General features: G+C 44.0%; 1 protein-coding gene across 1 annotated transcript; it reads right to left on the reverse strand.

The window, feature by feature from the left end:
- Nucleotides 1–67,695: 67,695 nt before the first annotated feature.
- On the reverse strand, nt 67,696–111,768 carry Wt1 (WT1 transcription factor). The gene is made up of 10 exons (XM_051184045.1): nt 110,855–111,768; nt 105,252–105,374; nt 104,750–104,852; nt 95,020–95,097; nt 94,018–94,068; nt 76,596–76,692; nt 73,384–73,534; nt 71,534–71,623; nt 70,652–70,744; nt 67,696–68,539 (listed from the first exon to the last, which is right to left on the reverse strand). The coding sequence occupies exons 1-10, from the start codon at nt 111,291–111,293 to the stop codon at nt 68,418–68,420; spliced, it is 1,347 nt and encodes a 448-aa protein (XP_051040002.1). The 5' UTR covers nt 111,294–111,768; the 3' UTR covers nt 67,696–68,417.
- Nucleotides 111,769–144,179: the final 32,411 nt, after the last annotated feature.

The following is a 144,179-nucleotide window of genomic DNA, read 5'->3' on the forward strand; positions in this document are numbered from 1 at the left end:
CCACATAGAATACTAGTTACAGAGTGAAAAATGCCAATGCAATGGGATGCTTTGCACAGAAAAGAGCCTTGGTAGCAGGCCTCAAACCAACTGTGTCACCAGTGAACAAACAGACAGCAGCCACAGTTAAGGGGTCTGAAGGCACAGTCTGAGGAAGAACACAGAGCCCAGAATGCAGTTTGGTTTGGGGGGCGCCTGTGTTGATTAACTTTTTATGAGAACAGTCTGAATTGGACTCTAGATGGTGCCCAAGCTCATCAGTGACCGGAGGGAAGGGACAGAGGTAGGTGGGGTGCTCCGTCAGACTCTACAAGGTCAGGCCAACAAGGGGAGCCAACATTCCAGCAGACAAAGTAACTGGGCTCAGTAGCTAAGAGAGAGAGGGGTGGACAAAACATGAAAGCAGGAGGGAGTGAACTGGAGAGTTTCAGAGGGAGGCGTTGGAGTGGGTATGTTCAGGACACACTGTATACACGTATGAGATTGTCAAAGAACAAATACAAGATATTCTTTAAGGGGGGGCACTCCAACGTAAGGATTAGGGGCTCTGTTCTCCCAAGTCATCCTGCTCTCTCTAAAACAAATTTTAGTGTGCGAGACAGAGAGAGAGAGAGAGAGAGAGAGAGAGAGAGAAATTGGGATATGTGTGTGGCAAACTGTCACTAAATCTGGAGCTAGACTGCCATCCATGAAGATCTAGTGACCCTCCTGTCTCTGCCCCCACAGTGCTGGGGTTACAGGTGCATGTGACCACACCTGGCTTTTTGTTTTGTTTTTTGTTTTTGTTTTTGTTTGTTTGTTTGTTTGAGACAGGGTTTCTCTGTGTAGCTTTGTAGTCTATCCTGGCACTCGCTCTGCACACCAGACTGGCCTCAAACTCACACCTGGCTTTTTATGTGGATTCTAGAGATTTGAACTCAGGTTCAAAGCATTTCTCCCTACCTCCTTAGCCTTCATTCTAGCTGTTTACCCATTCTGCTTAAATACAGGTTGCATTTAAACTCCTCTCAGTCCAACCCTATAATATGGATGTTTTCCAGTGAACCACTAGAGGGCAGTGCTTTGAGATGTTCTGCAATTAGTAATTGCTAACACTGCCCAGATTCCTGGCCACTTCCAGTAGCAATCAGTGATTACCCTGACAGAAGAAGTAGAAAGTTCATGACTGTCCCCTGCACCAAAATAAAATCCATGTAAAGCAAATCAACCAAGGCCTTCGAAGGAATTGAAATGTGTAAGTCAGGCTCATGGTCACTGTTGATATAAGGCACACCAGAAAGGGGCTGCTCCATGAAGACGAAAAGGCAGAGTGGAACTCGGAGATACCAAGCACTCCCAGCATCATCCTGCCTCAAAAACAACCCCAGGAGGGCTTCCCTTCTGCATGGTCATGCTCTACTCACAGTCAGGGAATGATTTCTCCTGGAGCGCCTACCACCTTCAACTGGACGCTGATGATGGCTGTCCTGTGATGTCACCTGCACATACAGATGGCAGGTGAGTAAACATAGGAAACCCAGAGCCTAACACATCCCTCCTTTCCCACCTAAATTCACAATGCTCAGTGCTGCCAGACTGTGGCAGCCAGGGTGAAAGCATCTTGTGGACAACTATGATAGTGTGGAAATCCAAATGGGTCCCTGGGAATTGATCCTGGGCTGCCGGGGATGACCCAGACCCACAAACTCCAGTCTCTCTGGCCACTAAGAGACATTCTCATAATGCAATAAGGAGCATGTTCTTGAGAGAATGTGGCCTTGAGTCATCACCCGCCCCTGCCCCCATCCAGAGTCCTGAACACAAGCCTGCAGCTAATTAATTACAAGTCACAATGGATAGAAATCTGATGTCAGCCAAGGGTGTGGGAAGGGACAATGAGAATGTCTACCTTTCTTTCAAACGTGGGAGTTGAGAGTTCCAGGCAGAGTGCAATGGAAACTTTCACACAGCAGCCTCCGCTAAAGTGCCACAAGCCCCTGAGTTCCTAACCTGCTCAAAGGTGAGACCAGGATGGGTAAACTGCCCCAGAGTCGCTAAGAGGCTGGGATGAAATAGTGGGTGATCCATTTAAGAACTCTGAGTTTAGTTACACAATTCCTCAGCTTGCTATGAGGTTACATCCTGGGAAATCTGTCATAGATGAAAACACCAGTCGAAAAATGCATTTAACACACGCAACCTGCCTACCTAGCCCCCTAGCTTAGCCCAGCCTACTCTGCATGAGTTCAGAACATCTTCCTCAGGCTGCAGCTGGGCAAAACCAACCAACACAAAGCCAGTTTCATCCTCAAATGATGATGCTGTGTAGCACGCTATAACTGCCTGCCTGCTCTTCAGTCTTGGGATGACCCGCTGACTGGGTTCCAGGGATTGAAAATAGTGATGGTTGAGGTATGTGAGTGAATCCAGTTTCTCCATTTAGTATGTGGGCCTGGCCAATTTCTGTGAGCTCTGTTTTCTTGTCTATAAGGCAAAGATAGCAATAGCTTACCTCATCATAATAAAATAGTCATTTTCCTCGAGTCCCCTCTAAAGAACAGGCATTCTCCCTGCAGTATCTTGTTCATCTTCACAACCTTCTTTCGAAGGAATTCTGACTGTCACTTTCTTACTGATAAGGAAACTGAGACCCAGAGATGTTAAACAGCCCTTTCTAAACATGTGTCAGTGATGGCATGCAGATTAGAATTCCTTGAGCCTGACAATATCACTGTCATGGTGGCAGGGGTTCACGTGGACAGACATCAGGACAGGAGCTGGGATGTACACAGAGTAAGTACTGCTGCTGTCTTGTCATCCTAGGAGCTGGACCATTCAAGGACTCTCTTCATCCTGCCGTTTATCTCTGATCACTGCTCACAACAAAAACCCAGGGCAGAGCAGTGGGGTGCAGCAAGATGTGCACAGACTCTGGGGTGACAGTTAACTGGCTGTGTGACCTTGGAGAAGTAAACTAAAGGGAATGTTTCAATGCCTCATTTCCTAACTTGTCACACAGGGGCGGTAACAAGAGCACCTATGATCCTAGACTAGCATGTCTTTTAAGGATAAAGTAAGAGGCAGAGAGAGGGCTCACTGGGTAGAAGTGCTTGCCACACAACCATAGCGACCCGAGTCCAAGCCTGAGAGCTCACAGTGGAAGGAAAGAACTGAATCCTAGATGTCCCCTGGGAAACACATGTACACGGTGCACACATGTGCCCACCTGTGCACACATGCACACACAGTGAAGAAACCTTAAAGGATAGAATTTGAATGCAATTTTTGTGTGAGTGCCTACATAATGTAAATAATGTTATACCCATGAAAGCAGGAGAGTGGACGACTTACTATGTATCTTGCTAAAAGACTCTTCTGAGTCAAAAACATGGCATTTTGATTGGACAAGGACCCTGGAATTACCAGTGCATTTCTGCAAGCAATTTAGGGTGGGATCCTGCTCTGCAGTCACTACTCATTCCCCCACCACCCCCTCTCTGTCTCTGTTCCTGCCACACCCTTCAGAGCCATTCAGTCATGACTGATATCTAATACATATGTGATCTCAGTCTAACCAATAGAACCATAGACAAACTACCTCTGTGGGAAGGCCATGGAGTTCAGAAGCAAAAACACATGTACAAACTTCTTCAAAAGTTCAAGAGCACAGTTGTACAATCCTTTCTCCCTCTACACACACAAAAGCAACCCCCAAGTAAAGCATATAACACGGGGCATTTGTAATTGACCTGGCTTGATAGAGAACTGAATTTTTTTTTTAATTGTCAGTCCTCATAGTGTAGCTGAAGTATGCATTCAATTGCTGATGCTCAAGTGTGGTAATTCTGCAGTCTCCCTCTGCAGCCTCCCAGGGGCATTAGCACTAAACCTACCCTAGCCCTGACTGCCTCCGCTGTTTTCATGCCTGGGTTATGCCAAGTTCTGGATCAGGAATTGTCAAGACAGAGCTAAGCCCCAGCAACTCCATTGCATAGCAGTCACAAGTCCCTGGAGAGTTCCAGGAATTGATTAGCTCAGTCCACAGCGAAGACAGCAGCAGGCAGGCTCACACCCTGGCAGGGAAGGTACCCAGAGCTACAGAACTGCGAAAGGACACCAGCAGCACTCAGATCCAATGGCTACATGAGACTCTCCCAGGAGCCCCTTCGTGAAACTGGGTCTCTTTATAAATCTCCCTACCGTTTACAACTTTGCAGAGCAGATGGAGAAACACTGCTTTGGAATGAAACGCGCTGACATCCGTCTTTGCTCATTATTGGTCCTGTTCTGCCTGGTCCCTGAAACGCTATATGTTATCTTGAGCCTGTTTGTTTTCATCTGTCAGAGTGGTTTATTGTTAAGGAAATACGGTGTCGGCTGTCTCTTCCCGGCCATCAAAGCTGCTTCATTAAAGTTAATAGTGTTTGACTTGCAGAGATCTCTTGCTAGGGTAACCCAAGAAAGCCCTTGCTGGCTGTTAGATTTTCCGGCTGTTAAGGCACCAAATGGATGTCATGACTGCATCAACCTTTCAGGAAGAGAAAAGAGAGAAAGAGAAGGGAAAGGAGAGGGGAGGGGCAGGAAGGGGCTGCACAGCTGTATCCAGTAGGTGCTCCATACGTGAACATCGGACTGATGAAGCTAGTTCTACCCACCTCTTTTGAATGAGGTGCTGCTCTAAATGAGCTGGGTCCTAACCTGGCCACTCACAGTCCTGTGACCTGGGGCTCACCACTCTTCCAGGCTGAACTTCAGTTTCCTTATCTCAGGGAACAAGGGGGACGGATTAGGAGGAAACCCCCTTCTGACCTCAAGTAATCATACCTTGAAGTCTGGCATCTCTGGGTAAAACCTAACCTGTTTGTGGCTACAGAAAGTGGGGTCAGAAACCCACCTCAGCATCTCTCCCCTGCTCCAGCCTCAATTATGCTACCTTTGACTGTACACTGTCAAATGTCCCACCCCGCCAGGAACTCTATCCATCTCCAAGCCACCACCATTCATTGCTTGTTGGTCCAGGGTTTCTCGGTCTCAGCTGAACTGAAGTGTCAACACCTCTCTCCCCTGCAGGTCAAGCAGTTCTCATCTAAGCTCTAATAGCCAGGGCTCCTATCGGCTGCCCACTGACCATGCAGACGCAGAGGACAAGAACCTAAAATCCACCTTCCTTTCTTGGAAGAAAGGAAGAATTTAGCAATCCCCCGCCCTGCACAGCCAGACTCCCCACCCCCTTGACTTCCTGGGTCAGCCTTCATCAGATGTGCAAGATGAGTGGGGTGGCAGCCAGGTGTCAGAATGAGACCCTGAAGCGGTGGGAAGCAGAGATGGGAAAAAGGGCAGTGTCTTTGGCTTTGAGATGTGTTTACAAGTGGGGTTCTAGCAGCCAACCCAACTATCACAGGAAAAATCCCACCAACACCCTGCATGCATGCAGAACTGGGACCCTTACCAGAATAGACCGTGTTCACGCACACACCTCAGACTTGGACAGCACACTGCACCTAAACAAGCACACACCTAAACAACCACAAGCCCAGGTTGTTTTATTTTCAGCCTGCTTCCCTGGAGGAGAAGGGAAATGCAGAGCAAAGAGGACCATCCATTTAGTCAGTCTATCAGTCAGGCAGCACTACCCACAGAGTGCTTCCTTCCCCAGGGGAAGTGCTACCTAACCAGTGGAACAGGCTGTGTGGCAATGGTTCGTAACCTGGGTCACCACCTTTGGGGTCCATAACACTCACATGAAGGCTGACCATCCACATTGGGACCCCAGCACTTAGGGGCTAAGACAGGTACATCCCCACAGCCTGCTGACAAGCTGGTCTAGACAAATTGGTGAACTACGGATTTAGTGGTGGACCCTGTCTTGCAAAGGTAAGGTAGAGAGCCAACTAAAGAAGATAACCTCAAACTGACCTCCTGCCTTTATGCTCATATGCACAGGCGCGCGTGCGCGCACGCGCGCGCGCACACACACACACACACACACACACACACACTTCGATTTGTGTGATGCTTTAATTTTTTCTTTACTGTTAAAATGGATAATTAAAAGGAAGCAAATAATGAAAAGGGAGCATCTATGCACACACATACAGTTATTAGGGTCCTCACAAAAACTTTGTGAGTTGGTTCAGGTCCTTACCGTCACTGTCAGAACAATGGAAGAAACAGAAAAAGGGAGAGATTAGCCGATATGCCTGGTGACTAGCTAGCAAAGAGCCAGGCCGTGAATAAAAATAGAAATCGTCTACCTTCCGGGGCCCTAAGTCTTTTTGTTTCACCCAAGGAATCTCTGGTTTCCCGACAGCTGCCTCTGTAATGACTGGGCAGCAAGAACTGTCAAGGCTCCTTCCAGCTGAAAACATCTGAAACTGTTGTTTTAGTTTGCTGCTCAGACCTCTTGTAATTGTTTTGAAACATAATGACTTGTGCTAGTTTTAGGTTCAAAACATCCAGCCTTCCTGGGCTGTCTTTGCAACTTCAAACTGGATGCCAGATGCACACGTTAGTGTTAGAAAGATGCAGCAATCCTAACTCTTCCATCAAGCCATCCCACGGTGAAGAAAAAGACTTTACTGCCCACAACATTTAAGCCAAAAACTGCCCTGATGTTCTTTATATTAATCTCTTTCCTGTTTCAAATCCTCCATCAAGACCTTTCTGCCGGGCTCCTGAAGAGCAGGGCCCTACACACACTTCCAGCCCAGAAATGTGTTCCTCTTTGGGTCACTGGAAATTATTCAGAATATCTGGCATGGAAACACATTGCTTTTAATTAAAAGGCTATGATTTCTGTGAATTCTCATTTAAGCCATTGAAAGAAATCTGTTCTTGAAAAGCAGGAACAGTTAACACGTTAAGATATAATGTTGAAAAATGATGCATGTTTTTAAAACTGCTTAAGCAGATGAAAATGGGCTGCCTGGTAGTGCAAAAAAAAAAAAAACTCTCATATTTAGTAAAAATCTTTCACTTCCAAGTAGAGGGGGAAATGTAATACATGTGTGCCCAGTTAGCCATGAAAACTCAACTAGACGTGAACCACCTCAGCCATTTGCCTATTAACAGGGCATTATTTAAACAGTTAAAAAGTGATAAAGTACATAACTCAGGTCTGATAGGGATTGAAATATGACACCATAGTGTACTAATGCCAAATCAGCTTTGAATTATGGTTCCAATGAAGTTGGAGACAACTCAAGCATGTTAATTAGTGATCCACAAACTCAAAAACTCACTTTATTATATATGGTATTCAGTCATACCTCTTTGACCATGAGCAGGAAAACATTCTCTGACATTCAGAGGTAAAAGCCATGAAAATCCTCCCAAGTCCTAGATCCTAGATGCCCTAGAAGTACCCAATATGTCCCTTCTCGTCCAAGTTAGTTATCTTTTGAATGCATTATAACCCAAGGCAGTTTCTCCAGGAACAGTATTTGAAAGGACCGTTGGGGCAGGAAAGTTCGATGGTTACTGAGAAAGACACCGTGGACAGAGTCACTTCTACCCACGTCATTGTGGCTCCAACCCTGAAGACATGTCCACAGGAGCCTGGTGAAGGCAGACCAAAAAGAGCTGGGAAGAAGATGGCGTTCATTACCAGTGTTGTAGAGACTTAGGTGTCTGGTTTGCATTCCAGCAGTATCTGTCACATCCTCCGGACCTGGCTGAACCCATCAAGAAGGTTCTGGAGAACAACAGGTCTTGCTTTGACCATCACTACTCTGGGTGTTTAGCACACTAAGAAGCATTTGTAAATTAGGCCTGAAACATGACTGTTTGGGAAGGCACACCGAACTCCAGTTGTCTCATAAAACTATGTCACCTTTTAAAACTGCTGCCAGAGCTTCCTCCACCACACACAGGCAGTTCTCTGCCACCCTTGGAATCCAAATCCTGTTTGTTCCTAGCCAGTGAAACCCCTGCTGCTATTCACACTGGAAAAGGAGAAACATTATTACTCTGTTTCCAGTTGCTATCTCACAGTGGAGAAGAGAATTGTAGCTGGGTCGCTCCTTGGCCTTCCGACAGGGATCAAAAGTTCTGCCTGTTTTTACAGATTAGAGTAGCTGCCATGGTTCCAGATATCTGAGGAGAAATCCCACACAGGAGGCTAAACAGTGTGTTCTACATGGTGCCCTTAAAATAGCAATTTTCTTAGAGAAGAGAGGAAGGCAGCATGTTTTGTGAAGCAAGCCTATGGGGCTATCAGATCTCTACTCAAGCTCACTAAACATTAATTCAACTTTCCAAGAGCAATAAAACTGTCATCACTGACATCCTAACTGAGTTCAGATTCATCTCCCTTCCCTCTTCATAGCTGTGTTATAGCCCAGCTGGACTACTGCCATATATTCCTAACTGGTCCCTCTGTTTGATGTTCCCATCTTTCACACTGCTGAAGTTTATTATTCCCAAAGTCCAGTTCTGATCCAATTACTGCCCAAAGGCTTGTTTCTCCAATTCTCACTGCCTGTCAACAGAATTAAGGTCATGTTTTTAGCGTGGGATGTGATGCCATTGCCTACCCCCACTCTCCCCCCAGCAATCCGTAAGGCCTGTCCCTTTCTGTGCTGTTCTCTCCATTGAGCACTGCCCCTCCATCCTCCCATCTCCTCAGTCCTCTAGACCCAAATCCTACAGGCATTTAAAGACCAACGAGAGGTGAATTCTTTCAGTGAAAAATGCAAAGAGCACTTCCTGCCACCACTGTTACTGCTGCTTTGTTACCTGCCCTTAAATCATCAGGACAATATGGAATTTTAACTGTGGCTCTCATGACACTAATTACTTTAATTTTATTTTAGTTATTCACATATTTATAGATGCCTCGCATCTCCTTATCAACTACAAAGTCCTAGAAAAAAGTTCCCATTCTACGGTCTCCCTTTCAGAACACAAGTTCTTCACACAAGTTACAGAAAAAGGCTAACTATCACGTCTGGCCATAAGAGGGCAGAGTTGGGCCACTGTTGGTGCAATCTTCCTACAATTAGTAACAAAGACTTGTTTATTTAAAGTTAAGTGTGTATATTTGTTACATATGATTATGTATATACACTGACAGGGAAGTTGACTTTAAAGCAGCAAAATTTTAAAATCAACAACTGAGTAGAGTATATATGAACCAAGTTTGGCAAAGTCTCTATTATTATTATTATTATTATTATTATTATTATTATTATTATTTATTTTCACAGAAAAAACTCTGAAAACTATCCACCAAGTTGTAGCGGTTATTATCTCCTTGGGTGATGGAGCAGACTGCAGAGACATCTTCCTTCCCATTGCCTCTTTCTGGTTTTATAGAGACTTTTCTCTGGGCACAAAATGACCACTGGTGTTGACTTCCTGCCCCGCTGTTGCGATGAAACACCCTGACCAAAGCCCCTGAATGGAGAAAGGCTGATTTGGCTCACCGCTCCAGGTTACACCCAACACATCATTTCGGAGATGTCGAGGTGAAGCAGTAGTCACTTCACATCCACAGCGGAGAATACAGAGCAGTGGCTTCGTGCACACATGCTGATGCTCAGCTGGCTTTCCATAGACAGTCCAGGGTCCCCCTGCCCGAGGACCTGTACCAATCACTGTGGCTGCGTCTCCCTCCACAACAAACAGAATCCAGATTGCACCCACATGCTCATAGGCACAACCTGACAATCCCTCACTGAGCCTCCCTCCCTTCCTGGCAATTCTAACTTGTGCCAGGTTTATCATTAACATGGCCACCACAACTATTTACCTTAGAAAGTCTCCAAGCAAAGGGTTTGATTTCTCTTGCCGTCTCATCTCCAATCCCACGACAGATATACTTAGAACTAAATACAATATTTGGAGTATTTTCTGAGAGACTAAAACAGAGATTCCTAAATGCTCTTGGTACATAGTAACTTTAATATGTCAGTAATTTGCATGACAGCTCCGAGATGAAAGAATACTAATGGTTCCATTTGTTAAGTCAGTATCAATGTCCTTATAATTTAGGAACTGCTTGAAAAACTAGTACATATAAAAGTTTCAAAGTTATATTTTTATTCTATTCTTCACTGACCACAATTACTTCCTGGGCACTGAAAAGTCTACAATACTATTACTCTGACCTTTCTTTCTTTCTTTCTTTAATAGCCCAAGGATCCATGTAACCACTATGCCAATCAAAAGTACAGGAGACTCCCCTGCATCCCCTCCATTGCTCTGTTTCTTATTCCACTGGTTTTTATAAGGAACTGGATGCTTACCAGGCAACCACTGAAAACCCAGCATCCCAAAGATATGACGTCGTGGACAGGCATGCAGCACAACCTCACTTTGAAACTATGAACTACTTGGGGCCAATAGTTCATGGGCATCCCACATGGAGGTGTTGAGTGCAGCTGTTTTCCTCCAACACTGGAAAGACCTGTCGGCACCTCTGAGTGTTTACTACAGTGCCTGTAGTACCTTCCATACAGTGTGGGAACCCATGGGTACAGAGGACAAAGCTTGTCTCCCTGAACAAAAAGTATCAAGTGCCTACTTTTAAAACATCCCTGAAGGTATCAAATATCTATGAGCTTCAAAAGCAACAGGGTGGGATGGGGTGCTTCCACCAAAGCCCTTTCCTAATCTATGTTCCACTCACTTGTAGCCCCAAATCAGGATGTTTCTGGGAAGCAAATAAAATCCTCCTCTGTGTAATCCAGGCCTGGATTTCCAACCAGTCTAACTGACTCTTCAACCTCTGGACCCAAATACCTGAGGCTTTGCCAAGACCTGGACTGCACAGGGCCCCAGCATGGAACTGCTGCCCTCTAAGATAGCCCTTCTCCCTCCAGAACCAAATGGGAGTTCTGCCAAGAATCACTGCCTAGCTCCTCCCACAAAGTCTCAATCCAGTATACAAACTGCAGCCACCCATGGCCACCTCAAAGTGGAATTAAATACTCCATTTTCCATCTTGGTTTAGTGAGAGGGTTTGTCATTTTTGTATCACCTCAAACCTAATTAACACAGATCCATGAGGAGTCTTCATCATGTGTGGAAGGCTGGTCCAGGCAGGAGCCGAAGAGCTTAAGATCACAGGGAGCGGAAGCCCACGTGTCTATGGGAGATGAATGAATGATGATGAATGGTGTTATCTACAGAGTGGAGCAGGACCCAGCCTTTAAAAAGGAGGTTCTGATATGCAACACAGCTGAACCATGAAGACAACATGCTAAATGAAACCAACCAGGTGCAAAAGCCCATGTGTTTGTGAGGTTCATATAACATATGCAGATTAGTCAAACCATACAGAAAGACAGAATGACTGTGACTGGAGGAAGGAGGCAACCGGAAGTTACTGGTAAATGAGTACAGAGTTTCGGCTTTGCAGGATGGAGTCTGTGAGATGGGCAGTCCTAATGGTGTTTGTGGCACAACAATGTTGGTTTCCTTATTATCACTGAACACCTAAGATTGGTTTAAATGGTAAATTTTATGTTATGCTTATTTTGTTAGTTTTTTTTTTAATCACAAGAATGTCTTTTTGATATAGGGAGCCTTTGATTTTTCTAGAATGGTGTCCTTGAATGCCCCCTAGAGTGCTTGTCCAGTCCTGGGGATGAGTTCATTCGGATGATCTAGTATTAAATATCATACATGATATCTCTAAATGCAAGGACCCTGCTTTAAAGAAACAGCGTCCAAACAGGAGTAGTAGCTGAGTACCAAGAATAAACAGAAAAGGTACCTCGGCCTTCTCCAGGCCTTTAAAAGAGAAGGGTGTAACCTTAGGAAAGAAGTCCCGGTAACCTTCCGGCCCTTCAGACACACACGTGAAACCCTCACTCATCTGCCTTTCAAGGTGAGAACTGTACTATCCATAGGCTATAAATCCACGACGACCTGGGGCCTAAAACAACAACAGGAAGAAAAAGGCAGATTCCAACCTTGACCTCAAAACCAGCATCCTGGGCTTGTTCTTCAGGGGGAGGGGGGGATGCATCCTGTTGCTGAAGAGAAAGGCTACAAATGCAGAGCTCTGGGCTTTCTCCTTCCAATAGGCCTCATCTGTGAGGATGTCTTGAGAATATATGAGTTAGAGAGATGGGTTTCCATGATCACCCTGAGAAATGCCAGAGGACACAGTCTCTTTAAAGGCTCAGAGAAATCCTGTGGTTGGACAAGCTATTAAGTCTGTTTTCCCACCTGGTAATGGGACATAATAATATGAGGTCAGGCAAGAATAAGATTGCACAAGTTAATGCCTCTGTGGTCTTTGGAGTACTGAAAGGTAGCACATGACATGAGAGAGTGCAGTTTCCATGTTTTTACTACATATCAAGCAAATGCTAAAATGTTTACAAATGTATATATGGTTTATATATGAATAAGTAATAATACAATGAAATAATACAATGAAGCCTCATACTCAGCCCGTTGATGAAAACATTTGTCTTTAAAATATCTACTAAGACCTTCCTGATCCCATCCCCTCTCCCTCGTGAGGTAACCTTCACCTTATCTATGTTTTGTGCTTATTCTTTGTGACTTACCCTATTTTTCACGTGCCGTGCTCTGTTCTAAGTGCTTTGTGTAAGGTAAACCTTCTGACACTCGTGGTGCACCCTGTGGATATCAGCGCCACCACGGATACCCGCCCACAGTCACAGCTTGCAAGTGACGCATCGGGCTGTAAACCTAGGCAGTTAGCCTCCTGGGTCTGTATTATGAAATCTGATGTTTGCAGAACACTGACATAGCCAGGCTGGAAACACACTTCTTGCTTCAAAGAGCATTTATTAAACAACCACCATATGCCGGGTGCTGGGCTGGACAGTCTAAGAAATAGCTATTTCCCTAGCTGGCTACTGGCATTTCCCAGAACATCTGGTTCTTTCAGCACTGTTATCTCTAAACACTGACTTGACATAAGGCTTTGGCTAGGGGCCCTGGAAGACCCTAGCAGTCCTGAGCCTGCTTGAGGATCAGACACTTCACATCAGTACCTTCCTGGGATTCTCAACAGTCATCAGTCCCGAAAGAACCACGGGAAATTCCAAGGTTTCTTCCCCTACCTCCAGCCTTTGGTGCCTCAGAGCCACACAGGAATCCGTGGTCTCTGCCAGCAAGCAGGCCAGACTCCAGCCTTGTAGCCCAGCCCACAAGGAAAAGCCTCAACTTCAACAGCATGTCACTCCCCTAATTATTCCCTGAGCCTGGAATCCAACACAAACAGAACATCTTTCACAAGCAGCTCCCACCATGCACCAACCTCAGAGCCTCCCATGAACAGCCAAATGCAGGAGGTGCTAAAGGGTCACTGCGCTGGTGAGGCTGGCTGTCCCCAAGCCTGTGGGAGAGAGCCTCAGTTACTCTCTCGTTCAAAGTCCAGAACCAGCAGAGATTACCCCAGGCCCCAGCTGTCTCCAGGTCCTAATTCCTGGGGTGAGAGCAGGACGTTGTAGATGAGACCCTGAGAGAGGCCAACAGATGAGACAGCAATTGTATCCGAACTACCCAGGGGAAAAGGGCAAGAAACAAAGGACAGGGAACAAAAATGTTTCTTCCAGGCTACACACTCCACATTGTAAACCCCTTACCCTGGTAGACAGTGGGAGTAGAGATGGTCTCCAACAAAGCAGCAAATAAAACGGGTCCCTGCTCTAGAAACCTCTACAGTTATTCATTTGTTTGTGAGGAGATAGTCAATAACTGAATGAATGAGATCATTCCAAACAGCGGATGGAGCTGCAATGTTGCTTCATAAGGTCAGGGAAATGGGTATGTCAACCGAGAGCTGAATAAGGAGGTGCTAAGAGAACAAAAACAAGAGAAAGGCATTCAAGGCAGCAGGAAGACAAGTACAAGACCGAGAGGACTCTGAGGTCAATGTTGACTAAGGCTTTAGGAAAATTTGTACGAATATTTAATGGTCTCAAAATTCTAGGACATAGTAAGGTAAGAGTTACTTCCTTACGGTTGTAAAAATCAGAGTGTAAATAGAGCAACACCCCACCCCCACCCCCCGGCTTTAAGCACGGGTGCAATAGAAATGTGTGTGGATATATACAGAACTTATATTTATACATCTTATATTTATACATAAGGCTCTTCCCGAAAGTCTTTCATGTCCTGTCTCCTTTAAACTTTTTATGATACAGGCTAAAAGCCAGAAAGCCTCTCTGACTTCCTGTCAGATCTGTGTTGAGAGCATCGAGAGAACTTTTCCTCAGTACTTCTAAGACTTCTCTTCAATGGGGCTGTAATTTAGGAACCCTAGTTCCAGAATTTGAAAAGGAAATGCAAAGTTCTAATAGCAACTCTGTAAATGTGCCCGTGGTTAAGGAGGGGGAGTATAGGAAGAGGTAGTTGTTTTTGTCTTTCTCCAATGTGCCTTTTTTTAATGATTAGAACTGGGAAGGGGGGGAATACATTGTGCACAATTGCGCAGTCTCCTCCTCTTCTGTGTTAACGAATCGTGTTTAATTGCTGCTTAGACCTGTTTCAAACATCACTACAATCTACACTTACTCTAGGCAACAATTAAAGTTGAAAAGTGCACCAACTCCGTGAATGAGTCTGTACACGTTCAGTCCGATTCAAGTCTCTCTCTTCCTGTGGACAGAATTTTGGGGGGATGCTTCAGTACCCTGGCCATATTTCTCCCTAGGCACTTATTAAAACCAGGTGCACGGAAGGCGGGCCTTTAGGGACACAAAAGCCTTCATGTGACCCAGAGCTCCCCCTTCCGGTGTGTTTCCTAGCGGTGATCCCTGAGCTGGGTCTGGGAGAAGCAGACAGCTACCTGGCCTGGCTATAGAAGAGCAGGACAAACAAGGGCGACGGTTGACGCTGGGGAATGACCTACTGGAGACAAGGGGCAGTGCCCACTACCCACGCCCGGGCGGTGTTCACGCACAGTGCAAGGCCCCAAAGGCCACAGCGCTTGCTGAAGTGGAGGAGGAAGTGCAGAAGGGTAGGGGCCAAGCCCAACCTGAACCCCAATCCTGGCGGCTCACGCGGCAAGCGCCCTGGAGGGACAAGGCAGGAGCCTGACTCCCCAGGGGGTTAGCGGCCGCACAATGGCACTCGGGGCAACAATACCGGGGTCTACACCTCCCGGGTCTGCCCCGCCCGGGTCTGCAATGCTTACCCTCAGCGCCCCTCGCCGCTAACTCCTCAGTAGACAGGGGCGGGCCCGGGTGGGGTCAGGTTGCGGGTGACGTGGCCGTCTGGGCGGCCTTGCCCTGCCTTCTCCTCAACTGCTGCCAGAGGATTCTGCTTGGGTCAAAGAGTAAGGTCGGTCTGTGTTTGGATTTTGTTTTTCATTTTCCCTAAATTCAGGTTTTAATTCCCAGGCTCTGGGTAACATTTTACCCTGTTAGCAGTTGCTTTCTGAAGGATACACGTGAATTTCCAATGTCCTCAAGAAAAAGACAGCAGGCCAGTCAGTGTTAGAAAGTTCCATCATCCTTAAAGTCTGACCATAGAAACCACCACCAGGAGTGACTGTCACCAAGCACCTTCTGGATTTGATGCTCTGGCCGCCGAATAAAAGCTGTTCTCAGACTTTATGTATATATCTAGTAAAGTGTAACGAGAGAAATTTTCAGATTCACACAACCCCAGCGACCTGGGACAAAACTCTGTATAAACACGATTCTCAAACTGTGGTCCATGAAACACCTATGGCATCAGGTTTCCTAGGAATCCTTGGAATCGGGTCAGGATTTAAAACCTACACTAAAGCTCATGCACTGGATCAAGAGGGATGAGGTGCAGAAATCCATGTTTTATCACACTTGCTTTGTGAAATTCTCCTGTACTTTGAAAAATCACTAGGTATAGCCCACTATTTGGCTTTGCTGACATGGTGCCTTGTGGAGTCCTCCAAGAAAGCTCTCAGCAGTGTGAAGATGTCTTTAAAACAAGAGGATGGAGGGAAGCACACTATTTATTAGATTTGGCCCCCGAATGAACATGCCTCATTTCAGAGTCATTAATTCTTTCATACAAATTTACGCCAATGCATTATTTCCCACTGTATAATACTCTAAGCATACCTTCATGGTTAAGTAGGTGGATTATATGGTGTACTTTCCACTAATCTTGGGCTGTCTGTCATTCTGAGCCGGACATCCCCTGCCTGATCTATTTTCCTTCTCCTTTTCTCCTTGCCTCAGTCAGCACAGCTTTTTAAGTATAAGGGGTGCTTATTCTAGGAATATGGTGACTTCCAGACTACACAGAAAAATCTGGTGAGCTTTTTAAATGTCCAAATCCACAAAGAATCCCCAAGACATCTTTACAGGGTGTCTGGTTCGTGGGGCATCTCAGAATCAATGACTTTCTTAAGAATGGTTAAATAGCAAATGTTTATGCTGTATTTCACCAAAACAAAGAAAAATACTGGAGGAGAAGGAATTTCACTACCTGTGAGAGTGAACCAAGAAAGAGGGAACTTGGGGAAGAATGAAGCCCAGCTCTCCCACAATGCAGAAAGAATCCTTAGGACAATGGTGAGATGGGATACCACGGGGCAGCAATGCAGTGGTACTGGAGAGCAGCACTGCCAGACTGATGTGATGAGGGTTTGGGAAACTTGTCTCCAACCAAATGAAAACATAATGGTTTGGTCTTATTGAGAAGCCCTGTAGCCAACTGAGAGAGAACATAGGGATAATAGAACAGTTGCATAAAAGCCTAAGCAAGTAAATGGAACCTAAGGATGCTATTCTTGGGCAGACTTAGAGTTGGGACAGGAAGAGACATCTTTGTCACCTTTAATACTGAATACTCAGCAATGAATTTAATATATCTAGCCGTGATAGTGAAAATAGTAACTAGTGATCCCATCAAATTTATAACAAAATTGCATCAAGAAGAAGGGGCCCAAAAGGAGGAAGGGGAATGAATATGGTCAAATTACATTATGTACATGTATGGAAATGTCATAAGGAAGTAAAAAACTGTTCTCTCAATCAAACTTGCTTTCTTATCTCTTGAAACAGTTTCCTGCATGCCACCACTCTTACACTCGACTCTAGTGCTCACATTTTGTGAGGTAGCTTATGGGACCACTGCTTACATTACTTATCTAGAGGAATGTATTTCAAATTGTAAAAAGCAAAACCAAAATTTGTCCTGAAAGAACATGAGATGCACTTGGATTTGCATTCCTCATTGTGCTGTTACCTCCTGTCAGTGAGTGTTGCAAAGAGCCTTCAGGGAGCCTCCAGCAAACCTCAGTCCAAGCAGAAGCTGGGAAGGAGAGTTCTAGCTAGTATACAAGGTATCAGTGAGTGTTCTTCCATGCAAATGACAGATGTTCTACTCAAGCAGCCTAAGGCAGCAGCAGAATTTACATGCTGGCCTATCTCCACCAGTTAATCTGGGTTTAAGCAGATTGATCCTGAGCAGCAGAATCACTGAGTTCTCTTCCTCTGTGACACTTTTCAGCAATGCTCTTTTCTTACAGTTTTTACATCCTAGAGTGGTGATGAGGTGGGTGCATAACTACACGACTATATATCACAGTTCCGGTAGGGGGGACATGCCAACAGGTCCCTGTGGGTTCAGGTGAATGGATGCTATTATTGAATTGACTGGGCCTGAGTCACCTTCTAGAAAAGGGAAGATTGGGGGAGAAACTGCTGGACTGCCAAAGATAATACATATTACATCCCACTACAATTGTACATAGCAAATACACTCTAGTGGAGATTTATGAGAATCCAGGCCAATTGGCAATGTGAGCAAAAATGCCTCGTAAATGCTAACACACCATGACATGTTGGTTGTGAGTCAGTACCAAGATGTAAGTCTGCACCGGCCCAGCCTGGCCAAACTGCACAAGTCCTCCTGTATCTCTGCTCTCCAAGTGGCTGAAGTTTTCATTCTCCCCCTGCATCCCAGCAGCTTCATCTGTCACAGTTGCCCCAGCTGTTGGCCTCTTTCTTCTAACAGAGTCTGCTTCCAACTGCAGTGAAAACTTGGCGTATGTGATTTTTCAAAGGCAGTCAGAGGGAGGGGGGAAACTCTCAAAGTTACAATAGCTCAAAACTAAACACCGTGTGTGTGTGTGTGTGTGTGTGTGTGTGTGTGTGTGTGTGTGTGTGTAATCAGATTGTTCTCAGCATCCGTCACTATAAGATCCCCTAATCTACTGAGTCACTTTCTTGGCCTCATTGCCCCAGTCTTCAAATAAGCCAGAGATATTTTTGCTGATATTCACTGTAATTTATTGAGTGATGCTGTATTTGTAATGTACTTTGGGACTGAGTTTAGAGCCCTGAGGATTAGGCAATTAATTGGTAGGGAAATATTTTTTTGCCATCTAGAAAAAAAAAATTCTGACTAACTGACAGTCCATACTGGAATTTCCATATTTTTTTCCTAAGGCCTCTTTTAGACATCTGAGTTTTAATTAAGTGGGAGGTGTTCCGCTAGTGCTGAAAATAGGAAGCAGACTGATTCCTGAGGTTGCTTTTGATAAGCTTCTCACTAATGTCAACACTTGTACAATACCGCACTGAGCATGTATTCAAAGATACCATGGGGGCTGGGGAAATAGGTCCATCAGTAAAGTGCTTACTGTTCACGCATGAGGACCTGAGTTCAAATCCCTGAAACACACATACATAGAAAGCTAGATGTGGTGGCATCTGCTCTAATCCTAGCTCTGGGGACATAGAGACAGGGGGATTCCGGGAGCTCACTGGCCAGCTAATCTTGCCAAATCAAAGAGCTCTGGGTTCAGTTAAAAAAAAAAAAAAAAAAAAAAAAAAACCTTGTCTCAAAAAAACAAGATGGAGAGCAATAGAGGAGAACTCCTGGTTTCCCCACGCCTCCTCCTGCACAAACACAAACACAAAAACATGTATATTACAACACAAAAGATAACATGGAGTGTGGAAGTTTGAATAGGAAGACTTTGGTACTTGAACACCCTTGGTCCCCAGTAGTAGCCCTTTTGGTGAGATCTAGGAGATGTGATCTTGCTGAAAGAATAATGTCTCTGGGGTGGACGGTAAGATTTATAGCATCACTCCACCACTTCTAGCTCGCTCTCTCTCTCTCTCTCTCTCTCTCTCTCTCTCTCTCTCTCTCTCTCGTTTGCATATAACAATGCAATCTCTCAGCTTCCCATTCCTGCCACCATGTCTGCCACTTGCTGCTATGTTTCCCCAACACGATGGACTGTTTATCTTCTAGAACCAAAAGCTAAAACAAGTTTCTTCCATAACTCTCTTCTGGTCATAGCATTTTATCACAATAGAAAAGTTAGTCATACATGGATAAAGACTATTCATGAGTCTGACGTTTGCTAAAAAGACTTTCAGCCATAGACTGATGTCCATAGACATTAGCAAAATCTCAACACATTGGTTTCTAAATCTTTAGCACAAAATTACAAAAGCATGATCTTGTTGATGACTACACAAGGCCATTCTCAGCCCACTGTTTCCCTGCCAGCTTTCTAGTACACCCCAGAATTCTAGGTATCAATTACCCCAGTATCAGCTGCAGCCAATAACTGCCATACTCTCTCCTTCCTGACCACTCAAATTTTCAGTAAGGTAATACTGATACATACAGTGCAGCCAATGGAAATATATCCCGCCCATATTTTCAGAGGCAATCACTGGTTGGCTTAAGACAGTCAATAAATTCTATTCCCCTGACCTTGAGTGTGGATTGGGTTGTCTCCAACTCAAGTTGTCCAGCAAGAGTAAATCTTTGGGTTCTTTTATGAATGCTGAGAAAACAATGTTCTCTCACAATTTTTAAGGTTTTATTTTTTATGTGTGTGGGTGTGGGTGTGTGTGTGTACATGTACATAGTGACTGTGGAGATCAGACGGCAGCACTGAACTCCAGGGAGCTGGAGTTTATAAGCAGTTGTGAGTCCCTGGGTTTGGCGATCAAAACTCAGGTCCTCTGGGAGAGCAGGAAGCAATCCCTGAGCCTTCCCTCCAGTCCCACTCTCACCTTTTTTGATGATGCAAACGTGAAACCTACAACAATTGTAGCCATTTTTCCACCAGCAGTCTTTAGACCAAATTGATACCACGAGGCTACAGGAAAGGCAAAGTGAGTAATGACATCTCTGAGGTGTTGAATCAGCTTAGCTTTGTTCTCGCAGTTGATGGAACCCGTAACCCCCTCCCCTTTTATTTTCTCTTTTGGTGTGTGGTGTTCATGTGTGTTTGTGAACACATGTGGGGACGAGAGAGTGATGCTAGGCGTCTTCCTCTATAGCTCTTCACCTTTTCCCTTCAACTTTAATTTTTGAGGCAGAATCTCTTCTATATACCCAGAGCCCACAGATTGGCTAGCCTGGCTGGCCATTAAACAAACTTTGGGGATGCACCTATGTCCATACCCTCCTCACACACATACATGTACAAGCATGAGCCACTGCACCCAACACTTTACATGAGCTCTAGGGATGCAAACATGGGTCCTTATGCTTGTATGGAAATCACCTTCCCCGTTGAGCCCTTTCCCCAGCCTATACATTTCCTTTAATAAAATAAGTTTGACTAAAGGTTTCTGTTATTTGCCATTTCAGAAGTCAATCTGACTTTATAATACACGTTCCTTCTGGACTGGTAGGCAATAGGCAAAGAGGAGGAGCAAATGGAGATCTTTAAGAGGCATAAATGCTCTTCTCTCACTATCTCAGCCTTGTTGGGGATGTGTGATTGTGTATACATCCTCTCCTCATCTAAGCTGGACACAACACATATGTGCAAAGCTGTCATATGTAATGTGCCCTGCCCCCACTTGCTTGGACTTGGAACAAGATGACCTGTCTGTATACACAAAATGGAGGTGACTGAAGTGTCTGTCTCATAAGGAGGCTCTGAAATCAATTGAGATGTCTACATAGCTAACATGACTTGTTCATGGGAAACATTTAGTAAATGCTGGTCATTATTTCTAAGACCTGCCCCCCACACACACACACACACACACTCACCTTGCTAAATCTTTCAAGTGATGGCTAAAGTGCCATCTGGTGAAAGTTCATTTCTCTTCTTTTGGTAAAAAGTTTAAAAAAAAATCTCTTCAGATTTCCAAGATAGCCCCAGAGTACCTTAATTCACATAAAGATGGCCCTCTACACCCATCCTGCCTTTTAGACAATCCTCAGCTCTTAGGACAAGACAGGTTCTCGGGCTCTGTAAAGGATGTGAAGGATCCCCATCCCGGAATCTAGAACCAACCCTGTTTGTGGCAGTTCATCAGCTCCAAAGCCCCCAGAGGGAGAAAGCTAATCTCCACACCCCCTAACTCCCTGCAAAGGCTGGGTTAGATTAGAAAACTTGGAGGAAGAAGGAGAAGCTGCGAGACAGAGAAGCCCCCCCCCCACCCAACAGTATTCATGAATTGGCTGTGTAGGTGACTTCATCTCTGTTCAAGGATACCATTTAAAAGAAGAAATATTTACTCATCACCATTTCCCACCACTGTAGAAGACATAGCGGCAGGGCCCAGAAAGCTGTTCCAGCAACATTCTGAGATGACAGGACTTTAAAATGCCTCCTGGAGGCAAGTCAGAGAGAAAATTCTTAAGGTAACTGAGTGCAGTAAATAAGCGAGTAAAAAGAATCTGTCCTAATTGCCAAAAGGACGATGGCCAAGACTCCAAAGGAAAGGGGGCGGAGGCTGAAAAAGAAAGCAGAACCACTCTGATAAGAAGAGAAGGGATGTTCATTTTCAAGCAGGAGATAAGATACGGATTAAAGTTCATCCTCAGGATAGCAGAGCAAGAAACTTTATAGCCAAAGTCACTCCCAACCGGAAAGGCCCCAGTGGCTCCGATCTCTTTGAATTATAGGGAAAACTAATTGGATCTTCATGTTTACCATGGAGGAGAGCGAGTGCTATTCAGGATGTAAATCCTGGAGGTACTTTAAAAGGACAACAGTGACCTTTACAAGCCTCTAAACTTATAGATCTGTAAGGAGAAAGAAATTGATTTCCTGACCTTTGACTGGTCCCTCATCATTTTTTCCCCTCCACCCAAGGGCCCCCAACCCCATCACTCTCTTCTTGGTGTTATTTTTCTGACTGTTCCCTCTATCTCCAGTCAATCCCAGAGGAAGGGAAGGGACTGCTGTCCAGTCTGACCCAGAGAAAGGCCAATCTGAGCTGAGGAATGACCCCACCGCCACCACTACTGATCCAGATGAAGCCTGAGCCTCCCACGGGGGTCTTCCGTCGGCAGAAGGTAGTGTCTCTTCTGCAGACGATAAGATGAGCTGCCTGCTCAGGCACACATTGCATGCTGGGTACTGTGGTCAGATGTGTGTGCATATTTATCTTAATTGAAACACACAGCAGTCCTATGAGGTGGGGATCCATTGTCTGCAAGCAACTTTCTTTTCTCAGGAAACTCCCACTTCCCAGGCAGTTTCCATTCCCCTTCTGCCCGCTTTCTTCAACCCATCTCCCCTCAGACGGGAGATAAGCGGAGATCTATAGAAAACAGACAAGTTGAACTAGGTTTAGGGACTAGTGGGACAATGACTGTAACCATGGAGATGCTGAGAGTAAGGGAAAGGTAGGATTTCTTGCAGGCACAAACTCCCGTAGGCTCCCAAAATGCAAAGCCATGAGCCTCCATGCCAGCCTCGCCCACTGAACCACGGAGTATTTTTCACTCACCCACGTCTGGTCATGGAGGTCAGGATGAATCATCCTTTGGGATGAAGGAATTCCCCAAGAGTTATCTGGAACCTTCCTTAAGTGTCAGAATCCACGGGCAAAGAGAGGGAAACTCAGAGGTCACTATGGGAGTGACAGGGACAGAGAAAAGGGCATGCCCCAGAGAAATCGGCAAGTGTGGGAGTAGGAGACTTACGGGGCATAAGAAGATGCTTACCCCAATGTGACCCTTCTTAAAGTAGAGAATGGGCGTGGCAGTATGATTTGAGGTGTGCCCACTCTCTGAATGCAAATGAATGCTATGTCTCCTGCTTTTAGCTTTGTCACTTTTATGAATCATCTGTATTGTTTTTTTATTTTCTTAACAGCTCAGATCTACATGCTAGAAATAAATACAGATGTGTTTGAGGGGGAAACTTTGAATGGATAGTTAAGTTGAAAGTTTCCCATGAATGGAAACCTAACAAAATAGTAAAAACAGCAGCACCATGAAATTCCGGTTATTTACTAGCTGTCATCCCTGGCTTTGGGAGACTCTATCAACTTCCTTCGTGGGTCCTCAAATAACAGAACAGTCACACCCAGGAAGTCCAGTTCTGTGAATTAGGGTGATCACTTCTCATGGGCTGATTCCCTCATCCGTAAGTTGGTAGTGCCTTAGGATTTCTATAGCTGCCATAAAACACCATGACCAAATGCAAGTTAGGGAGGAAAGGGTTTCTTAGGCTTACACTTTCAGATCATAGGCCATCATTGGAGGGAATCAGAACAGAAACGCAAGCAGGACTGGATCCTGGAGGCAGGAGCTGATGCAGAGGTTCATGGAGGGTGCTGCTTACTGGCTTTCTTCCCCTAGCTTTCTCAGTCTGCTTTCTTACAGGATCCAGGACCGTCAGCACAGTGATGGCACCACCCACCATGGGCTGGGCCTTCCCCTATTGATCACTAATTGAGAAAATGCCTTCCAGCTGGATTTCATGGAGGCATTTCCTCAACCCAGGCTCTTTCCTCTCTGATGACTCCAGCTTCAAGTTGAAACACAAAACCAGGCAGTACAGGGCATCAGACTAGATAATGTCTGTAGTCATTTTCCTGGTGTGACTCTTACCTTGGGAACTTCTAAGTCAACCCACATCAGATCCAGGATGCAGGGCAATTCAGTTGTAACCAAAGTGAGCCATTGGACACTGATCGAGAAAGGCTTACTAGCTGTGACTGTTGGGTAAGGGTGGGGGTGTGAAAGACAGAAGTCTCTCCCATTCAGCACTCTGAGGCCCCAGTAAGACACATGCTCATCCCAAGGACATTACAGAATGTTACAAAAATGTAACATTCTGATCCTTTCACAGTCAACACTCATGTTTCGGAGCTCAATTATCTAACACATGAAGAGAAAATTCGGCTTTATTTTCCTTTTGAAAAATCGTGCCTGATTTCAGTTATAGGTGGGCAGAGTGGTTTCCATTTGATTATGAGATGTGGTCTAGCACAGAGGTTAAGAACTTGGCTTGGATTCTGTCATGAGCAAAAGATGTGGCTTAGGGAAATAAAGCCCATCTTAAAGGAAAGTTTCAAAATAGAAGCCTAGCTTAAACTAGTGTGACAAAGTATGTATAGAGTGACAACATGTTTGCAGAGTGCAGCAAGTGTGAAAAACATTAGCAATTAGTATTTTCTTATCCTCCTAGCTTTTCTGCTTACTTGTCCCAATGCAACACCCCTTTCTGCTGAACAGCCACCCACTGGAGTCCTCTCTCAGTCTTCCACAAAATCTCAGTGTGACTGACTGTCTCCATGTCCAATGGGAGTTAAACTGACACTAGGAAATCTGCTGAATTGTGCAGCAGCCCTGGCAGAAGATGGAAGCTGCCTTTTGCTGAAAACCCATGTAGGATTTTACAGAGGTATTTTTGCATTGCCTTCGGGCTGGCTTCAGAAGAGCATGACCCGCAGTTCATCCTGGATGAGAGACGTTCATGCAGCACAAAGCTCTTTACGGGGCTTACTTGACACGGTTCCTACTTAGTTAAATTAAAAGGGGGAAAGAACATAATCTCCCACTTCTGGTTCATTTCATCTCAGGGTAAGACAGAAAAGAGGATGCGAGTTCACTAGCTGCCCTGGCTTTCTTCTCAAATTCATCTATGTGTGTTTACCAAATAGACACAGTGGGTGCCTTAGTAACATGCAGGATTAGCCTCCGTTGCTATCCAAAAGATATATGAATTGCTGGGCTGCTGAGCAGAAAGCTCCATGAAAAGTTTTTTAATTGGTTTAGTAAGATTATTTCCAGTCAACAATTTCCTAGTTTAGTGGTAGAAGACGGGCCTGTTTTCCATAAAAGCCAAATGCCAGACTTTTGAATCATTCTGAATAAAAACATTCCCTTAAAGAGTCACTTGCTATCATTTGTTTTACAGCAAAGAAAAATAATAATAATAAAGTAAAATAAAATAAAGGTCGGGATAGAAACTTTTATCACAGAATGGCAGGCCGAGAAGGCACTGGGGAGATAAGGACACACACAGCTTATTCCAGAGTTACATTTCCAGCTACTGCTCCAGGATGTGCTGTCCTCATTGGAAACACGCAAACAAACACAAACCAACTTGCCCTAGTTGCAGCCATCAGCTCAATAAAAACTACCTCCTACTTGTAGAGCACTTTATAGCCTCAGGACACTTTTTGTCTGATTTCTGTGTGCTCTTCAGAACTTCCCATTGGGGTCAACCATGTACGGGAAGTAACATCACAAACAATCCAAAGGTCCACCAACAGATGCACAAATACATAAAAAGTGTCATTGGAGGTGTGGCATAAATTGGGAAAGGAGAAGGGATAAAGTGCTGATGCCTGCTTCACAGGGTTCACCTCTGGAGTTCTTGTGCTAAGTGAAAGAAGCCAGTGTGGAGGCTGGGGGTATGGCTAGGTTGGTACTGTTGCTTCTGGAGCCTACACAAAGCCCTTCATTCAGTCTTCAGTGCCACCTAAATCTGTGTGTTCATGTCTGTAATCCCAGCACTCAGGAGATGGAGGCAGAAGCATCTGTAATTTTAAGTTGTCAGCTACTATATACCAAATTCAGAACCACCTGGGCTACATGAGACTCCCCCACTCAAAAAAAAATTTAAGAACAAGACATAAAAAGCCAATAACAAAAACGATATGTGATATGACCCCGTGTATGTGAACAGTCCAAAATATTAAAATCTATAGAAACAGAAGGTAGCTTACCTAATCAACTTAGGGCTGAAGAGATATAGATTGAGGTTAGACATGACAAGGTATTTAAAAATTTTTTTTTTTAATTTGGGCAATGAGTGTCTCTGAATTTGACTGTGATAGATGTACAACTCTGTGACATTAATTAATTGAATGTATGAAATGGAAGAATAGTGTTAGTTCTTATGTCACATCACAGCTACCTAAAAAGGGGGGGAGGACATCATGTCAGCTAACCTCAGTATTGGATGTAAGCTCCAAACTCAGCACTGACACTCACATTATATTCCCCAACCAAGTTGCACCAATCTTCTCAGACCCATCTGACCCTCTTAAAACCAGAGGAAACAATGTCTTTCACACAGCAGTATGTAGAGAGTCTGAGGCTCAGTGTGCACTCCATTTGTATTTCCTACTTGGTAAAGGGATGCTATAATTGCAAAGGTGCCTCAGAAAACAGGCGCGTGGAGATGGGAAGCCTTGGGACAGACGAGGAAATAGGTTCTGCTGTAGAACTCATGGTGTCTTTTCTTCATGTTTGAGGCAGAACAGAGAACAAGAAAGAAAGAGCATTAGGTTGAGTGGCCAAGCAGGACTGTTGTCTTGCAGCAACTCACTCTGTTGCGAACTGGAACTGAGCTAGGAAAAGAGAACACAGTTGTGGCTCGTGGCTGTGGTCCTAGCCTTCAGAGATTAGCAAGTAAGAATGTTAACTTAGCAGGCATGTTGATCAAGAATAGACTGAGGACCCTACCATGCACCTACTTTACAACCCCGGGCATGTCATTTCACCTCTCTAAAACTCAACATCTACACAACATGAACATGCTAGTACAGGTGTGCCACATAGTGTGTAGTGGAGCACATGTATGAAAGCACATACTACAACACCTAGGAATGTGTAGGCTATACCATGTAGGCTTGGATCCATTACGTTCACTGTATGTCAAAAGTGACTAAAGACCTACTTCTCAAAATGAACTCATGGCCATGACACATAACCTACAAAACGGGTGTGATAGTTTGTTTGCTTGCTTGTTTTGTTTGTTTGATCCTGAGAAAGGAACCCAAGTCCTTGTTTATGCTAGGCAAGTGCTCCATCCCTGAGCCACACCTCCAGCATTGTTGTGAAGTTTAATCAAATTACCTTCATAAAGGACTAAACTCCAGTATCAAACACACAAATAAACACTAAACATTGATCCTAAACACTCATTAATGAGATGTTAGTTTATATTTCATATTAACATGGTTAGTAGTAAATAATGCTGAAACAATCAGAGATAACAAATTTCACTATTGTTGTATTTATTAACATCCATAGGGGCACTGTATTCCCTGCTTGAGAACAATACAGACTCAGTTATTTAACTTTTTTGAGGTTGTATTTGTGAGAATAGAGATATTAATGGTTACCTAGATTTATTTAATGTCCCCTGGGTAAGAAATGAATGTAAAAAACAGTTTTATTATGGGATTATTATTTTTATTTCATGAAAGCAGCAGTACTCCAAACCCTTAGTGAACCAAAATGCTGCTTTGTTTTGCCTCAAACAGCAAGCCATTCTAAATTACAGCCTTGGGAAATGAGGATGATAGTAAATTACTCAGGCATCCCCTGGCCTGGGGGCCTTCGGGTTAGGGCTCAGGTAGTAAGTCCTAGAGTAAGTGGACGTTTGGACATTTGGCTGGGTGCAGATTGATGAGTGATGAGAGGAGCTGGTCATTTGATCCCAGGAAATGTTTCTGGGCCGGGGTCACTGTTACTAGCTTTTGAATCAGCAAGGCAGTACCTCTCTGGCCAGAAAGTTTAGTTCTATTTATCAAGTGAGAGAAGCAATGAGCCTGGTGCCATGTAAGGGGGAGGGGCAGGGACACACACAGTAGGTTCTTAGGGTATTGAGAAACACCCAAGGGTCTTCCTCCCTCTTTTAAGGACCTGGTCACCTTCAGCACCACTCCATAAACCTATACTGGATGTACTCCAGGACTGAGTGCTGGTGTGGGGTCAGAAACCACCCGTCCATTTATTTGTCCATTCATTCAGACTCTCAGACAAACGGAACAATGAATGAGACTGTCCCCACTCGGCGGTATCTGTAGTCCCCAGGGGAAGAGAAACAAACCAGTACTTACTGAATGGTAGAGTATGAAGGAGAGTGCACTGGGTGATAATGTGTGGGAATCTAGGGTGGCTCTCCAGAGGAGGTGATGCTTCAGCCAGAAAGACAGGATACATAGAAGCCAGCCTTCTGCGAAGAGAGGAGGGTGCAGGTAGATGCAGCAGCGTGCTGAATGGTGTAGGTGTAAAGCTCGTGCTATGTTTTGCAAAGCAGAATAGTTTTATTTGGCTGCATAAAAAACAAAAACAAATAAACAACAACAGAAAACAACAACAATCTGCACCACACACAACGGAGATTGATCAGAAACGGATTTTTAAAATGTCCGCTGGAGCTTCCTGCTACCTACATGCTCAATACCCTGTGTTGTTCCCCAGTCACCCCCAGGACTCTAGTCTGTGGCTGGAGAGAACAGGCCAAGGAAGAGGATGTCTGAGCTAGGAATAAACCCTACCAGGCATCGCAGAACCTAAGAAGTGAATAACAGCAAAAGTTACAGCAAGGAGACCCTGGATGGAGGACAGGATGCTCAAACAACATGGTAGCCAGGAAGGGGAGCCTAGGCAGAGGCTAGACTTCTCTTGTAGACTGAGAAAGAGGGGACATATAAGCTAACTTAAAAGGCTCTACACAGGAGATGTATGTGTTTGTGTCTCTATAGCATTCCTTTAAGAAACATACTATCTTGAGAGCTTGCCCCAGTGCTGACCCCATGCGTGCAGACAAGGGTTGAGGTCTGCGCTTCTCAGCCCCCAGACATGTCCGTGTTTGCCTGGCAAATTACCCTAAACTTGTCATTGTCAAACAACAAATATTTATTATTTTGTGTGGTTTTTGAGCAGCTTCACTGAAATATAGGTTTTCTTACAGTATAACAGGGAACCTGTTGGCTGAGCTATGGTCTCTGCAGGCACTAAACCTCACTCCTCACTGTGTGGGCTTCTTCAGGGCTGCTCAGAACTTGGAAGCTATAGTGGCTCCCCACACACACACCACCAAGACAAGGTTTCTCTGTGTAGACCTGGCTGTCCTGGGACTCACTCTGTAGACCAGGCTGACCTCAAACTCAGAGATCCACCTGCCTCTGCCTCTGCCTCCTAAGTGAGGGGAATAGAGGTGTGCACCACCACCTCCCAGCCCACTATAGTAACTTTTACACAGAATCCTAGAATTAACATACAGTCCCTTCTGCTATGCTCTCTTCATCAGGAGGAAGTCATTAATTTTAGTCTCCTCAGGAGAGAAACAAGCTCCACTCTTTGAGAAGATGGCATACCTAGAATCCATCACACAGTCAGAATCCATCACACACAGTCAGAATCCATCACACAGTCAGAATCCATCACACAGTCAGAATCCATCACACATGGTCAGAATCCATCACAGTCAGAAACCATCACACATGGTCAGAATCCATCACATAGTCAGAATCCATCACACACAGTCAAAATCCATCACACACAGTCAAAATCCATCACACACAGTCAAAATCCATCACACACAGTCAAAATCCATCACACACAGTCAGAATCCATCACACAGTCAGAATCCATCACAGTCAGAATCCATCACACACAGTCAGAACTTATCACAGACACCATTAGTGCTGTGCCTTACTAGTGTGTGCACGTGTGTGTTCAGGCACATGGTGTGCACGTGTGAGCATACATGTGAAGACCATAGGACAACCTCAGACATCATTCCTCAGGAGCCATCCATTCTGTGTTTGTTATTCTGTTGTGTTTTTGAAACAAGATCCCACTCTGTATTCTGACTCACCTGAAACAGCAGACCAGGCTAGCTCTAAATTCATGAAGATCTGTCTGCCTCTGTCTCCCCAGGCTGGGAATTAAAATCATCGGTACACCCAGCCCCACTTTGCTTTTTAACATCAGGTCTCTTGGTGGTCTAGAGCTTACCAGAAGGGAAAGCCTAGCTGGCTAGCGAGCCCCAGGGATCCTCCTGCCTCCGCCTCTGAAGTGTACTCACCACCATTCTCAGTTTTCATGTGAGTTCTGGGAATTCAACTCCAATCCTCCTGCTTACACAGCAAGTTCTTTACTGACTAAGCCATCAACCCGGCCCAAGACAAGGCTTTGGAATACAGTATCCATAGTCTCCCTGCTGACAGTGAGGACAGGCTAGAGTCATTAGCCACTCACTACCTCATCTGAAAATTTGTGAAGGACCATTACCTTTGATAAAAGACACTCATCCTCACACGAGTGCTCAATTAATACTTAATGGCAGCCACTGTTGCTGTTCATAAGTCACCAGATGAACTGACCTGTTTCTTAGTGGCAGGCCCAAGGGTTCTAGGCTCTGCCCTTCTCTGCCTGGAACATTTTGTCTTTTGTCCCCCAAAACAGGAATATAGACACTGAATTAGGCCAGGTTTCCAAAAACCTCCTCTTTTCTCCCGGCCTTCCAGCCTCCTACAAAGGGTCTGAGCTGGTAGGTGGAGTTGGAGCTGAGAGAAGAAATGGCTAGACAGCATGAAATCAATGCTGGTAGATGGCACAGAGAGTCTTCAAGACTCTTGAAAGGTCAGCTTGGAACAAGATCCAGGAATGAGGATCTCTGGCGATGGAGTTGATAATCTGCATTCATCACACATCTTCTAGAATAATTCTATGCGCACAAGAGTTTAAGCAACACTGCAGGCAGATTCGAGAGATTTATTTATTCACCTACCTCCCCCACCACCACCTCCCCAAAGAATGAGAAGGCTTGACTTTAAGTTCCTGAGGACAATAATGAGCTGTCCTCCTGGGGCCAGAGCAGGACTGGCCCTTGGGTTGACCTGGTGCAGAACTTCTGTCCCAGTGACTAATGATCCAGCCTAGCCCAGCCTGGCTGCGGTTTGTCTACAGGCCCCATGACAGGGCCATCCACTCAGATAACCACAATCAAACTTTGTGGGATCAAATACTAGCTCAGGATTTATGAGTCTAAAAAACAACATGGCTGTGCTCAGGAGGGGATGGGGTGGGAGTGGGGTCCTTCTCCCTCCAGAGCCTTGGCTCCTTACCTAGCTTCAGGCTTCGGGACAGGCCAAGAGGACAGGCTGCTGCTTGTTTGGGGTAGGAACAGGGTCAGCAGACCAAGGAACGGCATAGCAGCTGTTTTGTGTCTCCTCTCAATTTCTTCCACTCTGTCAGAGGCTGAAATCACAGCATAGCCCATGCTGATGCATTTTGTCATCTTAAAATGCGGGTGAGATTAAAAATTAAAAGCAGTCTTGTCCCATTCTGTAATCAGGGCATGGAGAAAATGTTTGTCATTGTTATCCTCTTAACTGCTGGGGTGAGCGGCTAGCTAAGGGCTGAGATGCTGCAGGCTTGACTTGCAGCTTCCAAGCAGGAATTGTTCCATGTCTCCGCCTTGGACTTGTGGTTAATCGACGGCATTTAGAAACAAAAAAGCATGGAGAAAGTCCAACCCTAGTTCCCAGTTGTTTAGGGCAGCACCCCTGCAGTCTGTTAACTGACTCTAACGTCTTGCTTTTAGCCACTCATCTTTCAGGTGACAGCCAAAGCCGGTGATAGATTTCAACATTATGAGACATACTAGTGGGGGCCACAATGAATGGGGACGCCAGAATTAGCAAGATCATGCCTAGAGGTAATGAAGGTGAAGAGGAGAGGGCTGAGATGGCTTGGGAAGATCACCAAACTGGGCTTCAGATAGAAGGAACAAATAACCAAAACCTGAGATTTTACATTTGAATAGCAGGTCTGGGGAGACAGCTCAGTGGGTAAAGTGCTTGCTGAACAAATGTGAGGACCTGAATTTGAGTCCCCAGAACCCAGAGTTGGCCCAGTTGTGTGCACCTGTAGTCACAGTATTCCCATGGGGAAATGGAAGGTAGAGACAGCAGAATCCATTGATGCTCAATTGTGACAGATAGCCTGGAACACACAACATCAGTGAATGATAAAAAGAGCCGACCTCAGACAAGGTGGAATGGAGGACCGACACCCAAGAATGTCCTCTGACATCTACACACCTCCGCACTCTCACACACAAATGCATAGATTTTTTAAGGGTTCTAATCACTCTTCTGCAGAGGTCTCTTACCTAAGGGCGGTCTCTTAACTCTTTTCTCACTTTTTCCCTCTTCCCATTTGCTTTGAATGGAAGCTCACGCAGCCCCATGGCCCAGAGAGCCCAGGAATAGCAAGCAGGGCTGTTACTCCAAAGATTTCTCCAGGTCAGATTTTTACTGCTTTTGGCCCAAGGCTGCTGCAAAATTTACAGAGCAAAGAGAGGTACAATGTGGTCTACTGAACAAATCACTGAGTTAGGGTGAGTTTCTATGCTCAAAGGTACTTAGTGTTTAGAGGCAATTTCATAAAAGCTATCATTAGGCTAATATATCACAATAACAATCCAACAAGGTTGTCTGAAGGTTTGAGCTGTGATTTCAGAGCTGTCAGTCCCGAAAGCCTTGCACACAGAGTTGGGGGAATTTTGCTTATGTGCTTTGGAGCTGATGGAGTCCTCTGAGCCCCGATGAATGCCATGAACCTTAGAAAATGCTCACATGTGTATTCACATAAAATTCCAGGGTCCATGAACTCCTCAAGTCCATCCATGGGCCCCCTAGGGATCCTTGGACCCCAGTTTCCTGCTTTAAAATTTATATTTGTGGAATTTTATCCAAGGTACTTTTAAATTAAAAAAAATAGCAGACAGTCTATAGAGCACGATTCTTCTTGGCTTTGAAATAAACATTTGATATCTGAAGGGATAAGGGCAATGTTTGCCTTTTATCTTACATATACTGTTTTAAATTATATTAAACTTTTTAAAAAGCTTTGTGTGGTTTTTTTAATGTGTATATGTGTGTACCAAATGTGTGCAGGAGTCAGGCAAGGCCTAAAGAGAACACTGGACCCCTTAAAACTGCAGTTTCAGGCAGCTGTGAGTCATCATGTGGATGCTAGAAACCAAACCAAGGTCCTCTCTCAGAGCAGCAGGAACTCTTAGCCATTGAGCCAACTCCCTAGTTCTACAATTATTTCACCTAGCAAACTCATTATTTTTGTGGTAACTATGTTCTTAAGAAATTCAATCTTTAAATAATTGCAAATAATAGCAACTTATGAATCAGAGGATGTATTTGTCAATTTTGGGCACTTCTTCTTGATGGAGACCAGCTACTTTAAGGAAGATATTGAAAAGATAGGGCAGAAAAATATCACATGGGAGATACAGCTAGGGACTCAGTAAATATAAGGCTGCTGTATTTATAAGAGATTATCTGTAGACCAGAAATAATCTGGAAATTTATTTCTGATAGAGTTTGTCTACCATGAGAAGAGAACAAACTGTCCATATCAGATGGTCTCCTCTGATCTTTGTGTCAAACTGGAATCCATACTGGCTAGCTCAACTACAGGAAGTGCTGGAACCAAAATCTGCTTGCAGACTAGTGATAGTACCAGCCCAGATCAACTCCTTTTCATAAAGAAACAGCTGAAACAGAAAATAGTAATAACAAACACAGACTATATTGTCCCACACCTGGGCCTAGTTCATGGGGGAAGTATTATGTTTGGCTCTTTCTGTTCATATGTAAATGAATCCCCACAGAATAGGATATATAATATGCCAAACTATGATCTCCTTTCCGACCCAAAACTTCTCTCTGCTGAGGTGGTGAGAGGACCTTGGAAAGTTAGAGAATAAAGCACTTTGCATTTAGAAATCACTTACTGCCTTAGAGATGGGTTTGGGGGAAAATATACAACTAATTACATAGTTCATTATGGAAGGCTCAACTGTGATGCAACTCTTCTGAATTACATCCTGGATTGTCTTTGCTAGCTTCCTTTCTTTCCTTTCTGCTCTAAAGCTGCTGCAGAGAAGAAAGAGGATCAATGAGATCTACTGACCAGGTTATTGTGCTATCATGAGTTGCTAGGTTCAAGGTACTTAGCATTTAAAAGCCATTTCATAAAAGTTCTCATTAAACTAATATCTCACATTAGCAATTTAACAAGGATGTCTGAAAGTTTGAGATGAGCTGAGAGAAGGCCTGGGCTAGCTACTGCTTTATTTCGCTCTAGATTTGGGGAACCATCCATCCACTGTATACTTGGTCCATCCTCTTGAGATGTGTATAGATTAATCCTCACTCTTCAAAACTGCTATTCTAAGGGAGACAGAGGAAGGAATGCTGTTTATTACTATTAGTGAGATTGCAATGGTGTGAAAAGAACTATTGTCACACAAGGATAATCTTCAAATTCTAGCTGATGTCTGTGAGTAGGGGTTATACGTTTATCCCACCATCAGAAAGTAAAAGGTATTGATGGGGTTAAGAACCCATCTATCTTTCTCAGCTTTTGTTCCTAGTTCCTCCTTGGGACCAACTCTATTAGGGGGTATGGGACTAGTCATGACATCAATAGTCCATGTGATTTTGTTATTATAAGCTATGACTGTCACTACCTTATACAGAAAGCCCTAGACTTGTGGGGTGTTGACTTAATTATCCCACAAAAGCAATTCCTACTCAATGGACACCACTTTTGAGTTTGAACCTTTTCTAAGGCTAGCAACATGAAGTGTGATCCTTTCTGGTGAATCTGGGCTCTAGCCATGTGATCATAAATGGAAACAACTGTTTCCTCTATTGTACTGGATGGTTAGGTGTATTAAATGTCTCTACAACTTACAGTATTTCCTACTTAGGATCTAAGCCCATATGAGTTAACAGAGTCCTCTTAGTCTACTCAGGACAGCCTTCCACATCATAAATCACCCATCTCGTTTGATCTTCCTGACCCATTAGTAAGATACTGACAGATGTCTCCATTCCACAGTTAAAGAAACTGAGGTTTCAGGAGGACAAAGACATTTCCCCACTCAGTGCATCTGTGGAGGAAAAGATATTAGAAATTAGGTCTTCTGAGACCAAGTCCCATGTTCTTCCCCATAACAAGGCACAGTCTACCAGTACACAAGGTGTCCCTGAGCAGAATTCAGGGTTTATCTTGGACATCCCTTTCATGAAAACAAAAGTAACAGTAACCAATCGGCATAGTCTTGATTCCGGCCCTGTGCCAGGTTCTTTTGCAAATGTTTTACAACCACTCCTTCTTCTGACCCCTACAAACTGGAGTGACCCCCTGACAGGAAAGTTTGTTGAGCTTATGCTTTCAAAGAGGTTTCAGTTGGTCATGGAGGGAAAGGCATATTGGAATAGCTTACTTCATGGAGGCAAGGGTATACACTGGATAGCTCACATCCTGGAGGATCAGAAAGCAAAAGTGGGGATACTGTAACTAGGGAAAGGCATAATGTTCCAATTCCTACCTCTAGTGATTTATACAGATCAGCCACGTCCTATCTCCTAAACATTCTGCAGCCTCTGAAATGGCACCACAGGGGCTTGAGAGATGGTTCGGTCCATGAGATGCTTGACATCTGAGCATGAGACCCTGAGTTCAATCTCCAAAGGCCATCTAAAAAAAGCCAGATGTAGTGGGGCAAGCTATAATTCTAACCCTGGGGAAAGAGACCTGCGGGTTTATTAATTAGACAGCATAGCCTACCTAGTAAGCTTCAGACTAATGACCCTGCCTGAAAAAAAACAAAAAGTGAATGAATAGTGCCTATGTAACACCTGATGCTGACCTTTGACTCCAACATGAATCCACACCCATGTGCACCTGCGCGTGCGTGCGTGCACACACACACACACACACACACACACACACACACACAAACACAGACACACAGCACTACAAGCTAGAGACCAACCATTCAACACCTGAGTCCATGAGGGCCATTTCAGAATCAAACCACACTGCCACCCTAGAGAGAAGAGACCATTATTGTCCTCATTTATGGCTGTGGGATTGGAGGCTCAAGACATCAAGTGGCTCATGCACAATTACAGACGAAACGTGGACTTCATCCAGGCTGTGGGACTGTGGCGGTCCTGACTCTTAACCGCCAGACTCAACTCCCCCTCCCTGTGGGCTTGTTCATCATCTCATTTATCAGGCAAACTGCTAGTCCTGAGGCCCTCGGGACTTTGGCTTAGTAGCAGGTCACTTGATTGAATCAAGCTGAATACCTCCACCTCATCTGTTAGCACTCCTACTGCACTGGAGCATTAGGGGCCAAGGAGCCCTTAAACCAGGAACACAAGATCCTCTCTTTCTGCAGAATTACTCTTTCAGATGGCGATCAAACTCCATGAGGACTTACAGACAGATTTCTCAAATGGAGCCTCACTCGGCAGCATAATTAATAAATGTCTCAAAGAAGGTCGTGGGGGAAAGGTTTGCTGCCGTTTGCCTGGGCATCTGGGAGTGAAACACGAGCGATTCAAATGCATTTTTTATTTCCACTTATTGCCTTTGTCAAGAACCTTGATATTGCATAGGCCAGATTGACTAGTTGTTTTCTTTTTTAAATAGTTTTATGCTTCAGTGAAATAACACTGCCCCTTCCTACCTCTACCAAATAGAAAAGGAAAACCACACACACACACCAAAAAAAAAAAAAAAACCCGGAAAGGAAACACACACACCCTGTTTTAACAAATGCCAGAGGAGAAAATTTTCTTTTTATCCAACAAATGCTTGTTGTCTCATTTGGGCAATCTGTTCCTCTAAGGGAATCAGGCACAACGTGAATGCAATTTGGTGAAAAAGAACAAACTTACAGTGGTTGGCCCCCACAAAAATGTGCTGATAAAGACAGGGCAGCTAAGATGTTGGAGGTAGTTGGTGCCAAAAAAAGAGGAAAGCAAGACTCTGTTGCTTGTGACCTGGAAGTCTCAGGCCTGCAAAGACCCGAGTTCAGCCTCGGGTTTTGGCCTCTCTCTTGTGACTCCGATTGATAGCTAGTGTCTCTGCGGATACAGCTTGAGCTAATTCCCAGGATAATGACCTGGCCCCCGTGATTTACTAACCTCACAGCGCATAACTGCTCTGGCAGGGCCGGTTAATCCCTTAATGGTCCCTGCAGTGTGTCTAGAGAGGCTCCAAAAATTCCACAGCCCTCCTTGGAACACTGAAGGGCATTGAATGCCCTCTCTGCTCCCCGGCCACATTACCCCACCCTAAGCCCTTATCTTATCAGGTAGCTAATTCCCACAAATTATTGTGTGGTTCAGGCAGAAAAAATGAAATTGCTCTCAAATCATAAATTTCTCACTTTTTGGACAGCTGCTAAGTCAGGAAAAGCTTGACCAAGTGGGTCTTAGTCACCGTTGTGAACAATTAAGACCTGTTAAGAGCCTTTAGCTCTTTTGAAAAGCAATGTTTATTGATGGGAGGGAAGAAAACAGTTTATAGAGAGACTTAGCAAGCTATCCACTCTTAAGTGGGGTGTAATCCTTCATCAGGGATAATGTGACTCCCAGCTCACTGTCCCAGGCATAAAGTCTATGGCCCATAGCCTCCTGGTCAGTGTGGACATCCTCAGCTTCAACATTGACCTTAACATAGGAGACTCCCAGGTAACTGAAGTTGGTCCCACCCAGAGCTGAGAGTAACTTCCAAGGCTCCAAGGAGAACAGAGCAAGCACATTGGGTCTCTGAGCCTTGGAAAGAACACAGAGGACTGTTACAGGTAGTTGTCCTGCCAGCCTGGTCCCACAGCCGCATCAGCTCCAAATAACACACAGAGACGCTGTATTAGATATAAAGCTGTTGGCCAGTTACTAGTGTTTCTTATTGACTAGCTCTGTCTTATACATTAACCCATTTCTATGAATCTTAAGTGTTTCCACATGGTTTTATCTTACAGGAGAGAGGGTCTGGACCTCTTCCCTCAAGTCCCTGCATCTTGACTCTTCTACTACATCTCCCAGAATCTTCTTGTCTCCTAGTTCTGCCTATCTTGCCTTCCTATTTGCCAACAGTGCTTTATTCATTAACAAATAAGAGAAACATATTTACAGAATGACATCTCCCTTCTCTATTTTGTCTCTAGACTCTACCTGGTCACCATCCCTACCACCAGCTGCCTCTAACCCTCAGCTGGCTTATTGTAAGAACCTATTTTCTCATCTTCTGGCTCTACCCCATTTTCATTCAGTCTTCTAGATTCCTCCTGTGGAAGTAAAATCTCTATAATGTAAAATTAAGCAATCCAAAGAATATAATTGGGGTTGGAGGTGTAGCTCAGTGGTGGTGTGTCTGCCCAATATTAGCAAGTTCCTCAATTCATTCCCTAGCACTACAAATAACTGCATAAACAATTAAGTAGGTGTATAATTTAGTGGGCTTTTAGTTACCTTGTAATGTTGGAAAACCTTCACCTTTATCTGTGTCCAAAGCAATGTTGTCTACACTAAAAGAAATCTAAACCCATTAAGCAACCAGTTCCAGACTTTCTTGTTCCCTGACCCTTGAGAAAACAAACAAAAAAATCTGCCTTCTTCCTCTAAGAATTTGATGTGATTCCCATCACCTACAGAAAAATCTACATGAGACCTCAAACTTATATACTGCTTGACTCCATAGGGGCACTCTTAGTACCAGCCTATCATTACCAGGTACTATGGCAAAGAACAGTAGTTCAAGTCCCTGTGTATAAAGTTTGAAGAAAAACACACACACACACACACTTCAGGCCTAAAAGATGGCTCAGAAGGTGAAGGCGCTTGCAGCCCAATGATGCAGACTTGATGACCTGAGTTTGACCTCTGCAAAAGTGGAAAGAACGGATCCTGCAAAAAAAAAAAAATTGACATCTGACTGCACACACACACACACACACACACACACACACACTACTAATAAAAAGTTTACAAACCCACAAACACTGCTACACAGAGTAAAGCAGGAAGTAACTCAAACCATAGTATTCTGTGTGTATGTGTTTAAATAATTTTTGTCAAAAATTAGGATTTGCAGATAAGACGATGGTTAGAAACCACATGTGAGCACATGGATTACCCTGAGCCTAACAGAGCATCTGGGATCGCTGTACTGTCTGGCCAAGCTGCTTCACCATGGCCACACTCACTGATAAGAAATCTGTGTACAGTGGCCTTCCTCTGTTATGTGACTCGGCACCCATCACTTCAGCCATCCAGGACATTGCTAACAGGCTTGGGAGCTCTCCAGAGCAGCCTTGGATGTCATTTTAAAAAGTTTCTTCCTTTAAGGAACCCTATCTCAGGGACAGTCAGCTAAGGCCAAGGTGATGGAGTCACACACCAGCACCCCAGACACATTGTCCCTGAGCCCAGTACGGCATCACCTCGGCTACCCTCCCCCATCCTGCCCCCCCAGCCAACCCTAGGCTAACTCTTGGCCACGAAGATCTGTGACTGAAGCTCCTTGACTGAACTTCACACAAGCGCCACTCCTGGGATCCCAGAGGCAACTCTTGACTATTGAAAAACCCAGAACAAGGAAACACATGCGTTATTAAGGCTACACCAGAATTAAGGCTACAAAAAGTGAACACTAGATTGCTAGCCAAAGAAAGCAACCCGCCTCCCCACCATCCTTGGGTTGCTAAAAGTGAGCACAGCAGGGTAAAATCCTACTATGCTCAAGGAGCTCAGGTGCACAGAATTTTGCATCCATTCAGAGTGTGGACCACAGCAAGTTTTGCCTGTGGAAAGTCTAGTCCGGTACTCACATATGACCAAGAGGGCAAGGAGTCCAAGCCAGGAAACTTGGCAGAAGTTTTAAGCATACAAAGTCCTAATTTCAAACAACACACAGGTTTAACCTGGCTGAATGGCTTACACCATTGGTGGTCCTTCCTCCTCCTGTTAAAACTAATACAAATCACAACCCTGGTGAGGGAGGAACCTTACCATCACACTCAGGTTTAAAAAAAAAAAAAATAAATCAATGTCATTGAGCAGGGTACCACCCATTTTTGTTTGTTGTTTGGTGGGTTTGCATGCATATTTTCATCCTGTGTATTTTTAAATGTTTAGTCTTTTTTCTAAAGTTTTAGTAACTTTGTTTTTCTTTCTAATTGGTTATTTTTTATAACTACTTGTAATTTTGTGCATTTATTGTTAAGACACAATGATTTAATCTCTATCTCAAAAAAGAATAGACCTTGATGACTGCCCTCCAACTTTCCACACCCATGAAAACCTTCTCTCCTACATCTGTCATAATCTTCCCAACTCTCATATTCTAGCCTTCATACCTTCCTTTTCACTCACACTACACCATTTTTCTGACCTTTCACTGTTCTTTCTTTGTTTCTCTACTTAAACACTGATACCATTCTCTCTGAAAAATGCATAAATTACACCTTCTCCAACCAGTGTCCCAATGCCAGTCTCTAAACCATAACAGGACACAAGGGAAGCAAAGAGTGTCCTACAACTAGAGAAAACCCAGGAAGCATCACTTCATCTTCTCCCTTTAGCAGCTGTGTGAAACAAACTTCCTAATGAAGATAACACTCTGGAAAGACCTGCAGAAAACAGGACAAATGCCAAACAGAGGTGGAAAAGCGGGACGTTAAACCTGGACAACACACTCATCCCAACAGATTTTTGTAAAAATTAACAAAACACAAAGATGCTAAGAATCCACCATTACTCTTTATCATCACCCCAGCTCCCCTAAAATGGAAACCAAATCCACAGAAATAGCCAAAATGTCAAGAAAGAATTCAGAATACTGCTTTCTAAGAGAGTTAATGACAAAATAAGCATAGAAACAAAGAAAATCTATTCAAGACATCAGCAAGACAATTTCCCAAGTGAATGGAGAAATCCAAAAGAGGAGAAGAAATTAAGCAAGAAGTTGAAACATTGAAAAGTAACAAAACAGAAATTCTGTACATGAAAGAAATCATCAGTCCAAAAAACCATCAGAAAGCAACATCAACAGATGAAGCCATGCAGAAGAATGAATTTCCAAAGTGTAGGACAAAATCAAGACAATAATATCAGATGTGAATACCATCATTACTTCCATGAAGCCTAGAACGCATCTAAGACAAAAACTTGGAATCCACTATGTAGAAAGAACTGAGATAAAAACCAAGAGAAATAGACAAATTACTCAATGAAATTATAGCAGAAAATTTCCCAAACCTAGAGAAGCAGGTTGATATTCAAATACAAACAGCATTTAGAATCTTAAATAGACATTACCAGAGAAGAATTTCTCCATGAGACATCATAATTAAGATATATGTATATAGGGACTGGAGAGATGGCTCAGTGGTTAAGAGCACTGGCTGGGCTTCCAAATTACCTGGGTTCAATTCCCAGCACCCATGCAGCTCACAACGGTCTACAACTCCTATTCCAGGAGATCTGACACCCTTACACAGACATACAATGCACATAAAACACAAATAAATAAATTATTTTTAAAAGATATATGCATATTTATGTATATGTGTATACATGCACATATATGTATATATGTCTATGTAATTGTATATATACATAATTACATAAATATTCATATATGATTACATATATATGTAATTAAAATCTATGAGGGGAAGAATGCCAGCTCACAGAAAAAAATCAGGAATATCAATTTACTTAAGATCTTCTATAAGCAATGTGTAATGTCAGAAAAATCATGGAATTATGCATATGAAGCCCTGAAAGTAAATTATTTCCAACCAAGATTGCTTTACCCAACAAAGCTATCTTTCAGGATTAATGAAAACATATGGATTATTTAAAGATAAACCCAAATTTCAGCACCTCATGATTACCAATCCAGTACTGCAAAAAAGTATTAAGGGACTGTTACCAAGGGAGAAAAAAAGAAAAGAATTCATCCAAGTGACCATTTGAGACAATACACTCCATGAAAGGAACAGATAAGCAAAGAAGAGCTGGGGAAGAATCGATGAAATCCAACATAGCAAACCTAAAATACCCCAAACAAATAGAGGATGAAGGAAGCATCAACAATCCAGCCAATCTCCTAACAATGCCATAGGAAATAATGAGTCTCTTTCAATAGTAACCTTAACTGTAAAAGGTGCTTACACTACTATTAAAGGTAGTACACAGACTACCTTACAGAGTTAAAACTAAAAACAAGCAAATAAACCCAAAAACTAAGGCTGCAACAATGGCTCATCAGCCAAGGGCGTTTTTTGTACTTGCAGAAGACCTAGGTTCAGTTCCAGGTATCCACAAGATAGTTCACAATCATCTGTAACTCCAGTTCTAATTCTGTCCTTTTCAGGTCTGGACACACATGGCACATACATATATTAAAAACACTCACAGATGAAACAAAAATAAATAAATGCTTAAGGGGGAAAAAAGGAAATACACTTGTCTCCAAGAAACACTCTTCCCTAGCAAAGATGCCCCAAATCTGCATGTCAAAGAGTAGAGCCTACTGCCAAGGAAACAGACCATGGGTAAAGAGGCCCATACTTGATAAAGTAGACCTCAAGTACAAGTCAGTCAAAAGAGGTAAAGAGGGACACCCACATTTGGAAAGGGAGTAATCTACCAAGAATTTCACAAAACAAACACTAAATGGCATGAAAGTTTTACAGCAAGGAAGCGATCAACAGAGGAGACAAGCAGCCGATGGAATGGTACAGAATCTTTGACAGCTTTAATGTCACAGGGCTAATATCTGGAGTATATAAAGAACTGTAAAAATTAAACACACAAACACCCCAAAACTACCAATCAACAAGTGAGCTAAAGAAATGAACAAACAGTTCTCAAAAGAAGATATATAAATTACAATAATTACAAATAAGTATTCTTTAAATACTTAAAAATACAAGAAATGATGGCAAGAATGTGGGGAGGGGGGCACCTTAATCATTGCTTGTGGGGACGTAAGCTAATACAGCCACTATGGAAATCAGTATGAAGATCTCTCAAAATTAAAAAAAAAAATGACATTGCATATACTCAAAGAACTGGTACTTTCATATCCATGTTTATTATTGCCCTAAGCACAATAGAAAAAGAATGAATCAGCCTAGATGCCCATCAACAGATGTATGAATATTGGGAATGAAGTATATATGCAATGGAGCTTTATTCAACCACAAAGAAAAGTGAAGTTGTGAAATTTTCAAGAAAGTGGACAAACAACACAGCATTAGCCTTCATTATGGTATTCCCAAATAATACTTGTTTTGTTGAGTCATCTCCTCATCTCCTTCCCCATACCCCTCACCTCCTCTTGGTCCCTTCCATCTTGTTACATGTTGCTAACTTTCTAAGATGTCACGAAGCCCCTTGTCCACTTCTGTTTCGGAGTTCTGACGTTTCCTTTTCTGAACCCCGTTTTTCTCCTCTAACCTCCATTTTCCTGAAGGAATCTTTTTCAAGTTTTCAGGAGAAATCTTTCCATTGAAATGTTGGTGGTTTCTAAGAGGCATTTCCTCTGTTTTTCACTCAGTGGCAAAGAAGTCACGCATTGCCTATGATCACAGATACTTTTTAAGAACCATGCTAGGCAGCTTGGTGATTAGGGAATATCCTAGACAACATACTCACACAAAGAGTACAGTCAGTCATTCAACATGACTGCTTCATCATCAAGAAGCCATGCTGGCAAAACAGCATACTGTTTTATTCAATATTAGCATAAGGAATACACTATAAAATAGCCCAATTATAAAGCATAGTAAGTTACATAATCCATCAACACTGCCACTTTATGACCATTATCAAGCACTGAATGTTGTACATAGTTATATGTAGTAGACTTTTATACAGTTTGAAGCCTGGTATCTTCATTCACACCAACATCACCAACAGAAGAAATGCACTTTGCTGTGACATTAGAATGTCTTTGGCATCACTAGGAAACAGGAAGTTTTCAGCTTCATTATAAACTTAGAAGTTCTGTGTCATATATGTGTGACCTTCCATTGGCCCAAACATGATTACATGGCAAATAACTATGCCCTGAAATGTCTAAAATCTTCAGAGACTTTGTCACCACTTATTCTCACCATATCTCTTCTGAGTTAAAAAAAAAAAATCAGAGACTAGCTATGGGAGTGGGAATGGTGAAAACAGACTTCTAGGTGGAAAATAGGTTAATCTTTCAAAACAGGGTAGTATATCACAAATTATTGAGTCTATAATAAGGGCCAGTAACTGTTCTGGATGTGAAAGAGAGATGAGCAAAACCCACAAGGGATGTATGAGTTTCCTGTTGCTACTACAACTTAAAAATGTGCCAGGCTGTGGTTTTAGAGATCAGTGGTCCAAAGTGTTTCTCACGTGGCTGACGGCAAGCAGGCTGGGTTTTCCTCAGAAGCTCTGGAGGACAATATGTTCTAGGGCCTTGTCTGATTTCTAAAGACTTCTCCCACCCTTTACTTCAAGGTCCCACATTATCCAGCACTATTTTTCCCATTATAGCTTTTTCTTTGGTTCTGACTCACCTACCTATTTTTTTTTAACCAGGACTTTGATCCATTTTGAGCCCACCCCAATCATCCAATAACATCTCCCCATCTTAAAATCTGTGTCTATTTGCTTCCTGTCTCTATCTTTTAGGAACTGGATTAGACATCTTAGGGACCATCACTCTATCTGCCATCAGGGATTTAGTCTCAGTTTATATGACAATATAATAGGTGAACTATGGGGACATGTAAGAAGTGACAGGAATATCAACTTTGAGGATCAGTAAATGCTTCTCTTAAGGCTGAGAGCCAGATGAATAAGAAATATTTGGAAGAAGTGGAGACAGCGGAGGATATAGTAAGAGGGATTCAGAAGGACCAAAGCTTAAAGGTGACAGGAAGCAGAGCCAGGTCTGGAGCTGTGAATGGTTAAGAAAGGCTACAAGGTAAGGGCTGGGTGGCAAGGACTATATAAACACGGAGAGCTGAGGATTTATCTTAAGGGCTGTGGGTATCGAGTGGAATGATTTGCATTTTGGAAAAGTCACTTCTGGGCCAATAGATCTTAGATGGGATAAGATTGGTGATAAAGAGAACAGTTGTGAGTTTTGACAACAATCCAGAGAAAGGTGATGGGTACAATGGCTGCACACAAGCAGAGGTGCTGGTAAAGGACTATGATAATCAGGAGTGGGCTATTATTTAGATGTTGGGTGAGGGGATGGGAATATGGGGGGGGGTGACTGCCATTTTGAAACTGCTCATATTTTATAAGCATCTACTATGCACCAATCACTAGATTAAAAATTCCCCATGGATTTGATACTTACAAGTGTTGTAGGGCTTTCTTGTCAGCTGCCAGCCTCTGGATAATGACATGGAGACTTATTATTAATTATGAAAGCTTAACCTTTGGCTTAGGCTTGTCCCATCTAGCTCTTATAACTCAAAATAACATGTTTCTATTAATCTATATTCTACCATGTAGCTTTTTCCTATCTTCCACTTTGTACTGTTCTGTGCCTCGTTGGTATCTCTGCCTCTCCTCTTCCCAGAGTCCTCTTTTTCCCCAGAAGTCCCACCCATTCTCTCCTGCCTCACTATTGGCCATTCAGCTCTTTATTAAAACCAATCAGAAGGTACCTTAGGCACAGGCATATCTTTACAGTGTGCAAAATAATTATTCTACAACATTTCCCCCTGTTTGTCTAATTAGAAAGGTTTTGACTCTAACACAGTAAGACTAAATACAATAAAAATAGGTAAAAATTACATTCACAATGCCCAAGCCATTTGTATTTGGCAAATGCAGAGAAACTACTCTATTATTTATCCTATCTTTGTAAGCCCAAAGCTTTACACTTAATTTACATCTATCATAATTAAGGAAAACTGTGACTATAAGTATTTAGTCTTCAACCCCATCAGAGATCCAAGGATATAATATTTCCTGATTAAACGGGAAGTGCAGAGCAAGCAATTTCCAAAACTATAGAAATGACAGAAACAGCTGGCTTCCTGGTAACACAAGATTTCCTAGCAATGTTGGTGTATCCTTCTTTGGCCTGTAATGTCTGACAGACTTTTTGTGAAGCAGGAAGTTTGAAAGACTGTCCTACCTTGTCTTGCCAAAGTTCAGCAGTCACCTTCTTTTGTGTCCTGCTTATCCAGTTTGGATAGTATACTGTCAGCAGTTGAGGCTAGCTTTGCCACATTGAAAGCAAACTCCATATGCAGGTCCTTCAATGTCCATCATCCTTTTTTGAAGGTAATTGGTTCTGTCAGGAGCAGACATGTCTTACTGTCATGAAAAGCCTTATGATATTAAAAAAAAAATCTTAAACGCCATATTCTGTAGATCTCTGTATTGTTCAAAAACCACCCATCTTCTAAAATATATCTGTTTAATCTTGAAAACATACCTAACATGACTACAAGTTTGATTGTTATGGATGACTACTAAACTGCCTTTCCTAATTATCCTAAATAGTTTATAATAATAGCTTTCAAGGGCCACACAAGTGTGTGTGTGTGTGTGTGTGTTTCTACTCTTGTTTAAAGTATTGTACCTATGCAGCTCATTTAACAAGAGAAGAAACACACACATATACATTTATGTATATATAATTTAAAAATAACCTTAAATTTGTATGAATATACAAAAAGCTACAGCAATGTAAATTATTTAACACTAGTAGTTGCTTTCTAGTTTAAAAGTAGATTCAATTTTCTACCCTTTGTATATCATTCCTATATCCTCTGTTTTTTCTTTTCAGAATGATATCCCTGAATCTAATCTCCTTTGTTTAGTTTTTTTCACTGACCCTGACCAATAACAACTTGCAACCAATCACCCTAAACAACGACAAACATATAACCATCCAAATAACCGAAAACCACCACTCCACTTCTTGGAAATGTGAGCATCATGTTCTTTGTACTGCTTCCTGTTGTCTTGGGGCAATAGCATTTTAGGTGACAATGAAAAAATTGGGATAATGGTCAAGTCCTAAGAGAGCTAGCTGTGTTATTTTTTGTTTAGTCTCTGTGTGATGGGAAAGTGTAGAACTTATCCGAAATCTTGACTGGAATAGTGTGTAAAGCTGAACCATCTCAGCTAGCAGCTTTAAAGTTGTTCTGGATACAGATTGCTGAGGAAATTGTAACAGAGGCATTCTAAGAGGCTGGATCACCTAGGCTACTTGTCTTCATTTGTGTCTGGTCCTTTATTTATTTATTTCTTTTTTCTGAAAACACATATACCTTTAACAGTAACATATATATCTGCATTGATACAAGTATGGAATGTATGATGTGCACAAATCAGCTAAAGATGATTTTCTGTTCTCTGATCAGGTATAAGGCATCGAGCATAGGGCCTACCTGGGAGACTGAGTTCAAGAAGCCTCATCTAGCTCTGTATTCAGGACTTTTTCCCCAGCTTTCTTAGGACTTTGTGCATATATATGGCCAGAAGTTGGGTGTCATGTGTTGTCAGGTTTTCTGGTCAGCTGCCAGCCCCCAAATAATGACATTGAGACTTATTATTCATTATGAAAGTTTGACCTTTAGCTTAGGCTTGTCCCATCTAGCTCTTATAACTTAAATTAGCCTGTTTCCATTAATCTACATTCTGCCATGTGGCTTTTACCCCTCTCCCATCTGTATTGTTCCATGTCTCACTGGCACCTCCACCACTCTTCTTCCCGGAGTCCTCTCTTTCCCCTGAAATCCTGCCTATTCTCTCCTGACTAGCTATTGGGGAACATAGGTGCCTGTCAACCCAAGGCATTTTCTCCTCATGCTCTAATATTAGTGCCTTGAGAGAGAACTTATCTTCCTGGGGAGGAGTGACATTTGATAGAAGAAAGTTTTATGACTTGAGAAACACCAGAGGCTATTTATTTCTTTTAAATATGATCATCCTGAGGGTGGAAATGTCAAAAGAGAAAAATGGGATTCAAGGAATATAAGTCTCTGACTATTCACAGCATTTCAAAGCCCTGCCTGATCTCCACTGCCGATAGAATCTCATTGGAGTCAGTCAGAATGAGCTCAAACAATGCAATAAGAACTCTCCAGAATGCAGTTGGTGCTGTGTTATTTTGATACCTTTTATCTATTGGTGAGTAGAATGTGAAATCTGAAAAGGATGTAGGATTCAATCATGTTAACATGCCTTCAGAACTGCACCAGAAACAACTAATTATCTGTAAAGTCAAAGAAATGCAATACCGAGTTGACAGCATGAAGACTTGGTTGTAAGGCTACCCTCGTCTGGACAACGTGAAAGACCAGCCAGAAGTATAACTCAATGGGTCCCCCCAGCATCCAGGGCAACTGGATGAGTCAGCACTTCACCTTGTCAAAGGTGACCCAAAAGTGTTAGATAGAGGCATCATCTCCTAAAGCAGTGTCTATGTGCCTCTAGCCCTGCAACCTGGAGGACTTCTTAATACAGAAATATAAGAATGATAAGAAAATTAGACACAAATATTACTATTTGCAGGTCATGGTGTCTGTACCCATTTGTCATGTTGAGTATGACATTCAAAAAATGTAGCTCATTAGAATTGGCAGGCAAATCTTACAACTCTTTTAAAAAATATAATGAATGGCTAATGCTCACAGCGGTATTTAAGTTGGACTCTGATTAAATTTATATACAAGTTTGAAGAAGGCTTGAGACAGAATATTTATGAGTTTACTGGGTTGAAAAGAATTATTGCAGTCCTCAGAAAGTTTTTCTTTGTTGAATCAGATAAGTAGAGTGTTAAAAGTAACGTGAATGTGTTGTGTATAAATATGCCTTTAAATGTTAAAGAGAGTAAAATCCATTTTTAAATAAAATCAAACACTAACCAAAGATTTATGCATTGTGCTAGCTCTATAAATAACTTCAAGCATTATTTGGAAGCTTGTGGGAAAACGAATACATTGGGATTTTTTAGATGTATTTATTTCTGTTTGTGTATGAGTGTTTTGCCTGCATCTCTGTGTGTGTAGCACACACTGCTGTGCCCACAGGGAACAGAGCCCTTGGCACTGGAATTACAGACAGTTGTGAGCTATCATGTGGGTGTCGGGAACTGAATTTGGGTCCCCTGTAAGAGGAGTAAGTGCTTTTAACCATCAAACCATCTCTTTGGCCCCTAACATATTGGGTTTTAAAAATTATTTCATTTCTTTGAGATTCTAATATAATTACATCTCTTCTCCCTGTTTTCTTTCCAAACCTTTCCACATATCCCTCCTTGCCCTCTTTCAGATTAATAGCTTCTTTTTTCTTTAATTGTTGTTATATACATATATGTATACACACACATATTCCTAAATACATAAATGTGACCTGATCAATCTGTTTTGTATTACTTGTATGTGTGTTTTCAGTGCTGACCACTTTGTATTGGATAACCACTTGGTATGCTCTTCTCTGGAGAATTACCCTGCCTCAAAATTATTTAGTTGCTTGTAGTTCTTTGTGTATGGTTGAGGCCCCATGGGCTTTCCTCCATCGACTGTGTCATGTCTATTATTGTCCTTATTTAGCCTGTATTTAAGCAGTTGTGTTGGTGAGACTGTATGGGTATAGCTTCTGATAGTCGTAGGACACAGTCGCACAACAAATTCCCTGTCCCTCAGTCTCTTAAAACCCTTCTTCCCTTCTTCTGAAATGACCTCTCAGCTTTAAATATTGTATTTTTTTTTCACTGCACTAAATTGAATATTTGTCTTTAGAAACCAAAGCAAACTTTGGGAAACCTTGTGTGTTTGTGTAAGTGTGCTCTTGAAGATAAAAATATAACAAACACAATTATTAGTGTAGCTGAACATGCTTCTGAACACTGAGGCAATGTTAGCTTTTTCTCATGTAAAATTATTTTGCACATGTATGTACATGTGCATCTGTTAAAATGGAAACTATAAATTATCAGCATATGAAATACCTGCATGTTTGTATATACTATTTCAGAAACAATACACAGGGCAGCACCCATTCTAATGGATCTTCTTGTATTTGAGGGTGTAAGACTCATTTTCTTTCATTAGTCCCCTCTTGGGCCCCTTCGTTAGAGAAACAAGATGTTAATTATGAGACCTACAAAGGGATGACATTCCAGGTGTGTTTCTCTTGCCTTCTTTGGTATGTTTGAGACTCTGATGGGTTTGCATTTTCTATTACAATAGCATCTCTTGTTTCTATTTTTTTCTGAGGAGTTGTTGCCGGCACTCCTAAACTCTTAAATAGCAACAGTGACAAATGACATCCTTGCATGCTTCCACCTGAAGAACTGCTTCATGTCTATTACATTAAAAGTGCTATTAAGTAAAATTTGTTATTATAAATTATCAGTCTGAATGTTTTAGCAGATGATAGGCTGCATCTTTTCAATATTTTGGTTACTAGGTCAACAGACACCAGGAAAATAACTTCATTATATTAGAATGTTAGCTAACATCTAACTGCATATGGCTTACTTTGTTGTAAATAATGTTGAACAGTGGTCAATAAATAGTTGACATTTTGGGGGGCTAGAGAAATGGCTAAGGAGTTAAGAACACTATCTACTCTTCCAAAACACCAGGATTCAACATCCATTACCCACATGATGGCTCACAACTGAAAACTCCAATCACAGGGAATCTGATGCCTTCTTCTGGTTTCACTGGCTACTAGGCTTATATGTGGCATATTGTATGCACACAGGCAAAACATATATGCACTTACAAGAAAAATTTTAATTAGTTTTAGATAGATAGATGATAGACAGACAGACAGACAGACAGACAGACAGACAGACAGATAGATAATGCTACTGGCAGCAGGTTGTAGTGGCACATGCCTATGATGTCTACACTTGAGGAAGAAGACTGCAAGTTTTATGAACAATATAGTAATATCCTATCTCAAATGGGAAAAGAATGGTTCTAGACTTTGCATTTGACTTTTAGAAATTTTTTATGGCAAGGAAGTGATGGTGCATGCATTTAATTTCAGTACTCAGAAGGCAAAGGCAGGCAGAAATCTGAGTTCTAAGCTAGCCTGGTCTACAGGGTAAGTTCCAGGACAACCAAGGCTACACAGAGAAATCACATTTCAAAACAAATTTTTTTTGTATGAAAATTATTTTGGCTCTCTCCAGGTGCCAAATCTGTCTAAATCTTGATCTTGGACTTGGATTCCCTTGGAATCATAGAAAATAAACTAGAAAGTACTGATAAGCCACCAACCCAGTATGCTCTCTTACAACTGTCTAAAAAGACTAAAACACAAATACAAACATGTGAAAACATTCAGATTTTATATTTGATCAAGGAAATTTTACAATTGTCTTGTTAAAGGTGTTTCAAGTTTACAAAGGTAATTGTTTCTCCTGAAAAGTAGGAAACAATGTTTTTAAAAGATACATCTGTTATTCCCAGAATAAACCAATATTGCTATAGTGGATAATTTATTGAATCCATGTTATTTTACTTTAATTGGTTCAATTTGCTATACATCACCCCCCAACTGGAGTAGGATTAGTTTAAATTATTTGGTGATGGGAGGAGTAGGATAAAGGCATTGCTGAGTCACTGTCAGATATACCAAAGTCACTGATAACCATGGTTAATGTCTTTTGCCTTTCTGGGCTTTCTCTGGAAACCAAGAATGGGCTCTGATGGGAGATGCCATTCTTTAACTATGTTTCTCATACTGGTTAATGAATAAAGCACTGTTGGCCAATAGGAAAGCAAGAGAGAAGGGACTAGGAGACAAGGGGGAAAGAGGAAGGAGTAAAGAGGAGTCAAGATGGAGAGTCTGGAGAGAGCTGGACGACAGCCGGCTCTCCGAGGGTAAGAGGAGACCACGTGGAAATACATAGATTAGCAGAAATGGGCTAATACTTAAGACAGAGCTAGCCAATAAGAAACAAGTAACTGGCCAACAGCATTATATCAAATACAGAGTCTCAGTGTGTTAATTGGGGCTGGCGAGGCTGAGGGACCAGACCAGCAGCGGGAGGAAAAACTATACTCCTTACAGGGCTCCTATAACTCTTAATTATTCCCAAGATTTTGGGATGAAGTCTTGATCATTATCACCATATAAAATTCACCTGAATTATATATCTCACTACACATTTGAGAAATGTAGATTGATATGCCCTAGAAGTAGTCGAGAAAACAGATTCCGTGCCTGGAACATTAGTGGGCATTGTGCTGAAGACTCTATATGGCATCCTTCACTTAGCCTTCCAAAGAGTTTTATGAAGCTATGTATCAGTAGCCAATTCACTGTCTCTTGTCTGTGACTTGTTGCCTCAGAACCTGTTCTGGACATTTTAATCACTTCTTTAAGGAGCAGGCAATGCTACACTTTGCCAATAGAGGGCGCTAGAGAAAGAGGACATGATTTTTGATGTGCTTGCTTCCTTCTGTCACTTGATGATCATCCCTCTGCCTAAGTGAGGGCATCCAGTAGCCTTCTGTCCTCTCCAGCCTCCCAGAATGCCCAGGTACTGAACAATCAGTGTTGGCTGAAACCCAGAGATCACATTGCTGCCTTGCTAGTACAGCAGTACACACACACACACACACACACACACACACACACACACACACACCAGCCTTGACCTGTTTGTCCTGGAAGACTGATTTGCATGATCCTCTTTCTCTTAATATTTTAATGTGTGTATGTGCTCGTGCTCTCTCTCTCTCTCTCTCTCTCTCTCTCTCTCTCTCTCACACACACACACACACACACACACACACACACACACACACACACACACTGGCTTGAATCTCACCAATTATACCAGACTGGCTGACCACCACTGAGGCCTAGGCCTTCCCCATCTACTCAAAGCTAGGGTTACAAATGTGTGCCACTATGCCTGGCTTATTCTGAATATGGGTTCCAGAGATCAAAATCAAGTGGTCCTCTTGCTTCTGAGACAAGCACTTTAACAACTGAACCACCTCTTATGATGCCCTTTACACCAGCCCTTTACTATGATCCTAGACCAGGTGTCTCCCTGCCAGGAAGCAGATTCTCAACATCACAACTCTCTGAATCCATTCACTTCTGCCTATGACTGCTTCCTGCACCCAGGACTCTGGATCAGTGCTGGTACAGACAATCCAACAAATTTGTCTGCCAAATGAGCTGTGATCATGCCTTTTCCAGCCCAGTATGAACCCTAGCTTGAAGGAAGCCTCCACATTCTAGTTGTCCTTCTTGGGACAAGTTAGCCTCACATCTTATGGTTAATCACCTGTTATATTTTAATATGGCTTTGGCTCAAACCTTCTCTACTTTGTCTCTGTGTGGCTTCTGTCTCCTGATTGGATCCAGATGGATCCAGACAGGTACTATGATTATTTCCGTTTTGGATGAGATTTCAAGAGGCTAAGTGACTTAGTGAGGATCACATGACTGTAGCAGAGCTAGACACAAAACAGGACTGCCTGGCTTGAGGAATTTTCTTTTTCACTTTTCTGTCTTGCTAACTAGGAGTGAGTGTAAAGATAATACTGAAGACAGAGGAGTGGACAAGGCTGCTGCCACTCGCTCAAAAAACGAGGCCAGCACCTACAGGAAGATGTTCAATGGTCAAGAACTGTCAAAAGTCATTGAGACAATGGCCAAGATAAACACAGGGAAAAACCAAGAGAGAAAAAAAACACTCCATAAATATTTTTCATTGTTTTTATATACTTTACATATGGTCAATACTGTGTTCCAAACACATTCATTTTGAGGCTGTTTGATTTTTGCCAACTTCCCCAGCTTTGCCTTATCTGCTAAAATGCTTCATTTCATTTTGGAGGGACCTGAAATCCCAGATTTGAGTCGGGTGTTGTGTTTGTGCTTGGCTCAAGACAATCAGTTTTGTGCATGATGTATATACATGCCATCAGCTCCAAGGGCTCCAATCCCCTGGAGGTAGTGATGGAGGCAACATGTAGCAGCTTCCATATTCCCAGAAACAAGCCCTGCCCTGCCTCAAGACCAATCCCTGGGAGAACACAGCCACATGAACTCCTAATTAGCTCCAAACCATCTCCCAGTATTCATAATCTTTCCTGAGGATTGGCTCCCCACCTTTTCTAAGATGGAAAAGAGTCCAAAATGAGAGTCAGCACTTCCTGCTGATTAGAACCAATGATCTGAGCCTGAATGCCTAGATTTGAGTCCTGGCTTTGCTACTAATGACAGAGCCCTGGTCTCTCTCTGTACAAGGAGACTGGCCTTCAAGTTTCTTTTTAGCTCCCCAGTCCTTCAACCCTCAGAATCTTTTCAATTCTGTTTAGTTCTTAACTTAAAATAGCAGTGGCTCCCCATTGTCAAGTACTCACAATGGGCCACGGGAATTGCTCAATACCTTAAATGCATTTCCCCACAAAGCTATGAAGTCAGCTCTCTTCCAGCCCACTCTTTTCAGATGCAAAGAGCTTAGAGCATGTGGCAATACAGCTGCAGTGAGAGTCCTGTCCCGACATGGTCACTGACTGTTGCCTTCACCGCTCTACATAGGATTCAACAAAGAAATGTAGATAGAGGACATGGTCCACATGGTCCAAGCCCCACTGGAAGAATTGAGAAGGGTTGAAATGACTCTGGCTACACTATTTGTTTGTGGGGCTTAGAGGGTTACACATGGCCATAAAAATGGGGCCTTAGTCAATGAGGCCATAGCTGTTATGGACAGCAGCTGATCTCATCAAGAGACAGAGGTCTCTTAGCCACTCTCAGCTTGGGCAGCATGTCCTATGAGTACCTGGAGCACTGCTCTAGGTGTTGACTTTATGACAATCCAAGCAGACAGGAGAGGTGAATTTTATGACCAATAATTGGTCCATCTTTTGTGTCTCCCTAAAGCCTCTGAGTCCTGTCACCCACTGTATGTAGGACTGCAGGCAAAGAGTGTCCTGTGGGATGTCCCCTCAGGATCTACCAAGAAAACTTGAGCATCAGAAGGACAGGACCCAGGGCTGCCAGAGTACTTGCTTAGCTCTGGGTTTGGAAACAGACTCTGATAGCTTCAAACTGTAGCCCATGGACCTCGTGGACCCCAAGAACAGCTATGAATGTGGCCCAAGACAAACTCATAAGCTTACTTAAAACATTGTGGGGGAACAGGTTGCAAGGTTTTTGGTTTTTGTTTGGTTTTGGTTTTGTTTCTGCTTTACAACTAGATTGCATGGTCCTCAATCATGAACTTTGTACATGACAATGTAAAACTCCAGATCCATTGCCTCAACCGGGGATTTCTAACCTGCAAGAGAAAAGCAGAAGTCAAGGGAAAGAGAACAGTGGATGAGAAAGGAGGGAACAAGGCAGCTGAAAAGAGTAGTAATGGACTCTACATAAACAGGTGATAAAAGCTGATAACCGCAATGGCAAAATTCAGAAAATAAAAACACTGTTCACAAGATTTATAGACGAGCTAACACTGAGTTTTGTTGGCAATAACTCGAGCTGATAAAAAGCAACAGGACATCAGCCACATAAACACCCAGCTACTTCAATGCTCCCATGTATATTATGATGACTCCGGTTTGTTGACACCGTGTAGCCCTCCTGACCCTGCACCAGGAGCAGTGCCCGATGCTTCGGGAGGAGGTTGAACCGGGTCGAGACCGCTGAGTAGCTTTTTCAGGAAGACAAGTTATGCTTGACTGGATGCAGATGGCCCAGTGAAAAATGAATTCTGCCAGCAGACCTTGCCTTTATCAGCTGCAGAAGTTCAACAGGGATGAGATTTGCCTACCCCTGGCCCAACAGAGCAAGCCCCTGGTTTCAGCACCGTATCACAAGATGTCCAAATGAATTCCTTCAAGTGGTTGGAACCAGCACATATCAGCTTCTGGGAGAGCATCCGGGGCTTTGGGGCATGGTACCAAACATGTGGGGGTGGGGAGAGACCGTGTTCTTCCCCACAGGGTCATCAAGGAATGCAGACAGCAGGAGAGGAACACCAGCCCCACAAGGGCTAAGTCCCCGTCCTGCCTAAGCCATCCTCCCTGGCCCCTTTGCCTTCCAGCTATGGTGGAAGGTGCCCAGGAAATGTCAAGAGGCTCCCACAGCACACCACACCGGATAACTCTGGTGCCTAACTTTCCCTTTTGTGTCAATGAGAGACATTTTGTCCCATTTAACCTCACACTCGGAGCACTATGCCTTTCTCATCTTGCTGACCTGGATCCCCTCTAACTGTAAGCCAACATACATCCTCCCTTTCTTAAGTTGCTTTGTCATGTAGTTTGTCAAGTCAAAAGGTAACTAATACAGTGAGGGAACTGGGCATGAGGGAGGCAGTGTTTGCTACCCCGCTAACCAGGCTGGTCAGTTAAAAGGGAAGTTAATTTGACAGGGACCCTGGGGTCTGAGAGGGGTTTTGGTGGCTTTGCCAAACTCCACAGAGGGTCACAATCTTTATGAGGTAGGAGAGGATCTGGAGTGACTTGAACCCGAATGTAAATCAGGTTTATAAAGTGATACTGTAATCAAGAAGAGCTAAACCACCCAAGGACCTACCTGGTCTATGAAAAAGCAAACATAGTAATATTTGGGTATAGCTAGAGCTCTGAGGGGAAACAAATAACAAGAAGCCAAGTACTTGGGAGATGTTGAAAACTAATAAAGCCTGAGCAACAATTCACAAGAAGGTGCAAGAGGTACAGGTGATGTCCCCTGTGTCTCTCATCAGTAAGAGCCACCCAAGTCACTTTCTCCCTAACTGGAAAGTGACGGTTGCCTGCATATGACAGCTGTGCAGGGTGACCAAAGCCTCAACGGTCTATTGATCCCTCTAGTGTATATGTATGTTAGGTCCAGGCAGCCCCTAGGAGCTTCAGAGACATCTCCATCAGTGAAGATGGAGACAGAATGGTGCAAGTGAAGGGAATTTGGCTTGTCCCAGGATAGACAACAATCATCCCAGATAGTACACTGTGTACATATTTTCCTGCAAGAAGCGCAGTGACTGCGTGTAGAGTTGGTTCACTCAGCCTGGAGCATTTTCAGCAGCCAGATGTGCCCAACTGAGAGGTAATGACTGCAGCAGAGTCTGAGAGCCTCTCAGTTCCAGACATTCGAGCATCAGGAGCAGGAGAAAGCATGGCCCTGTTCCCATTGGCCCCAGGCTGGACAAAGCTCTACAAGCTACCCCTTCCCCTTCCCCCAGCTCTTGAATAGGAAGATACGTGTTAGCCCAAAGTAGCATCCCAGGATGAGGGGGTTGGATAGTTCATGAACAATGACCATGGATCATAAAGCTAAATAGGGTAGTACCTTCTAGCCACACATCTAGTTGACATTACCCTTTGAGGAAATTATTGATATAAGCGGTGGGATCTTGTCACGCTGTATTAGACCTTGTTAACTTTGATATATATATATATATATATATATATATATATATATATATATAATTTTAGTTCCCAAACCCCTAAACCAATTCCTTGTTAACTTTTAGAAAGTATCTTTTTGTCTGCTGAACCTCCCAAACCAAATGGAATATGCTTTCAGAGCTCCTACCTACCTGCAAGAGGTCTCAATATATAGTGTTGACTTATAGTGTCTTATAGATGCAAAAACACATACAAAAGATGTTTGTGTGTACCTAAAGGGGCAAAGATGAGAAGTCAGTATGCACAGGGTGAAGATCCAGGCACAACTGTGAGATCTTTTGGCAGTTTTATGGTTGGGTGAGGCAAATTATGATACTTAACAAAGTTATTGAGAGAAAAAAAAACTTGCAACAGCCTATACCTTAACTGTTACAACAACACTGTAAGAGTTTAAATGAAGATAGCATGGAAGGGAAAAGATCCTTCCAGAAATCATAAGGTTACTGAATATAAACTCCACGTCAAGGGTAAGTTACATCCCTATACATTGTGGTCCAGGAATGCCTCTAAAGCCCCTGACACAATGAAAGCTAGTGCCACCACTGTTGGTTGCAAGCCAAAACTAAATGCTAAGACCACATTACTTATTTCTATTGCTGAAGTCAACGATACTCTGGCTGGAGTACCTAAAGAAATTACAAACAGGATCTGTCCCTCCTGCCCAAGGAACTATGCAGGCTACTAAAGGCTACTTATTGAATGATAAAGACTACCAGCATAGGTTATTAAATCTAAGGCTGTCTATGGATTTACTGTTAAGCTATGAGGATAGCCTGCTAATGTCAACAACATGCCAAACTAGATGTGCCCATTGGTGTAATAGTGGTATAACTGTTTCGGGTACAACTGTTTTCTAATTGGGTTTAAGGCCCATGTCACATAAAGGAACTCACATTTAGCATTGTAAGACAAACAAAAACTTGTGGTTGGGAAGGTCATGAGCACTAGTGGAGAAATCACTGATTTTGTTTTATTAATTAGACATAATATGACTGTCAAATTGCCTTCTAAATGCTTATGTTCATGCCTGTGGGTTATAGGCTGATGTTGGCCTTGGTTAGAGAAGCTAATCAAAGTTCTGTTGTTATGGCATAGCTGTCCAATGGTAAAAAATAATGATAGAAAATAGTATAATTATATATTTCCAAGGTTCAGGAAATATCTTGAAAGGAGGGGCAGGATGTGAGAACCAGAGGAAAGGATTGAGTGCTGTGTAACTCTGTCCTAGAAACACGGCATGGCTGTTGCTATCTTAGAAACAAGGCAGTTATGAGTACTCACACCAGAACTTCACAAAACCGGGCTCAATAATAGTCCTCTGTGGAAGGAGGGAGGGCTCACATGGCCCATGAGGAAGACTATGAGGCAGCTTGTGAGGCATATGGGGCTCCTCCCTGAGGATATAGGAGTGGTCACCAATTGCTGGGAGTTGGTATCAATGGTGTAGTTGTCCATAGCTTCCCCAGGTTTCTATAAACAACTCCCCATTCGTTTTCCTGTAACCCACTTAAACTCATTGGTTCCCTAGCTGGACTGGGTAGGATTGTTTCTTTGGTCTATCACCAGTGCCTTACCCAGAGCAAATACATGTTTGTTCACATTTCCCCATGGAAATGTGTCTGGTCATCCCAGACACTAGAAAATACTGGTAACTACAAACCAAGTGAGAAAGGTGGGGACTATTTTTTGGCAGGGCAAGCTTGTCAAAGACCAAATCTGGTCTTCCTTGATGGGACCATCACAGCCCACTCAGCACCAGTGAATTCAGGGCATCCTTATCAGGAGGGCATCCACAAGAAGAGGTGAATGCTGGTTCTGGGGTGGAGGCAAGTGCAGATTCTTCTAGATCAGCTTGCTGTCCTCTTCATTGATACATTTTGTCATGACCTTCTTACCAGACGATTCTCTGCTTCATTCCTTGCTAGGGCGTAGGTTTGTTGTGTGCAAGGCAGAAGGGAAGCCGTGCCTTCACTGAGAGATAAAGCACTCTACAGGCAATTACATCAAAAGAGTTCAGAAGTCAGGACAGGAGATGCCTCTGAATGCTCCACACCTTTATTGTTTGTGTGGATGTGTTCTTATTCATACCTATACACATGAGTGCATGTGGGGTGCATATGTTGTGAGTGGAAACCAGAGACCAACTTCAACTGTCTTCATTAATTATTCTCCAAACCCAGCCTTTCTAGTGTGGAATGTAAAGACTCGGCTATGTCTTACAAAAATAGAGGCTGTCTGCTAAAAGGTGGGGCAGTTCTATTCTTGGTGACACATCCAGGTGATTCTTCCACCCCCACCATCACTAGATGCCAACAGCTTTCTCCCAGTCCGATGCAGAGCTCCCAGGGAAAGCCAGATGTTCTAAAAGTGATCCCTGACCCTGAACTTTTCCATCGTGTTTCTCAGTTTGCTCCCTTTCTCAGTACCTGGCTAACACCATACTCTTGTTAGTTCATGAGTCCTGGTATGTGATATAAAATACTGAATGAACGTATTAAGCAAACAGGCTCTACAAACATTAGAGGGAACGTTTCGTTGTCTCTGGGAACGTGATAGATGTTCCCAGTGAGCAGTGTTCCCAGTGTAAGTGAGCAGGGCAGCTGTGACACTCTGCACAGTCCAACTCCTGTGGCCAGATGTCCAGAAAGCCCTGAGGTCAGGGGAAACATACAGAGCAGGGTAAGGGGGAAGAGCCAGTCATGGGTCGTTTAGGGGAAGGTCTCCACTTTGCCATGAACAAAGCTGAGTGGTCCTGGGTGAGGTGCTTAGAACCTGTTTCTTCATCTGCAAAACGGAGATCACTCTTAGAGAGAGCATGTGCACGCAATGGTACTGGTGTGCACAGAGCTGTGGATGTGGGCAATTTTTCCCCTTGTGTCCCTTAGGCACCCCCTATTCCAGACCTGGGGGTGGTGCTAGCAGTGCAGGTCCAGGTTCACACAGAGGTCAGATCTCCCTGACATCCACACTTCATTCCTCATCTGTCTCATCTTTCCTGCTGGTCTTGTCTTCCTCTTCCTACCCCTCCATCTTTCCCCCAGGAGTCCCCTTGTCCTCTCAGTGGACCTCAGAGTCCCTCATGTCAGACCATCCTTCTCCACCACTGTCAGCCTCACCAATACTCCCGGGATGACGCAAGAAAGGAAATCCACTTGTTCCAACAATCACCCCCTGACATTTATCTCAGCCCCGTCCCCCTGGGCCACCCTTCAACCCTCCCCTGCTCCACAAAAATCATTCAGTGTCTCTTCAGTGCACATTCGGAGTCTGTTCTGCTTTTGCTGCGTATGTCTGTCTACAGACTCTGCTCAAGGCCTCCTGACAACGGCCTGGTTTTCAGCCTGTGCTTACCAGCCCTGCCTTGCAGAGCCCTAACTTCGGGAGCACCCTTGTCTCCCACTCCCTAACCTTTGCACCTCACCCCTATCTGGGGGTCTACGGAGAGCCTGACCACCAGAATTGCTATGTAAGGCCTCCTGTGAGCTTTCCTGGGGGTTTTCAGCCTTCTGAGACTTCACCCTCCCTTTGTGTTCTGTCTCACTCTCTTGAAACCCATCTAAGAACTAACAGAATCAAGATTCTGACCCAAAATCAGAAAAACCAGGCTCCTTCCACAGAAGTAGCTGCTTTTTCTCAGCACAGCTTTGGTGACAATGGACATCCCACCAGGCTCGAGACCATTGTCATAAAATGTGTTTTCATATGATGTCTTTTTGTGTGCCCTGTGCCTGTGAGTGCAGATTAATGAGGAGCCAGAGGTCAGTGCTGAGTGTCTATCCCTGTGGTTCTCTGCCTTGTGTTTTGAGTCATGATCTCTCATGTGCTCATCAACTGGGTAGCCTAACTCGCCAGAGAGCTCTGAGAATCCACCTGTCTCTGTCCCTAGTACTGAGTGTAGAAGTGTGCTGCCACTCCTGGCTCTGTGTGTGTGTGTGTGCGCGCGCGCGCGCGTGCGTGCGCACGCATGTGCAAACATGTGCGTTGTGTGTGTCAAAGGTGCTGACCCATCCATTTCTTTTTTATTTTAATTTTTTAAATTCATTTTACATACCAACCACAGTGCCCCCTCCCCACTCCTGGATTTTTATGTAGGCTCTGGGATCTGAATTCAGATCGTTATGTATATACAACAGGCATTTTGCTGACTGAGCCATCTCCTCTTAAATTTGTTTTCATTTATTGACTTTGGCAAGATTCTATCAAGTAAGTATGTATGCAGATTCCAACCTTGATAAGTGATTACCAGAAGAACAGACATCAGTGAAAAGAGCAGAGACCTTTATTTTGTCTTCAAGCTTTGTTTTTTATTGCATTCATCTCAGATTCCTACAAGCTACCTGCTCAGATACTTCAAAGAGAAAGGCCTCCTCCGAGTAGCTAATTGGGAAAGGTGGATGCACACAGCAGTTCTACAACACTGTACCCATTCTCCTCTCTTAGCTGGTGACAGCTCTGTCTGGTGAAAATGGCTCCCTTCTTCTATACCAGGCTATCTCAAAACTGGAAACCACTGGCATTTGGGGATAGAAAATTATTTGGCAGAGCAGACAGGTCTTCTGGGCACGATGGGCTGTCTAGCTGCATCTCCGGTTGACACTAGTTTACCTTTGTCGTGATTGTTCAAGGCATGGTTAACAAGCTCCTCGAGGAGCAAAGCCACTCCTTGTCTGAAAGCCCTTGTTCCCGCTAGTCTTATGTCAACTTGATGCATAAACTAGAGTTATCTGGGTGGACAGGACCTTAATTGAGAAAATGCCTCCATAAGATCCAGTTGTAAGGCATTTTCTTAATTAGTTATTGATGAGGGAGGGCCCAGTCCATCGTGGGTGGTGCCATCCCTGAGCTGGTAATCTTGGGTTCTACAAGGACGTGGGCTAACAGCCTGATGGTGGTAGCACACACTTTTAATCCCAGCACCAGGAGGCAGAGGCAGGCAGATCTCTGTGAGTTCGAGGCCAGCCTGGTCTACAGGACAGCCAGGTCTATACAGAAAAACCTTGTCTCAAAATAAATAAATAAATAAATAAATAAATAAATAAATAAATAAATAAAATCTGAGGAAGCCAGTAAGCAGCAGTCCTCGACAACCTCTGCATCAGCTCCTGTCTCCAGTTTCCTGCCTTGTTTGAGTTCCTGTCCTGACTTCCTTCAATGATGAACAGTGATCTGGAAGTGTAAGCCAAATAAGCCATCCCCCCACCACACACACACACACACACACACACACACACACACACACACACACCCAGCTTTGCTTTATTGTTTTGTTTTGGTTATGATGCTTCATCGCAGAATAGAAACCCTTGCTGAGATGCCTGGTTCTACACATGTGTGCATGCATACACCCTCAAGGAGACAGTGGGAAGCCTGAGTTTGGTGAAGCTGCTGTGGTCATTTGAATGGGAATGGCCCCCATAGGCTCTTACCTGTGGATAGTTAGTCCCCAGTTGGTTGAACTGTTACAGAAGGACTGGGAGATGGAAAGGGACCTTACTGAAGGAAATGTGTCATGGTGGAACACTGAGGCTTCAAAAGCTTCCTGACACCCCCAGGGCACTCTTTGCCTCCTGCTTGTGGCTTTGAAACGTGAGCTCTCAGCTGTTCCTGCCCTATGCCCTTTCTTTGCCACCATGGGCTCTAATGAGAACTGTAAGCCCAGTTAAACACTCTCCCCCACCCCTTTTTATCCATATATCTTGCAAGTGTTGCAAAGAGTCATTGGTCTGGTTCAAGACCTCTGGTTCCTGCTACATTATCAATGCTGGGCCCTCAGTGGGATTCCTCTTGGATATCCTGATGTTGCCATGTTAACGCGGTTAAATAAGGATTAGGATAAACAAATAGGCCGAATAGATGTTTATTCAGGGAGAAATAACTTACAACCTAGACAGATGAACACCAGGAAATTCAACCCGATCCTCTCCTGTCCGAGTCACACCAGCAAGAGGGCCTTTCCTGGCTCTCCCTCCAACCTCCTTCCACAGGTCACTCCGCCCATGGCTCCACCCCCAATGGGCGTGGTCAGTGCCACAGAACTATCTCACTACACCATGTGTCATAGAGATCCTGTAGCTCTGGGTCTGCAGGACTGGCCATTTCGTGTGCCCCCACAGGTCATAGATGGGGTGAATGTTGGGGTGGATCAACTCATAACCCTAGTTGAAGGCCTGAGTAGTTGCAGGGTTGGTCAGCCAGCCAGTCGTCCCGCCCCAATCCCATTCCTTACCACCAGGGGGAGCTCTCCAGCATTGCCCCTGCTAATTCACCCCTTGTAGCAATGAGCATGGGGCAGGGCCAGTCCCCCTGCTTTCACACCCTCAGGATCAGCTCTCCCACACCTACACCATCAGGACCAGCTCTACTATGTTGCCCAGGTGAGGTGTAGGAGCCACTCTCCTGAGTGCTGCAGCTGGTGAGGGGCAGAGGCATCTCTCCCACCCTTAGGACCTCAGGGCCAGCTCTCCTACCTGCCATAGGCATGGAGGGGGGAGGGGAGGAGAGGGCATTTCTTCCCCTCCCCACCCCACACACCACCATATGGCTCACCTGCACACACATCCTACCCCTCCACCCCACTCCACAACACATGCAAACACCACATCCAGACCAGTAACATCCCACACAGCTCTGCTGTGCTATCCAGAGGAGGTGCAGGGCCGGCTTTCCAGAGTGTCGTAGCTGGTAAACAGGAGGGGCAGCTCCCTCACCAGCTGGAGGCAATAGGGGCAAGAGGGGAGGGCATCTTTCCCTTGCCCCCACCACCACTCCACAGATGAGGGAGATGGTACCAGCTGTGCCCTTGCCATGCCCTCAAGGCGAGCTCACTGGTGCCCCTGTGTACAGGGCCAACTCTACTGCCCTGCCCAGGCCAGGTGCAAGGCCTGTTCTCCTCAGTGCTGCAGCTGGGGAGGATTTGAGTCAGGTGTCAAGGGCCGAGGGGAAGACACATCTTTCCCTCACCCAGGCCACCACATGGCAGATGAGAGGGGCACGACCTGGTCTTCTGTTTACACACCCTCAGGGCCAGCTCACCCATGCCCCTGAGAACAGGGTCAGCTCTATTATACTGTCCAGGTAAGTTGTAGGACCCTCTCTCCTGAGTGCTTCAGCAGGTGAAGGATGGGACCAGTTCTCCCTAGTGTTGTAGCCACTGAGGGGCGGAGCCAACTCTGTACAGCCCTATCCTCCCAGCCTTCTTGATATCGGGAGTCACAGACAAACTATGATTGACCGCATCGGGGCCATGAATCCAAACATGGGCCCCTGCAGCAACCCAGGCCCAGACATCACCCACCTCAGCCCGCTCCTCACTGCTTTCACCTCTTCAGAAATCCCTTGTCCACAGGACATGAACCATTCTGTCTCTCTCTCCCATGCCACCCCCATACATTTGCTCACCATAATAGTGTCCATCTGCTCCGCACCACAAGGCACCAGGCAGGCTGTGTTTCCTCCTCAGAGCCCTGGGCAATTTGCCTGTGGGTCTCCTTGTCCCACTCAGTCCATCATAGTGCTGGGCAGGACCATGCTTCCTCCTTGGAGCCAGGGGCGGTCTGCCCAGCACTTGCTTTTGTAAGTTGCCTTGGTCAGAGTATTTTTATCACAGCAATAAAAAAGTGACTAATACAGAGGTTGGTACCAAGGATTTGACTATTGCTGTGACAGAGCTGACATGTCAGTTTTGGATAGATATAGAAGATACTGGGACTATCCACTACAAGCAGTGGAGTGATCAGATTCGAAAAGTAATCCCCTGGCAGAAGGTGTCTCCTGGACTATTGTGTGCGGTTTCTCTGGTGCCTTCTGCATGATCCTTCTGACCCTCAGCTTCATGCACTACCAAAAACTGCACTGTGGACCACCATCATGACCATTCTGAAGGTTTAGCGTGGTTCAGTGCATCTTAGTATGGACAAGTGTGAGTCTCACCTGTCAATTTTTAGTCCCTTTCAATAAGTATTCATTGAGCCCACCTTATAGGTCCTTGTTACATGTATGCTGTCCAGAGCCTTCCATGGCAGGGGTCATCTGGGAGATATTCAGAATGTAGATGTTTAGGCTGAGTGCTGGAGCTTCTGCAACACAGCCTGTATCTATGAATGTTAAAGCTGGGAGTCCATCACATGAGTAACACAGGGAAGGAGAGAGAGCACCCATTTAGAAGTTCACATCCTAATTGGGAAGATAACAACTGATGGACATGAAACAAAGGGGCAGAATACGCTTATCCATCACCAAGCATGTTCAGATGGGAAATGGGTATTAAGAGCCAAGACTAAGCCATTCCTCAGCCTTGTACAATCACTAAGACTCTCAATGCCATCATCTACAAAATGGGGAGATGTTTCCTGTCTACCTTACAGGATTGCCCTACTGATCAAAGCAAAATATGGGAAAGTACAATGCCACAATGTTTAATGATACCTACTCTGAATGCTGGAAAAACTCAGAGATGAGAGAGCTCAGGGCATTTGGAATAGTGTTGAAAGATTCAGCCAAGAGGGTCAGGGAGGCTGGAAGTGTGGAGCCAGGCACTAGAGGAAAACAAGATGGAAAAATCTGCACTTTGACCAGCCCCCAGACCTGAGCCCAGGGAGCACCCACTGACCAGCACCCGCCAGCAGCCTCCTGACAGCCTGCAGAATGTCAGCACCACAGGTCTCAGAGACAGTGTCAATGAGTGATTTGCAAAGGACACAAAGCCAGCAGATGCGGTCTGCCTGGTGTAGCTGGCAAGAAGCCCAGTTGTTACAAATCATCACTGTGGTTCAAGGTACAGGGGAAATGACATTCTGTCATTTTGCAGGGCTGACCTGTGGGCATGCCCAGACACTGCAAGCAAAGAATGGGAGATGTAGGAAATCAACAGGTGAGTTCATGGGCCACAGTTCTGGAAAATTCTTGAAAGCCTTTTTATGTACTAGATTGTGTTTTCATTTGTCCTGTACTCATGTCAGGAAGAGGCTATTGCTTTCTCATAAATAAGAAAACAAAACAAAACTTGCAGACATAGGATTTGAACCCAGATTGTTCTACAGTCACTGAGTTTCTGGTCTGCCCTGAGCAGTAGGAACAATGTGGTTGGACTTTTGTTGTGAAACCCGTTCTCTGACTCACTGATGTCTGCCATGCTTGTCCTGAGCTTCTCCAGAGAAATGCCGTCTTCTGGCAGGAAAAGATAAAAGCGGCTGATACAAGTGAGTCACCACACTCGCTATAATTAACAGTGATGCAAGAGCCAGATGCAGATGAAGAGGGGCCTCCAGACCCCGCTTTTAGGCCATCCTGACTTTGAGCTGCAAAGAGTCTCTGATGCTAAGCTCCTTTGTGCTCAAGATCCTTCTAAATGAAGAAGTGAAACCTGGAATGCGTGCAAGATCTAAGATAATGGAGCTGAGAGAGGCTGAACAAATGCATGTCCTAACACTGAAAACTATCCAGCAGAATCAGAAAGAGTGTAGCTCTTTGCTTTCACACTCAGCTGCCCTGGGGAGTCTAAGCAGTTTTCCACCTGCTGAGATGGATCATAGCAGCTTCAGTTGTAAATTCAGTTGGACTAGATGTCCAGCTTCTGCCTCCTGATCCTGGGAAGGTATCAGTGAACTTTTCAAAAAGGCTAGACATCAATAGGGCCTCTGTATTCTCTTCTGTTGGTCTGGACACAATACAGTGACGATTTGATTAAAATAAGTCTTGAATCACAAAACCCACCACCTCATGAGCAAGCCATCCAACCATCCCACAAGGGCAATCTCTTCATGGTGCAGGGTAAAGGTGGCCCCTGCTACTCTGAAAACAGATCATTCTCAAAGCCCAACAGAAAGAAGTCAACTGTGGTCAGGGGTCTGGATGGCCCATTACTGGTAGCTATCAGTGTCAATTACAAATTACCTGTTTAAAAGAGGTTCAACTGGCCTTGAGATTCGAACACAAGACAACCAATAGACTCCTGCATTTTCTTTTTGAATAGACTTTAATTGACAGCCAAGTGAAAAAAATGCAGGTTACATTTTTAGTATTATCATCAGTACACTGTAAGATTGACATCCACACAGTGATGTATCTAATATCCATACACCTCCTAATTGTAGTTGACGAAGAGCACATCATATATACATATATATTTACACAGAATTTCGAGCAACAGTAAATAATAAACCCCCTCCCTTCAAAAAACAACAACACACACACCTTTAAACAATGGATTTCCTCACAATAATATATCTTTTTAACCCCCCCCCCACATACTTGCAAAGTCAAAGACACTTAAGTTACTTAAGAACAGTCTTACCGGTGAAGATCTTGGACCAGCCCCTAGTTTCTTTTAAGTCATTTTAATTTTTACAACTTGAAGCCACATAGCCAGTGTGGTCTTTACACTCTAAAGACACTCCAGATGATGGAAATGAATTCTCCCACTTCCTTTGTATGAAAAGGAAAGCATATCTCTGAAGATGTACCTAGTTACAACTAAAAATTAAGTCCAAAACATTTTTTTGTAAAAAAAAAAAAAAAAATCTGCTCTTCAAACATTATTTCTTAGCACGGTGCTAATGTTAACAATGAATAGCTGAACAGGAAGGCTCCTTCAGGTTTCTATTCAGAGGTTCTGGTTAGTTCTAATCCACTATTCGGTTATTTAAAACCTATGAGCTTTAAAAGTCGCCTGGCAGAATTACTTCCTGCCTTCCAGGATTCCAGGTTTGCAGACTGACCTCTCGAATTGTGGGCGATATTTGCCCCTGGTGCCTTGCCCTCTGATTTATTTATTTCTAGGGCTGTTAGTAAATGGGAACCATGACAAAGTTTACATTAGCAGACACATACACATGCCCTGGCCTATAAATATCCCATGATGGAAAATGGAACAGTCACTCCAATCCTGGTGAAAATGCTCGTAAAGGAGAAGAGGGAGGTAGGGGGACATTAGCAACAATGGATCTTCTAACAGTGGAAAACTCAGACCAAATGGCCACCTGCTTTCAAAAAGACATCTTGAGCCACTTTTTCAGGCCTGTGAGTTAGCCAAGAGTAGGAGGAGCACAGACTCCTTCCAGCAAACCTGATAGGATATAGCCAAACACGTGTGCTGTTTTGGCAGTTAGATGACGATCCACCAGCAAGTCGTTTTGTAGGTGAGTAGGGAGGGATTTCAAAATCAGATTTGGAAGCAGTTTGCACACTGTCCTGCCTGGGATGCTGAATTGTCCCCCGGTCGGACCCCTCAAAGCGCCAGCTGGAGTTTGGTCATGTTTCTCTGGTGCATGTTGTGATGGCGGACTAATTCGTCTGACCGAGCAAACTTTTTCTGACAACTGTGCCACCGACAGCTGAAGGGCTTTTCACCTGTTGACACAATTGCCAATTAGAGACACTTGCAGCAGAGTGCCCGGGCACAGGTTCAACTATCAAAGGCCCGAGCTAAATCACCACAAGACACCCGCCCTGGACTCCCCTGGGTCATTGCCTAAGCTAACCAACTGGCTCTTCACTGATAGCCTGGGATTAGCAATGCCTTTTGAGGGCTTGAAAAAAGTAGCACTGCAAGCATAATAAAGGGGAAAACTTGGAAAATGATAGAAAAATCTAGTCTGTGGAAATCTCTAAGCAACTCATAAATTAAAGGGGGAACTTTGTTTCATCTCTAAGGACACTCTGTGACCTGTGCAAATGTTTCTCTGTTGCTGTCTAGGTGGGAGCTGGCTGCAAGGGTCAGAACCATCACCCTGGATACTGTTGATTGATGGCTGCTCTGGACCCTAGAAATCATTGATTGATGACTGGTCGTCAATAGATCTAGGACGGAAGCTTTACTATCTCCACATAGATGATTTAAAATAAATCATGGATACCATTTTGTATCCTATTTGCTTCTTTTTAGTGCAAAAGATAACTCAGAACCAGGCTGTTAGAGAGGAGATTCTAATTGCAACACCAGTTCTGCCAAATGATTAAGACACCTCCATCTCAGGCTCTCTTGTTCTCATTAAAGACAATAGATTGGCATCCCTTTATAGATGTATGTTCATTGCCTTGTGTTTATCTTAAAACAGCCTCACAAAGAAATGCTATCTTCACTCTACAGATGAGGTTGCATGGCTGTTGCAGACAGAGCCAAACAGGATTCAAACCCGGGCATGTCTAATCTGAAGGTTACACTCATCCCTATATCCCACCCCTGAGGGCTTGCTGAGGAAAATGCCAGAGGGGCTAAGCCCTGTGCCACCTGGAGGGTCTTCCCCGGATATTGATAGTTCCGCTGAGAAATGTCCCAAGAGATGTTTTGAGGCCAGACTCGGTGGCTGATCAAATATGGCATCAAGTAGTTTGTTGGTGGCACAGGTTTGCAGGCAATGAGGGGACAATCTCCAGACTATGAGCTTGGGACTAAAAGAAAATATGCCAAAAATACCCAAAGGAGACTAAGACTTGTATCTCGCCAATACTGGGGCCCGGTGCTGTGATGCTATCCTAAGGTATAACCCGTCTGTGCTGAGGACGGGAATGTCCCAGGAACCTTACAATGCCATGGCCTCCTCACCCCCTTCCCACTGTCCGTCTGCTTTTCCTGATCTGGTTCCTGCCTGCCACTCTCACCTCCTCATGGGCACTTTTCAGCTCTTAATCATATTGGTCCCCTCAGTGGCACCTAGCTTGGCTATTATTCTGTCTCTCTCCTCAGTTCCCTGGCTTCTCGGGATGCCTATCTGAACACATGTTCTTTCTCCAAGAGAAAGAACGATAGGGATGAGGTGGGGCCAGAACAGTCACCACTGAGATTGTTATCCAGTTGTTTTGTGGCTCTGGGTAAATCATTTAATCACTCCCCATCATAGGCTCATGATTAAATGAGGATTAAATGCCTCCCTACTCCAATTCGGAGGATGCTGGAAAGATGAAGAGCTAACCTAGTTGACCATTCTGCTTCCTAAGCAAGCACATGTGCCCCAAGGGTGGTGCTGTTTTCACTATGACTCTCATCAGCCTTGTAGACAGTGCTTCAGCAGCCAGTGGCTATCTCAATGGCCCTGTTCTCTCTGTGCTAGTATAAAAGACGTATATCCATGTTAAACTGGACTCCTCGTGCAGCTTTAAGCACACACTCTCCAATCAGGACTGGGAAACATGAGCTCTCAAGAAAATAGAAGAACTTGAACGTCTGATCATGCTGTAGGGCTGACTGCTCTATCAGTAATATAGTAAACTGGGGATAGTGGGGATGAACTTATCTTCCCGCCTTTGTTCTGAGCCCTCTGGACATTCTCTTCCCATCTCTCTCCTACTCAGTGCTCTTGGACCCTTTCTTTAACAAATGTAATCATTTATCATGTAAAGATAGCTAGACATTCTCTAAATGGAATCACAATTCTAGAATTTTTACATGACTCTCATTACAGTTTCATTCAACAGTAGCTTAAAAAAATAATGAAAAATAAATGTGAAGAAAAGTTTACGCACTTGTTTTACCTGTATGAGTCCTGGTGTGGGTCTTCAGGTGGTCGGACCGGGAAAACTTTCGCTGACAAGTTTTACACTGGAATGGTTTCACACCTAAACGGACAGAGAAGGTCTAGCCTCGGCCCTAACAATGTGGGGCATAGTGAGACACAAAGGCCGGCTTTCTGGACTGTCCATCACATTGGCCAGGTCTGTGTCTACCTGGACCTCAATTTCCTTGTTCCCCAGGCCCAGCAGAAGTCACCTGATTCTGGTCAGCAACCTCCAGGTGCTGCTCCTGACTTGGGAAAAAAAAACATTTCCTAACCACAAACATCCAGTTCTCACTAGCAGACAAGTGTTAAAGAAAGAAGAAAGTGGACCACTGCAAGCTGGCTTCTCTCCATCACCCTGGTTCCTAACTGAGCATCAGTGGATCGCCAGCCTGCTGTGGAATCTCCCTTGTGCTGTGGTTCTCCTAAGAAACATGGGCCATTCCTTTCTTTTCTCTTTCTCCTTTGTAAAGGAAGACTTAACTTTTTATTATTTATGTTTTATGTGTCTCTGTGTGAGTGTATTTCATGTGTTTACAGTGCCCTCAGGGGATGAAGAGAGTGTCAGATCCCCTGGAGTTACGGTTACACACACTGCCTGGTGTGGATGCTCGGAACTGAACCCGAGTCCTCTTGATGAACACGTGCTCTTAGCTGCTGATCCATCATCTCCACAGCCCCTCTCCTTTTCAAAGGACAAGTCTCCAGATGAGGGGAAGAAAGTTGGAAAAATTAAACAGATAGATAGATAGATCACCCTCTCATCCGTGTTCAACAGAGAAGACAGCCACAAAGTCAGCTCTAACCCAAGGGCTTGTGACTGCTGGCAATGAGAAGTTAACCTACAAACCTGTGTGTCTCCTTTGGTGTCTTTTGAGCTGGTCTGAGCGAGAAAACCTTCTCTCGCAGTCCTTGAAGTCACACTGGTATGGTTTCTCACCTTAGGGAAAACATACGTTGTTTTTTAATACAAAGCTGGAAATAGGACCTCATCATAGGCAAGCCCTCCTAAATGCAGATAAAGGGACCCCAAAACTCTCAAAGCATTTCAGGGGAGCATGTTAGGGTAGCGCTATAGACTTACAGGAAGATAAGATCCCACTTACACACATGCCCATGGACACAGGGACGGGGAAAGGAGGATACTCTGGCACAGTTTTCTTGCTCTCAAAGGATTCATGAACAGATTAGAACAGGCCATCCCTGTAGAGGGACAAGACCAGTCCCTAGCACTGAGGCAATGTTCAAAAAATACATATATTAGCAGGGACTATTTAAAGAAGTAAAAAAAGAAAAGTTATGACTTCTTGGTTGAATCTGATATAGAATTTTGGATAGATGTTTCTTGAGGCTGGCCGTGTGAATTAAGTGTTCCATGTTTTACAACCTGAATATTTGGTGTTCTCTGCTACTGACTTCTTGTTCTTGGGTCCAACATAAATGACTCCATGGTGGTGAGACACCTCAATTAAATCAAAAGTGGACACATTTAGCAAGTCTGTTGTCCTTTAATCTGAAATGAGTCAGCAGTAGGATTGTGCAACCATGGACTCAGAGAAGGGCTACACCCCTGCAGCCACAGGAAAAGTTCAGCCAAACTCTGAGAGAAGAGCCCCTTGGAGTGCACTGAGCTTCTGCGAGTGTTCCCACCTCCCGGAATTCTGAGTCACTGGATTCTGGGATAGAGAGCAGGTTACTCTGGGGTCAGTAGATTTTGTCCTTTGATGGACATTTCCAAGTCGCCTTTCCTGCTCAGGACCTCTGATGCTTCCCTGGTCTTTCTATATGTCTGGTGTAGCTGACCTCACCACTCCTGAGCCCTCCTCACTCAATACTCTTCATTTTTATGGCCCCATTCCGACCCATCAAAGTGTTAACCACATAGCCCTCACAGATGCCACTTGCCCTGCAATGCTATCTTACAGTTTGAATATGAATTGTAGCCCACGGGCTCATGCATTTGATGCCTTGGTCTCCGGCTCATAATGTCATTTTGAAAAGTAGTGGAGCCTCCAGGAAGTGTAACCTAACAGGAAAAGGTGGGCGTGGGTCTTGAGGCTTGGGAACTTAATGACCTTCTTTATCCCAGAATTAATTCCAGAACATCTAAGTATGCATTTGAACCTACTCTTCAAAGTTTGTGGTGACTTTGTCCTTCAGTCTCTGGACCACTGATTATATTATCTCAGCTTGTCTTCCCTGCTAAAGATGCTAATAGCCCCTCAGAAATAGCACTACCATTTATTCAGGCCTAGAGACACAGGATCCTATGCTACAATTTGTATAGTATAGTATAATTTGATTCCATTTCCTCTAGGCTTAAGAATTTCTCAGTGTGTCATTATCATCTTCATTGTCCATACAAAGTACTTGGAATTCAAAGGGATGTTGAGAAATTGGCTCAAGGTCTCACCAGCCGGTGATGAATGCAGCTTTCAAACACATGTCATTTTTCTCCTATGGCATTTGCTTTCCACCATCCTGTTCTGCTTTCCTGAAGACTGCTTACTGATTTCATTAATAAAGGATGGGGAACCATCATGCAAACAGCCCTGCAGCTTTGGCCAACCACTGTGGCCTGACCTTTGAAAGTGCCAGCCATCCATCCCACAAGTCAACCTGTATCCTTAGCAGTGTGAGAGTCCAGAATGAGAGTTCATGAACCACCATTACTCCAGTCTGAACAGTGGACACACTTACCAGTGTGCTTCCGGCTGTGCATCTGTAAGTGGGACAGCTTAAAATATCTCTTATTGCAGCCCGGGTAGGCACACATGAAAGGACGTTTCTCACTGGTCTCAGATGCTGACCGGACAAGAGTTGGGGCCACTCCAGACACACGTCGCACATCCTGCAGGCAAATATATAAGAGAAATAGAGGGCTTGTGCCACATGTGAACATTCATGTCAGTCCCATGGGAGACTGAGCACTGAATGGATGACAGATAGGAAATTCTATGATGTGGTGTTCTGATATCATTACTGCTGATCACCAGAACTTGGATTTAAAATGAAGCCTCTTTGGGATCCCCAGCATAGAACCTCTAGAGAAGAAACATTAGTGTCTGGAAAAGTTCCCAATCTATCTCTCACTTGGGACAGCGAGGTCTAGAATCCAGAATTCCAGACTGTATGCATGCCCTCCCAACTGGAGACTTGGCCCAGTGATTATGGACTCAATAAGAAAATGAATGAAAGCCAGTGGTGATGCTATACACCTTTAATCCCAGCACTTTGGAGGCAGAGGCAGGCAGATCTCTGTGTGTTTGAGATCAGCCTGATCTACAAAGCTACACAAGAAACCCTGTCTTGAAAAAAAAAAAAGAGGGAAAATGAGAAAGTTCTTAGTAGAGAAAGACATGAGACACTGAGTGAGGCCCAAACTGACCTGAGCTTCACATGTAAATGGAAGTAGATAAAGAAGTCTCTGGATTTGGGATCTCTGAATCCACCAGAATGCTGTAGTAGAGTCAGTGTGATCTTTAACAGTGACACAGGAAAATAGTGGAAGCTATCTGCATTCTGTGCTCTTTGCATATCTTTCCCACAGCCCCTACTGGCTGCTGCCATCTAGCAGGGGAGGTAAATCTCTTTTCTTGCCCTCAGGCTCAGTGATTCCTGGATAGCAGGAATGATTCACCCTTGTTCAATTACAGATGTGCCCATCAGGACCAAAGAGATGGTCTGCTGACATAAGAACACGTCTATGATGGTATAAAGACCTGGAACAACCACTAAGCCACTGGTTCTCAACATTCTTAATGCTATGACACTTTAATGCAGTTTCTCATGCTGTGGTTACCCTGGGCCATAAAATTATTTTCATTGCTACTTCATAACTACAATTTTGCTACTGTTATGATTCATAATGTAAATATCTGGTATGTAAACCCAAGGGGTCACAATCCACAGGTAGAGAACCGCTGCTCTTAACAACTTCCCATCCCATTCATTGTCTAATCTACCCACACTCACATTCTTGTTCCTAGTTCACTTGCTTTGCCCTGGCAAGGCACTTCCTTCTTTTGTAAGAAAAAGTTCTGTAATGTCATACCATAAATACCGTATTGGTATGTCATCATATGTCAACCATTAATGGTGGTATACAAGTAAATGATAGATCAGTGGTTGGTTTGTCATATTCTACAAGGAGTAAGCAGGGAAACAACATCTAGGAGGAGCGGCATCTACGAAGGGCCCTGACAGTGGATCTGATAAACTGAGTCTGGTGGGAAGGCAGGAACATTGACTGTCTTTCACCTCTTCTCTTCCTAGATGAAGACTCTGTAGGACTAAGACTGAAAAATAGTTGCTACTTCCAGTGTGAAGTCTGGAGAAGGATGCTGAGGATGTCTGTTGTGAGACACTCAGATGAAACCCTGTCACATCTCCACATATCTGTGGCTTATTTTTTACTCATCATGGAAAGGCTCGGGATGACAGAGCACACTGGATTCCATTCAGTGGAGCTCCTTGCCCATATCACATAGGGCCCAGACCTCTTATCAATGTATTTTCAGGATCTTAACCTCCCTTGGAAGAATAGCTATTTCTCTTCGGCAGTCACTGAGCCAGGTTTCTAAGCCAGAGATGTGAGTCCTTGGTAATTGTGGCTCTGACTACCTAAAAGAGGGGTGGGATCTCCCGTGAAAAACCTACATTCTCTGAGATTCTTTGCTCACCCTGGAGACCTCTTCCTCCTGTTTCTTCTAACAAACAATATTATTTAATCTCCTCTAATAAATAATATTAATAAGCAAAATAAAGATTGTCGAGTCTAATAAAATATATATTACACATCTCAGCTCCCACTTACTGGCTATGTTGTTTTAGACAACCCCCATGTCTTCTCTCTTCAGTTTCCCCAACTATAAAATGTCTACCTCTTAAGCTTGCATTGGGCCACATCGGAGAACAAAGACCATGTAATGGAATCATAAACGCACATTAGTAGGTCAAAGACGTTAGCCTGAAAGTGCAATGGAGAAGCCAACATTCTGAGAAAGGGAGAGTGATTGTTAGGAAGAGAGAGGGACTAGAAAAGGGCATGATGTACAGGTGGTGGAGTATGAGCATTTTTGAGTCAATAAACTACTCTATATAATAATAATAAATGGCATTATATGTGTATCAAAACCCATAGGACTATACAACAAAGCAATTGGGTTACCAATAATACACCAACATCCCTTGTAACAAGTGTAGCATACCAGGAGACATTGTGTAAGGTGGCAGCAGGAGGATATAGGAACACTATAATTTCTGTGCAAATTTTGTGTAAACCTAGAAGCTAAAACTCGCTGTTTTTAAAGTCTGTGTCTAAATCTCACTTCATAGAACATGTCCAGGCACAAGTGGTACTATTGTTGATGCTATTATCAACACCTGACAAGACAGTCTACCTTTGAGCACTTTACAATACTGATCAAATCTTAGAAGTCTCTGGGTGTTAGTGGTGCACGCCTTTAATCTCAGCACTTGTGGAGTGGGGGTGGGAAGGCAGGCAGATCTCTGTGAGTTCGAGGTCAGCCTAGTCTACAGAGCTAGTTCCAGGACAGGTTCCAAATCAATACAGAGAAACCCTGTCTTGAAAAACAGAAAACAAAAATATATCTTAGAAGTCAAGGGTCCAGGTCACTAACTCAATTGCAAATGACCCGCATGCAATTGTACCACCCACTGTGGAGAAGCAGAACTAACAATAAAAGAGGAAGGATGGGATTGTGCAGCAAGTATCTTGGTGGCAGTTGGGCAAGGCAACAAACATCTCTGCAGGGGCGGAGTGGAAGGAGGAGCATCTCTGAGGGCAAACACTTGCCAGGGCCAGGTGGTCCAGCAGCAGAGGCTGCAGGGCAGGTGAACAGAAGAAGAGTCAGTGAAGGCAGCCCTTGACTGGGCATGCTAACACTCACCTGAATGCCTCGGAAGACGCCATGGGTGTGTATTCTGTACTGGGCACCACAGAGGATGGGGGTTGTGTGGTTCTCACTCTCATACCCTGTGCCGTGGCTGCAAACAAAAGGGGAAGTTGGTTCAGGGCCACCTTTTGGAAATACCGAGTCTTACCTTCTTCCATGGGGTCACTCTGGAACGGAGTTTTCGGTGAAAACAGAAGCTATTCCATCGATGTGTTACCACCTTGCAGCTAACCACAACCCCCAAAAGTCACCCCCAGAGGCAAATTGTCTGGGTCTGTGCTTCATTCGAACAAGCCAAGGAAAGCCACAGTGGCAGGAGCTTGTCCAGGGCAAGTTGTTTACCATCTGAGCAGCAGGCTGACAGTGTGAGCATCTCAGGAATGAGCAGAATGCTCCAGGCTGCATGTGAAGTCCACTGGGGTTCTGTCAGCACCTCATGACTCAGTTCTTACCAGATAGCACCAAGAAAGTGATGACATTTACAAGAAGAGATGTCACGTCCTCAGAAGGGGGTGGGGGTGGGTGCACGTCTGTGGCTCCGCTTAGTACACTGATCAGTTTTCCAGATCAAGTTAACAGTGTGTGTGTGTGTGTGTGTGTGTGTGCATGCGCGCGCGCGCAACCGCGCATGCACATACACACACATGCAAGCAGCTTCATGTACAGTATATGTGAATGTGCATTTGGAGGACTTGACTAGACAGACATCCTGTGTCTTCTTTGGTCTCTCTCCACCTTATTTTTTTAAGGACAGGGTGTCTCACTGAACCTAGAGCTCACCAGTTCAGCTAGGCTGGCTGCACTGCAACCCCCAGGGATCCCCGTCTCCACTTCTCTGGTGCTGAGATTACAGGCACACCTGGATTTTTTACATGAGTCCTGGAGGGTTGAACTGAAGTCCTCATGTTTGCTGACAAGTACTTTACTGACTGAGCCATCTCCCCACCCCCAACTTTGAGGGCATCAATGAGTGCTGGACGATTGTCCACCCATCATTCCAGACTGACTCACCTCCTAGAGAAATGCATTGCTCGAGGTAACTTGGGACCTCAAGTAAGGCCTGAGGGATGTGGGGCCTCAGAAAGAATAACCTGAAAAGCCAGAATGTTCTGCTCTGAAAAGACTCTGCCCTTCAGGTACAGTCTTGGAATTGTTTTCTACAGTGATTTTATTTCCATCCAGACAGCACAAAAATTCTAGCCCACATTGGCAATATATCAGAATTATATTGAAAGTCACTGTGGGGGTGGTGATGAATCAGATTTCCTGCACATCCCTGTGAAAGGAGACAGCTACTTCAAAAATACCTAGAAGCCCCTGTACACACATACACACACATACAAAAAAAAAACCAAAAACACTTGCATATACTGCTCTCCAGAAACATTCTTTATTCTCAAAAGCCAGAAATTAGAAAATTAGAATCAACTCACCAATCTCACCAATCAAATGTTAGAATAAATAATGAAGTATATTCACATAGTGGAATGCTATTTGGCAAAAGAGGAGTACGGTATTTATATGGTATAGTGAGTTTAAGAACAAAGGCACAGAAGACAACATGCTGCACAATTCCATTTACACAAAATGCCCAGAGTAAGCCAATGGTTAGAAAGTAGCTTAGCGGTTGGTTGCCTGGGACAAATTGAGGTGGGGAAAACATGGGAGTGATTACTGAAAATGTCCTAGCTATGTAGGAATGGCAAGTCTGTAACTTTTTTAGAAACCATTGCATGCTCCGCTCTAAGTGGGGGAATTGTATGGCACATAAAATCAATAAAACTCCTTTGAAGCGTTTCATAGCAAGCTGAGCATGGCAGTGCACACCTATAATCCCATCACTTGGGAAATGGAGACCGAAAGATCGGTAGTTTGAGACTAGCCTGGGCTCCATGAGACCTTTCCCCAAACAAACACACAAAATAGTAACAATAATAAACTTTGTAGTAGCATAGTTAAAAGCCTCCCAGTAAAATTAACTGACTATTGTGCTGAGAACCTAACCCTCTGCCTCTGCCACTCCAGCATCATGGATACCAGCCTAAAGACAGGTGACCTAGTCTATCAGCCCACTCTGTCTGATGGACTTGGGGAAGGCCTAGGGCTGACTCATTCCTAACTCCCCAGGGAAAGAATTCCTGGAAGAGAGAAGTGTCTGCCAGGAAGGCTGTAGTGTCCACACAGCCCAGGGCCACAGCAGCTGTAGGGTTTCACATTGAGTTCTGGCTCACACATTTTAGAAAGAAAGGTCTGTCTTCTTTGGACAGTTTGGGGAGGGAGGTGACTGTTCTGTTCCCCTAGCCTACTGCACCATGTCTGTATATCCCGAGTCAAGTGATGTGACGTATCTTGGCAAGGGACGGGGAGCTTCAGAGAGCTAACCCAGGGTCAAACATGCAAAAGTTGGGAAGAAATGCCAAACTCCGACATCTGCCTTTCTGGCCCTCAGAATGTGCTCAATAGGAAAGCTGACTGTTCAAAGCACTGGGAGAGGAAGGGTGGATGCAATGACTCTGCTGTGGCACAAAGAGGACAAGGCCCAGATGGGCAACAGGACACTATACCTCAACAGCCTGGAGATGCTTGCTTTACTTGGCTTAACCACCTACATGGAGCCAAACTGTGACTTGCACATTTTCTTTAAAAAAAAATAATTTATTTAAATTTATTTTATGTGCATTGGTGTAAAGGTGTCAGAGCTTCTGGAACTGGAGTTACAGACAGTAGGGAGTGGCCATGTAGGTGCTGGGAATTGAACCTGGGTCATCTGGAAGAGTAGCTAGTGCTCTTAACTGCTGAGCATTCTCTACAGCCCCTGCTTGCATATTTTCTTGAGCTGAGAGACATATATGTAAGACTCTGAATTACTCTGGAGCTCTGGTATGGGTGGGAGAGGAGGATTAACAATCTGTACTGACAGCTGTTCTCTGGGCATCAGCTGAGTTTCTCGAAGGTGGAAACAGGGGAGCATGTAAAACAGATTCTCATCAAGATTCTTGTCCCATGACAGAAAGTGTCATGTTCCTCAAGGGAACAACATTGAGCATCGATCCTCAGAGCCTCGTGCATGCCAGTAAACAAAAGAAGCCACTAGAAACAAGATCATACCTGCCCCTACCACTCAGCTCTTCTACCAAATCTGTGAATAAGAAAAACAGTTGGTTCCTGCCAATTTATTTTGTGTTCCCATGAGACAAATACTCATGCCATCCGACCAGCTTGCTTCCCAGTGTGACTGAGGAAAGAGCTCAGTCAGCAAAGTGTATGTCATGCAAGCATGAGACACCATGTTCAATCCCCCAAAGCCATGGAAAATTCTAGACATGGTGATATATGCTTGTAAGACCAGCCTGGGGAGGTAAAGAGAGATACATCTCAGGAGCACACTGGCCAGACTGTCTAGCCTAATCAGCAAACTCCAAGCCAATGAAGAGATCCTGTCTCAATAAACAATGTAGATGGTTCTCCAGGAATAACTCTGATGTTCTCTGGCCGCTGTGACCATATATCTGCACTCCAAATGGATATTCATAAGCACATATGCACACAAGAGGTGCCCTCAATAGCTGGTGATATATATTATACCTTATAAAATATATGACAAATATTTCTCACTGATATGAGGTAATGATATTCCAGAAGATCTCTCTATGATACAACTTGAAAGAAGCCATTATAGGAAAGTAATTTTCATGTGGATAGGGCCCTGGTGAAGATTGTCCTTGAGGAAGGTTATATGTAAAATAATCACAAAAAAACCTGGAGACAGAAGGTATTATTTACAGAGCTGAGACTAGAAAGCTGATTCTAGAGCAAAGTGTGGACCCCCAGCATGACAAATCATAACCAAGGGTCTCCTTCTTCAGGGTGGAAAAGGATGCAATAGCTTCCCCCACTGCTAACCCAACCAATGATCAACAATCTATGGAGCATTTAGCCCCTCTCTATCATGCCCACAGAACTTCTAAAAGAATTGCCCAAATATCTCTTTGTAATACAGATTCATCATCAACTACCTTCAACTCTCAGAACGATAATCCTACCACATAAAGGAATGGACTCGGCCTTGTGTCTTGTACATGACTAAGCAATTTTGGTTCTCTGTTTTTCTTCCTCGAAATCTCTTAAAGATCCAGCTTAAAATCTCTCTTACTGTTCCAAGGTTTCCAAAATGCAATGGCTTTTTTTCCTACTTGAAATTAAAGGCACTTACCTATCTCAACTCTTCTATCATCTCTCTTATGCTCTGAATTTACAAAGAGTATTGAACAAGTGGACAATCGTTCGTTTTTGGGTTTTTGTTTTGTTTGTTTGTTTGCTTGCTTGTTTGTTTTTGCCTAAAGCAGAGCCATAACCTCAAATATCCCTAATGGGTTCAAGTAAATTAGTAGAAGTAAATCATGAAGACCCTGAGGAACCAATGACACTCTAGCATAGAGCAACCCCTGAAACATTGCCTGTGTGTTACATCCCTGCTGACCTACCACTGGCCCCATGAACCTAATGTGGGCATCTCTTCCCATTCTTGAAGGACTTCTCCAAGATTTCATGAGTTTTGCATCCTTACAAATAATTTCACTTTTAAAACCTATATCTGACCTAAGAGCTATCAGTTTGCATGCTCTACTTCCAAGGCTGAGCATTAAAACATAAATTATCAACCAAACAAATTCCTGTCTTGATTCTACTGCGTTCTCCTGCATGTTAATTAAATAGAAGTAGAGACGTGTCTGGTGCTTTGGAAACTGGGTACCAGTCTCTTCCAATCACTGAAAACTGGAAAGAATGCTTGTGTGTGTGTGTGTGTGTGTGTGTGTGTGTGTGTGTGTGTGCGCGCGCGCGCACTATATGAATGACTGGTGCCCATGAAGGTAAGAAGACCATGGGACAGATCCCATGGAACTTGAGTTACAGATGTCTGTGAGCAATGTGTAGGTGCTGAAACCAAATTCCAGTCCTCTGTGAGAGCAACAAATGATCTTAACTAGCAGACCATCTCTCCAGCCCCCATGGGTGTTGTACTTACACCACAGCAATGACAATTGCTATTATTGGCAGAATCTAGTTTTCAGAGGTAGGTGACAGATCTTAGCTTCTTAGCTTTAGTAGCTCATTAAACGGTAGGTTTAAACGCTGAAATTGTAAGCAAGAAACCATTCCTGCCACAATGCCAGTTCAAAGACATTAGTTTTTCATGGCCACTGTAATAAAGCAGCACAAATTGGGGTATCTTAAACAAAGCAAATCTAATCCACTCACAGTCCTGGGCAACATAATCCCATCCTTTGGCAGGGTGAATTAGGAGGATTGCTGCAACTTCCAGGCCAGACTGTACTACAAAGTGAGTACAAAGCAAGCCTGTGGTAGAGAGTGAAACCCTGTCTCAAAAAAAAAAAGGGGGGGGAGTTCAAAATCAACCTAAGCCCCAAGGTCCAGGGTGGGCTTCTTTCTTCTAATGACTCTGAGAGGACAGTTTCTTGCCTTATCTTTTCTGTTTCTAGTACCTGGTCGTGTGTCTTTTTGCAGACTGTACCCTCTCTCTGCCTCCTACTATTCTTCTGTAGTCAAGTTTCCCACTGCCTCCCTCTTATAAGGACATTTATGCTTACATGTAAACAACTAAACCAGTCCAGATAATCCATGATCATCTCACCATAGCCACATTAATACCTTAGTTGAGTCACTATGCCTGTTGCCATGTAAGTTGACATGCACATATTCAGAAATTAGAGTATAGTACTCTAGGTACTTAGCCTATCACACCAAGAGAACTAGTATGTTCCAGATCCAGATGAAAAAGCTAAATTGATCTGGATTCTACATCTCCAGATTCCTCCAAGAACACATGGTTCTTGAATCCAAAAGCCTAAGTCCCAGGCCCACTGTGGCTAGTGAGTCATCTTATTGTTTCTGCATCCAAGATTCATCATTTGCAGGATGAAGCTGATAACCTATTTTTCAGTTTCATTTGAAGAGTAAAGAGGTGAACTATTCAGGGAGCAAAAGTTAAATATCATTGAGTAACCATATCCCAGCAATATTCAGGAGGTCTGTGTTTGTCAATACTCAGTGACCCACACCCATAAAAAATATTAACTCTATTTTCATATGTGTCTGGTGATGGAGACTGATAAAATTTGTATTTTTGATGTTGAGTACAACCCTAGAAACCATTAAAGATGCATCCATCACCTTAGTCCAGCAACTTAGTCTCCCTAAGCCCTGGTCCTTGTAAAGTGAAAATAATAGCACCAGCCCTATATGACTTCTGGAAATCCAAACCAGGTCAAAGAAGCATTGGGCAACACTTGGAACAGGACAAACATTAATAAATGTTCACTGTTGCTTTCACAGTTACCATTGTCATTTCATTACAAAATATTCTGAGGTTTAAGGAGAAGCTGAATTATATGTCCAAAGTCAGAGGAGGGGCAAATGGCAGAGCTGAGGTCTGAGTCAAGCCCAGTGTATCTCTGCTCCCTTTACAACTAGCAGAACAATTTTGTGGTACAACTCCATATTCTATCATCATGACACTTGAATGGCCTCCAGTTCTTTCCCCCATGGTCTGAATCAAATCAGGTATGTTGATGTTCTACAGTGTAGTCAGGGTAAGAGGAAAGAAAAAGGGAATGGGTGCAACAAGTTGAGTTGCACACACTGCAGCTTCTACTGTGAGACTACTTAGCTGGGTATAAAAAAATAACAGATCAGTCAGTAGAATGTTTGCAGCAGAAGCATGAAGATCTGAGCTTAGATCTCCAGCACCAATGCAATAACTAAATAAATAAATAAATAATTGTAAAGCCAACATGTCAAAGTATACCTGTAATCCCAGCCCTTAGAAAGGCAGAGTCAGGAGGATCCATGGAACTCACTGGCCAGCCAGCCTAGCTGAATCTGAGAGCTCCAGGTTCAATGAAAAAGCCTGTCTCAAAAGGTAAGTAGGTAGTGATTGAGGAAGATGCAAGATGTTAGATTCTGACCTACACAAATACACAGAGAGAGGGGAGGAGGGAGGGAGGGAAAGAGAGAGAGAGATGCTAATTGATGGAACTGTCTTACTAACAGATGACAGATCAGTCCACAATGCACAGTTCTTACCAAAAACAACCTTTTTCTTTCCACCTAACCACACAGAAGCTTTTACCAGCAGAGCCTGTGCTTTCATTCCCCAAAGCAGCTTTCACAGGCAGAAGTGCACTGAGACAATCTGCTTTTCCTACACGGCTTTAAACCGTATCAACTTGCTTCCTTAGAAAGCTTGCAGAAAGAGGCAAGTGTCCTTCACAGAACACAAATTATAAACCCTCTTCTCTCTCAAAACATGTACACACTAAGGTCTGGCTCAGGAAAGAAGCAGAACGTTGGAAGAGAAGCTTCTTTAGAAATGATTAATTCTGATATTCTACAGGCACAGGAAGATTAATAAAAAGGAATTGAGGCTTTACAGATGAAGAAAACCAGAGCTTCCCTGAAATCCCTTATCAACAGAAGAACTTAAAAAAAAATAGAGAAAGCAAAAAGAAAAGAGAGCTTTTTGAAGGCAATTAGCATTTACTATGAATATTCAATAAGAAATCATTTTGGCCTGTGACTTTTCTCCCTCACCTCTAGTTATTGACCAAGTGTGCAAGACTCTACACTTACATACCTTTGCCTTTTCACCTCCACAGAGCTCATCAGTGAAGTGTTCAGACAACCTGTAGCTCTTATGTATCAAACATGGAATTCACCCAGAAGGCTCTCTGCACTCTCCATCCTCAACACCCAGGGCTTAACCATGAGAATTGCAAATAAGTGCCTGTCTTCTTTTGGTGTTGACAATAAACTTTACTGCAAGCCTTGGGGTCCACCACCACCACCACCACCACAACCACCACCACCACCCCGTGTCTAGTGTGCAATTTCTCAGGAAAAGAAAAAGAATAACAGAGCTACATTAAGAAACTGGACTTCCTTGAAGGTTAAACTGAGTTCTGCATCACTTACCAAATTATTCTTGCCTGAAGATAAAGGAGCCCACAGCTAGCTAAGCCTCTAGATCACATTATCTGACCGTAGAAATGCAGGACTTCAAGAACTGAAACTGGGAGAGTGATAGAAAGGCAGAAATTGGCCAAATAGCCACCGAGCACCTGGCCTGCTATCTCCCACATCAATAGGGACAAAGGCTTCAAAATAAAACAACCCAAGCCTCCTAAGGAATGCTCACCATGGAGCAGGATGAACCACAGTCAGTCCTAGAACACTTCAGGCCAAAGGACCCAGGAACCAACCCTGGGAAGTTCTGGGAGTCATCACTGAAGGTTTACGGTTAGAGCAACACCAAATGAAAAGGGAGCTTCCTCGTAGTCAGAGGAATTTCAAAACCCACTTTCATGAATACAGACAAGATCCTACTGGGGAAATGAGGAGCTCCCTGATTATCCAACATTCAGAGAGAGTGACAACCTAGCACAGAAGCTTCTAGATCATTGTGAGTACTACTTCATTCTGTCTGACTGTGGTCACCTGAGAGCAAGGTAAGTAGAATCCACAACTCTATGTATGTGTTAGGAGCAAAGGCATCTAATCACACTCATATCTCTGTGGTACACCCCAACCTAAATTGAAACATCTATAACACAACCCCTATGCCAAAAGTTCAAGGAGCAACTCAAAAGAAGGGGCAGAAAGATTATTAAGATGTCTGCTGTGAAATAGTGTCTTTTATTATGGTAGGGAAGCTGTACGAATGAACTCTCAATGACATGATCTCATACACAAAAACACAAACATGACACTGACTGACATGTCAGTGTGGATGGAGGAAAATTTTACAAGGCCTCACCCTGAGATGAAAAGCTACAGGTTATTAACGACTGTTGAGAGAGGGAGAATCAGTCTTCTCCAGGAACAAGGCCCTGATAGATGATTCAATCCCAAGCAGTCAGGTGTAAATACATATACATATGAACAAATAAGCAACACTAAGTAAACTCAGTAGTTTGCACATATATGTGTATGTATAAGAAAAATTAAAGAATAAGAGGGATGGATTTAAAAAGAGTGTGAGAGGACATGTGAATTTGGATGGAGGAAAGGGAGGGAGAAAGTATATAAATATAGTACACATGTAGGAAAAAAGATTGTTCAGTGCTGTGCATATAAAGGGGAGGCTAGAGAGATGGACCTGCTTTTGCATAAAAACCTAGAATAAAACAATCAAGCTAGTCCAACTGAATTCACACACACACACACACACACACACACACACCTATCATCTGATAACTCACAAGAACACAATTTCCTCAAAAATAGCCTTAGGAAAGGACTAGCTATTGGTTTCACTTGGAAAGTATTGATTCATTCCAATTTAGAGATTAAGGAAAGATGAATTTTTTTCCACTTCTTGGGAAAACAATGTATTAATCAATTTGTTTGTTTGCTTGTTTATGTGTGTGCATGCACATGAGAGTGACAAGGCTCAAGTCAGAGGTCAGAGGAAAACTGATGGAAGTCGTTCTCTTTTTGCACTATTTGAGTCCCAGGGATTGAACTTGGGTCCTTGGGCTTGGCAGCTAAGCACACACTTTCACCTACTGAGCTACCTTGCCAGACCATTTAATACTTTTTTAAAAGATTTATTTATGTGTGTATTTTATGTATACGAATGCTCTATTTGCATGTTTGCTTGCATGACGGAAAAGGGCATCCAACACATTTAATACTTTTAAAAACTAGGCTGATTTATTTTAAGTTTTCACCTACATGTATGAATATGCACCACATGAGTACCTGGTTCAGAAGAGGAAGTTAGATCCCATGGAACCAGACATACAGATGACTGTGATCTACCATGCAGTGCTGAAAACCAAACCCAAGGCCTCTGCAAGAGCAGCAAGCACTCTTAGCTGTTGAGCTATCTCTAGCCCCTCCTTTAACAATTTTTCAGTATTTCTTTGTTTAAATTCTAATATAACCACATCATTTTCCCTTTCCCTTTCCTCCCTCCAAGCCCTCCCATAAACCTCTCCTTGCTCTCCTTCAAATTCATAACCTCTTTTTTCATTAATTTTTATCCCACACATATATGTTTAAGTATATACACATATATTCTTAACTACATAAATACACTCTGCTCAGTCTTATCATATTACTTGTATGTATGTTTCCAGGGCTGACCATTTGAATAAATGATTGATATGCTCCTGTCTGGGGAAGACTTTTCTCTTGGTCTCAGCATTCCTCGGTTGCCTGTGCCTCTTTAGATAGAGTTGAGCACTTTTTTTTTTTTAAAGACAGGATTTTTCTGTGTAGCCCTGACTGACCTAGAACTTGCTCTGTAGACTAGGGTGGTCTTGAACTCAGAGATCCACCTGCCTCTGTCTCCCAGGTGTTGAGATTAAAGGCATGTACCACCATGCCTTTTTCCTATGAGACTTAGAAAGCCTACCCTGCCACCCATCCTCCATTCTGGCTTACACACCCCATGGCACCCAGCTTGACTTCTAGAGAACAAGCATACACTGCACCATTCCCAACCCTGGCTCTTAAAACATCTTTACTGAATAAGTGTCTCTTGTTTTGCTGCCCACAGACACCCCCCCCCCCGTTCCCTTGGATAACCAAGTCTTCTGTCTCATTCCAGGAGCCCCCTCTTCTAATCCCATTCTTAGTCACAGAGAAAGAGAGAATACAAGGCCAAGATCTCACCAACCGTACCACTGCATGACCAATCCATGCCAAACCAAGACACTTTCCTGAGTCTCTTTTGCTAAAGCAACAATAGAAAGTCATTCTCCTTGAGAAGCTACAGGTGCTAGAATCCAAAGCTGCTTTGGCCATAGTGAAGAGAGCTACCTGAGAAGGAAGCCAATACAGACTGGGGACAATAGGTGACAACAGAATACTGTTCTAAATGCTGCCCAAACCCTGAATCCAGGCAAAGCTTTTAAAATACAGTGAAACTGGGGCTGGAGAAGTGGCTCAGTGGTTAAGGGAACAGAGCTCAGTTCCCTGCTCCCGTGCAAGAAGGCTCATAACCGCCTATAACTCCAGCTGTGGGGAACCCTATGCCCTCTTCTGGACTCCAAAGGTCCCTGCACTCACATGCACATGTACACATATGTTTAAAAATAATAATAAACCAACACCTAAAAAATACATTATAGTAGCTTACTGAATTCCCCCTTCGACTCAGTCACACCTGGGATTCTACCTATGTAAAAGGGCATGATCTAATAGTCACCTAAAGGTAATTGGAATACAGATTCTTTACATTCTTTTCTTTTAACCATTTAGAAGATGCCTGTTTGTTCCATCCATACTGTTATTGCTAAACTGTGACTACATTCCCCTTTTGAAAATTTCTTTATAGATATGGTTCATTTGTCTCCATTTGCCATGCAGCCTAGTCCTCAGCCACTGCTTAATAAAGGACACAGACTCGGTGGTTAATAACCAGCCTCCCACTGTATAAATTAGCCCTTATGAACCATCAAAATCTTCAGCACATGCAATGGTACTAAAACTTCCCCCAGCTGATCGCATCATATTTCACACTCAGAACAGAGCTAAAAGATACTCTGTTATCTAGTTTCCACTGGCCCTGGATGCTCAGCAGAACATTTTGGATGGAAATTTCCTTCTTACACAAACACAGGAACCCATAGTCTCACAGACTACACAAGAAATATTTGGACTTCCCTTATAGTCACTGGCAATAGGGGCTAATTTACTAGAATCTCTACTTCATCTGTCTTGCTGGGTTATTCTGTATTCCCAATGGATTGGCTCTATGGCCAGATGTTTCTTCTACTGGATCCACCTGAATAGCAGTACCCTGAACCCAAATAATAGGTGAATCCTCATCTCGTATGATAGGAAAGGTGAAAAGGAAGCTTCACCTTGGTTCCCAGAGGAAAACATCCAGCTTGCTCATGCACTCTTGTGTCTGAGAAGAGCTATTCCAATATATATGAGAACTTCCGGAAAAGAGCCAGTGCATCAGCATATGGTTCTGGAAAATAAACTCTTGCGTTTCCACCTGCAATGGAGCTGTGGGGCATTAATTTTCTTTTTTAAAAAAATCTGTTCTGACACACCCTTCAAAATGACCTTGTATAGCACAATAAACGGGCTGGTGAGGGTATCCTGGAAAGCAAGTTCACCTGGCATGCAGGAAGTCCTGGGTTCCATCTCCAGGATGGAAAAACAAATAAACAAAAACCTCAAGGCAAAGAAACAAAGGACACCCTATGTGATAATTCAAGTGAATCATACTCTCAAAGGGATTATGATTTGTACTCTAACAATAAAAATCTTTTAAAAGGAAGAAAATAGCCATTGACAAGAGGCAAAATGCCTAAGAGAAAATATCTACAGTACACATGACAAGGAAAAGGTTTTGTGTAGGCGAAAAATACTTGCAAAGTAATTCCATTCCTAGATGAACTAGCCCAGTTTCTCCCTACAGCCAGCAGCTCTGCAGAGCCTAAGGAGTCTAGTCTCCCCACACCTACATGGCTCCACCATCCCCTTCCAGCACCCACTTGATATTTTTGATCATCCCCATCTGCAAACAAATATGCCATGCTTACTTTTCCTACAAATTAAAACAATTTTTTGTAAAATGAAAGAAAGAAATCCACCCTCTCCTGACCTGCTTCCCCAATCAACAAGAACCCTTGTCCTTGTGTCTTTATTCCCCTTTGTGTAACCCTGCCTGAAGAAGTTGTCTTTATAGGCTGTCTCCAGTGTATTATATCTGCAAGAACACTACCAGTAAACTACACGCTTTGCAATCTCTTAAACCCATCTATCAGGCTTTCCCAGTTCTCTCCAGTCCATCCAGGGATAACTGCTGTAATAGAGAAATGATTCCAGTATTTTCTTACTGCAGATACATACACAACAAATTGTTACTTTTTAAAAATCATCTAAGTGGTGAGATAAAAGGTGATTTCTTTATAATTTTTTAGTGCTGTATGAATTTCTAATGAGAAACGTGTTATTTCCTAATCAAGGGGGAACTGATTTCATTTTAGATAAATAGAGCATCTTTGCTTTATGGAGCACTCCATCTGTGGCTTTGTCTCAAAAGTGAGGAATTGGGAAGACAGCTAAGGCAAATAAATGTGTTTGTTTTCAGTAGAAAATCACCTGCTAAAAGATGCAGTAGCCCCTCGTTTCTGAGATCATTTGAACAACTTTTTAATAGTGTGCATTCTAAATCAGTATTTTATTTTCCTAGCTGGAGATTATTATCTTGTCTTGAGCAGATGACAGCAAGAAGGAAAAATGGTGGGTAGTTGGGGGGGAGGGGAGTCTCAGAAAGGCCAGGAGGAACCAGATCTGAAATATGCCTTGGGTCATGATATCCTTCCCTCATCTGGTGAGCCCTGTTTCCCTATAATACATCGTTCATTCTCCCCTCACCACCCATAAGAATACTCATTAACCTCACTTCATCTCCAAGTGTGGAAACTGCCATGATCCTCATTTCCAACTTGGCCCCTTGGCACTACTTTCCTTCCCCATCTTTTCTTTCTCACCTTGATCAAAATAAGCCTGTCATTTACCCCTCGTGTTTTTAAGATGAACATAATTGTCACCTTAAAACTGAACACTGAGAAACACTGTAGGCAAGAAGCCTACAGTGACCCCCCCAAATATTTTTAAATTAGAGATAATTTGAAGGGAGTATTTTCCAGTAATCAACACCCTCATGGGGTTTAAAACTCCAGTTTTGTGATGGCTTGTCAATATGCATTTACTGGACTCGGTAGCTGGAGTCAACCATTTTTTAAGAAGAAAAATGGCACAGGGGCAAATGCGTCCATAGAAAATATAAAGGAGTGTTCAACACAATATCAATAATAGTCCTCTGAGCTACTGGGATTGGGGGGGGGGTTGTTGTCTTCCCTTATTATTGCATTTTCTGAATGCTCTGGTTTTCACAAATACTTAAAGGAATTAAAAATTGCAAGCACTAACACACTAACAAGGGGCGGGGGGGGGGGGAGTAAGAACAAGAAAGCAGACTAGGTACTCCCGACCTCCTGTACCCAGAGGGATGAGGGCCCTGCACTGAATCTTGAGTCTCTGTCTCCAGACAGGGACTCCAGGAACCCATTCTTCAGGTAGTAGATCTATATCAGATCTCTGCCAGGTCCAAAGCGCGGCAAAAATAAAGAAGTGGGGTTTGAGCTGTGCAACTCAGTGGCAGAGAACTTACTTAGCATGCATGATATCAGCAGGCATCCTGTCCCAGCAATACAAGAGGGAGGGAGGGGGCTGCTACTGCAGCAGAAAGGGAGCTATTTGGAAGGGGAAATGAACAGCTTGGGGCAACGGGTGAAAAGCAAGCTCGAGAATGATCTGTTCACGGAGCTGCTAGCGTTCCTGCAGTCATGGCTTCCCACCTTTGCTTTGGCATCTGAGGTGCCAGAAGCTACTTAAGGGCAGGTTATCTGTTGTTCAGAAGTAAATCTCTAGGACAGGTAGTATATGCGCAGGCGCCGAGGGAAGGTGTGGTGGAGCTGTGCTGGAGCATCTAGCCAGAGCCTCGGCTATCTCTTTTGGCAGAGATTCTCCGGGATGAGACCATGTCTAGTGGGGATTTTCTCCAGCTTTGACAGCTTTGGCCCCACCAAAACACACAGCTTTGTTTCCCCATACATCACTCCTTGGGAGACTTCTGGGTTTTTCCTTTCCAGCATCCACAGGTCAAATACTGTGTGTTCCCAACAGTCTGTGAACTTTTTGGACCAGCATAGGGACATTGATTTTGCTCAGTGCTCCTTTTGAGTTTCTATTGTGTTGGATTTCCCACTCCCCCTACCCAGTCCCCAGAGAGTAACTTCCTCCTTGTTCTAATAACTTGGACCACAGTCAAGGTTGAAGTGTTTCTCCATTTTGCAGGCTTTTTTCTTCAGAAGAGACAAAACAGAGGCCAGCAGGGTAGCTGAGGTTTGTCAGCAGCCTTAGGAAGTCAGCAGCCGTTAAGGATACACAAAGAAAATGTTTTTAAACAAACACAAAGTAGACAGAACAAGATGTCGGAAATAGAGTTTTCAAAATGGAGTACTTATGCTCAGCAAGGACTCCCCAGCAATGTCCTGTCCTAGGACTGCACTTAAAAAAGGAATTTCTTGCCTCAGGAGATGACACAGCGGGTAAGAGTACTTGCTCTGCAAGCATGAAGACCTGAATTCAAATCGCCAGCACTCAACACAAAAGCATGGACCTATAACCCCAGCATAGGGGGCCAGAGACAGGCAGACTCTGAGAGCTTACTGGCTACCTAGCCTAATCAAAAAAGGTGACTTTTCCCAGTCAGTTAGAGAACCAATCACAAGGAATAATGTGGAGAATGATGGAAGAAGGCACCCAAGGGACATGAAGAAATTAAAAAAATAGGCAAAGAGAAGCTTCAAAGATGGCTCAGCTGTTAAAAGCACTACTTGCTCTTCCAGAGAACCAAAGTTCAATTCCCACCACCCATGTGGCAGCTCACAACCATCTCTAACACCAGTTCCAGGATATCTTATGCCTCTTCTGGTCCATGTGGGCACAACAAGCATGTTGTGTGCAGACATACATGAAGGCAAAACACCCATTCATTAAAATACAAATAAATCTTTTGGGGGAAGGTGTGTGAGACAGAATCTATCTAACATAGCCCTGGCTGTCCTGGAGTTCACTTTGCAGACCAGGCTGGTCTCAAATTCACAGGGATCTGTCTGCCTCTAAGTCCTGAGTACAGGGATTAAAGGTATGTGCTACCTTTAATGTCAGGCCAATAAAATAAATCTTAAATAAATAAATGAATGTAATTTCTTCCAGGGTAGAAAACAAGAACAGGCTGCAGTAGGGTTCAGTTTAAATCCTACTGGGATTTTAATTAAAAACTGACATCTTATCAGTGAGATGTGAAATGATGTTTTCTTGAAATCATGAGTATAGTTGTATTTTTCATCATTTAGGAAAAATCAATTATTTTTCAGACAGTGCTCTGAATACAGCCAGTACTCAAGAAACCCATTTTTATGTCATAACTCTTTTTCCAAGATGAAAGTAATGAATCAGTAGAAACTCTTGTCATTTTTTTCATACAAACACATTGTGATGATACAGTTTCCAACCCCTGCCAAATGATACATTTTACACAAGCCAAGCATGGCGACACACTTGGGAGCCAAAGCAAGTGGATCTCTGTAAATTCCCAGCCAGCCTGTTCTACATAGTGAGTTCCAGGCTAGCCAGAACTACACAGTCGCTAAATAAACACATACCAAAATTGTCTCAATTGTTGAAAGACCCAGGATCAGATACATGCCAAGACTCCTTATCCATAATTTTTTAAAAAACAAACAAACAAAAACCATGAAGTCTGTATTCTGGCATTAAAATTTTTTTGTTTTGTTTTATTTCGCTTTTTATTTTTGGAGACAGAGTTTCTCTGCGTATCCTTTACTGTCCTGAAACTTGCTCTATAGACCAGGCTGACCTCAAACTCAGAGATCTACCCATCTCTGCCTCCTGAGTGCTGAGATTAAAGGTGTGTACCACCACTACCTGACAAGAATATTTTATAATCAAAATATACTGCTTACTTTACAGTCACACTCTGACATTTCATCTGGCCAGAAACACTAAATTCTGAATGCTGAAGGGTAGAACCCAAAAAAAAAAAAAAGTGAGGTTAATGGAAATGGAGAGAGAGCCATTTCAGAGCTACAAAGGCTTTTGTTCTGTTTTCTCAGATCCACAGAGAAGGAGTAGAAGCTTGGATAAAGTAGCAGAAAAGTTGGAGGACAGGGAAAGGTCTCAGAAGACAAAAATGTGGCTCCTCTGGCTGAAGGAAATCCAGCAAGGGGGACAAAACCCACAAAGGAAGAAAGGAAGATGAAGGGCAGTCCTGATGTTTAAGCAGAGAAAACAAAATCAAAAGAAATAGTTCCAGAAATGTCCCAAACTGCGCTATACGGCTGGGGAATTACAGAAGTTTAAGAACAGAATGAGTGAGACCAATGTCTCTGCAAAGCCTGCCCTCAGAGTCAGGGTAAAATGACAGTTCTCCCTGGAAAATGTAAAGCAATGGAGAAAAGCAAGGTTAAACAAACTAAAGCTGGAAGAAAGACCTGACCGACCTATAGGAGCACATTTGATGCCACAAATAGAGTGCTCTATGAAACAAGGAAATGAGCAGGGTTCCTGCTGCATGGATTTTTTTTATTGTTTTGCACGGATGTCGATGAGAAAAATATCACCAACGCCATGCAGTCTGCGATAAGTCTACAATAAACCAGGAGAGGACTGAGGCGGGGACAGATCTTCCCTATTCCCAGCTGCTGCCCTGATTCCCCCCTGTTAGACCTAACTCCTGCATTGCCCCACATGTCAGTCAACAAAGTCATTGTCCACTCACTTGCTCTGCCCTTCTGTCCATTTCACTGAGCTGGAACTCCCAGCAGCCATTCTAGAAGAGAAGAAGAGGTAGGGAATGGGGAATGGAGGATGCATGGTTCTGGCAAACCCCTGACTCCCAGAATCCACTGAGAAACTTTGACACTAAAGGTCTTGTGGAGAGTGCTGAAATATGTTCCGAGCACCACTGGTGGGGTCAGAGGTACCCCAGAAAGGCTAGACAGAGTCTGAACTTTGGAATAAGATGTGGGCTTGGAATCTAAACTCTCCTGCTAACCGGGTGGGACCTTAGGAAGTCATTTGACTCCCTAGGATTTATTGATTCATATGCAACTCAGGTAATAGTGCCTGGCTGGAGTCCAGAAGCCTGTTAGAAAGCCGAGGTGCCCTGAGCTAGAAGAGCACCTGACATCTCAGGCTCACACCACTGTCATCTCCTCGGACATGTTAGAAACTACACATGAGCTCTTTGTTGACATCCAGCTCCGCTGTCTTCCTTGCTTCCGTTTTAGGTGCAATGAGAAGCTCATGTAGCCACAACTCTCCCCCTCCAGTGCATGTACATCTTGTATGAGCAAAGCCCGTCTGTCAGTGCAACCAGGAATGGACGCATCTAACTTCAGGTTGTTCGAGTCAACACCACACCAGTACAGTTCATAGACTTTGTACATGCAAAGCATTTCTTGATAAGATAATGCAGGGGTTAACATCAGTGATAGCGCCAGCAACACATAAATATTCAATGGAGTTTCATGGCCACAACATCTTTGAAGAATTCTAAAACATTCAACAAAGAAATATTCCTTGTTCCCTTGCTCCAGACAAAAACATCCCATTTTCAGTTTTGAAAATTTAATGTTGAACACACCCCTCCAACTGGGAGAGCAAGGAAAGCCGCTGGGTGCCACTGTGAGCTACACCCCCTTTTCTAGGCCCAGGCCTGTGCTCCCTTTATAAGCAATAAATACCCTGAAAATGATTTAAACAGACATAAGTTCCTTACCCCTTTAAGGTGGCTCCTAGGTTCATCTGATTCCAGGTCATGCATTCAAGCTGGGAGGTCATTTGGTATAAATTGTCGCTGTGGAAGACATCAGTAGTTAGAAACACGGCCACATACACAAGGACAGAACTATTTCTTTAAACACAATGGAATTTCCACTTTATAGTATATGCCTCCACATTTCCTAAAATGAGGAATACGTGAATCTAAAAATGGCTTTTATTTCTTCTCACTGATCCCTGTACACACACACACACACACACACACACACACACACTCTGCAGGAAGGATGAGAGTTACTCAGTTGTTTAAAGAAAAAAGCCTTAGCATAGTGAACTTCGGAGTTTCTAAAGCAATATTAAACCCTGGAATGGAAGAGGCTGGAGGGAGTAAGGCTTTGAAAGGTAACACATGCTGGATAGCTCAACATTAAAGTTAAAAGCCTGAAGCTGAGAGTGAAGTGACAGCGGATTAATTATTCGTGAAAAGGCCATTACGTTTGTTTAATCAAAAGGATAAGTATCATGTGGATTATGAGGGTCCGGAAGGTCAGGGTGATGGGTGATGAATAGGCTAATACCCAAGGATGTGATGAGCAAAAGAAACAGGGCAATACTCTCAGCACACAGCTAAGCAATTATTCTGTATGTATTTTATAAACCTAGTGAAAGTCAAGTGAAGTTTTAAGAAAAAATTTAAACAGCCTATGATTTACATTAAAGCTCAAAGGTGAAAATACACCTCCATGTAAACCAACCAAGAGCTATTCTCTCTCCATAGTGTATCTCATTACTAACACATAAATCAATGAAATCTATAATGACCAAGCCCTATCGGGAAGACATTTAGGGCAGAACCGAAAGGGTTAATTATGAAATCCGAGGCCCAAGAGATTAATAGTCTGCCTGGAAACCTTCAGTCTAAATGTATTACAGAAGAAAAATTTCACCCTACCTTCACTGCAGAACGAACAGAGATAAGCATTCAGTATCTAATGCATGATACCAGATCACGAAGCCCTGACAATCTCCTGGCTTGTGCCAGTGTTCCTTTCTCTTGCTGCACCAGGCAGAGGCACTAGGAGTTTTTAATTCAGAAAGGATTTTCTGGGCCAACTGAACTGAGAACTTGTGGAGGGGCGACAAAAATCACACCACTCCGAGTCACTGGAGATAGTTGTGTGCCCGCTCGCTCTCAACTTTGCTCGATAAATAACAGGAGCGTCCATATGACTCTCCTAAAATCTCTCCGCAAATTATTTAGAACTCCTTAAGACCGGTGCACCAGCTTAGGAGGAAGTCAGTTTCCAGGAGGAGAGTTTTGCATATGAAGAGTGGAGTGACTTCAAACTCCAAGTATGTGTAGCTTCATTAGTCAGTGTATATCTGGACCCCATCACTCATCCCTGTGTCTGACTGGCTATTATGCTACCACAATATCCTACATATCAATGGGAAGAAAAAAAAAAGAAAGAAAGAAAAGATTAGTTTCTTCTGGAGCTTCCTTGTGCAGAGTCAGCCCGTGCTAGTCTGTGCCACTGCATTTCACAATTCCACGAATTCTTTCTGTAAGGCTGATGTAATTAATTCCTGAAAGACCCCAACTTTTATTAGAAGTGCCAGTGCCAGCCTGCTACATTTAGCACAGCAGAATTTCCTGAACTTTCTTTGGGCTGACAGTTCATTAATAAGCGGCCTCCTCCACGATGCCTCTGCTGGTTTTTGTTCTCCTGTGCCTTTTCATCAAGCAATCCATTTATTAATCTTGCCATTAATCTCAGCCAAGGGGCATTGTATTCCCCAGGTAGCTCTATATTTTTGTCACCGATTTTTAAAAAATTGTTCACCAACTAAAATCACTCAGCTGCAGTTGACAATTTGGCTCCATTGGGATGTGGGGTCTCTCTAGAATGACTTACATAAGACAAAGTCCTTACATAAGACTCAGAATAATCTTTTATTATTATTATTATTATTATTATTATTATTATTTGTTTTGTTTTGTTTGAGACAGGGTTTCTCTGTGTAACAGTCCTGATTGCTCTGGAACTCACTTTGTAGACCAGGCCGGTCTCAAACTCACAGAGATCCACCTGTCTCTGCCTTCTGAGTGCTGGGATTAAAAAGGCATGAACCACTAAGCCTGGTTATGGTCATTTGCAAGAAAGATGGGAAATAAGGTGAGTAGCAGAAGTTGATGTATACGGATGAATGAATGAGTACCAAATTTCTAAATTTATACTTAGAGGTTTTCTAAGGCTAATGCATAGATTCCTAATTGCCTCAACACAAAAGGATCTTAAAGACAAATACCTATAAATGTATTTCTTTGGTCCCCAGTAAGAATTTTCTCAAATAGAGGACATATACATGTGTGTCTTCCTATAGAATAGTTAATAACAAAAAAAAACCCTCTGTATATCATTGTCCAGTATGGCAACCACTAACCATGTGTAGCTATTGAACACCAGAAATAGAGCCTCATTGAAATAAAGTGTGGCTATACTAGGTCAAGTACAATGTTTTATGCAACAAAACAAGCCTTTTTTTTTTTCTTACTTTAATGTTGTTGCTAGCACATTTCTACTATACAGTGGTACTTATGAGTGGCATTTGGTATGTTCTGCTCCTCTGGAAGCATTTGGCATCTGAGTTTAGTTCACTGCCATTTACATAATAATCATACTCTCACAATAAATAATAATAAATAGTAACAATAAAATGTTAAGTAATAACTTTTAAAGGATATTTTCTACTTGTAATCTTTCTGTATAGAGATCCTTAGGAATCAATGAGATTGTGTTTTGAGTCTATGAGAAAAATCTGAGGAAATTTCTATTCAATTCTCTGTACCTCAGATTTCATATCTGTCAAATGAGAAAATTAATCTTAGTCTCATTTTATGGGGATATTGTAAGGCTCAAAAAGATTGATGCTCATACTGGCTCTCTGAAGACAGTGTGGTGAATATAGTTTTCTAACTGCCACATTTTAGCTGGCACATCTGTATATTCTCAGCATCACTCCAAACAACTTCAAGAAATTATCATCCCCCTTTGACAGACAAGGACTGGCACTCCAAGAGGTACCTGCTGCTAGGATGCCTGATAACCCTCTTCCCTGCTCCTTTAGAGGATCCTGGGCATGATTCAACATCTGAACCTACGTATCATTTATATAACAGTACAGGGAAGAATCTGAGGTGAAAGACCAGAGGAGGTGTTCATCCAAAGGAACATCAGGACCAGCATCTCATGAAAGCTGCGGGGGGGGGGGGGGGGGGGGGAGGGGACCACGGATGCAGGGATGTTGTATCCTCTTCTACCCACTGAAGATAGTCCATCCACCCTACCCATGACTGATCTCCCAACACTTTGTGCTCCAGTTATTCTGATATCTCAGCTATAAAGCTTCAAAAGAGGGAGGGTGAGGACATGGAACAGGGGAGAAGGAATTGCAGAGTATCTCCAAGCTATTAGTAGGTTTCCTTAGCAATACCCTGCCTTCTGCTGGTTAGGGCTCCACAGTGGCTCAGTGTGCTTGCTGGCTGTATGACACCGCTTTTCATCCAAAGCCAGTGGAATCAATGACAGTAACTGCTGCTGCAGAGAGCAGAATGTCAACTTGAGCTAAAAATACTGGATCACACTGTAGTCAGATTGTGATCTCTCTGGGCAATCAGTCAACGCCCAGCTCTCATCATGGAAGCCCCGGGGAAAGAGGCAGCATCACTCAGGGAATGCTGACCTCTGGCGAATGGAGCATTTACTTATGAAATGGCCGTGGTCAGTGTCCACCACCTCACCCTCAGAAGGAATCAGATAAGCATGTGGTTTGGCTCAAGGCAGCCCCAGTGGTCACGTAGACATTTCAGCTCCAACCATTAAGCTCTGCCTGGTTGGAAGTGGATCCTGAAGCTACACGCTGCCAAAATATATTCCTAATGTAGGGGTTTTTTTTTTTTTAAGTCACTTGTTTCCTATGTAAAAAAAAAAAAAAAAAATGTTTGAAGTCAGAGGCAAGGGAGAAAAGAAAGAAACATCTATAGCTGGGATTAATGCGTGTTGGAGTAAAATAAAAGGAAGTCGGTCCTAGCAAAAGGGGGAACTTAAAAGGAAATCAGTAGTAGATCGTATAGTTTGTTTTGGCCTGGATTGCAGAATTACTGTGTTCTTGACCTCTACACAAAAGAAAGGAAGGGGGGGAAAAAAACCTCTCCACTATTATCTAGACCAGAACTCCTCCACTCTTCAAATGCAGTGGCCTCAAGCACGTTTCCATGTTTAAGTGTGTTTACTATATTTGACAGAAGAAAGGGTCCTCTCAGAATCATCTAACTGGCCTGCTTGAGATCACAGTTTCTTCAGCCACTGTCTGTGGCTGGGAAAAGAGGATCTCAGCACAGGTAAAGCTTTCCCGAGGATTAAAAAGCAAACAAACAATTTTTGAAAAATACAGATATCTAACACCAATGGTAAGACTCTGATATAAAGGTTTGTGAATGATGGCCCAACCCTGTACCAAGGGAAAGGTCTCCATGGCCTTGCAAGGTGCATATGGGGAGAGGACACACAGACTTCCACAGAACCTTTTTCCCTGGACTGATTTTTCTCTGGGCTTCGGCGCCATAGAGGCTGACTGGCCTGAACTTTGTGCCCAGCAGGCTACAGTGAATAATTATTTCATAGTCGCTCTCTTGGTATTGTGTTTGCTCTCGAGCTCACCAGCCAACCAAGGAAAAACCCACTAGGGATTCAATTTCTAATAATAAACACTTGTTCAGCACACAAGTTACAGGAATATTTGGAACTAAATTTTTTTCCCCTCCCTGGAGACAGGTTCAATTCAAGCTTGTGGCTTTGACAACATGGCCCACCACCCTGGAAACCACTTCAGACCTTCCATTTTAGCTTCTGTGGGAAACAAATATAAAAATATACTGTACGATGTACATGGTTTCACAAGTGAAGACAGGGGAAATTAATGGTAATTTTATTTTGAGTACAGCTGTCCCCTGATTTATGACTTAATTGAAGCTATACCCATGTGGCAAATCATGAATATCCTTTTAACCTACAGTTTCCACGATTCCACAGAAATTCTACGGCTGCTAAGGTGGTTGATCATCTGTGAAATTAACGGGTCACGGGCTCTACTGACCACATCAATATTTGAACCATCAACATTCCATTAAAATATTTAAAGCATAAGTTTTTTTTTTTTAATTGGAGTAGTGCTACCTACTAAAGAGCAAGCATAGGACAAAGGAAATCTTATTTTAGCCAGTAACATGAATAACGAAATCCAAGTAAAGCTATGGGCTGGAGAGATGACTCAGCAGTTAAGAACTCTGGCTGTTCTTCCAGAAGACCAGAGTTCAAGTCTCAGCAGCCACGTGGAGGCTCACAACCACCTGTAATTCTAGTTCCCGGGAATCTAACTCTCTCTTTTGGTCACTGAATATACATGGTACAGAGATATACATGCAGACAAAACACCATATACAGAAAACAGATACATACAATTTTTAACAAAGAAAGACACGTAAAACAAATAGAAAAAGCCAAAGGGTTGATTAAAAAAAACAACTAGAATACGAAAAAAAATCAGTACAAATAGAAATACGTTTCAAACTTTTCAAAGTAGCTCTGAGACCAGGCTCACCCTGTGTAAGCAGGGAGTGGTGGCACTGGGTGGGGGGGGGGGGTTAGCAAGTGGAAGAGCCAAACAGCAAAGCTTGCAAACAGTGCCCATCTAGCTGCCTTGTCTAGGTAGAATTACAATGGGTTCTGCTACATGAGGTTGGACTTCATTTCTCCTCACTCTGGGAGATGATGTAGTCTTTTTTTTTTTTTTTTTTTTTTTTTTCCCTGAGATCTTGCTTCTGGGCAAGCACAAACCAGCAGAGGCCCAGAAGCAGCCCCCCTAGAGCAGTGCAAATGAGAAGACAGATTTATATGCTGGAAGTCCGGAGGAGGCTTCTATTGTACGGAGCTTCATCCCAGTGCTGCATGCCCATGGTGAAGATGAAGCTGAAGGAATCTGGAGAATAATGCTGCTTTTGACAGTACCCACCAGGGAAAACACTGCCTGTAGCACTGTCTATGGTAGCTGAGCAAAATGGACTTCCACCACAATGGGAAATAAAGTCAATCCTCTAACAAGAATGTTGACACATACCATCTTCAGAGAGTGAGAGAAAGCAGGATACAGAGAGGAAGAATGTATCGTATCCTCACTATTTGAATTTGAATCCAAATGATATTTCTTACCATGTCCCACTGGGGGGGAAAATCACCTCTCAGGGTCTCAGTTTCTTCCTTTGTAAAATGGAGGTGATAACCCAGTGTCCACCTCAAACACCAGTGGTGTGGATGAAAGCAATCAGTACCCATGAGGTACTTTACAATGGCACCAGACACGTGACAGGTCTGTGCAAGCACTTGCACTTACTGCTTATCAATGAAAGATTCTGGCACAGAAAAAGGCATAATTCAAGCAAGTGGTCCAGAATCACTCACTTTCAGAGTACAAGTAGGCTTTGGACTCTCACTGTGAGCGTCATCAAGATGTCTCTAAACTTAACCTCTTCATCAGTAAAATGGAAATTACAGCATCTACTTCACAGGTAGTAAGATTAATGGGTGAGCTGAGCATGCTAATGTAGAGAGAAGAGAATGGTATAGTGGACAAAGAGATTAAATTTTGAGACCTTCTTCAAAGCAGACTCACATTAGTACTCAGCTTATTTAATGCCACAGGTGTACCATTTCTTCTCTCTCAAACAAGAGAAGGAAACTAGATCCCAAGCCTGGGGAGAAAAAAAAGTTTATATGGGGAGAAAAGGCTAAGGTGGGAGGAAGCAAGAGACAGGAGGCTGAGCAGTCTGCTTCAGGGTACCAAATGCAGCAAGGCAGACAAAATGCAAGCAAGCCTTTCTTTCTCTGTTGTTCCCAACTTTAGAAGGGAAAAGGTACCAAGCCAAGGATCAGCAAGTAGCCACACCTAAAATTCAGAAGTTAAGCCACTTAGCAATTAAAGTTTGCTCCCATTTTCTGTGCCAGTTAAATGCTGCATTCACCCAAGTGTTCAAACACCCTGCACATGTTTTTCAGAAATAGAAAGAAGTATGCAACCTCAGTATACTTGCCTACTTATCATTCCTGTGGGAAAGCTATGTGACTTTGGGCAAGAGCTTATCAACGCTGTGAATTTAAGGTGAGAGGAGCACCAAAGACTCTCATGGGTGCTTCAAGGGAGCAAGCTCTTTTCCTACAAGCCTTTCAATTGTCTTTGCTGTGTTTGTACTTAGAAAACTTCTATTGTGGAAGAAAACGCTGTTTTTATGAGATCAGTGTAAAAACAAGGTCAAAATGTCATAGAATGTCTTAGAACATCATAGACAGAATAAAGGGACAAGAAAATATTTATACAAGGTGAATCTGACAAAATTGCTTTTAACAATGACCAGCCAGAAGCCAGGCTAGGAAAATATGTTTTGTATATAGGGTAATATAGTTCAGTGGTAGAGAAGATGCTCAGCATGAAAGAGGCCCCAGTGACTAAAACTGTAAAAATTGGAATGACTTTCCCCTTCTTGATAGTAACCACAGATTCATCCCCAAGTTAAAATCCACCACAGATCCCCTCAAGTCAAAAATCCATTTAAAAAATTCAAACTTTGTTTGGAAAAACAACACTAAATCAAAGATTGTGATCATTTTCTGATGGATATGCTTCCTAGAGTCCCTCAGTATGGGCTGAGTTTGGCAGAAAGAGGAATGAAGGATGTGTCTGTAGTAACACACACAGACACAGAGAGAGAGAGAGAGAGAGGAAGAGAGAGAGAGAGAGATCTTGCCAGCCCCCCCCCCCCCCCCCCGGCCTCCAGCCCTCAAGAAGGCCCCATCTCAACAATGCCCACTCCTACACCTCCACCAAGCTCTTTTTCCTGACTGAGGGACCAAGGTCTTCACACCGGGAACCGTTCCAGAGGCCTCCCTTATAGCTACTAGAACAACAGCCAGCGATGACACTCTAGCAGTAGACAGGAAGGATGTCTGTGGCCTGTTGCCACAGTCCCCATAAGGGAAGAGGCTTTCAGCAGGGAGCCCATGCAAATCTTGAGTACTGGTGATTTGCCCCCACTGGGACTGTGGCCTCAGGATAGCAGGTTGGTTCTGTGGTGCCAGCAGCACTTTCTAGCTAGGGAGGGAGAAAAGATATGTGACCCTCTCTGTACCTTGGGCATACATTTCTCTGCCTCCTGCCGTAAAAGAAGTGATGCAAATCTAAGATCCGGTTACATATGATAGGTTTTTCACATCAAATAGAAAAGTTTCTAAAATCTGAGCACTGCAGATTTTGCTGAGGGCAAAAATAGAAGAGCAAGCCCAAGCGTGGTGCCTTGATACCGATACCGATACCCGGATGGGAGAGTCAGACCAGCCCCAGAGTCAATTTCATAAATGCACCTGAGACCTGAGGATGCACTTCTGCACCGTAGGCTCCAGAATCTAGAGCAAGCACGTGCCCATCCTCCACCAGAGGGACTGTACGTCCCCAGGCGCGGCCATTCCCCCACCCAATCTCCCAAGACAGAAGCTTTTCCTTCCTTCATTACCTCACTACCTCCTTCCCTTGACGTCAGCCTCCCGGAGCCAAGGGGCGGGAGGATGGGGATGGGTTTGGGGCAGTCGGTGTCAGGATCCCCGCAGTACGGGGAGGGGGGGGGGCGGTGAGGTAATGTGCACCCAATCCTCTGCAGCCAAGACCATCGCAGCCACCTTCCAGCGGACCGGTGTGTGTGCATCACAGTTACTAAGCAACCCTATCTGAGACGCGCGGGATGCCGGCCAAGTTCACCCAAAGTTGAAGAATAAATTTGGGGGAGAAAAGGTGGAGAGTGGAACTAGAGACCAGAGAAGGGGGAGGGAACAGAGCTTCGGTAAAGGAAAAAAAAAAAAAAAAAAAAAAAAAGCTGACTTTCCTTCTCCAGAAGCCTGTGCTTGCAGACACCTTCCAGAGCAAAGGGTCTCAGCCCAGAACGCACAAAGGGCTGCCACATACCAAGTTCACAGAACACTACCACACACCCCCCCCAAAAAAAAAACCCCGCTAGAGGGTAAGGGTGAGAGGAAGGATGTGTCCCACACTAGACGCAGTCTAAGTACTTTGGCCCCTGTGGACCGTTGGTGCAGAAGGCTTTAAACAAAAGGATGGAGTGGGAGTGGACTTGGTCCTTAATTTTTGGTCCTGGGGAAGTTAAAAGGCTCCCAGCAGACCATTGAGAAATAAATCGTGACCGGGCATGGTGGCGCACTCCCTTAATCTCAGCACTGGGAGGGGGGGAGGAAGAGGGAGGAAGAGAAAATGGAAAATGAGAGAGGTGGATCCCTGAGTTCGAAGCCAGCCTGGCCTACAGAGCAAGTACCAGGACAACCAGAGATACACAGAAAAATCTGTCTCGAAAAACCAAAGGAAAGAAATAACCCGTGAAGGCCGCAGCTTCCTTTTTATATCCAAACATAACGGCCTCATTTACATACAAAGCAAATTTATATCCAAGACACCTGCTTTAATTTGAGTGTCTGGGCCCGGTACAGGCTTTCTTTTCCTCCAAGACCTTCCTGATGTCAGTGATGACCAGGGTCTGGCTTTCTCTTGCTGGACCGCTCATCTGCACCTCCAGGGTCACCAGGACACAGCCGCGGTACTCCGCGCCTTCTTACCTGCTGTAAGGCGTCCTCAGCAGCAGGGCCTGGCTGCCAGTGCAGCTGTCCGAAGGGGTGTGGCAGCCGTACACCGGGGGTGGCACCGAATACTGCTGGTCGCCTACAGGAGAGCCAAGGGTTGCAATGAGGAGACTCAGGAGTGTAGGGCACAGGCAGGGGTTCTGGTGCGGGGGAGAGCCTTGCTGAGCTTCAGACAGTGGGGCCTGGCGCCAGCCACGAAGCCAATCTCACCAGGGAAGGAAACTTTCCTCGCTTAAGGTTGCATTGTAGTCACTCTCTGGCATTAGTTGCCTTGTCTGAGTGGCACTTTTTCGTAACTTACTTGGAATGGAAGGAGCTTTGAACTTTCAAATAGAGTAAAGCCAGCTATTATTTCTAGGATCCCTTTAGGTGTTCTCTATTCCCTTCCCCAATTTGCTAAGGCTTGGAAATCTAGGTAGGAAGTGGTGAGATAGATGGAGGCTGCGGGTAAAGACCCGCATTTTTTCCATCCACTTACCCAGAGAGCCCTGCTGGCTCATGGGGTCCTCGTGTTTGAAGGAGTGGTTGGGAAACTGCGCAGCATGGTGCGAGGGCGTGTGCCCGTAGCTGGGTGCCCCATCGAAAGTGACGGTGCTGTATCCTGAGGAACCGATGGAAAGAAGCACAGAATACAGAATCAGTTAGGCTCAGGAAAGGGCAGGGGCATTGGTGCTACTAAACTCGGGTGGCATTGGGTACCTGATTCTGGAATTTATGTCATCAGTAAAGGGTTCCCCGCCCCTTCGACTAGGACCTCGTTCAGGCTTAAAGTAGGCATGACCTCATTTCATCCTTTTCCCCAACTAAAATCCCAAGCTCCCATCTGTTCCACAATTCTTCTATGCCTCAGTCTTCCATTGCTGAATAGAGCCTCCTCCAAGATAGGTGTAAAAACCATCGCCTGCCGGAGACATTGTCTTTCTTAAAAAACAAACAACACCGAGGTTCTCGTGCGGGGTCGGCTTGGCCCAGAGGACTGAGTTTCCTCTGCTGACCCCGCTTTGACTCGGGGCTGTAAATCAGGGGCCATACACCAGCTCATTAATTACCCGGGCCAGTTCAACGGTCTGCGCTTTAAATGCAGAAAGAACTAACTACCAGGGCATGTTACCTCTCTGGCATGCACAGCTTGACATCAAGACACCCAAGGTCTTTAGGAAGGCTTGTGTGGGTGGAAAGAAATGACCCTTCCAGCTGGGCTGAGTCCTTCTTCCCTTCCCACACCTACCTGGGGCTCAGAGGGGCTACCTCTGATCACTGCTGTAATGACTAACATTTCAGTGTGTGGGACACTGTCCTTGCCTGTCCCTGGGTAGCAGTGTCTCATTCCTTGCCTCAGTTTCCCTGCTGAGAAACAGAGACTGGTGCTCTTTCCTATACCTCAAATGGATGAAAAGCACTGTGGAGCCTTGGAAATCTTATTATTGTGTTGATATTGTTATTAAATTTATGCAAACACATATCCCACCTGCTTTGCCAAAACTCGAGCTGGGACAAGGGAGGGCATCCTAAGAACCCTCCAAAGAACTTTAGGAGGGTGGGCCCTCCCCCTCCTGTGGTGAAGCTTGGAAGAGGGAACCTAGACTGGCAGGATAGCATGCAAATGAGAGGTGACTGGACCCTCACAGTGGCTACTCTCCTTCCTTTCAGAGCAATCATCGCAGCCCCAATGGCTTCCTACTGCTCAGTCTCTAAAGCCAAAACTCTCTAGGGACTAAGGTAGAACAAAGTCTGCACCGGTTGATCAAGGTTCTTCAATAAGAAGTCGCCACGACTATTCATTCTGTACAGAGACAGGAGGCCAGTTATCGCCAACTTCAAAATATAAAGGCGACACCCACTGCCCAAACTATCCAGGTCACTCCAGAGCAGTAAATGCACATGGCCAGATGCGGCCAGATTGACTTGTTTCCGCAGTGAAGGAATGGAGTGAGGCACCATGGGAATTACGGAGTTATGTCCCGGGAAGAGGAGTGCCCAGGAGCTCTGGTTAGTGACTGGGGAATCAGCCAGTTTTTCAACCTGGGTGAGCCCAGAGTGCCTCATTTTTCTTCCTGTGAAGTGGGAAAAGATAATCTCCAATCCTAATAGTTCTTGGGTGTGGATCAATAAGTACATTTGGCCTTCCAGAGACTTCCTTTTCAGAGAAAAGGCCTGGCCCTACTTGAGGCCTACAGCTTTCAAACGAAATATGGGTCTAGGCACCCACCCGAGTTTTCCCATCAGAAATGAGGAGTTTGTGAAAGAGCACTTAAACAAAAAAGGGGGGCCAAGGAGGAAGTAGAGGCAATAAAGAAAGTTTCTCTAAACGAACCCTTCTCCATTTCTGAGCCGAGCAGCCAAAGACCTAAGGCACGCACAGTCTGAGACCCGCTGCTCAACTGCAGGTAGCCAGAGCTGCTGGAGCTAGGCTGCAGCTCCCACGCTGGGAACCTCCGCTGGCACTCCCGAACTCCGGCTTGAGGATGCGGGCGTCCGGCAAGGCTCCCTACCCACCAAGTCGGAGGTGAGACGGAAGACCTTGGCGGGCAGCAGCAACCTCGAGCCCCTCCCTCGGGGCTCCTGGGAGGGGCAACAGTGAGAGCAGCGGGATCGGAGGGAGAGCTCTTTTAATTAGAAGCTTATCAGAACCAGGGCTGATTAGGAACCCGCTGTACCCGGACTGAGCTGAGCCCAGCTCGAAGAGGGCGGAGTGGTGTCGGGGGAGAGACTGCTGACTCTGCGAAGTATCAAAAGTCTTCAAACGCTTCTTGTCCCGGCCTTGCAGGGAGAGGCCCTCCAGGCCAAGGTAGCCACTTTCCCACGATTGGTCTGGACCAGGGAGGGGGGAGCAACCTTGACATTGCGGGAAGGAGCGTAACGCCCTGAGCTCTCCTCCCCTGCCTCCACTGCGGAGGAGCCCGGAACAGGCTGGCCCAGCCTGGCCCTGAGGAGACCGGGAGATTCTACAGTGGTCTAGGCCTGGAAGGTGTTCCCGAAAATCTCAAAAATCTCGCTGCCTCGAGATAAGTGGAGTTCTCACTCCCACCCAACTACTGTCTTTGGTGTAACCGGAGGGGGGCGCCTTTGGCCCCGTCACAGCTAGTTTTCTGCTGGTGACCAGCTTGGGAAGGGCAGATCCCCAGGGCCTAGACTCCCGCTGATGTGACCGCTAGCCCGGGGTGGGAAGTCAAAAGCCCACTGACAAGGCCACATTGGGGCCAGACTAGGAAAATCCTCACCCTCACTTCTGGGTCCTGACAGACTTTCCAACCATCTCACACTCACAAGTTATCAGGGCCTATTCAACTGGGCAGAGAAAATCCATTTCAACCACGCAGTCAAATTTCGGGAGGGGGGGGAGAAGAAAAAATGTGGGTTCACGTACTAGTTCTGCCAAAAGCGAAGAGGCCCCTTGAAGTCTAATCCTCTAGTGCCTGGATTTCAGCGACCAGTATTAAGAGGCTCACTCCTTCTATCTCGGGCTATGTTCTTCTTGTAAAGGTGCCTATAGCCATTAGCTGTCTTAATGGACAATCTACACCCCCAACACACAGAGTAAGGTTTTGGTGTTTGCTAAATTAATGTTTAGACGATTAGGGCGACAGCTATATTAAAAAATAGGGGCGTGTCCTTAAGAAACAGAAGACAGAATGAGTGAGTGCCATAGTTACGCTTCCTGGTTTGCATACAGGTAACTAGAGACAGCTTGAATTCTTCACAGCAAGCAAGCTGATTCTCCCACTTTCCAGGGACAGCTGTCACCTCCCAATCAAAACTCCAAACTAAATCTTGCATTATTGAACCGATCTGCAGGAACTCCAGAAATAAAAGGAACGGAATTCAAAGAACTGGGAACTCAAGGATCTGCCCTAGTTGCTACCTGGGGGCGGGGGGGGGGGACAGCAGCTTCACAATTCCCAGACTGTACCTGTACAACCCACTTGCTTTAACTAGAAGAGAAAAGGGTAGTTCCCTGACAGGAACCTGTTTCCAGGGTGTGACCCTACTCTGAAGACACCTCCCCTCCTGCCTTTTCCTGTGTATCACAAGAAGAGCTGAGCTTGGTGGGGAGGCTTCACTGGCTGGCTGGTCCTGACCCTCAGCTCCTAAGGAAGCTCTTTCTTCCTTAGAAGAATCTGGAACACACACACCCCGCACCAGAGTGTAAGGGTAATGTCCTCAGGCTTTAATTTCTCAGTCCCATCCACCATCTACTACCAGCTTCTATAAGACTTGCAGTGCAGAAAGCTAAACACACACACACACACACACACACACACACACACACCACCACCAACAACAACAACAACAACAAAGCCCCCATGAGCCTAGGACTACTCAAAAGGATGGTGGTATATTAGTATTTGCTCCCCAGAGGGTTATAGGTCAGTGAGTCTCTCCAAATAACAGGCATGCTCACTGAAGTTATACACATGCCTGACAGTGGCATGGTCTCTGAGCCAGGGAGATTTAGGTGAACTGTGTGTTCTGTATTCAGAGCCTGGTCAGGCTTCCTCATGTTTGGCCTGTAACATTCGTCCTAACCTATCTCATCTCTCCTCTTATGAGATCAGCAAAGTGACCTGGAGGTTGGAAAACGGTAACACCTGCCTACTAGAAAGTGATGGCATGATCTGAAAGCCTCTGCAAAGGCACTGAGCAATTCCAACATCTCTTGTACAAAACACTAATTTATGAAAGACCTAAAACAGAGGGACACCACCACCACCACCCCAGTCCACTCCAGGTTGCTCCTTGAGACCAACAGCTCCCATTCTTCAGTGGTTTCGGTTTCGCTAGAGCTTCTGGTGGTCGAGGGGCTGCTGGACGGGTTCAGAAGACCCCAGAACCCTTCTGTGCCTCCTGCAAACAGTACCCAACCCGCTTTCCCCTTCCCACACATTTCAGAAACACCCAGACCGAGGACAGCAAAATTCTTGGTTCAAGAAAATCATCCGCCTCTGTGCTAGTAAGTACTTTCCCAAAACATCTAATCAAACCAAATTAGATTCTCAATAGCAAAGAAATCAAACGCCAACAAATGAAAGGAACTACAGTGGCTTAGCAACCATGGTTCTGCCAGGGTGCAAACGAAGGATAGGTGTGGTGGAGCCTGAGAGAGCTAGGAAATATGTTTATTGCATGCAATGTCCCTTGTACATCGACTGAAGATCCACCAATCGCCAATACTCTTTCTTGTTCTTATTCCAGTGTCCCATGCCTCAGGGACCTTTCCCCAGCCTAACGTACATCCGTGTGTGTGTGTGTGTGTGTGTGTGTGTGTGTGTGTGTGTGTGTGTGTGTAGGAAGCACCCAAGGAGTGCTGAAAGAAGGCCACCTTTTTCCAGACTCACTTCACGGATTTGGTTTCTTAAGGTTTAGTTGGACCAGCCAGGCTGTCTTCCAGTCCCACCGCCTCCTGCGTGGCCCTTAACTTTGCGACTTTGCATGGCCTGGAGTGATCCCTACAGTGCTACCTTTCCCACAAACTATATGCAAACCCTTACCAGGTCTCCCAAGTGTCAATCCCTCATTCCAAAGCTCTCTTCTGCTTCTTGTGGGCCTGAAGTGAGCCTACATCTTGGGGAGAGCTAGGGTTTCTTCCGGTTTGGGTCTATCAGAGGCATTATACAGGGTCCCTAAACGCTGACCCAATTCCTGAGTCCTCTATCTAAGTCTGCCCTTGAAATCTAAAAGGGTGGACCGCTGGTGGTAATTCAGTGGAGCATCAGACCTTTCCCACTATAGAGCCACACGCTATAATCAATGCCCTTTTCCGTTTCCCGTGAAGTCACAGAATCTCTCAGGGACCCTGGGACCCCAAATGTCCTCCCGGGTCCTGCGAACTATTGGACTCTGAGGTCTTGCTCAGCAGTGTGTGTGTGTGTGTGTGTGTGTGTGTGTGTGTGTGTGTGTGTGTGTGCTAGCACTTCATGGAGCCCACTCTCCCCTTCCCAGGCAGCGGCTACTTTCAGACTCTTGGAGACAAAATCTGGGTAAGAGCTGGGGTCTGGAAGGAACCGGGAGAAGAGAAGCCACATAGGACGAGGAAGCCTAGCCACTGCCGCGCATGGAGAGCGGGCTGTCCGGACTCCTTACCTTGGTTGCGGATAGTGGGCTGGCTCTCCAGGCAGCTGGGCAGGTAGGGCGCATTGGGGAACATCCTGGCCTGGCCTGAGGACGCCTGGCTGGGCGGGGGAGGACCGAAGGGTCCGTAGCGACAGGCCCCGGCTGTACCGGTGAACTGGCCAGAGAAGTGCAAGGTGAAGGCGCTCAGACATTGCTCCTCGTGAGGCTCGGCGCCGCCCCAGCTGGGCTCCTGTTTGATGAAGGAGTGGGGTGGCGGCGGAGGCGGCGGCGGAGCGGGAGGAGGCGCGGGACCGCCCAACGACCCGTAAGCCGAGGCGCCCGGAGGCGCGAAGTCCAGCACCGGCGCCCACTGCGCCGCGCCGCTCACGGGGAGTCCGCAGCCGCCGCCGCTGCCCAGCGACGACACTGCGGGCAGGAGCGCATTCAGGTCCCGCACGTCGGAACCCATCAGCTGCGGTTCGGACCCGGACGGCCCTCCGCTCCTGCGATCCTGCGGACTCTCGGCACTGGACTTGGCCCAGGTGCTGCGGGGGCCTCGATCCCCCGCCTGCTCCTGCTGCTGAAGACACCCGGGCTCACAGCGGAGCGTGTGCTGAGATGCCGGCTCTGGGACACACGTGGAAGCTGGCTCCTGCGACAGGAGGAAGTCCAGGATCGCGACGAGGAGGCGGCGGGCCCGGGTTCCTGGGCTGCCGTCCTAGCTCTGGGTGGGTGGGTGAATGAGTGGGTGGGAGGAAGGGCGGGAAAGGGGGAGCAGGCAGGCGATCCGGTTGCGGAGAGCCCCCCGGGTGTGGGCGCTGCCTTGAACTCCTTACCCCAGCTGCCTGGCTGCCCCCAGCTTCCCAAAGCTCAAATATGAGGGGCCGGCAACGGGGGAAGGAGGAGGAGCCAGGATGCTCGGCCGCTCCATTCACACTCCAGCCCTTGCCTGCCCCGGCAGCGCGCGCCGCTTGTCCGGGGTACTCGTAGCAGGGGTGTGGGGCGGGCCCGAGGGAGCGTTCAATTCAGAGACACCCTCCTCTCTGGCCCACCACGTGCTCGCAACTGGCCTGTCTAGCAAACCTCCCTTGCCTTCCCAGCTGGCCTTCCCGAGTGTGGGCGCCTTAAGGCAAGGCCCTCTAGGTAAGCAGTGTGAGCCCCTGGGCACACCGGATCGAGGTGGGAGTAGAGTCCAGGGTTGTTAATCAGAGGGTGGGGTGGAGGGAGGGGCGGGTGGGCTCCAAGAGGGCGGGAACCAGAAAGCCCAGAGAATTCTCCTGGGTTCTGAGAATAGACTAACTTTGAGTCTTACACCTTCTCAAGTCCAGAAACCCAGAGCCTAACCTTGGGGGTCACTTTAGGAGGTCGGTTCAAGGGTTGAGATTCAAGGTGAAATTGTTCCAGATGGTAATTGTGAAGTGTGACGTCAGTTGTGACAGGCGGGACGGTTTCAGTTGTCTGGTAATTGATTCTTTGATGAGGCTGGAACCCAGAAAGCGGTGCCTGCCTACCTAAAATCAGAATAGACGACACTTACTGGCTCTTTGCAGCAAGAAGTATCTAACAGACCATATATTAACTGGGGGGGGGGATTGCAGCTGGTTTTTGTTGTTGTTTAATTGTTTGTTCTCTGTGTGTGTGGGGGGGTGCTCTTAGCAGAATGCCCTGAACCTGCTTTAATTCTGATGAGAATGCTCTAGCTCCAGGTTGAGAAGGAATGGGATTGGAGAGACTGTGGCCATGAAACCAGCAGGAAGAGTGTGTCCCAGAAAGATATTTTGCCAAGCAAGTTTTCCTTTAGAGATGAGGAACCCATTATGGACCAGTGGTGATTGATGGGGGATGGGAGGAGGATGCAAACCAGTTAGGCTAACCAAGAAATGGGTCGTGGAAGCAGCTCCATTTGGCCCGTGGCTAGAAGAGTGTTCGAAGGGCTGGGAGAATTCCCAGGGAATGACTTCTCAAAAACAACTCCTCCCTCCACCTTGTAGCTGTTTGGGACTCCCTCGACTTAGAACAGGTGTCTGGGGATTAGTTTGGATTGATGTAAGTCTTTTAAAGTAGTGGGATCTATGGGGGTGAGGGGCAACATGTAAGCGAGGAGAAGCCTACGGGTAACTGAATGTAAGAGGTTTTCAGAGCGGGGCAACTTTGAAGGTGCTATCTGGGACTTCCAGGCGCGGGGCGGGAAGCGGCCGGTTATAGTCAGGCTTCCAGAATCCGGATGAGGCTCTAAGCTTTCCAAGTAAACCTACGCTAAGCAACACCCAAGGAGTTGACCATGAATACAAAGAAACCTAGCGTTTCGACCGTCTTAGTGTATTCTCCGATTGCTGCACGTTGGTCTTAACTCACACAGACCCATGAATCCAGAATCGCCATGGATTCTGATTTGGGACCTGAAGCGTGGGTTCAGGAAGTATTGCCTTAAGCATTTACTCACTCCTCATAGGGTTTGCACAATCTATATAGGTAAAGACGACCCTAAAGAAAGTTAAAGTGCTAATTTATCTGTCGCTGCCTCTTCACTTTTCACCGTGTGGAGCCCGCACGTGCTGCTTTGGAATTTTGACTGATTTGTAGTGAACCAGAAGCCTCTTTCTCCTTCTCTTTCTCCTTCTCCCTCTCCCTCTCCTCCTTTTTTAAAGAAACGCAGGGCCCCCAAGACAAGTTTCTCCCTACACCCTGTCTGTCCTCTCCTCTTCCATTCTCTATGCCTAAGCGTAATAGTAATAGTACGCAGGGCCATTCGTCTTTTTCGCGGAGACAGACCCTATGGGACAGAACTCCCTAAGCAGAGCTGACTCTGAAAGTCCCACGCCACCCCCCCCCCAGTCCCTTTCCCCTTCTCCTGGCCTCTTATTTCTACTTCGAGGTCTTTTTCCTAAACATGAACTCCGAGACAGGGGAGCCCTACTTGGAGAGCCAGGATTTCATTACCAAAGGAAAACGGAGCTAGTTTCTTTTTTAGTCCCCTGCAGATTTGGGAGGTGGTGTGCAGAGGGGGTATGGATGGAAGTGATGTGTAGAGAGGCCAATTTGATGTGAGCTCTTGAGACTTTTGTGTCTTGGGAATGAAAAAGGAGGAACCTCTGCCTCCCTGTTTAAATTTTTCGTTTGTGCTTGGGGGTGGATTGGTGCAGAGAGGTGGCATACAAACATGGGTGAGAGGAAAGAGATGCTCCGATTTTTTTTTTCAACTCCTCTGTCATTCTTTTCTCCAGAATTTTTGAGGGTGATCCCAGGAAACATAGGATTAATTCTTCATTTCAACTCCAGGGTGCCCCCTCGACCCAACTTCTACCAGCATGTAAGTGATAGGAAGTTCCCAGCAGAGGGGAATGGGAAGCTGCTTCGCACAGTCAGAGAGGCCTTCTGGTCGGATTGGAGGGTCCTGAGATACCCTGGCCCACAGCAAGTCTAGAAGCCCAAGCACCGGTAAACGAGTGCTCTGGAACCTGCAAATCTTTGGGCTCACAGGATGCTTCATTCCTCCCGCGGTCCATCTTTCTCCTCTGGGTAACTGTTCTTTACCAGAGTCCTGAGATTTTCCCAGCAGATGCCTGGCTGGTGACTCCTTCAGGGTGCCCTGAATAGATTGTGAGAGCCTGGCCAGGCGGTGTCGCACCCTGAACCTCCTTCATCTGAGGCCCTCCGGGGTTCCAGAAAAATGAAGGTCACAGAGAACTAAGATTGTTACCCTCTTTCTTTTTCCTACCATGATGGCACAGAAACTCAGTTCTTGGAAGGATCGCTTTCTGAACCGTCTGTCCATAGGCAAAGACAGAGATTAAGCTCATGACGCTGGGGAAACTGAGATGAAACCGAGGTAGAAGAAGCAAGCTGTACAGCACTGTGGTTAAGAGCAAGGACCGGCCGCTTGAGAATAGGATTTCTCTTTCATCTGGTAACCAACAGCTGTTGACCCCAGATGAGTTCTGTAGTATTTTTGAGCCTCCGTTTCCTTATTGGTGGTCAAAGGAGAAAATGCTGACAGTAGCGCTCCACCTTTCAGCGTTGTAGATGAATCAGATAGGAAGGTAGTGTTTTGTTTGCTCTTAAACCACTGGGCTTTGATAACGGTATTCTTCAAAGGTGTATAGAAAGATTTTTGGTCAAGCTTAAATGAAAACCTGAACTTTCAACGTCCAATTCGTTCCGGGGTAGTTTAAACCATCATCTCTATCTCTTTAGTGCTGATGGAATATGGAAGAAAAGAGAGAGCCTGGCAGTCTATGCGGCTTCAATACGTGGACAAAGAGTACCCATCTCGTCTTAGAAGGCGCATAATTGTTACAATATTAAGATATCGCGTCTAGGTGGAAAAGGGGCGGGGGAGGGGCGAAGATCTTTCATCCCAGGGCTGTCAGAGCCTGGGCGCTGTCGTGGCCCCAGGGACCAGCACACACGCCGGCCGCGATCTGGCTGGTCACCCCGCGGCTGTTGACAATTGAATAAACACGCTGAAGCCCTGGGATCTGTCAATAGCTGAGACCGCCGGCCCGCGCCCAGGGCCAGGGAATGGCGTCAAGAGTGGCCCGACCTCTAAGCCACTAATCATCGGTTTCGCCGCTGTGTCCTGAGCCCCAAGAGCAGGAAGACAGCGCAGTTTCTCCCTCCCAGCGTTTCTAAGTCAGCAATCTGCCCTGGGCTGCAGGGAACGCGCTTAGGGCACGGCTTCCAGACTGGCATTTTTGGTAAAGGCCATAGCTTCATTTTGCAAAATAAAAGAAAAATGTAAACCTCGGAGGTCCTTTTTTTTTTTTTTTTTTTTTTTTTTTTTTTTTTTTTACAGACCACCCTTAGGCTTCTTCTTTCATTTGAAAGTTGTCTTGATCTTTTATTTACTTTTTTTTTTTTTAACCAATCTCACATCTGGACTTCAAACTGTCCTCCCTGAACTGGTTAAGGAACTAGAACCACCTAGCGCTGCCTGGTGCGAGATGCAAAATTGGCCCTTTTCCCCAGTTCGTGGTGCCTGGAGCCGCAGTGTTTTGATGCCTTACCCCGTTTCCCCAGCTCCCAAAGAACCTCCAATGAAAGGATTCAGCAGCGGTGCCTCTATTATTATCCCGTAAATCTTTTTAAATTCTGGAACTAATTATATAGAGGATATGTCTCAATTTGTTCTGCATTAATGCCACAGTGGGGATAGAGACCAGGCCGTGGCCAGAGCAGATAGGGAAGCCCATGAAATTGATGAACTGAGTGGTGCTTCCAGTCCAGAGCGCACCATCTGGAATTCCAGTCTGAGGTTACAATTAGAACTCCTGACCCCAGATTCAACTTTGCAAGCAAGGGGGGAAGAAATGGGGGGGGGAGAAGGAGGAGAACGGGAAGAAGAAGACGATGACGACGACGACGACGACGACGAAGAAGAAGAAGAAGAAGAAGAAGAAGAAGAAGAAGAAGAAGAAGAAGAAGAAGAAGAAGAAGAAGAAGTTGGCTTATACACTTGTTTTTTTTTTAAGACTTAAAAATCTTTCAATCTGAGAAAATTCTTTCAAAGTATTCGTTTCTGTGTTTTTAACCTATAAAATATCATTTATAGGCAGGATTTCAGCTCATCCCCTTCACTCCTGGCTACACTCATTTTGTCACTTTTCTGTCAACATTGAATTTAATTATATATGAATGAGTTATTCCCCAGAAAACTAGCTTGCTAAATCTAAATATGTTGCGATTTCCCTTTGATAAGTAGCATAATTACAGAACTGCAAGTGGACTAGGAGTTTCTCTCCTTTCTCTCTCCTCCCTCCCCTGCCTTTTCTTCAGTATAACTTTAATCAGAGATTTTATTTGTGGTGTAATTTTATTTGGGTTCTAAGTCCAGTAGAGCAGTTTCTTCTTTCCTCTTTCCATTAGTAATATGCACTTTTATTTTTCTTTCGCCTTGACTCCCTGAAGAAACGAAGGACCGGGACCAGGCAGTACTGGGGAATCTGTTAAATTTATTAGCATAAATGCCTAGACAAAACGAGTTATAAATCATTGGAATGTATTAAGCCGTAAAGTATTCCAATGAAGTCAGCCCATTGCCAGGGTACTGGTGTATAAATGTTCATATAAAACACAGTATTCCGGAGTGCATGTTGTAAGAATATGCAAACGTTGAATTAGGTGGTATCAAGGCAAAGTGTTAGCCTTGTTGTATCTTCCAGTCTGTGACAGGGACAGATGCTCTGGGCAGTCTGCATTTCAGTCATAAACAGAGTTGGTTTCTCAATTTTGTTTGTTTGGGGGGGGGTGCGTGTAGAAAAGTCTATGAGATATGTTTGTGGGGTGGGAGTGGGGGGGGAGAATTGGTGTTTTCCTAAGATCAGTCAGCTTCATAGGATCTAGTTCCAGAGGGCCCTGCAGGTAAGGGGTTGTCAGTGAAGGGCACCAGAGGTCTCTGTCTGTGCCCAGCTAGCTGGCAGGGGTGTGTTCACTGGAAGTGGATGAGGAAGGGGAGTGGTAGGAAGTCAGGAAGGGAGACTGCCAAGCTTGGCAACTTGAGTTTTGTCCCTGGAAAGAGAGGAGGGAACCAATTCTGGGATAGTTGTCTGACTTTCACACATTGATGCTGTGATATGGACCCCCACACCTACTGCTAAACAGACAGACAGACAGACACACACACACACACACACACACACACTTAAATAATCTTTTTAAAAGCAAACAGTTCCAAGAGGCAGCTGAAATAATATCTTCAAGGTGATCTTTAAATCAAGTTGTTACCAGAAAAAAAAAAAGGACATTGCACCCCCATCCTCAAAGATGAGTTTATGTTCGACTTTTTTGGTGCCACTCATTCATGCATCACATAGTGACTCTACATTGGTGCTGCTCATTTGCCAGCATCTTAGCAGAGACTTGGAATTCATTAGTGACAGGATAGTCCTCCTTTGCCCTCAGGGACCATCCATTCCAGGAGGGCTGCAGGCACCTCTCTGTGAAACAAATCAAATACTGTAAAGGAACAGGGTTGCTATAGGACTGGACAACTGATAAAAGGAGCTTGGGAGAGGAGTAACCTAGAGTCCCCATTTTTCGTCACCTTCTGTCCTGTTTGCATGCATTCAGCAAGTGTCCTACCCCACTCACAGACAGTGGGGTTTCAAGATCTGGAAAACTAGTTCTAGAAAAGTCTCCTCCTCACAGCCTACACAGCCCTATAGAATTAGTAACAGTTACTGATGCAGAGCTGGGGTATATCACCCCTGCCACCAGCCAAGTGACTTGGGAAGTCACTTATACCCAGAAAAACTTAGTTTTCCTGTCTTCAAGGTTAAAAAAAAAAAAAAAATGAAATCACGGCTGCTGTTGTGAAAAGTAGATGAGGAAAGGCATGGCCATGTCTTAGCCCCTGGGAAGCACTCCTGAAGAGTGGTTATTCTTCCTATACATGGTCTACAATTTGGCCTGTTTTTGCTTGTTATTAACTGGCAAATTCTTGGCTTAGAAGTGTGAGTTAGAGCAGAGAAAAGGACAGGAAAAAGGAACTCTGCTACCCTTAAACAAAACTTGACATTTCAAAGGAAATGTCATAAAATTTGCCCTAAAACAGGAAATAAAAGGGATTTTATTTCCAAATCAAATGGAGATTTTTCAAGACAACTCGGGTTGTATTGACTCTACAACCAAACATCAAGTGTGAACAGCATGTCTATAATAATAAAGATTTCAGAGTCAGGCATAAAAATGCGAAGCTCTAGACCTGCCTCTGCCAGTGGTTAAGACCTTGAGAAGATAATGAAAGCCCCTCCTATTTCAGGACTGTTATCTGTAAATGAGAATGATACTAAAATCCAAAGGGCTAGACAGTGCAGAGGACCAGCATCTCCGGCCTGCGGACACAGGAAAAAGAAACCTGTATATCACATTGTGTGCTCACCTGAATGTGTGTGTGTGGAGACAAGAGTCAACACTGGGGTCATCTTTGACCACTCTCACTTTATTTTTTGAGACAGGGTCCCTACTGAATGGACTTTCAGTGCTTTAGCTAGAATAGCTGACTGGCCCTGGCTACCTGTCTCTACTGTCCCACCCCCAGGACTGGGATTACAGGCATACCAAACGATGCCAGGTTATTTTACATGGGTGCTGGGGTCCCTCATGCTTTCACAGTAAACACTGTACCCACTGAGCCATCCTCTCAGACTGGGCTGTTGCATTTCTTGAAGTGAGCATGGCATCTTCCCCATGGGGCAAGTGAATGAGAACACACACATAACCTTTCAGAACACTACCTAGGACAGAGTGTGTTCCACCTCACTGGGATAGTGATCCTTCTCTGGCCATCTTTCTGAAGCTTACAGTTTTCCACTGATGGGCTTTTACTATGCTGGCACCTGTGAGGTCAGGCTACTAAGGTTTAAGTCCTCCTATGCTCTTCTTTCCTGACTCAGGGTGACTTCTGCATTCTCAGATCCATCATTGTCCTGACTCTGAACAGGAGTGGATGATAGCACCACTCCAAGATTAGTTTTGAGAACAAATTAATACAGTCATGGAGAAAAATGTTATGGTTCATTTATATTTTTTGCACAAAGCTTGGCAAAGAAAAAAAAAGGCTAACAAATATTAATTGAATGTAATTGAATGATGGAACAAATGAGTGAATGAAAAAAGTCAGGCAATAATTCTAAAATCATATATATATATATATATATATATATATATATATATATATATATATCTTGTGTGCTGCCTGGCATATAATAGGACATTAATAACTGATAGTTATTAAACTTTCAGTTTGGCTAATTAGATAGTAACCTTGACTAAAACATAAGTCAGCCAGTTGCAGCTTGAATTATAGCATTCACAAGCACAGTCTAACCACACACAAAAATGAATTTCCATCTTCCTTATGCTTCCCGTTCCATGTTGAAATCTCACTCTTTTGTGCATCAAATTGTGTGGTCATGTCCTGGCATTGGCTGAATTTCAGACTTCCAACTTTGAGCCCTCTATTGACTCCCTGTTGCTATTACTGTCTACAATGTCTGAAGAATTCCCAGCACCTTCCAGGACTCTGGCAATCCCATCCTTTCCCAAAGAAGCAGGAAAGTGTTTTCAGCCCTCTTCCTGGAACTACCACGTAGCACTTATTAATAGTTCCATAAACAAGCTTAAGGGTGGCATCAGCTTGCTGTTCAAGAATTACAAACAGGTTTATGAGAAGCAACTGAGGGAAAACAAGACAGAGTCATTGGAAACTAACACTACTCCATAGTGCGTTTATCCAGGACTCCATAAATCACAATCCAGTGGGCCTCCTATTGTGATCACTCTTCCAGATCTGAGACAGCCCCCATCACTGTAGAAATCACATCCAAAGCCAGCATGTTTTCCTCTACTGGCACAGAGGCTAATTATAAAATTTCCCAAGAGATAATAAATATTACTCTCCAACCAACACATGGGATGCAAGATAAATAAGGAGCACATAACTTAGCCATGGTTCTCTGTGTCAGGAGCATATTTGTCTTTAATTATCTCCTACCCGGGAATAGAATAATCATTATCTGTGATGTTTACTCTATACCTGGAGGATCATTCATTTGGGGTAGGACTGTCTCAGTTTGAGCTGCTATCCCCAGTTAATTATAAACTGCTCTCCTTGTATCTCCAAAGTACCCTAGTTTGGGTGGTGAATAATAAGTATACATCATCATACTTATTATTTTTATTTTATGCCTGGCATGGTACAGTACATCTTAAATCCCAGCACTCAGGAGGCAGAGGCAGACAGATCTCTGAGTTGGGGGCCAGTCTGATTTACAGAGTGAGTTCCAGGACAGCCAGGGCTACACAGAGAAACCCTGTTTCAAAAAACCTAAAAACAAACAATATTTTTTTAACTTTACAAGAGAGGAAGTATTAAGCAAGGGTGAAAGACCAGAGTTAAGTAGAGCTAGTGAGATGAAAAGATTGTCTCATATTAAAATGTTAAAAATGAATGGATGAAAATATTTAATATAATCAAACAGAAAGATGTGGATCTGAGAATCCTGACAGCCAAGCAAAAGAAAGAAATAACCCTAGGTACATGGCTCTCATTTTGGTAACAGAAGAAATAAACCACTTTTTTTTTCACTAAAACTCTGGAAATCATCACACTGGGCTTCTTATCTGGCAGCGATTCTCAACCTGTGAGTCGCCACTCCTTTGGGGTTACATATCAGATATTTACATTATGGTTCACACAGTAGCAAAACTACAGTTATGAGGTAGCAACAAGAATAATGCTGGGACCCTTTAACACAGTTCCTCATGTTGTAGTGACCCCCAACCACAAAATTATTTTGTTGCTACTTCATAAATGTAATTTTGCTACTGTTATGAATCCTGATGTAAATATTTTTGGAGATAGAAGTTTGCCAAAGGGGTTGAGACCCACAGGTTGAGAACCACTGGCCTACAGACCTATATGGACTGTAGATGCTGTTACCCTCTAGCAGGCAGAGGTCAGGTGTGCTACCTCACACCAATGCAAAGCACAAGGCAGCCATTGAGAACGGAGAACAGAGAACTGTCTAGGCTAGCACATCAGCATGCTGATTTGAAAACTCTCCCTTAGAGAACCATCAGTAAAAGAGATTTCAATGTCCTTTCTACCAGGGGTAAAATCAGAAAGCTTATGGAAGAAGAGCCTCGAGCCACGTCTCCCCACTCCAGCTCCTCCCCAGTGGAGTTGAGAGATGCTTTTCCCCAGGTTAAAGGCCCTTGGTGAGAGAATTAGGGAGGTGACAAGAGGAGAAGGCTGTAGTTGGATTCAGTCCACAAAGGGAACTGTGCAGACACTAGTTCAACTGGGAGAGGAGACTCCATGTGGAGCAATAAGACAGAGGACATGTCAACTCAGCGCAGATCAAAGGCAGCATAAACTTTAATTTCACAAAGATCATCTTTGGAATATCAGCTTGTGGTGTGTGTACAGATACATATTTTGCTCCTCCCACCCATGTCATTTCTCACCACTTACATAATGGGGTTCACTGTGACTCCATTTTATATAACATTAACTTTAAAAACATGTGCCTACTTTAAAATATAGCCCATCACGACACAGAAAACCCTGAACCCCTGCTGTAATTCAATGACATCATAGGAATCCCTTAAGAAATATTCTGACCAGGTTCTGTGTGTCATGCTGCAGAGTATCCTTCTCTGGAGTCATGACACACTCTGTGGGGAAAGACTACAAAGCTGAGTCCCTCGATATTAGCCATCTCACCCCTCAAAGTTCAGCCAGGAGTGGAACAAAAACCCTTGCCCTCATGTTGACATGTTTACTTACGGTGTAGGAAAATACTGCAATTACCCAATTCAGCTTCCCCGTCAGTTCTCCCAGCCTGGAGACTTACATTTTATGTGTTTCTTTGATGATCTACAAATAAATTAGCAAGATCCACTGGGGTCTGCCAACATATATGCATCACCAGAAAAATCGGAGATGTTGAAAAATGACCATAATTTATAATATCCCAATACTTTCTTCTTGAGAACCAAACAAATATCATCAGCTAGTTTATACACCTGACACATTTATTGCAGCATTCCCACTAGCACTTCCTATTGTCCTGCGTTCTCACACATTGTTTTCACAAACTGGGTTTTGAAAGAAGCTGAGGGAAATTCAGGCCAGGGAAGACAGATTTTATCATTTGGAAAGGGTGAACCGGCTCTAATGGAAGAAGACAGTCCATGCAGAGGTTTGGAAAGTCACAATCCTCCACTGAGTGTGATAAATCCATGGGATTGGAATCCAGGATTTTGCACTGGGACCTTGGAGTCAGAATGAATAATTGAGTCATCTTTCAAGTAAACACAGTGTATCATTATTATTATCAGACAAGCAGGGACATCTGTTCAGTCAAGCTAGCCCTGTTTTGGTCATGGCAAGCTTCTTTGGTGAATGCAGCCAGGTGGTCATCACAAATGGATCCGAGAGGGAAGAGGAACACCCATCCTGACCCTCACTTGTGCTGTGCTCAGAAATTAGGTTTCCAAACAAGAGACCATGTCATCTGCTCATAACAAGAAGGTTACTGTAGATGGAAGTTTCTGTCCTACCCAGTCCTGCAGACAGACACTTACATTATTTATAAACTGTTTGGCTGATGGCTCAGGCTTCTTAATGGCTAGCTCTCTCCTCTTAATTATTAACCCAGTTCTATTAATCTGTGTATCTCCACATGGTCTTGGCTTACTAGAGAATGCCAGACATCCTACCTTCCCTAAGCTACATGGTATCTCCTTGATTCCGCCAACTACTTTTCTCTATCCTTGTTTGGATTTCCCACCTGGCTAAACTCTGCCTGCCCATTGACCAAAACAGCTTTATTCATCAATCAATATGAGAAACATATATTCACAGCATATAGGACATCCCCCATCATGTTACATGCATATAGTGCCATAGAATGGAGTATGTGTTGAAACTTTATCCATTGACCTTTAATGAAAGATGAATTCTGGAGATAGCTGGTCTTCATTGTCTTAAAGGAAATATCACCAATGTCTTGAGTATTCATGGGGGTGAGAGGAGTCTAAGTATTGTTAAGATGTCCTTCACCTTTTCCTAACTCAACCTGGCTCCTTCTTGGGTATCACCCAGATGAATGGATACGGGCAACATTTTTTCACTGACTTGAGTCTTTGCAGAAAGATACAAAACGCAAGAGACTTTTGAAAGCATCTAGTCTCAGCCCTCTCTCTAATAAGATATTATATGGGTTGCCTAAGCAAGGCCTGTGTGAAGGGAGAACACACTTCCTATTACAGAGAACATTCACTTCCCTTTGCCAAGTAACTTTTACAGGCCCAGCAACCAAACTGGGGGTGTATAGTACTGGCTTCTGGATTCTGGTTATGCTACCAGATTTGGTCATAATTGAGGCAAGTTCTCCTATAAGAAGTGTCCTTGGGGCACCAATGAAATGGCTGATTAGATAAAGGCACTTGATACACAAACTTTACAACTCGTGTTTCATTCCTGGAACCCATGGTGGAAGAGAGAACTAATTCTGCAAAGTTGTTCTTTTGCCTCCAAGCCAAACATACAATAATGATAATGATAATAATAATAATAATAATAATAATAATAAATCATTATTTTATATAGAAGCATTACAGAAAAATCCTCACTTATACCAGATGCAGGAATTTGTCTGGATTCTCTTTAGTTCCTCCCTGTATTATTCAGAGGGACTAATGGCCACACATTTCACACAGATGGTCTCTGGCAAGTATATGAATAATTGGTTAATTAAAATATTGTCATAATTAGAAAAGTGTCATTTCACTTCACTTGGCATATTGATGGTATTTTTTCTAGAATTAGTCACTGATGCCTGAAGCAGAAATTGTTCCGGTTTGGAAAGAATTGAAGTGACTGTCTAATAGAACCTAAAAGACCCATCTGCTAAAGCTCCTTGAGTAGCACAGTCAGAGGAAAAGGAGCATGAAGCCCAGAGAAATGGCTCATCCTCTCCATCCTGTGTCTTTGTTGCCTTTTGATGCTGATGAAATTCCTACAGCCTTTGGAGGGAGTGTTACACAATGTACAAACATCACAGACATTTACCCCAAGACTTAAAACAAAATACAAGAAAAAAAAAAGCAGTTTCTCCCAATTCAACTCCCAAAGGACCCCCAAAAAATTTCAAACGTGTCCAGTAAGACATTAAAAATAATCATCCTGGACAGGAGTCAGTCCCTCAATTGTTTTAATGTATTGTTGTCGACAAACAAGGGTAGTTTGCAAAACCACTGCCTTGGCTGACTTTGAAGGTCTCTAAAATAAAAGTATTTGGGTGACCCCAGAATTACTGGGCAAGAGTAACCAAAACTGTGGATGAAGCTGAAAAAGAATTTAAAAAAAAACTGATGATGTTTGATGTCAAAACTAAATATTGCCACAATCAAGACATATTTCTAAGCTGAAGCTTACAAACAGAACCAACCCTACTGGGACATTTGATGATCCCTATAAAAGAGTGTTCTGATTTTTCAAAGTATGTACAAACTCACTCCTAGGCTTCCCCAATGGCTCACTGTGGGGTGGCTGCTTCTTGGAATCAGGATGTGTTTTCCCTTTTCCTCTGTCCCCTCCTGCCAATGCCCCCCCCCCGCCCTTCCTTTTACAGTAAGACTATCTTATTAGCTATCATTTGCTGCATGCTCAAGGCTCTCATCCACTCTATTGTCACAACTGCCATTTCAAGAAGGGGTCATTACCCCTCGTCCTTGACAAAGAAGTCTAAGCTGAGAGGCTGAGGTGGCCACTCCTCTCCATCCAAAATGGGCAGAGCATCAGTTGTTGGGTTCAGAATTCCAAATGGAAAGGAAGTGGAGATGACTAAGCTTCAGAGATGCATATTAGCATGGGCTTCTGGTGTCATTCATCCAATGAGATCCAGCCATATCATGGCAAGATCCCACAGGCCAAAGGAATTCAATTGCTTTGTCTCAGACTGTTTCCTCCACACTGAAGTCTGACTCCTCACTCCCTATTCAGACCAAATTCTAAAGTTTGCATCCTTGAAATGGAGTTTTTGTTATTGCGTTGTTAATTACAATAAAGAACAATGCCAATGCACTGTGTGGGAATTACATAAAGAATCTGCTTTTTTCAGGAATCCCATGTGATTTTTCCCCCCATTTCTCAATCATTCTCTCTTCAAAGCAGAAAAGGTCAGGTAGTTGGGAATCACCACTCTATTCTTAGACTCTCCACTCAGTCAGTCAACTAAATCTTCTTTTTCACATATGAGACATAGAGAGCCTATCATTTGTCCAAACTCTTACAGCTGGGATGTGGCAGAATGCAGGAGGATGTTTATCTAAGTAATTCTAACCACCGTGCCATGTTAGAGAAGTAAGTGAAGCCACCCATTGGTCTTCCAGGCCTCCATGAGGGTTAAGGTCCTGCAGGAGGCAACTCAAGTAGAGCCATTGAGAGATATGAAATGTACAGTCTATGTCTTAAAGTGTAGGCAAGACTAAGTAAAACAAATAGGGGTGTTGAGTTTCCAGGTTTTGGCCAGCAGGGAGCCTGTCCCCATCCCTGTGCCTAAGAGAGGGCACAAGAGAAAGTGTTGACGTCTATCTGCAAGGAAAGCTAACCTTCTGAAAGAGACAGTCAACAAATAGGCTGATTTATCTTTCTTCTTCTCAACTCAGCCTGTATTTATCAATGGCCAGACTCTCTGGGAGTGGAAGGCTGGGTCCCATCAGTACCATCCACGCAAATTAGTGTCCAGGGCCAGGAAACACAAGAGAGACATGGATTTGGACCATATATATCTCAAAATGACACTAGCCTTCTTATCACTGCTGTTTTACTGTTTTGATCATTACAAAATCACGAGTATTTTTATTCTGGCTTTGAAGACATTGTTCTTCGTTCTTTCACATCTATTGGTAGTTTTCAGAAATATAAAGCCATCTTTTTCATCGAGCCCTTGTATTAAACTAGTATTTTCTCTCAGGAAAATTGTCTGAAACTTCTCTTTAAGAATTCTCCAAATGGTCCAACTGAATTCCTGTAATTATTTTTTAAAATATATTCACATATTTAGTAAATGACCCCAACAAAATTTTAAATGTCAGTTTATAGAATCAGAAAAAGGAATTGCCAACTTTTTAAGCAATCCTCTTTCACACAGTATTTGATACAACTCAACATAAGAATCAGGTTTTTCAGTGTTGTTGTTCTGTGCTTTGTTTAATTTTATTTACTTAATTATGACAAGATTTTTATTATATAGCCTAGACTGGTATCAGGCTTACAGTTTTCCTGCCTTCACCTCCCAAGTATTGTGACTGTGGGCCTACACCACTATACCCAGCACAGGTACATGGCATTTTAAACTTAGATTAAATACTTTAAAGCCCACTATAAAACAATTCACAACTGAAGGATCATTCAAAATGTGTTACTTCTTCTCAGGAGCTAAAATGCCCCAGTTATTCCCTCTCCCCATGATGAATATAAGGTCCCAGGTTAACTTTGAACAGTGAGTGTCTTTTTATAACAATGTGAGACCACAGTCTCTCTGAAAATACAAAACAGAACAACAACGGAACAAAAACAGGCCTATCAGATAGTTCTCTTAGCAAAACACTGTGCTTTCTCCTTAATGAGCTTATTGTTGTACATAAAGATAGCAGATCTGGGAGGAGAGGTTGCCCTCTTCTGGGACTCACCATGCAGTGTGCTGTGGCCCCGGCACAGAGGAACCGGTGACAGAAACCCTTTTGTGAGTGGTAACCTTGTGATGGAGCCAAAGTTGGTTGGCAGGCTATGATTTCCACGGTCCGCTAAACACCAAAGATGAGCCTGGCTCCTGGCCACAAAGGCAGTCAACAAACCCTGCCTCCATCCACTCAAGGCTGCCCTGACTTTTGATATTTTAAACAATGGGAATGAGACCACTACAGTGGAGAGAGAGAACAATGGTGTTTTGACAAATGGAACAAAGCAGACTCTGACTGACCATTCAGGCCAGAAAAAAAAAAAAAAAAAAAAAAAAAAAAAGGCAAAAACTTAGAACATTCTTCCTCCTGCCAAGAAGAGGCAAGGGATTCCAGCAAGATGGTAGATCCACTTCGTGGTGGCCTTTGGATTTCAACAGTTTTGTTGACTATTTTTCTTTCTCTTTTTAGTTTTTTAAACATCTATTTTATTGCATCTGTGTACATATGGAGGCGTACATGTGCCACTCTGAGTCTGTGAGGTCAGAGGACAATTTGAAGGAATCACTTCTGTCTTTTGTGTGGGTTCCAGGGCTTGAACTCACGCCATCAGCCTTGGCAGCAAGCATACTTACCCTCCGAGCCACCTTGCAAGCCTTTTGTAGAAGTTTTCTGCAAGGGGGCACTTATTTTAGGACTTTAAACACAGAGCAAAATATGTATGCTTAGGGCCATTCAGTCACAAAACCCCAGATATTTAAGAAGAAAGACCTGGGCAAATAGAGATTGTGGGGCTTGTGGGAAATTTTTCTTTTGTCTTCTTGGAGATCTGCTGAGACAGTTCAAATAGAGTTGTGGCCAGGAAACTGGGATAGTCTAAGAAATTTCTCACTACCCTTTTAAGATCTGTAATCTTCTAAAAATGGAAATTAGGAAGCATTCATTCATGACCTTGAAATATATATATATATATATATGTGTGTGTGTGTGTGTGTGTGTGTGTGTGTGTGTGTATGTATGTATGTATGTATATATATATATTATACACACACACACATATATATATATTATTGTAGTGTATCAGTAAAATGAGCTGGGGAGAAGGTTTACGTGAAGCTATTAGCATGCGTGCCATTCCCCACCTTGACCCCCACAAGAATGTGTAAATTGTAGCACGTGGAATGTAAGCGGCTGGGGCCATGTTTCATAAATCTGCCTTGCAATGAGCCTTGCACGAGAACAGGCCCCAGGAAGGGAGGTCTCTGACCGTGAATGGCTAGTGATTAATTGGGCCAGAATCTGGCAACCGACAGTTTCCTCACAGTGTTTTCTAATAATATTATTTTTCAACAAAGGGGCACTTTCTCGTGAAACCTATCCCTGGAGTAGGTGATAGTTTCACCTTCTGCCCACTGGAAGGCCTGAGACTCTTAAACTAAATCCTGAGCAAAGCGGAAACCCCACCCACCTCTGGCTGAGTCTGACAACTTTGGCATTCCAGGAGAAGAGAGGGGTCACCTGTTGTTAGGCTAGCAGCTCATCCCTCCCTCCCATCACCTTTTATGGAAAGGTGGATTCGTATTTGTGTTTCACACTGATAGTCAAGAATGGACTGACAAGTACCCCCCCAAATCCCTTCAGCACCCAGAGCCGCTTCATACAACAAACCTCAGCATCTGCCATTAATTTCCACATTGACCATTAAGGTTAAAAAATAAAATGATTCTCCCCAAGTGGTAAATATATCAGTGCCTCCTTATGCTGCTGAGATAGATAAGATAGACTTTCTGGCATGCACGGAGAAACAGGAAACTTAGCCTCTCCCTGCATTTGAGCTTGTTGGTGTCAGAATTGTGAGAACCTTGTAATAGGGCAGAAAGTAGTAGTGTAAGCTGGGAGAAAAAATAGAGGGGCCACAAGATGGCTCAAAGGGCTACTTTGCCGTCAAGCCTGACACGCTAAGTTTGATCCACAGACCCCACTAACCTCCACACACAAGCTGGCACCCCCACTAATAAATAAATAGAAGTTTTAATCAAAATAGAAATTAATAGAATCAGAATGTCTGGATTTATTTATTTATTTACTTTGAGACAGGGTTTTACTATGTAGCCCTGGCCGATCTGGAACTCACTGTGTAGGCCAGGCTGACCTTGAACTCACAGAGATCAGCCTTCCTCTGTCTTCCAAGTGCTGAGATTAATTAAAGATGTGTGCCACCATGCCCTGGCTAGAGTGATTTTTTTCTTTTAAATAAAAAGTACATCTGTGGAGTAAAATGTGTGTGTGTGTGTGTGTGTGTGTGTGTGTGTGTGTGTGTGTAATGATTCTCATGCAGTTGATGCAGCACTGTGGAAAGTGAGGGACATCTATCCCAAGCCATTGAGAGTGTCCAGGGTATAGGACACCAGGAACTGATGGGGAAGAGAACATTCTAGAAATAGAGGCAGGAAAACTGTTGTCAGTCCTGGCTTTATCACCACACTCAAGTATCTGATAATCTCCCTGTTCAATTGGCTATGAGGAGTTGGTGAGATGTGCATCTGTGGTGGGAAACTCAGTAGACTAACTTCTACACAGTTATTACCAGAGGCTGCCCACGTGGCTGGCATATCCCATGGCTTTAACCTCTCACCAGCCCACTAACCTGAGTTACTGGAGGAAAGGGGTGCCCCTACCATAAAACCCTCCACTTCTGTCTTCCCAAGAGGCTTCTACTCAAGGCAAAAGGTTTGGCTTGCTAGGCACTCCCGTCAGGGTCTGTGGCTTGGCTGTGCTCAGCAGAAGGGAGGCAGGAAAGCACACTTTGAAACTGTAGCAAGCCTTTGAGCTGATTCAGTTCTATTCTGGATATAAATATCCAGGGAAAGCCTTGGCTCCCGTCTTGCTTACTGTGGAGGTGTGGGATGCTCCACTGGAAGGCTTGCCGATCTGCCAGGCTGCCAGATACTGATACAGCACCACAGGCAAAGGGTGCTCGGAAACAGGAGGGAGAGCCACCTCCGCAGGAATGCCGTGGACACTAGGACAACCCCTTCTGTACCCACAGAGACAGCCACCAATATGCTCTGCTCCCTCTCACTATATTTGGCTTTGGTGCTTCAGGCCCCTAAAATAAAAGATAGGAACAGATGATCTCGGAGGCCCCTCCCCCCCAACATTCTTTGATTCAGGCATTTGGAGCATCTACAGATGCTGGAGAACACTGCAAGTCATGAGTGTCTGATAAGAAATGGCACAACTGCTGGGGATGGATGGTATTCGTTTTCAGTTTTGTTAAAGGCACACCCTTTGGCCCTGAAATGTCCTTTCTTAGGCAGTGGTATATTGAAATACTATCATTTGAATATTCAGATGTGGATGCTTGGAACTGTAAATAACAAGATCAATTCAGAGGTCCATAAGCCAGGGGTAAAATAAATAAATCTACTATGCAACCAACCACTGTGTGACTGCAGGGTCTATATGATAAAAAGGACCAAGGGCTGGGGAGATGGTTCAGTAACTACCACTTAAGAGCTTGCTCTGCAAGTATAAAAGCCTTGATTTGGATTCCCAGAACTCATGTAAAGGCTGGGTGCAGAGGCATGAGCCCAGGAACCTCAGCCCTGGGGAGATGGTGACAGGCAGATCCTGGAGGCTCACCAGCTAGTTAGTCTGTGAGCTCCAGATTCAATGAGAGATTTGTCTCAAAAAAACAACCAACCAACTAAACAAACAAGCAAGCTAAAAAACAAACAAACAAACAAAAAAAAAAAAAAAAACAGGGCATAGAGAGACAGCTCAGCAGTTTAGAGTTGGTACCCTTGCAGAGGACTTGGGTTCTCTGTTCCCAGAACCTGCACAGTGGCTTGTAAAGACCTTAATTCCAGTTCTAGCCAATCTGTGACCTCTTCTGATCTATAAGGGCACCAGGCACCCATGTAAGTAAACACATATATAAAACAAAAATAAATCATAAAAAGAAAATTGGAGACATCCAGATATCTAACCTGACCTATACACACACACACACACACACACACACACACACACACACACACCACACACACACTACAACTTCATGGGGGGAAAAAAACTAGATTGTTCAACAAAATATACATAATGATTTATTAAATTTCCTGAAATGAAATTTAGATATATGTGATACAGAGTATAGTAGGTTGTATTTTATTATACATTTTTATTTATAGGTATAAACATAAAGAGCTGAGACAGCTCCAGAACAAACTTACAAGCAGAGTTAAATTTTCAAAGCTCAGCAGGGTGTTGACTCCCAAGTGCCTGACATGGTGCTCATGTAACCAACAAACTGAAAATTTAATTGGCTTCATTTTAAATGCTTGAAATTTTACATAAAATCTGGCTCTTGATTCAGTTTTTGGAACACTTTCAATCACTTGGGTACATAAATACAGCTGTTCGTCCAGAGCTGATTTTCAACCGTGCATTTCAAGGGATGAAGCATTTCCAACGAGAAGTATCAGAGAGGTGTATACGTATAAACTACGCAGTAGATATAGAAGACAATAACTAATAAGTCTCAACAATAGTTTTATGTCTCATTAATAATTTGATTACATATTGAGAGGGTCATTTTCATACATCAGTCTAAATAAACCGTTTGACTAAAATTAACATGCTAAATTTCCTCTTCCTATTTTAAATGTCACATGTGGGCTGGCCTTGAATTGCCACTGGACCCCACTGCTCATAGGAGGAGGTGGTTGGAGGAGGGGCTGGCCTGTATTACATGATTTTGTTATGGTACATATGGGTGACTTTCATCATTTACAACGAACTACAAAGGATCTTAAGTCATTCAAGCAAAGCTAATTGCTATGATTATACTTGTATATGTGTGGAGATGCATGCATGTACCTGTAAGTAAGGGTAAGCATGCATACAGCACATATGTACACCTACCTACATGTAGAAGGTATGTTGACCTAGATTGCTTTCCGCCTTGCTTTTTTTTTTTTTTTTTTTTTTTTTTGAGACAGAGGATCTCATTGACCTAGAGCTCACTGATATTGGTTAGACTGGCTGCCTGGCAAACACAAGGGTTCTTCCTGTGTCAACCTTCATAGTGCTGGAATTACAGGTGTGTTTCCCCTGTGCCTGGCTCTTTACACACGAATGCCAACTATCTGAACTCAGGTCCCCATGCTGACTGAGCCATCTCCCAAGCCCCTCTAAAATATATTTTGATGTTTCAAGGAAACTGTGAGAATCTTCCGCCTAACTCATTTCTTTAATACTGTTGTCAGCATCTGAAATAAATATTTCCCATCAGGTGACAATAAAACTCCCCTGGTGTCTCTCTGATTTACCAGCAGTTCCTAATCACCTGAGCCCCTCTTTTATTTTATTTATTTATTTTTTTATTACCACTATTGTTAACAGCTGTCCCAGCTGGGTTAGTAAGAAATTGTTTTTCAAGGAGTAGGAGTTAAATGCAGGAGATATGGGAAAGGGGAGAAGAAAAGATAAACAACCTTTAAAGAAATCTTTCTTGCTTTTTCCAGTTCCCTCCTTATCCACTATCAAGATCCCCCAAAGCTTTGGAGTCTGTATCTAGACTGAACTTCCCACCTTGCTAATTGACAAGGCCAGGATTTGAGCCTCCCTCTCCCCCCACTTGTCTGTGTTATACATAAAGATGTCTGTGTTACACACAAACATGCTATGGTTCTAGCAATATCACTTTCAAAGGAGCACTAATCCCCTGAAGTCATCCAGTCAGAAAACATTTGCTCGTCCGTGTCTTGTGTCTGATCTGCGTGTGTAAAAAGAAGAAAATTGGAAGGGAAGAAAGAAGGAAGGAGGAATAAAGAGCAATTGTGTGGTTTTTTTTTTTTTTTTTTTTTTTTCAGGGTTGGGTGCAGGGGACTGTCTCACATATCCCAAGCTTGCCTCCAATTTGCTATTAGGCTAAGGATGACCTTGAACTTCTGATCCTCCTGCCTCCATCTCCTGAGCACTAGGATTACAAAGCTTGAGCTGCCATGCCTGGTTTATGCAGAGCTAGGAGTAGGACCCAAGAATGTGTACAAGCTAGCTGAGCATTCTACCCACAGAGCTGTGTCCCCAGCCTACGACTGTCAACTGCGAGTTTATACGCTGGGGCTTCTCAAATATAAAACGAATTCTCTGGTTCTTTTTTTGTCTGTGTCATCGGTTTTTACACTATCCATTCTCTGCTTAAAAAGCAAGCTAAGCTACCACCTTTCCTTTTTTTCTTTTTCTTTCTTTTTCTTTTCTGTTTTTTTTTTTTTTTTTTTTTTTTTTGTGGTTTTTCAAGGGTTTCTCTGTGTAGCTTTGGAGCCTGTCCTAGAACTCACTCTGTAGACCATGCTGGCCTTGAACTCACAGAGATCTGCCTGCCTCTGCCTCCCAAGTGCTGGGATTAAATGTGTGTGCCGCTGCCACCCAGCAGGTTACCAGTTTCTATATACAAACTTAGAGATACCTCATGGAAAACTTAGAGGAGAAGCGGTTGGGTTTGAATGGATGTCAGGGTGGCTGCAGTTTTCACAGAAATTAGGAAATAGCTGCCTGTGTGTCCCCAAAACTGTGTGGGTTTACTATTACAACCCCATCCCTCTGGATCATTTTTGTCTGTTTTTGTCTTCCTTGCTAGACTAAAGGATCCAGTGAATTACCAATATACCCAGTACCCAGCTAAGGCCAGCCAATAGCAGGCTCAGTGAAAATGTGTTAATTACTCAGTGACAGAGTGAGGGAAGAAGTGACTGGGCTGGTCATCATTTACAAAACTGATGGAATTAAAGTTCATCTCAAAGATGGGCTTGAAGACACTGTTAATACTGTCTGTCCCATCATAGACTGTACGAAATGCCCATTATTTTGGGCTAAAAGCCAGCTAAGCAAAGGTGAATTAGAACACATGCATCCCTGCTTTTGTGATGTTTACAAAGAGGGCAGAGGTTAGGCATCCATAAACAAAACTTTAAACTTTAGTAAACTCTGCCAACAATATGATGAGGTGTGTGGTGGAGAATAGAGGGGCTATACCAGCTCAGCCTACTTCTCCCTTGAACAGTTAAGGGGAAATACCAAGGGAGAAGGCCCAACTTTGCCCTTTTTCCCCTGGTGTTGGGACAGGGGCTTTGAACTTACCTGCCAGGCATGCTTTCTGTGACTGTGCCACATCACACCCTCAGGGGTCACTATTAAACTGCTAAATTCAACACAATGAAGCAAGGGGGGAGTGACACAGAGGTGGGGGAGAGAGAGAGAGAGAGAGAGAGAGAGAGAGAGAGAGAGAGAGAGAGAGAGAGAGAGACTCTAAACACCAGGAGCAGGGCCAGCTGCCCATGCCACTCACTGTTAAATTGAACTTGAATTGATTCATGTGGGCTGGAAAGCACACTAATTTGTGTGCCTGGCTGAGGGTCACTATCTGTGGGAATCCATGCCCTGAGATAGGGGATCCCTAGTGCTTGTAGAGCACTGCCTTTAGGAGGGGATTGATTCCGGTTGAGGAACTGGCTGGTGGATTTCATTCACTTCTTGCAAAGCCCTCTTGAGCCTTTCTGATCTGCTCTTGGTCTGAAATTTCTTTCCTATTTAAAAATACTTCCCCCCCCCCCAGAAAGTTTTTACACCTGGAGACGGACCTAGGGATTAAAAAGTTAAGAATTCTCACATTTCAATCTACATTCCTGGATCTCTTTGTGTATTCCTGGCCGTTGATTTTCATATCTATTTGTATTATTTTTTAGACCATGTGTGGATGTGTATGTCTGCTTGTGGGTGTGTGCACATGAATCCAGGTATTCATGGAGGCCAGAGGCATTAGATCCCTGGAAGACAGCTCTGAGTTGCCTGAGGTGGTTCTAGGAACTGAACTTTGGTCCTCTAGAAGAGCAGCAAGTTCCCCTAACTGCTGAGCCATCTCTCCAGCCCTGCTGTCAAGTTTTATCAGTTACTAGAGTCAACAAAAGTTATCAACTACAAGTAAACACCTGTTTATCATTTCACTACCATGTGACCATGGCCAAAACTAGGTTTTCCTCCCTGATTATTTATGAAATAGAACCTTAATGTAGTAAAATGTAGACAATTCAGGAAAGACACAATTTGACACAATTTAATCACACAGATTACCACAGATAATGTTTTGGTTATTCATTCACTCATTTCATTGTTCTCTTCAGAGTCTAACTTTGTAGCTCAGGCTGCCCTTAAAGTTGTAGCAATCCTCCTGCCTCAGCTTCCCGAATTCCTGGGATTGCATGCTCCTCCTCACTGATAATATTTAAAGATCCTTCTTTCTCAATATCTTAGAAAAAAAAAAAACTTAAATTCTACATGACAGTTGGTAAGCTGATTCTTAATTCAGTGCATGTAGGCCCCTTTCCATGGCAATCTATGTCAGTTTTTGTAACAGTATTCACAATTTCAGTTAACCAATGTTCTCTTGATGGAGAGTTTTCATTATGTAATTAACTTTGAATCTAAATATCTGGGGGATTTTTACAAACCTGTAAGGGGATCCAGGCAATTTGCTCGATCCTTCAATATCTAACATATAGCAGTGTGTTCTTACTCAGCAATTAAAAGTAAGATTTTCTTTGAAAACGTGTGGCCAAGAAATTCAAATAATGTTCCATAAGGAGCAGACATGGAATACAAACACAAAAATTTACCAAATCTAATGCAGAATTGTTCCTTAACTTCCTTAAAGAATTTGTGTCAAGTTTCATTTATTATCAACTACCTGGAATTTCAGGCTGTGTAGGAGGAGGTGAGGAGACATGTCTGTGGATTCTAAATGCCCCATGATTGACTGACTGACTGATTGGTTTTCATTTTTAGTTTGTTTACTGGAGATGAATCCCATGGACTTTCAAATATGCAGTCTACCACTGAGCCACATCCCCAGCACTACTAATGCTGTCATTTCTAAACAAACCTATTAACCAGGCATTCTTAGCGATCCAACACTCAGGAGACTAAGGCAGGAAGATTGCTAATTCAAGGCTAGCCTGGGCTACATGGCAAACTACCATCTTAAACAAAACAAGCAAACATACAAAGAAGAAACCGACTTGCTCTGATGGATTTCACTGTTCCCATCTAAGATGCTACCCTCTGGCCACCAAAGCAGAGAGGTCAGGGTGTGGGACAAAGGCAGAGATCCATATACCCACAAGTGAGAAGTGAATAGGATAGAAGAATCGTGCTGATCAGAAAGCCCCACAGGCTAGGACTGGAGAAAAGAAACATCAATGGATTACAATTGTGCAATTAAACAGAACCAAGCCAAGGCCTGGCTGTTTTTGTGCTGGGTCAGCTCTTGTCTCCAAGCAAGTGGTGCGCACTGATCCATTCCGCCCTCCAACCTGACGTTCTCCTTGGTTACAAGCCGGAGGTTTTCAAAAAGACTTTCTTGTTTCTTTTTTGGCCGTAGCAACCTGCTGTCTTAAATAGCTTCTTTATCTGGTGAGTTAATTACGGTCTGTGACTAACCGCTGCAGTTCATAAACACGCGTCTTAACGTTAGGGTCAGTAGCTCTTGGTCCTGTCTCAATGGCAACTCCCCCAGCTGAGCTCAGCATTGAGCGAGGCACCTCTCCCTCAGCAACCAGCTGGTCCTCCCTGGTTCACTGTGGGAGGGGTCCAGTTGCAGGTTATAAAAGATGTCACATTTTTATTAAAATTGAAGTTGAACACCAAAACATGCTTCAAGGGGTTGTTGCCCAACCATTTTAATTTTCCCTTCAACTTATTTTCATGTTTCAAATGATCAGCAGTGTGCACACATTTCTTCTATATTCAAGAAGGGGGGTGCCTTTTTGAAAAAGTAATGCATAGGTCTGGTGAGATGGCTCAGCTGGCAAAGGCATTTATAGCACACAAGTCCAGCAACAGGACCTCCATCCCTGGAAGTGGAAGGAGGGAAATGGCTCCGCACAGCTGTCCTCTGACTTCTGTGCATCTGGTGTGGCACACACGCCTTCCCTTCACATTCATAACTATAAAACTTTTAAAAGAAAATGTCATCGAGAATCTACGGAATCTATGTTTGGGGAAAGGAGTTCATAGACAACATCAAACGCATAACTCACATACACCAAAGGAACAACTGGTAAAATAAACTTTACCAAAAAGGTTTTTTTTTAATGCCCCCAAGAAAGTCTCTGGTAAAAGGAGTAGGAGACATGACCTGCTAGATGACAGAAAATCTCTGCAAACCACATATCCTGACAAGGACTCGTATTTATTTTGTCTGTGCATGTCTCAAAATTCAATATTGAAAGCAATAGAAGAAAGAAAAGATACAAAAGTAAAAAATAAGCCAATGAAAACCTAGCCAGCATCTTTCCCCCCAATGAGGAAATGCAATGATCACCACTAGAACAGTCGAAGCAAAAATGTAGGGGTGTCCAGCACTAGGAAGACTGGGGCAGGAGGATTGGGGCGGGATCGCCACTGCATTGCTGGTGATGCATTAAATTAGTAGTTCTCTACTTGAGGGTCACAACCCCTAGGGGTCGGGTCAAACAACCCTTTCACAGGGGTCACCTGAAACCATCAGAAAACACAGATGTTTACATTATGATTCATAACAGTAGCAACATTGCAGTTATGTAGTAGCAAGGAAAATAATTTTATGGTTAGGGTCACCTCAACATGAGGAACTATATTGAAAGGCCACAGGATCAGGAAGGCTGAGAACCACTGCATTAAATGGTCCAGACTATCTGAAACTAGTTTGGACTCTTAAAAACTAAGCATCTACCCCTATCCATTATTGGACCCTGCAATCACATTTCTTGCCTTTTATCCCAAAGCAAAGAAAGCTCCTATCTATACAAACACCTGCCCACCAGTGTTCATAGCAGCAGGAATCCTACTGCCTGGAAACATAGCTGATCTCAGAGTCCGATACTTTATGATTCTATCTACCTGGTTATAAACAGCCTAGTAATGGCATATGGCAGAGATGGAGAAGATAAGCAGTTAGGATTGGGGAGGTAGGTAGAGGTATGAATAAAAAGGACCAGCAGGAAAGAGCTTCCTGGGGGGAGACATGAAGTGTACCTTTACTCCAGCACTAACAAATCTCTCAGGATTAGACTAGCAAACACTGATTGCATCAATGTCAACTTCCTAGATTCCATGTGGATCCAGAACGCAACCACTGAGGGAAACTGGGTTCTAGGACCTGGCCTACTACCTTTGCAACTTCCTGTGAATGGCTAATGTGTTTGAAACAAAAAGCCTTTTGAAAAAGCAATTTGTGCTAGGTGGAAAATTATATAAGGTGCAGAAAAATATAAAATTGCTAAAGTTTTTTTTTAACATTTAGAGCCTTTTGGTATTTGTGTTAGGATATTGGGACTTAATTGCTTAATTTCTGGTTTTGATCCTCCCTCTAAGTATACATATAACATAAACCACTATTTTGTTTTAAAAAATGGTATCATGCATAGGTCAGAGAACAACTTGTAGGAATGGGTTCTGTCCTTTTATGTGAGTGCCTGGGATTGAACTTAGATCCTCAGCCTTGGTGGCAAGCCCCTTTACCCATGTTTTGCATCCTTGGACACTGTATTATTACAGAACATTTTCACCATACACAGACAAACCCTGAACTCATTGCCAGGCTCTGTTCATTCTCTTCTTCCAGCCATTGCCAACCACAAATCTGCACAGTCTCTCCACCTGTGCTTTTAAAATAGATGCAACCATACAACATATGTGCCTGTTTCACTGAACATATTGTTTTTAAGGCATATCAGTTTGATAACACACAACAGGATGCCATTCCTTTTTTATGAATAAATAATATTCCACACATGGTTATTTATTTATTTATTTATTTATTTATTTTTGCTTTTCATAACATTTTCTTTCCTCTTTCCTTTATGGTGTCGTTTACAACTAATGAATTTAACTAACTCTCTTCAGCCCAGCCTTGTAGCTTCACCATTGAGCCCAAGGCTGGCACCTGTGGGCACCTGTGCCTCTTAGGTCCAGGTCTCCGATTACTCTGCATCAGCTGCTGAAGTAAAGCTGCTTCATTTGATGGGTCCTGACTTGGGATCTACAGGATCTGAATCCACACAGCTCATCCAGGACTCATAAGCCAGGCAGAGTGAATTGTCTGGGGACACTAGCTCCGTGTCTACCTAGCATAAGAGCAAAACCAGTAACTCACAAGCTTGGCCCATCCCCAGATAATAAGTGCTAACTGCCATTCCCAAAGCCACTCTTCCAAAGCTTGTTTTCTGAGACATGAACGCCACCTTGTGTGTCTCTCTCCTCCACATTTGTACCCAAGTCCTGAATATTACAGCATCGGAAACTGAACCTGTTTCTGACAACCATGCTTCTCTCTCCTCACTGGCACGGGTGGGCCCTGCTGACTGCCTGCAACCTGCTGAGCCTTTATGCTGTACCAGCATCACCCGGAGCCATCCTGTTTGCATCCCACGCATATCCTGCAGCAGCTCTGTTACAAGACATGCTTATCATTCTCACAAATGGAAAAATGGAAACAGATTCAGAAGAATTTCAGGATCATATCACTGTTGTGTGACAGTTTCTTTGAGACTGAAACTGATCTTATCTAACAGGGAAACTCCTTAAACAGGAAGGTGAGCAACTCAAAATAGCTTCAGGAAGTCACTGAAGCTGACCAGATTCACTAGACCCCACCCCCAGAGAGTAAGAGATAAGAGTGGTGGGGGCCTATGGGACAAACTGAGATGTAGAGAAGACCGAGATCAAAGCAGCTGCCTGGAGGAAGCAGAAACCAGTGGAACTCCCTGGAAGGGAGACTTGGAAAAGACACTCTCCACCCGTTGAGCTGCCTGAAGGTTGTACAGTGTGCTATAGGCTCCCAGCTTTGTGAGCTGTCACCCACGCTGGTGTGGGCTTTGGTGATGCAATTGTCTATGAGTCATTTCTGCTCCTATAAGCAACCTCTCACCCATATTCCTATCAGTAACTCTTTACCTATACTTCTATAAGTAATCCCAATAAAACTCATTGGTTGACCAAGTTGGACCTTGTTGGTAACTATACTTTGGTCTGTCATGGGATCCCTATCGGGGGTGAGTGGATGTGTACTGCATCTCCCCAGGAAAGGTTTTGTCACACAACAGTCACCCCAACTGGCAGGAACAGGACTTGCCAGTCAAATCCTCCAAACACAAATCATGCCAGCCTTCCTATGCTCACATCCTTGTTATCTGTTTCACTTTGGGTTTAGTTTCCTCATCTGTAAAATGGGCTAATAATAAAAGCTACCTCTTAAGAATGTTTGTAAAGACCATGAAGATAGTTTCTATACCTCTGACAGCTATCCCCTCTGGCCTGAAGCAAGGGACCTGTTGACTATCCTCATCATGAGTGTGCTGCTTTTTAAGAATAGAAAAGTGCTGTGGTTTGTGACATGTCCCCCACAGCCTTATACATTTGAACATTTGTCCTCACTCAACCTGGGCTCCATTTGGAAAGACTGGAATATTTTAGGAGGCCAAGCCTTGCTAGTGAAACACTGGGAGAGGGCCTTGAGCCTCTAGAAGGCAGCTCCACTTTCTATTCACTCTCTGGTTCCTGAGTACAGGTTCAATGTGATCAGAAGCCTCTGACACCTACTGTCATACCTTCTCCACCATAGTGCTGTATCCCCTTGAACTGCAAGCCAAAGTGAACACTTCCTCCCTTACTCTGTGTCTTATTGGGTATTTTGTCACAACTACTAGTAAAGAGGCTAAGGCAATGCCAGCCATCTACCTTGGGATTCTGCCAGCAAGGGTGTAACAGATGAGATTCTCTGATAGTGGCCCTTCAGAAGTATGACCCAAAATAATTCCCTTTTCATAGAACTCACTCCATTACCCTTGGTAGTAGAAAATTAGTAAGGGCTCAGTAGGCCATGTGCACCTATAGGGAAACAGACCATGTAGCCTGTATACATTGTGTTTAGTCTATGGTGGAAATAAGAGCAGCCACACACCCTCCCATAGATGAATCTTTCATCATGTAAAATTCACAAAATCCTGTCTCTACTAACAAATGAACTGACAAAATTATGCTGTGTCTATACCACAAAATAGCCCAGGATAAAAACAGATGGAGGGCTAAGCTATGGCTCAGCATGAATGAGGCTGGGATTAGTATTAAGAGTGAGGGGAACCACTCAAAAGAGTGCATGCAGTGTGGCTCCATTCAGCTCAAAGCCAAGCATGAGATGCAGTAATAAATGTCCATAGTTGATGGTCCAGACTAGTTCTCTACCATCTAAGTCACGTGCCCCAAACCAGATCATTCCTCTCCGTCAGAAGATGAGAATGTCAATTCCCAGCAGATACTCGTGTCCCTGAACTCATTCTGAACACCTGAATCATGTGCTGGTATGCATGCTCTATGGGGATGGAGAAGGAAGATGGGCACAGGTTTTGAGTCCTGGCTTGATGAAGATTCAGAAAACACTGTAGACTCAAAGTGACTAGGGAACTAGGGGAAGCTGCTGCTCATGTTGTCTGAATGGATGATCATTAAAATAGGATGCAAGCAATTTGATTGAATTTAGTTCAATCTTTCTCCCCCAGTGCCTCTATGTTATCCATTGTCCTGGAGGGTTCAAATGATGGAGAACAGAAAAGTCTGTCATTTTGGGGTATTTCATGGTCATGTTAGAGAATTTGAAGTTGTCCAGACTGGCTCTTCTCTGGTGTGTGTGTGGGGGGGGGGGAGGGATTCCCCTGGAGCTGGAGTTACAGGCAGGTGAGCCACCTGATATGAATGGCAGGAACTGTACCTTGTGCTATAAGAGCATGTACACCATAATCATTGAGCAATCTTTCCAGCCACTTGTTTAATTTTCTTATACCCCAAGCAAAAACCTTTAAATGTCTGTCAAGAATTTCAGAAGCCAATTTCACTCCACATAGTCTTGGTCTTTATCAGCAATCTTAACTTTTTCTTGCACCCTAAATATTTCTGCACATGCACTTAAAACAAGACACAAAAGTATCAGTTCTGTGCAGAAGGCAACAATACTTCAAGAACGCCATGGTGGATTGTTCTGCGCTCTGAAAGCAGATTAAAGTTGTTTGGAATGCTTCAAAGAGAAGGAAAACTTTAATCCCCAAGGCCTCCATCAAATCCATATTTCTTAGTTTCAGAAAAATTCCCAAGTCATTTAAAAGACCCAAATATCATTTTACAGTTTGGAAGTAGTAACAGAGACCCTTTCAAATGTTTTCCGAACATTCTTCCTTCCTTGAAGGGCTCAATAAAGCTGAGTCCTTTGCAGGCACTGGCCCTAGCCAACTGATGGTCCTCTTGTCTTGAGGGTGGGGACAGCCTTCCCTAGGGCTCTGCCTTGAGTTCATGCCTAATAACTACCTGGAGAATTCCTTCAAACTACAGAGTCAGGCATTTTCCCTGTTATTTCTGGGCGAGATTCTCATGTCTGTCACTGTGTGGAAGAACGCCCAGTCCCTCCAGAATGCAGCACTGACAGAGAGAACACTTCCAAGAGAGAAGAAAAACAAGGCAGGCTGTAAGTGGGACCAACACTTCACTGCTTTGGTGTCTGCCTTCATCAGCTCAGAGGCAAACTCCCTTCTTCATCCTTTGCTGCCATGGAGACACTTAGCTATAACTAATGAGCCCATTGGTCACAGTGAAGAAACTCATGAAGCTACCAATGCGCCCAGCCCTGTCCCCTGCAGCACCTCCATAGATAGCAGTGAGTCAAATACCATGTTATGAGTTCTGTGTTACATATGAAAATCAAGGTGTAGGTAGGCTAACTTAGTTCTCCATGTGACAGCTGCTTGTTGTCACAGCTGCTTAGTACTTATCAGGATTCAAAAATCCCCCCACTCTGTGTGTGTGTGTGTGTGTGTGTGTGTGTGTGTCTACAGGTGTATGAGTGTTACAGCAAACATGTGGTGGTCAGAGGACAACCTCAGATTTAGCCTCATCTTCCACATTAAGACAGTCTTGTATTGCTTGTTCTGGCTGTCTGGCCCACAAGTTTCCAGGGCTGCCCCTATCTCTGAGCAGCATTTTACTGTGGGGGCATCAGACTTCAGATGTGTGCCATTTTACATGGGTTCTAGAGATTCCAACTCAAATCCTCATACTCATTGAGCAGGCCAGACTAGGTTAACTAGTATAACTGTATATATCATTTATATGAAGTTAACTGTAGGTCTATATACTTCCCCTTCAGCTTCTTGAATACTGGGATTATAGGTGTGTGTCACAGTGCCTAGCTTCCTGATCTGTCTGACTCTGAAATTGTGCTTAGCATCATGGGAAGGACTAGACTGGACAGTTAGGCTAGGCCTCCATTGTGAAATTACTTTTGTAATTAACCCACTTCCTGGGTCCTAGCTTGAGGTCTACTCATTTAACACTTCCCAGTAGATTTGACTAGTGCATATTCCTGTGGCCCTGGGAAAACTTTCTTCTCCATTGGCCTCTTAACTCCTGCTCCCTTCCTCTTGCCTCTACAGTTTGAATGCAGTAAGTGCCTGCTGACTGCATTTTGCCTTTCCTCCAGCCTGGCCTAACCCAGAAACCACACAGGCAAAGAAGATAGGAGGAGATTTCAATTGTCTTCTGTGTTTGTCGGAGGAGAAGATACTAGAGGGCCTCACCTCTGCTGGCTTAGCACAACGCCAGAACACTGACCTCAGGCCACAGCCCCATCACTGATTAGCAGTAATCCCACTCCAGAGGTGATAGAGTAGCCTTCCTTTTAAAAAGGAGATAAAACAGTGAAGAAAGAGCCCTTGCCTTAGTGCTCCGAAAAGCTGGCATCCTTCCAGAACAGACTTATGTACTTGGAAGAAAAAAGAGAGAGAGAGAGAGAGAGATGGGACTTGGGCCAAGAATGGTCCTACAAACGAGAGAAATATAGAGCAGGCAGCTGGAGCAGAGCGGCCAAGTGGTACCACCAGCTGCAGCCCCATTAATTAACGTTCCCTGGTATGTGGCTGTTCCCGTGACCTTGATTCTTGTTGAATTCACAGAGATAATTTTAACAGAGCCTCTACTTTTCTCACTGGAGAATATTTATCCAAGGAGTACCTTACATATTTCCCCTCATCTCTCCAAGCAGTAAATTTATTCTAATTGCAAAGAGATATAGTAAAAGCCTGAT

The sequence above is a fragment of the Phodopus roborovskii genome, unplaced genomic scaffold, assembly GCF_943737965.1.
Source record: "Phodopus roborovskii unplaced genomic scaffold, PHOROB, whole genome shotgun sequence".
In the NCBI taxonomy this organism is placed as follows: domain Eukaryota; kingdom Metazoa; phylum Chordata; class Mammalia; order Rodentia; family Cricetidae; genus Phodopus; species Phodopus roborovskii.

Bases quoted from the DNA above. Each gene is read 5' to 3' on its own strand.
- Wt1 (XM_051184045.1), bottom strand. From the start codon at position 111,293: ATGGGTTCCGACGTGCGGGACCTGAATGCGCTCCTGCCCGCAGTGTCG. The intron at 94,069-95,019 runs GTAAGGAACTTA...CTTCTCTTCTAG, and splicing joins CTAGGAGCCACCTTAAAGGG to AATGGCTGCTGGGAGTTCCA. The intron at 70,745-71,533 runs GTTTGTAGGTTA...CTGTCCGTTTAG, and splicing joins ACACCAAAGGAGACACACAG to GTGTGAAACCATTCCAGTGT.